This window comes from Manacus candei, unplaced genomic scaffold (assembly GCF_025592945.1).
Source record: "Manacus candei isolate 608988 ecotype Guabito, Panama unplaced genomic scaffold, ASM2559294v1 h1tg000017l, whole genome shotgun sequence".
Taxonomy (NCBI): Eukaryota; Metazoa; Chordata; class Aves; order Passeriformes; family Pipridae; genus Manacus; species Manacus candei.
This window is the reverse complement of record NW_026138065.1, coordinates 24,668,566-24,793,371: the sequence shown is the minus strand read 5'-3', so window position 1 is coordinate 24,793,371 and position 124,806 is coordinate 24,668,566. Positions and strand designations below refer to the sequence as shown.

The window sequence follows — 124,806 nt, the reverse complement described above, 5'->3', positions numbered from 1 at the left end:
CTCCGAGTTCATAAAATTTCACTAATGATCAGGAAAAAGCTTTGCAATGAGCCATTTGGATATGTTGCTTCAAAACAATGAAGCCTAAGAATTGAATGTGAATAAGGAAAAAAAGAAAGGTGAGACAATTACCTTTGATTTAGAGTAGAGAGTACGAGAAATGAATAAACATATTGCAACTATAGCCTCATTCTTCCAAAGATTTGATGTTCTGGAATTTACTTCCTTTAACCCATCGGAAAGGAAAACCCAAGTCCCATGCACTCAGCCTTCCCTTTGAGATGGTGAGAAATGCCAGGGGGAGTCACTCACTTTGTAGAGTGTTAGCACCTGCAGCTCTCCTCACATAAGCATTCAACACTCCTGAAAACCAGGCCTTGAATTTCTCACTCTTATCCTAAGGAGAATTGCCTTCAAGCTGCAAAGTGAACACATTCCAACTGCCTGCTGCAAGCATCTTGCAATTTTCAGTGTCAGCTTCTTTAATTTCAAACTTTAATTGCTTTGCAACTTCTTTTTGTAACCTTCCTAGTTCCACACTGTCAAACATCCCTGGGCCATCTTTTGTTGCAAATGGATTTGCACCCACCCAGGGAAGAACCATTTTGTGCTGTGAGGGAGGGCTGAGAGTGGCTGACACTTAGGACACTGCATGGCAGGAATATCTGTGTGTTTAAATACAAGTTAGGAGAGACCTACAAGCCATTTAGCTAGGTATGTCCACCATACTCACTACCTAGACTTAAGGGAAAACCCAGGGATTAATCAAAGCCTTTCCTCTGAAGTGTGGGCTGCATTTTTCGTGCCAGAGGCAAGACTTTTTAAGAAGATGCCAACTCAGTCTTTGGCTGTAGAACCCAATGCTGCCCCTGACAGACCTCATAGCATGAGGGAAAATACAAGCTGGTGTAGAACAAAGAGAAATCCAGAATACACATTACCTTTACAAAAATCCCTTGATACTCTTCAGGGACACATCCAGAAAGAGGAAAAATGTAGGCTGTCTGTTAATACAAAGCTGGTGGTATTTCACTCAGTTCTGTCTTTACAGTTCTTTATCAGGAGCAATCTGGAATGTGAGTTGATGGAGAACAGACTCGAACTGGGACTGACACAGCTTGGTTAGTTTAAATAATGAAGGAATTCCTTCCTTTTGTTCCTAAACTAGAGAGAGGCTTTAGAAAAGCCCAGGCAGTTTTCTGCCCTATTTTCCATTTTTGTTCAAATCTCCTGGCCCAGGTTCTATATGAAGATGGAAACAAATCACTTAATGAAAGAAAAGACGGGCTAGAAAAATCTGTAGTTTGATTTGAAAGATCTGAAAAACCCAGAGAAGCAAAACAGCTGCAGGAAAGTCATATCTGAAGCTAACACAAGTTTTCAGTGTGAAGAAAGAGGAGCTGCACTACTACAGAGGGCACTGTCCCTGCCAGCTCAGTGTCTATTCATACTGTAGGTGCAGTGACTAAATGAAAGACAAAGAATGGTATGAGAGGTCAATAACCTGAAACTTTTAAAGAAGCTTGTGCAAATCACCCTCTTCATGCCTCACTTCTTAATCTTTTTCATGGGAGGACAGCAAAAGCTCTGTATCCTAAGGCTGCTGTAATTGTGAGGATATTAAAATTGAGGGACAATTAAACAATGTGCTGATGAAGCAATGAAAACATAGAAGATAGATAAGAGCTTAGCTTTTTTCAACTTACTTAACTCCTCATAAGAGAGAAATCTATAGGCTTGTCCTAGGGCCACGGAAGTCACACTGGCACTTGTCTTCACATCCAGAAGAACTTACACTAAGAACAGACGTTATTTCAGGTTTTTTTCTAAAACTGGAAAATCTTTCCTATTTAGCATGACTTCTGAAAAGAAAATAATGTAGTTCACTAGAAAGTGGGAACCCACTCCCCCTGGGTGTTCTTCCTTTCGAGTATTTGCTCATACTTCTGTGGGCATTTTTGCTAACAGTGTCCTTTTCATCAGTGTTCTTCTCTGAAGAGACTCATTCATAATATTCTCATTTGGGTACACAACACATTTACCCCCTTGACACTTCAGAAATCCGCAGTTCCATTCATACCCCAGCACACACATCAGAAGGCTGTTTAAAAAGCCCCAGGAAGTTTGCTCAGACGTGCTATTTTAGGAGACCTGGACTGAGTCTTGGAATTTTACAATATTTAGAGGATTTGGCACCGTGACTGTTTCCACACGAGGACACGTGTGCTGTCAGAGCGCGTACCGTACACCTCGTGAGAGAGGAATAAGCTACCTGGAAGCTAAGCAGTAAAGAGGAAGGCCTATAAAATGCTTGAGAGTAGCTGTAGTAAATAGTTTGGGGAAGACTGACCCAGTCAGCCAATAGCCTGATCCTGAAGAGAGAGAGGGGTCAGGCTGCAGGGGGCCAACCACAATGCACACGCTGGGGATGCATTTGCTGTTCCCTACTTGTACCGTGCCCTGTGAGGAGGGAGGGACAGTGCATACAGAAGAGGTTAGCCTGTCTGAGGATGGGTTATAGCATCATTTGGTGTTAGCTGAAGGGACAGAACTAAACCATCTTATGTTACAGCATTATAAAGCACACAGCTACAAAGCCTGACCTTCCTCTGCACAACTCCACTAGGCCAGCATATGCGTTATGGTCCTAAAATAGTCAGGAGATAAAATAGTTGCCCAGTCTTAGCAAGCCTGAGGAATAAGAATGATGTAGTTTTCTACAGAGCTCCAACATACTTGCTGGCAGTCGCCAAAGGCACCAGAGAGGCCCCTTTTTAGTCCATCCTGCTGACACTGTGGTGAGGAGGTGGCAGTGGACACTCTACTAGCTTTGCCCTTCTCATTCAACAGGCAACCTGGGACACCTGCTCAGACACCACTGACTGACTTCAGGGAGAAGCACCAGGGACACTGTTATTAGTAAACAGTCATTTCTGCCATTCAAGTTACTCTCCATGGCTCCTTGAAGGGTCCAAGGTTTAGGAAGGATCCATGACTCATCTCAGGCTTGCATATTCTCAGTATTTGCAAGCCCTTAGGAAAGAGGCCTGGCACTATAACTTAGGGACCTATGAGGAATATCTGCAGAAAAATATTCTACAAAGTAGGTAGCTGCAAGTAACCATTATGGCTGGGCTGTTCTGCCTTCTCAGTTTTCAGAGAAAGGTGGTATTTCTCATATGTCCATTCTCCCATGGGACCAGGCCATTTGTTCAGGAACTGGCTCAGACTTCGAATTCATGAGACACAGCAATGGGCAACGAAATCCACTGAACAGACCTACATCTTGCAGAAGAATAACAGCAGCTCTTCTCAGCAAAGCATCCATAGATTTGCCACTTCTCAGATGACCTCAGAATCCAGACTTTTTAACCTTAATAACTTACTGCTCTCTGACCTCAGTTTTACCCCTTCAAAGGAAAAAGCTTAGCAGCAGACACTCTGGAGGGATACAGCTTGTGCTTCACATATAGAAGAAGTAAGTAGCTTTTCTTTCAGTGACCCTCTGGTAGCCCTTGCACCCAGGCTGGAGATCTCTCCATATCCTGTTGACTGTATTTCATTGGCATGACAAAGTAGCGACAAAGCAGCACATCCTGCCTGAACCTATGAACCCTGGGCCAGACTCTCATCTTTAGTTCCAGGATACATGCATTAACAATGCCTGATGAGCTACCACAACGTGTTGGTGCCTTCATCACTGAAATCTGGCATTGCAAAATATCAGTCTGTTCTCCTGGGATGTGTATCTGAAGCCAGAATCTTCACTAAAAGCTGCTACACCATCAAAACACCATCCACAGCAAAACCAGCACAGATTTTAAACAGAAGCTGTTGGGTTTATTCCGACTTCCTGCAAAGACTAGAGGTGTATTGAGCCTCAGTTTTCAAAGTGGCATCTGGGATCAATGCAAACCTTTGTCACAAGTGGCTCAAGGTGCAAGACTCAGCCTTACCTCCCACCGAGAGCCAGCAGCTGCGTACATTTTTGACAGACTGATAGCTGTTTACACAGCAGTAAATATCTTCATACTCCATCTATTTATACTTCCATGTCACTTCAGAATTTTTTATTTTAAATTTTATTTTAAATCAAAGATACCAAGAAGGCTATATAATTCTGTATGTTACTTCATAGTTTGATAGAGAAAACATGATCTAGGAGGGTAAGAGTCTGAGAAGTGAGATGTGATTGCTTTAGCAGGAAGGTTAATTAAATAAAATTCCTCAAGATCTAATCCCTCCTGCCTAGCTCCCACTTGGCTTTTGTGACTGCTCTGCATGTTTCGATTTACCCACTGAGAAGTCATTGAAGGGGATAAAGGTTGCAGCCCACCTGCCTGATATCCACTGACTTTGAGGAGGATGGGAAAAACATCTTGGAATTATTTTTTCTTCAGTGCTAATACACTTACTAGAAATAAGCCTAATCAATAAGTTGGTGACTGATTATTGGGTGTTTTGGCTTTGATGAGCCATCTGAGATGAGAACCTGAGCAATATCTAGATGGCTGTAAGCTGGATGAACTGGGGAGGAGAACTCTTGCACAATTATGTTGTGGTGAAAACAGAACCAGAGACCACACGGCAGAAAAAAACAAAAGGGTTTGAAAATCAGAGAAAACTAGGGGAAAATAAAAAAAGCAAAAAAAAACAAATGGGCTTTTTACATTTTAAGCAATCTATGATAGGATCCAGTTTCATCAATAGAAAGATACCCAGGGAATTCCATAGATGTTTTGTTTTTTTTTTAAAAAATGCATTTTTACTACATCTTGAGTAGATAAATTCTGCAGCAAGAAATATAATCTTTGTTTTCCAGAATCTTAGCCCTTATTAAGAAATTTTTAAAAACAGTATTAGATCTTAAAGGGGTGAAGCAGATGATCTCAGAGCTGGACCAGCTTCTGACTTACAGCATCCAAAATTATCAAGATTATTCTTCTGCAGATGTGGCTTTAAGCATTTGTAAAATTTACAGCTGTCTATGAATTCCACATCTAAAACCAAAAAATTACAGAAAGGGACCAGCGTGATGAATCATCACTTTCAAATCTCCCTTGCAAAAGAGGTGTCTCTATCCCTTCCCAAAACGTGAGTCACAGTTCTCTGATATGGGCCAGAATCTGCCCTCTAGTTCTCAGAAAATGGTGTTTATAGCATACCAGGATCTAATGATTAAGGAATTGCAAGGCCTCTTGGAGAAACAAAAAGGGCTGCTACACCCTGGTTGCAAGCAAATAGCATGACCCCTGGAGAGAAGACCTCCTTGTGGTTGAATGTAGGGATGAGTAAACAAAGATGAAAGGATTGCTCTTGATAAGGCACAATCTCTGTGTTTTCCTTGTGACAACCACAAGCTTCCACAGTTGTAAAAGGAATTCATATGGCAACAGAAGCTTATCAATACGTATTTTAAGTAATTTCCATGTTTTGATGCATTCAGAAACTTCTTCAAAAGGTGTCTTAGCAATCAAGAACTTCTGTTTCACAAATCAGAGTATCAAGCACACAGGAAAATCAACTACCCGGGAACTGCTCTCAGCAGGAGCCATGAGAAACGTCTGCCCTGGTACATTACCTACTCCATTAGCCTTCTGAAATTTGATTTGACATTGCAAAAAGGAGTGTGCAGGTACCCTTGTCAGCTCCAGAGGCAGGAGACAGGAATGGCACTTTAATGACCCACTTAAAAGTAATGAAACAGCCATTTATCCTAATTGGAGGAACACTAATTATATCAGAAAGTGGCAGCACTCTTAGATGGCAGAGTGCAAATGCTATCTAATCAAAGTTAATGAATAGGTAAAGTATCCTGACAGAGCATCTGTGCATCACTCACCCATTCCTGCAAACAGAAAGATTAGCCTGTAGGGAGCTGATCTGCAAAGGGAGGTTTTAAAATGGAAGGTTAATTATGGTGGTTGAATACATGTTCTTTATCTAAAAACAAGTTCACACCATGAGCCTCAAGGGACCTTTTCCCTTTGAAAGAAATGAAAGTGGCTTGAACATGGGGGAACATCCACTGTGGAAGGCCTGTGGTGATTACCATGAACATGTGAGGGACTTCCAGTCTTCATTCATGGGATAGAAAGAGGAGGTTCAAGACAGCCTTTGAGTAAAGACACCACTGCTGCTAAACCACAGGGGTAAATCTTATGCTGAAATGTCTTTGCTTTCTTTCTAATTGGCTCCCAGCAAGCAGAAGAGAGAGGCCTCTGGCACTGCTGCTGGGAGGGAAAGGTCAATTCCAGCATCTTCACAGCCAGTTTGGAGCACAGCAGAAGTAAAGTGTAGGGCCCTGGGCTAGCACAAAGCACCTCACAAATCCTTCAGCCTCAGTCCTTAAGGACAACAATGGGGCCGCTTAAGCCAGGCTCTGAATGAAACCTCATTTGCTCTGCATTGGCCAGGAGAAGGGTGGTTGGGATACAAGAGCTGGGAATGGACATGAAACAAGGAACAGTGAAAAGGTCCTGGAGAGTGCATTGGAGCTGAGCACTCCTGGAAGAGGAGATGATTATCACAAGGGAAAGTAGGGGTCATGCCTTCAGCAATCACCCAGATACACTTGATGCATTTGTAGGAAAGTGAGCTGGGCTTTCTATGAGCCGTTCACCAATAGGATCCCAACGGCTACGAGAGAAAAAAAAAAAGAAAAAAAGCTTTGACACCTTTTAAAAAAACCCCTAATGAGGAATAGCAGTGAATTGACAAAGTTGAAACCTCTGCCAATGAAAGAAAGTCATCAAAATTTGCTCCTGTGAGCAAGGTACAATGTTAAAGTCAGAAAACATTTACCCTCAAGCCACATTAGTCAGAGCCTTAAAATATTAGCAGAACTGGCTGCATGGAAGCCATGTGAACAGCACGGGTTTTGTATACTGAAGATGCCAAGTAAACACACAAGTCTTGACCAAACAAGTACTGCACTGACAGCTCATATGAAAAAAAAAAAGAAGCCATGAGGGATGTAATAAAACTCCAAGGAAAATGTGCTTCCAGCCAAAAAAACAAAACAAAACTCAACAACTCAGGATAAAAAGACATTCACAGCCTCTGAATGCTTACTGAGATTAGACATAAAAGCCTCTTCAACTTATCTTGAGTTGTGCTTTCCTCTTAATGTCAAAGGGTACCCTGCTGCATAGGAAGATGTTTATACCCTCTCATGGGAAGCCAGAGGCTTCAGATAAGGGAGTGTCTTTGGAAGAAGAGAGCTTTAAAGGCTCGGGAAGATAGCCTTTATTATCAGCCAACCCTCTATTAGGTTGGTGAGATTCCTGTTTGATTTGGCTGCAGTCTCTAGCCTCCAGTTCCTGCCCAAGCTTTTAAAATAGAACAAGATCTCCCTGCAGCTGAAAAGGGGTGAAGGGTGGAAGATGTAAATAGCAATTAAAACAAAAATCTTGCTTTTAAAGAGCACTCCCCTAACAGATACTCTTGCTCTTCCCCAGTGGCCAACATTGGCAGGCTGACAAAGCCAAACAGGCTACACAAACCAGCTCAAGTTAAATGTAACTTGCTCAGCTATTTCAAACTGCAGATGACAACACAACCCTGACATCACCCTTTTTTGCTCTCATGATTAGATGCAATTCAATAAAGGACAGATTTCTGGACTGGGGTTCATGAGTGCTGGGGGCTGTCCTGGCTTCCTCACCAGCCTGCTAGGTAATTACCTCGGGACATCTCTGCTGCTTTACCTGTCTGAAGTATTTTTGAAATTTTTTGAGAACTATAGATAAGAAGTTCTGGATTAAGTATTACTATATATCCTTACTATTGGTGGTTTGTGTTCCATATAGTTTGGTAAGACTACATAGACAAATAAAATGGCTAAGCAAACCAAACTTGGTTTGGGGAATAAGAACCCCCCATATTCCTTCCTTCCCATCACAGAGCAGCCCTGTCAGGCTCATGCTTCTCAGGAACTGAGTGGGCTCAGCTCCCATTTTCTGTTCATGTTTTGTGACCTTCCCTCACCCATGTCTCAGTTTTTCACTGTGCTGTTATAAATCATGACTTTCTTGTCTCTCAGCACTTCAATCAATACATAAAATGTCAGATCAGATAACTGGTACTCTCTCAATGCACACTAATGTAATTTCATAATGTGATTTCACTTTTCAGAGAAAGAATCAGAAAAGCTATTATTGGAACAGGAAGAACCAGGTAATCAATCAAGGACACTTTAAAGGCAAAATTCTTTGAGTTTTGAGTATATTTGGCTTTGGATTACACACAGGTGGCTTCTGTGCCTTCCACTCCATTTGCACAAGCTACAAACCAAAACTATTCCAAAACCTAAACACTTACACAACTGATCTTGGACAAAGTATCCAGTGTGATACCAAAGTATCACCGGATACTAAAGTGCCACTACCTTAGGAGATCAGTGAGGTCATGGAAGTATTTCAGCATCTGTGATTTCCTTTTATATAGCATTAGTGTCATATGGAAGTTGTCATGCTGCAGCCCACTGTTTTCTGTCTCATTTCCAACCAATATGTGACATATGGGATGAATCTGAGCTGACAACTCCAAGCATGATAACACTATACAGAGATCTTGAAGAGCTGCAAAGTGCGAGGTGTGAAATGGAATCAGCTACAGAATTTTGGAGAATAATTAAAGAATTCATATAGGAAAAAAAAACCCATCCAAAACTCATGCTGTTGTTTTGAATCTGTGCTCCAGCAGAACACAAATCCAAGGTGCAGACAAGACCCAATCTCAGTCCTTCTAGCTCTGGAACCAGAGTTCTGCAGTGACAAGATGAAGTTCTGCTCATGTCTCTGCACATTTCCTCTCCATTTGCTCATGGCCAAGTCATCCCATCTGTGTTAGGAGACAATGAGATTTTTCAGTTGGGATTCTAGGGAGGCTGGCTTCAGTAACTAGGAAGTCCCTTTCAGGAGTAGATTAGGAATGCCTGGGTGAACTGCTGACAATTTTTGCCATATAACAGCAGTCTGTTATATGTCAGCTCAGGAGTACTTTGTAAACTTTCCTCAGTTCTTTGAATGATCAGCATTATCCTCCCCCCATTGCTCAGACTTGAGAGCACAGAGAAACTGAACAGTACAAGTCATTGGAAAAGTCAGTCTGGGCCACAATCACAATCCTTATGTTTCTTGCCTTAACTTGGACCATCCAAAATCTTTTGAAAGAATTATCAAATAGTTCCATTTTTGCTCAGCTGCGTTATTGAACTCAGTTTTTGCCCAAGGACTGTGTGGAGACACTGAACACCTCAGTGAGAAATACAAGCGACTTTCTGTGATAGCAGTTTCACTGTACGGTCTTGATGACCTGTCTCTTTGCAACTTGTAAAAGCTTTTGCTTCATAAGGAGGGAGGTCTGGTTGAGATTAAAAAAAGGCATTGCATTGCACGGTTATTCTTATAATGCCTCTAATCTCCAAGTGCCTTTGCCAAGGAAAATATCATAAACAGGTTTTGTGTGAAACATGGAAATAAGCAAAGAAGCAGAACTAAGTATTACTGGGATAGACAAATTTGAGATGAGAAGGAAATTGCAAACAGAAATTAAGGTATGCAGCAAGGGAAATGTGGACATCTTGATGAGAATCAAAACTGCCCCCAAAATTCACTGAAACCAGAGTGATTGCAGATATTTTTAAGTGCTGATAAGCTGAGTAGATGACAGCACTTGAAAGAAGTTGTAACTTTCCTAGGAAAAAAGAAGGAAAGAAAGTAAAGGATTCTGGAGATCTAGGCATTTCCACATAGAATGATCAGCAATATGGGAGAAAGAAGTGCATTTTTCTTCAAATTCTCTGGTGATAAAATTAAAAAAAGTCCAGGTTTCACTGGAGCTAAATTTCCTCTATAGCCTCTGTTTGCTGGGACTCACGTTGCCAAGAATCAGGCACACATGGCAGAGCTGAGAAGTCTGGGTAGGTACGGGTTTTATTTGCTACGTGAAAAAGTGTGGAAGGTGACTTCACCTTGAGGTGACAGAGACAAACCAGACACCTTGGACACTGTTACACAGAGACAACTTAATGTCGATGTGTGCCTTAAAGCAGAAAAGGTTATGTCAGCAATTTGACACAGGCATACCTGACATTCTTCTCAAATTGGAGTGAAAAGACCAGCCTGTGATTTATAAAAGGGTAGAAAAAGCTGCACAAAGGCCAGGGGCAGGAAGGGATCAAAGTCTTAAACAGAACAAGCTTTCCTTATCACGTTGAGGTTTTTTTTTGTTTGTTTGTTTCAGAAAATATTTAAAATACTAATTTCTAGCAAAAATAATATTTTCAGAATCATCTTCTCAAAAAAATGAACCCTGGATTAAAGAAGCTTCAGTTTTCATGTCTTTTTTTCCTCTTCTTTCACTTCTTCAGTGGCAAAATAGAAAGACTTAGAGAAAAAAGAGAACATGTTGAGCAGCCACGAAGAAAGTTTGACATCTTCTGTATAAATGCTGGTGAAATATTTTGAATTAATAAAGTGTTTGTGCTGTATGTAAAGGCCTTCAAAACTAAAACATTTTAAAAATCATTTTTCTATTATCAGTACTTCACAAGCCCTGTAATAACACTCTGAGACTTACAAAGCATTTCTGACATTTCCAGACTGTCCAGACTGCACCTGAATAAAATCACAGTAGTAAGAGTTGAAACAAACAATAATCCTGGAGGTCTGAGTCCCCAGATTCAGGTAGCACTCAGCATCAGCTCAAAAACAGAGAACAATATGATTGTTTATTTTTTATTGTCTCTCAAGCTTTTCTTTTTAGAGACGACATTTTCAGGAGTACAGGGCTCACTGTTTCTTATTCCTGCCTGGTGCCCTACACTGAATGGCAAGCAGAACAAAACTAGCACTTGCTACTGCCAATCAATGGCCAGACATGACTAAGGACAGTAATTTCCAGGGCTGATAAACAGGGTTTATTTCATTAAATGGCTAAATATCTTGTATTTAGAGTTTTCTAGTTCAGCTATGTTTCTGAGCTTTTCACTGAAAACTCAGGCCTCCCAAATATTGTAGTTTCTGATGACTCCATGCTCACTCCAGGCCCGGGACTCTGTTAATTCTCTCCAGGCTGCCGGAAAGACAAGGTACAACAGCAGTCAGTCAAAAAGACACAGTTATTTTCATCTCTCATGCAGCCGATATCTGAGAAGAACATCTCAGTGGGGCCCTAAGGGCAACAATAACTTTGATTTATTCCAGAAACTGCTTTCTCAGACAAGTTGCTCTCTTGGCAAAATTTAGAACAAATTCTTTAACTATAAATGCTTGGGAAAGGTTTTGACTTCCCATCTCACTTCAGTAAATGTTGTTTGCGTTGTATTGTGTGTGACCCCCTCAGCCCCCCAGCAACAACACTCAACATTATTTCCTGATGGCATGTCAATCTGTTGCCTTCATTGTTCATAATGCCAATAATTATTATACAAACACAATATTGAAGAGTTATTTCAAATCCTCATTGACTTAAGTACCAACAGGAAGAGGAAACTGGGGCAGGAAAAACCTGCAATTACTGTTATGCATTCCCAGTAACATCAGTCACACCGCATCAGTACACTGTCTTCCTTGTTCTTCTCTCTTCTCCTCGGATATCCTCTGGCAGAGCCAGCTCAGGGAACAAAAGCTGGATTGGACATTTGTAAGAATAAGAATAGTATCTAACATTACACTAGCTAATGAAAAATGTCCAAAGATATCAACTGTCATGCTTCAAAGGGATAAACTAATTGTCAGCTGTGGTCACGGAAAAATAGCTTCCCCACCCTCACCTATACAACACTTCAATGTAATTACAGTGGGAACACAATGAGCATTTAAGCCTTTCTTGAAACAGCCACAATTGGAAGCAGTGGTAAGAAAAAAACTTGACCAGACAACTTATTCACCTCCTTTTCACCTATAGCAGTACAAAAAGACAGACAGCATAGCCATCCAGACCAAGGTAATAAAGGAATTTTGGCTTTCCCCTTGAAATGCTGGCAGATGAGCCACATGTGGCTGTTTGCTGAAATTCATGCCAACACACTGATGAGTGTCTGTGAAGTTACTACAGTTGCTTTGCAGCATATTGTCTGCATATCCACCAAGGGCCCATATTACAGTTCTGCACTCACTGTTTAATTCTAATTGGTTTAATCACTGGTCCTGCAAGGTCATACTGCCTTCATTAAGTCTGGCAGTTCTTTCTAACTCAACACATTAAAGTCCCCTACCCAACAGGACAGTAATAGACACTCTCAGAGGCACATGTACAATTCAGTCCACTACTCTGTCTCTAAATTTGTCCCTTTTATTCCTTCAGTCAATATTAAATACATTTCTGAGTAGCCAATTCTATCTCTGATGCATTTACCAGGTAGATAGAAGGATTTATCTGGCTGCCAGTGCTATAGATTTAACCCATTATCTGAGAATTAGGCTTGTCTTTTGATTTCATACATCATTTTTAATAAGAATAATCATGCAATCACAGTGGAGATGTAATTTATGAGATGGTGCCTTCTCCTGGAGCTCTGCAAGTTCTGAATCACAATATGTATGTTAATTGTGTATTATATATATTATGACTCTAATTCTTTCATCTATTCCTCTCTGGTAATACCCTTTCCTTCCAGAGTTGACCTTATATTTATCTGTGAATCCTGGAACATCCACAAAGGGCTGCAGAAGCAATACAGAACTAAAAATGCTGGACAACCAAACTATCTGCCTTATCTTTTCACTATTGCCCTATCTGTAATATTGCAGATATTAAGCAGACACAATGTAGTGCCTGACAATCTTCCCTCTTGAAGGGAACATTCATTGGGGTACATATTTTGGTAGAGAAGGATAGGTGGGAGAAGATTTAGAGGTACAAGAACGAAGTTCTCAGTTTATGGCCCCAAGTATAAAAAGGCTTTCTAAGGAAGCTCCAAAATGCATCCTCAGGGAGTTCTGATTCTACATTCATCTAATGTGTATTGAGAGGTTTTTCCTTATCACTCATCAAAAGAATGGGCACATCTGGGCTGTGTGGCTGGTGTGGTGCCACAAGAGAGAAGGCCCAGAGAAGGCAGGCAGGCCATCACATGCTGTCCCAAACGAAATCTGTGCACCACCTTCCAACCCAGGTTTAGATGGAACAAACCCCAGCAGCAGAATCTGGAGGTGATGAATGAATTGGCATAATGTGGCCAGACACCATGTAAGGGAAGAAAGGCCAGACTTTCTTAGAAAGCTGGAAGTGAAGGATTACATTTTTAGAAACTAATGTAAACTTGAGCTTCCTCAAGTAAAGCATGCCGATGTGTCTCAAAGCTTCAGCTGCCCTAAACACTGTGAGTAAACACTGAAAGAATAAGATTTTTAAATTTTTTAAAAACATTCTCAACTTTTATGACCAGATCTAACCTTTAAAGAAATCTAGAGGTTTGCCTGCTTATTTATTTTTTATTTTTATACACACACTTACATATGGGTATATGATGATACAACTTTACCAGAAAACCTGTTTCCCATTTAATTTCTTCTTACAGGAAAGGATGACTGTAAATTCTAGGGTCAGAGAGGTTTTGTTCAAAATCTAAATCAAAGGATGCCTCTGATGTGTAAATACAGAGGTGTGTAAGACAACTGCTGATCTCTAAGAACAAGAGTAGATCACCTGTATTTCCTCACCTCTGAAAGATTCTGAACTGGATATCCAGTATTTTAGTTTACAAAGAGCACATAAGGTTTACAACATTTTTCTTAATATGAATATTGCACACAAAGCAGTATTACCAGGTGTCCTGGGTGAGTGCTGCCTCATGCCACAGACTAAACCCCATGCCTTTTCCTGTTAGAAACTACATGCACAAAAAAATGGGAACAACAGATTAGTCAAAGGAATTTAGTTTTTCCAAGACAGCACACAGACAAGGGCTGACTGTTAGGAGGAACATGAATTGGATTTGAAGCATCATCATGAGGAAGACAAGAGACAAGGGCTGGGCTCAGAGCACTGGTCCCAGGGACCACTGTAACCACTGATTTAACCCTATTGTGACACAGGTAACCAGTTACCCAGAGAAGGTGGTGCTCTGGCCCTAAAAGGCAACTACTAAAGTCCATTGTATAGGATGACTTCCAACAGAAGTCAACATTGGGTTATGGTTTAATTTCCCACTGCATGCCACACCACAGCACAGAGATATTTGTGGGAGCTGAGTACTGAAGGCCAGAGCCTGTGTTGTCCCAGTTGGATTCCTTTGGTGACTAAGGGGAGCAGGGCACATATTGCAGGTAACCTTTTCCTTTGCTTGGTCAAATATAAAGATTCATGGAAGCAAAGTAGCCCCTTTGCCAAGCTTGCTGCCTCAAAGAGGAAAGAAATATTTCACCCGCTCCTGTGCTTTTCCAACTTTCCCATGTTATTCCAGCTTCAGGTTTCAATCTGCTTGTATGTGAGTTAACAAGACAAAAAGAGACTATATACTATATACTGCCTTGGTAGCCAAGAAGACCTTGCAACCTTTGAAAACCTTCAGAGGGTGATGTTCCAAGTTAGATACAATTTGATGCTCCTAAATTAGGATCTTGGGCTCTCTGCACATTCACTGGGAAAAGACACACATGCTTCCAGAAGGTTGTACCTGGACTGAATGTGTGAAGAAGACAACAGGGGTACATCTCAGATTACTATTACATAGTAGCTTCCTCTCCCACATTTAATTTGGAGGTTTTCTGCAGTGAGGAGAGAGGGATTTCAGGTAGGACACCACAGTCCAGGATGCATGTGCTTCTTATGTCAGCAGTCAGCTTTAGATGCTGCATCCATACCAACAGGCTCGAGCTCTAAGATCTCACTTTACTGAACTAATTCACTGTGTGGCAAACCTCGGTAGCTGGGAGACTAATTTTCAGTTCAGATCATCGGCTACAGATCAGCCACTGTTCTACAGAGAAAACATGGAAGAGATTGAATCTTTTGACACAATTCCACCCTGTCTTCCCCATCTCCCCTCCCGCTGTAGAAGAGGTTACAGACAACAGTTGCATCTAGTTCAATACACTGAAATGTGACTTCAGATCCTCTGAAGTAAAAACAAACCAATCTGAGAGCTGTGATAGCTTTGAGGAAATCTATATTCAGTCAGGCACACCTAAATGTAAAAACATGAAGAGGCTGTGGCTTCCTCACTGTCTGGGTTTCCTAAGGAAGGGTGGATCCATTTCCAGATAACATGGACTTGGGTGGAGGGAAGGGGGAAGACTCTAGCAGCAACAACATCTGGCATGAATCTTTGCTTCCCTGATCCTAAAATATAATGCAAAACCAGAGCAAGTGTAGAAACTGAAGACTCCAGCAGGGTTTCACATCAATCAGCCTTTTCAGGCTAAAATGTATCAAAAAACAGGAGCAAGATAGCAAATGATAGACATCAGGACAATTCCTAAGCTGTTGCATAGTCAGAAGAAAAAACAGTTTTAAATCCGCAGCCGTACATCTACAGTCCACCTCAGGAGCTCAGGTCGACCCTGTTCCCAGACCCCAGGTGCCAGAGGAGGTGATAATACAAACAGTAGCTACCTTTGGGTAATAAATAATACTTAAATAAATTAATCCCACCAGCTCTCCTCCACTTAACGTGGGGCTCCAACAAGGCTGTACACAAGCAGCAGGGATTCTTCCTCAGCAGGGTCTCTTTGCAGGCAGCAGCAACTGCAAGGATTTGAGAAACGTGAGCACCAGGAGGGAGTTGCTCTCAGTTGCCCAAAGGAGGGGGAATAACTTGCAGAGTAGCACAGTGACAATGAACAAAAGGCAAATTTAGACCTGGCATCAGACAGATAAATTGCAGAGAGTTCTTATGACTGGAGGCTAATCCTCAGGCATTGCACGGCCCAGTACCCCCCTGCTGCACAGGCCACCACATCTGCTTTGCTGCTTGAGATCAATCCCTCCCTCTGGTCAGAGGACTGGGAGAGATATAATAGTGGTTCTTATTTAAGCTCTGTGTCTGGAAACACAAAAAGCATGCACAAAATGGCATAACCAGCCCCTCTGAACTGGTTGGCCCCTTGCAGTGTGATAACCAGCTCTTATCCCTTAAGATGCATGGTCAGACACTGCAAGGAAGCTGGAGCTGAGCTGGAAAAGGGAACTTGAAGACAAAGCAAGGGTGGAGTTCATCTTGTAAGGTGGATTGTGAAAAGTGCTACAGACCTCCTAGCAATCAAGTATATTTGGCTTCTCTTTCACTATTATAGGTCAAGTGTTTTGTCTTTTTTCTCCCCATGTTTGAATCAAGCAGTTTTAAAGTTAGATGTAGGTACTTTGAATCATTTATGCATTTCAAATTAATTATTTTAAAGGCATCATGAAATACAATCACAAAGTACTAAAAGTGATAAATTAAATGAGAGCTTATATGTCCCTACTGTGCTTGCCCATTTATAAAAATACTGAAATAATGATAACATTAAACATCAGTTTTTAATAATAGTAGTTTAAGACTGGAGCTTATTATTCTAGTTTTTATATATTTAAAAGAAGCATGAATTTAAATGTAAGTGCATGGTGTTTCTTTGAGAACACCAAAACAGAAGCAGATCAGGCCGCATTTTACACTTAACCCAGGTGAAGTGAAAAATTAATCAGCTTGAATGCCAGTAACTTCTTAGCTACAAAAATCCAAGTATGTATTTGGAACAACCAAAGACTTCAAGCACATACACACAGTTTCAGCTACATGTACACACCATTACAAATACTTAATTCACCTTCTGAATTTTGAAACATCTATGCTGGGCAAAGTTATCAGCTTCTGTATTCAGGAGACAAATAGAAGCACAGATTTCAACCTCCCTTCTCCGTTGCTTACAACAAACCAGCATCTGGAATAAGCCAAACAGGCATACTCACATTCTGCTTTTAGAGATGGTCTCAGTTCTGATTTCCTCCTGCTCATTCAGGAGGCAGTTCAGTCCCCATCCAAAGTCATGAGTGGTGACAGCCAAATCCTCTGCACTGATGTACCTGCAAACCTGTATAACAAATGCCAAGTGGAGTATATCAAAGTTATAGCACTAAAAGCTACCTGGATGTACTAAGTTCCTAGTCATCCTGAACAAGTACCTACAAGACCTGCTATGCCACTTAGACACACACAGGTCTGTGGGACTGGATGGAATCCCTCCAAGGGTACTGAAGGAGCTGGTGGAAATGCTCACCGAGCCACTTTCTAGCATTTACCAGCAATCTTGGCTAACTGGGAAGGTCCCAGTTGTCTGGAAGTTGGTAAATGTGACTAAACCCATCTACAAAAAGGGCTGAAGAGTCTTCGGAGAACTACGGGCCTGTCAGTCTTGAGGGGAAGATCTTGAGGCCGATCAACTTGGTTGTCATCATATGGCACACACAGGACAACCAGGGGATCAAGCCCAGACAGCATGGGTTGGTAAAAGGCAGGTCCTGCTTGACCAACATGACCTCCTTCTATGACGAGGTGACCTACTCAGTGGATGAGGGAAAAGCTGTGGATGTATCTACCAGGACTTAAGTAAAGCCTTTGACATCATTTCTCACAATGTTTAATGTCTTTATCAGTGGTCTGGATGAGGGGAGTGAGTGCACCCTCCATCAGTTTGCAGATGACACCATCTTGGGTGGGAGTGTCAATCTGCTGGAGGGCAGGAAGGCTCTACAGAGGGATCTGGACAGGGTGGATCAATGGACCGAGGCCAATTGCATGAGGTTCAACAAGGCCAAGTGCTGGGTCAAAAAACCCCAAGCAGCACTATAGGCTCAAGGCACAGTGGCTGGAAAGCGACCCAGAGGAAAAGGACCTGGGGGTGCTGGTCAGCACTTGCTGAACATGAGCCAGCAGTGTGCCCAGGTGGCCAAGAAGGCCAATGGCATCCTGGCATATATCAGCAATAGCATGGCTATCAGGACCAGGGCAGTGATTTTCCCCCTGTACTTGGCACTGGTGAGGCCACACCTCGAGTGCTGCATGCAGCTCTCTGGGGCCCTCACTACAGGAAGGGTATTGAGGTGCTGCAGCAGGTTCAGAAGAGGACAACAGAGCTGGTGAAGGGTCTGGAGCACAAGTCTTATAAGGAGCAGCTGAGGGAGCTGGGGTTGTTTAGCCGGGAGAAAAGGAGGCTCAGGGGGACCTTATCACTCTCTACAACTCCCTCAGGTTTTAGGCAGGTGGGAGTCAGTCTCTTCTCCCAGGTTACAAGGGACTGGACAAGAGGAAATGGCCTTAAGTTGCACCAGGGGAGATTTAGATCAGCTATTAGGACATTTTTTTCTTCACAGAAAAGGTTGTCGAGCACTGGAACAGGCTGCCCAGGGAAGTGGTCAGTCACCTTCCCTGGAGGTATTTTAAAGATGTGTCACTATAAGGACATGGTTTAGTGGTGGGTTTGGCAGTGCTGGATTGATGGTTGGCCTCAATCACTTTAACAGTCTTTTCCAACCAAAATGATTCTGTGATTTATTGCAGGTTCCTGGAAAGCAGCCTTTTCAAATACTGGTATTTTCAAGTGCACAGAAGTTTACAATTCCCTAATTAAACATCAATCACCTTACACATGCTATTGTCTGCAACTCTGTTTCACGCTTATTACTCTGAGATCATAAAAGTTATTGTATTCTCAAATATTGTGGTTTACACATATTTTCAATTCATTTACTCCCTCTATGTAGTGTACAAGAGTATTTCAAAGCAAATAAGGATTCTCTCTCTCTCCTGCTGTCTTAACTAAGCTAATTGAATGTTATATATCTAAGTTATCCAGTGTACCTACTGAGCCTCTCTCAAATTCTTGCATACAGGCTTGAGTGCCTTGCAGTTAAAGTGTATTAGTTCAAGTCCCATAATGCTTCTCAGCTGCAAATGATGAGAAAGCCAGATTAACACTTCAGTGATAGTTTCTTTGACACCTTATTTTGGTAAGCCATCTTTCCCCAGTCTTGCTATTTCACATATTCAAACTTCTTTTGAAAGTGATACCATCTAGAGATATTGGAGGACAGTTTGTTCAATTCTCGTTCAACAACAGCATGGGACATATTAAGCAAGGTGGTTTAAAAAGTCCTTATAGAATTGAGAAAGCAGCAGATCTTACCTCCTGGCAAGCCACTGTAATCCGAGCACTTTTCAATTTTATGTTGTTCTGCTTAATATTTCCTGAATTACTTCTTTTAAGTTACTTTGTGTGAAGGTAATGCTACACAAAAGAAGGTGAAAGTAAGTTATTATTTGTCATTTATGTTACAAAATTCATAATACCCATCTTTCTGAAAATTATACCCTTTCAGTGCTCTGCCAAATAAAACACCCTCATATTATGTAACTACCTACTGCTAATAGTATTCAAACTTCAGTTTGTATCACTTTAACAGTTCTCCCTATTTCTGCCCTATTTTGTAGTGTAACACTGCTGTGAAATCTTAAAAAGCTGACATATTATACTCCCCAAATGTAAATAAAGCTTCTCTAATAAGAAAGGATCAAAGAGGTTATGCTACACAACAACAGAAGCTGTATTTCAAGAACTCGAGACAAATGGGAATCAACAGAAGGAGAGGAAGGCCTGCTACATGCAGTTTTATGACAGAATGAGCTACATTTGGCACTTAAAGGATTCAGTACCACGTCAGGAAAGAAATCAAGCTGTTAGGACATCTAAGAAAAGCCCGAAAATGTAGGATCATATGAGACAGAACCCTAACTAGGAACACAGAATAGAAGAAAAGGTGAATAATGGACTTGGACAGCTTTGCTCCTGTGACAGCCATGAATTCAAGTTCCATTAGATTGAAAAGAACATTTTTTTTAGGAAGAAGATTCGATGTGCAGGCCACTTGGAAAATATTCGGGACAATACTATCATATATTATAAAACAGATATTTAAAATATAAATTTTAAAAACATAGATTTAAATATATATATCGAATCAGACTATTTTTGTAACAAAAAGTGAAAGAGTATCTGGCCTTGTACTGCAGGATGGCTTCAGCAGAACTCTCCACTCCAAGCAGTGCTAAACCTGCTTTCTGTGCTGTCAGTCTTTTTAGGACTGAGTTCACATGCCTTCAGTGGCCTATTTCTGTTCATTTTTACCTGGACTGTAAGAACATCCTCGAGTTCTACTTTTGCACATAAACATCTCTCCTCAAAAGCAGATTTTGGGCCAAATGCTAAGGAATTTTTATGAGAGCTAATAACTCAGCAGTTGTGATACCCCTCTTTCTTATACTAACACAGCTCAAGTAACTCCAATTAACTTACTTGTGATTTACACCACTAAAGTGAGAGATGAATTATTGCCCCAGCACGCAACACACTGAAGGAGTTTTTTATTACCAAAGGGAAGGGGAGAAGAGGTGGCTGATGCAGTTGCTGCCCCTCTGCTCCTCCCACGCTGCAGGTACCTGGTGGCTCCTCTGACAGCTCCTGAAGGCTGCTGTTACAGCAAGGTGATTTCAGGTGACCTGCTCCTAGCATTGGGCGAGGGCAGACAACCAGAGGTGCCACCTCGTCTGTCATACCCAGCCAAGCTGTCCTTCACTTGTCCTGAAAATGACTTCAAATACATGTAAACTCAGTAGTAGTTTCAGCACATCATCCATCTTAAAATTTAAACCATGACATTTCCTATTATTGAATAATATTTTAAAAAAACTACTGTATGCAGAAGACATGGCTTAGGTCAAATTTTTAAGAGCCTGCCATTAGTCAGTGTGTATTTTAGTCACACTGTTTTCCAAGGATCAGGGTACTGTAGTACAGCCCAAATTAATAACGAGTCCCTTACGAATAATCTGCTGCTTTCCTAAACCACAGAGAAACATGCTAGAATTGCTATTACGATAAATCTACAGACAATTTTGGTTAAGGCTTTACAAGGGTTTAAGAAAGTTTGTTTAGGCCTCAAAGCAAAGCCATCCATCTGCCCTAAAGACTCACTTCTGGAAGAGTTCAACTTCTAACACTACCACCATTGTGGCCAGGCCACAGCAAGAGAGCAAGTGTTAGCCCTGCTGCTTTTAAGAAGATAGATCAGCATCAGTTTTAAATCGATGGTTTGGGAACTAGACTCAACATACATTTTTAACTAACAGAATTTAAATAAAAGCAACGACCAGCTGCTGTTTACTTGGAATATATCTATCCATTTGCAGGTAAAGTGACATTGGTCAAAACCTAAAATAATGGAATCCAAACCCAAGCTGGACATATTACCTTTAATACATTTCAGATACACCAAAATATCCAAAATTATGTGTCTCCAGGAAACACCTGACTCCATGGAACTTTCTTAAGTGGAGACTTTAGGAAAAACACTTGGAATACAGGCTGCCATGCCAACTAAAAGCAAACAGTAAAGTCAAGAGTCCTTGGTGTGTAAGACTACTTAGTATTCAGACGTTATAGCACAGTAGTACCTAAAAACTGCAGCCTCTCTAAGCTGTGCATGATCTATGTTACAGGCTCTCCACACCTCAGAGGCCTTTTTCTGATAAAGTGAGTGAATAAATAGTCAAAGGATAACACCATTAAAGTGAGGGTAGTTCTGCCATAGTGACACTGGATCCAAATTCATGAGTCTGCAGAGATCTGTTATGAGGAGAAGCTATTGCTTTTCTTCCAGACTATAACTTCTACAGACTGAGCTTTTTATTGCTGAGGCAGGAGTTGTTTCGCGTTGTGGGAATATGCAACACTTAGTAGGATGGTGTCCCAGCTCACTATCATAAATCAAATGCTAGATGTACAGGCACTTCAGATGTTATTGGCAGAAATAAAATTTAATATAGCTTGCCAGCATGTGGAAAAAATTTAAGGTCCAATTCAATGAAGTCAGTGTGATTTTGGCCTGAATCACCCATCTGCTACCTATATTAAGTAGTATAACATTCTTTATATAAATAAAATATATTCAATTTTTATCATGTTTGACATTTCTTACAGTGCTAGAATTTTTGTCATTTGTCAACCTGTACTTTTAGAGCTCTCTTGGACTGACTGCCAGGACTCCATCTGGCAAAATGAGAGGTGTCCCTGATTCAAAGCACTTCAAAGGAATTCTCCCACATCAATTAAAAAAGATCAAGTTAAAGTGATTATGGGTGATTGCAGAAAGAGGGATTTTAATTTTCTTTAAAAACACAAACAGTGGAACAGTAACTTAAAACTCCTTTATGTTACTTCATCAGCTACCTACCCACCTACCAATACTTCATATGAGGTAACTGCATTCCAAGTGATTACTGAGCCTGATGTAATATTTTAGAGGACTTAATGTAAATACTTGTATCATTTTTTTTAAAACTAATCAATGTATTACCCACAATCTAAATGTGATTATGACCTGAAAAACACAGACCCTAAGGATAATACAGATAACTAAGGTATCTAATACATTAAATATCTTTTTTTTTTCCCCTAGGTGAAGTGAATTTGAAAGAATTGGTCTCAGATGTAAGCCCCACTTCCAGGAAGATTCTGGCTTGTACTTTTTTATTCCTTAAGAAAGCATACTAGCAAACTTAAGACCCATAAACAGGTAACTGTCTTCCTACATAAAGTCTCTTTCCTTCCTTGAATAATCAAAGAGATGTCACTTTAAAGACACTTTACATGTTCAAGTTGCTGTAACATCTTTCCTAGAAATCTCGCCTGTCATGTCTCAAGATACATGTCATCACTGACAGAACAATTCCCAAACACCCCACTGTGGATTATCCATAGAAATAAAGTTCTGCATCTTGTAAAGCCAGGACCATGTTACTTCATGGAATGAGCATCAGCCACTGGCAGTGGTAGGGCCCTTAGCCCACCTGGGCAGCCTACAAGAGAAGCACCACACTGAGCCACACTGTGTGATGTGCACACACCCATATTCCCTATGCAATCCCAATGCACGGGAGGACCTCAGTGACAGTAAATCAGTTAATGGAAGTTGGAGTATTTTAGGCTCATCAGCTATCCTTGGGACTTGGCTGTCATTGGCAAGTCTTTGAGAGATGTCTCAGTAGGACGTTATGGTTCTTGTTAAGATTTCATGGACTGGAAAAGAATCCCACCTCTCCTTGCTTGCTCCTAGTAGCTGGTAAAAACTTAATTATTAGTATTTATTTATTTCTCTCCTGAATTTTCTGGGGATAGAGTAATGCATAGCTTCATCAGCCTTCACCTCTCACTGGAACCTATTCTCTTCCACTCTCCACAGCTCGGATTTTAGAGTCCACACATGAACTGACATAGATGCAGTGCACACACACACACACACACAAGCTGCCATGTCCATAAGTATTAAACTTATCTAAGTCCATGACTGCTGCTTGTCCAGCTACTGATTTGGAAAGGATAAAGCAGTTAGCAGGGGGGCAATGGTAAAGTCACAAAAGGCAAATACAGCAGTGATCCTGTTCACTAGCCAAGTACATGAGTTCACTTCAAGCTTTTCTAAGAGCACATTACATCACAAGTCCTTATCTGCCCCATTTTTTCACTGTATTAGCCTTTAAGAACATATAAATCATAACGGAAATATAACATTAATCCCTGTCACTTACCTGACCATTATTAAACCACTTATTAATATAAGCAGTCAAAAGTGGCTTCCTCACACAGGATGGAAACCTGGCTTAGGAAAAAAATTTCAGTTTCAAGCTCATCAGCTCAAAAAGTCCTCTGTTCTGTAGATGCATTAGCTGGGGACCTCCCCTAAGGCCACTAAGGTCTCAAAGGCACTGTTGTGAATGACAGCTGAGGTGACAGGCACTATGCAAGCATTACACATTGCTTTGGCAAGGTCAGACTCACACTGCACTTAAGCAGGTGCAGTGGGCAGGAAAATAGTTGGAAAATAGCAACAGCAATAGCCCAGTTTATTTCTTATCCCTTTTAATTTCTTCATATTGCTAGCACTGCAAGTCTTAGCTCTTTATAATTAATGGCCTCTGAGGTGCACAGAAAAGCCTTGGATTGCTCTCATTACAAATGTTTAGAAAGAATCGGGCTCTAAATTGAGAGACAAGTTTCCAGGCAGCTAAAACTGAGTTTTCTAACTAAGAAAGAATGATACGCTTCTTAAACCATATAAAATTATTTTAGCTTTTTCTGTAGATTTCAACCTCTTATTCTGTTTCAGTCACTGGGATATGTAAGCACCAATATCACTACTCCCAGAAAAATCAAAGTGGTTTGTTGTAAGATATGAATCTTCTGTATCCCTTCAACATGAACATCAGGACAGAAGAAGCCAGGCTTTTCCTCCAGGTATTCATTACAGACCAAGTACATGATATCACACCAACCTATGAAATCTATCTTCTATGTCTAATAAGTCAACATAACCAGCATAACCAAATGATTGTAGGAAGAGAGATTTGTCATTAAGGAACATAGCAATTATGACACACTACACATTTCCAGCTTTCAAATCCACTCTCTCTGAATTATGAGACCCCACGACTATTCGCAGCTATCATTTGGCTAAACCCTTACACAGATACAACATCTGAAGTCAAACATCTTGGTTACACGGTTTACTCCAGTGTTTGTAACTTCATCTCGGAACTTCTCCCGGTAGGGACACTCAGAACACAATATTTTAATTTATGCATTTGAGCCTTTTGATTGACTTAATCTAATACTGTTGACAGTAAGTCTGCATTGACTACACCTTTCTCCACAGCAGATTAACTTTGTGGGAAAAAGTTCAGCACTGAAAGGCACTTCCTACCCAATTTTATAAGCCCTGATTTTATGTACATACATCTGTCATCCACAGAAACTGTATTTTTCTTGTCATTACTGAGAAGTAAATAACGTTCACTTACTATTGTTTTCACCTGTATTCTCTGGTATTTAATGGTAAAGTCTTTATAGTAACTGCCAGAAAGGGCAGTTTAAAATGTTTTACTGCACAATATACACAGAAATGCAACAAGGGCAGTGCACATGCTGTTGGCTTCCAAGAGCCTTTCTTCAGATTTTGTCAGCATGAATAGATAAAAAATATTCCAAAATAGCCTGCCCTGAAGAGCTGGTCTTTCAGACAAACTTGAATGAAAACAATTATAGTTCTGCCACTGTTTCAAGGTGTGCATAAGCCTGCCAATGCAGCAGTAGAATAAAGGTAAGTAATGTACTCAGGAAATGTGGCCATCTCAGTCTGACCCATATATTATCAATCTCACAAGCCCTGGCTTCAGAAAAAGGGATTTTCTTCGCGACACTTTGTTTCTTGAGATGGTTTATAAGGAGAAATCAAACCCTAATCCCTTGGAAAGAAACTAAATGAAGCGTAATCCATCTTATGAGTTACGGCAAAAAAACATTCTGGACAACATCAGGTTTTACTACACGTCATGGCTTTATGAAATGTATAAATGTTACTGTTCTATAAAATACATTTTTCATTCCAAAAGGCAAATTATAATTCATATTTATTCAGAACTTTCCTTTTTTTAGTGTTTTAAACTTAACTTTTAGAAGAAAGACACAGGATTGCCAAATTAAAGGTTTATTATAGTGTTTTTATTAACAAACTTTCATTGGAAAGTTCTGGGCGCATTAACATAGGAGGCACATTGGCTTCGATGTTTGGCATTTGACAGTCAACAGAATTGCACTTCACTGCGATAGCCTTGCCACAACAGTGTGAACTTTCACGGCAACCCTCGTGGTGAGCCTCTCTCACTGACCTACTCAGCAGGTGCTTTTTATCATTTTGGTCGGCCTTCAAAACCTGCTCATTCTGCAAAGAATGCTGATCTACCTTGCTCTCAGCTTTCTCTTTTTTCTGCTTGGACAGAGAGGCTTTCTTGCTTTCAACCCCATTCGCTTCTGTACCACCCTTTTCATCACACTTGTCTGTCTGCTGACACAATCCCTTTTGGTTATTTGAGATGCTGTTCTCACATTCAGAGCAACGTACTATTAGAGGTCCTGCGTTTCGGCAGAGAAACTGTGAGGAGCTCATCACCTTCGGAACAGTTCTTACATTTTCCTCTGGGTTTTGATGAGCGTGTGTATCTGTCCTGTTTATTCTTTGATGTGCCTGAAACTGTTGCATGGACTGGAGGAAAAAATTTTTAGGCAGAGAGTTCTGCGTCATCGTTCTTTTGAGCCTTCCTTGAAGGCAACTGCAGTGGAGGACATGCTGGACTGGATGTACATAACCTTCAGCAGCTTGCTGTAAAGCATTTATAGGAGCTACAGAACTCTGGATCTGTACAGTTCCCGGAGAAGGAGAACACTGGTAACAGAAGGTGTCACTTAACTGCTGACATGAGTGTGGACTCCACTTCACTGTCACTTGCTTATATGCATCAGGACAGCTGCACTGCCTGTTTTGAGAGAAAACTGGGCATATGGTGTGTTGGTCAATAGAAGTCTGCAGCACAGCTGAACCAGCAACATTTTTTATGCTTTTACTCACTTCACTATTATAGGCTGGATGCATTGGCACACACATGTTTTGGGGCCTGCTGCTGAAGAGCTCTGAGCAGATATGAGTTTCTTCATATGTCACCTTCTCTGCAGGGTTGCAGATACCGGTTTGTGACGCCAGGGGCTCAAGCTCATAGTGCTCATGCTCCATTTCTGGTTTTTGACTTCTGGAGTCCAGCTGATACTTGCTAACAGAATGTGATTTATTGTGACCTCTGCCTCCTTGGCCTCCTGAAAAGGTCTGAGAGAAGGCATTACACCGCAGTTTTTTTGGTAGTGGGATCTGGCCACAAGTGCCCTGGGGTCCAAGGCATCGGCACATGCACTGAAAGAAGAACGTTGCAAAAGCCCAGCTAATGCACATTATAAGCATCATAAAAGTGCCAAGCTGCGTGTACGCCAACACTGTTGAAGGCATCATCATTGCTCCAGCTACAAATGTAGTCAAGGCAGCCATTGCAATAGCAGAACCCATACGGCTTAGAGAAAAAATAACTTTTCCCTCTCGGTCAGGGTCAGGGGCTAAGCGATAAGCCACTCCATAATGAACAGCAAAGTCTACTGATAAGCCAACAGCCACTGAAATTGTGACAGATTCTAACACATTTAGCTCCCATCCCAGAAGAACCAGAGAACCTACAGTGACGAAAATAGTTCCGGCTATTGAAACTATTGCATAGAGGCTTATGATTATATTCCAAGTTGTAAGAAGCATTACACTAAATGCAACAGCAACTGAAAGACCCATGGCAATCAGAGTACCATCAGAAAGACTGTCCTGAAGATCATAAAATTCAAGGTTACTCACAAACCAACCATTGCTAAGACCTTCAGGAGCAGAACTAAGTTCATTTGAAATCCATGAGTCCACCTCTTTGTAGAACTGATGCATTTTCTCATAAGCCAGGGTGAAGAGGTAGGTGCTTTGGAACTCCAACACCACGGCCCTGATGGTGTCATTAAGGTCAAAGCGAGGCCCTGGGGTTTTGCTATCTAAATGGTACCCTGTGCTTCTTTCTAGCTCCATTATAGCTCTCTTGATACATAATTCAAAAACTTCTTGTTTGTATGGAAAGCTCCAGTGGCTGCAGCAGGGGTAAAGAGATGGCTCATCACAGTCTTGATTTTCCATCCACTGCTTAAATGTTTCAATGAAGCAGCTTGTGAAATCTTGTTCTTCAGTCTGATAAAAAAAGGTTTGGTTTCTTAACTTCTGACAGAAACGTAAAATCCAGACCTGTGAAGCTGGGCTAGCAATATTAAAACTGGTATCTAGCTGCAGCTTTCCTTTGCTTTTAGGGTTTAAAGGGTCACCATTATCCTCAGGTGTCACACCCCAGATTACTGTAATGGGCATGTGGAGCTCCTCTCCATGGTGGACACGTTCAAACATAAAAAGTTTTTTGTATTCTGCATCGTATCGCTCAAATGGGTGGGAAGACCTAAATACCTGAAACTCAGAGAGCTCCAGCGACGGCAGTTTCATCTTTGGATTTACACACACAATATATGCTCCACCAATTGTTAAGGCAAGGAACCAGAAGAGCCAAATATATCGAAATTTGATAACAATGCATGGCAAAACTTTTTCAAAAAATATCCTGGATGCTTCTGAAACCGCAAAAATAATCTTGTGGAACATTTGGCACAACACTGTCCAGCAGTTTTTGTTGTTGTATACCCTCTGCTGAGGTTTCTTAAAGCAACTGAAAATATTGAGAAGGTATCGTTCATGTAATACAACTACAGCAGGCAGCCATGTAACCATCAAAACGTAATTCACCAAAATGGCAGTGCCAGCATAGACACCAAAACACCTGATTGCTGTGATATTGCTGACGTAATTCGCATAGAAGGCAGCAGCGGTTGTAAAACTCGTGACAAACATGGAAAGAGCAGCGTGCTGCAACGTGATGCTCACTGTCTCAGAGGTTCCAGCATGAGGTTTATCAAACTTCGTGTAGTTCCAAACGTCACATAAGACAAAAGCATCGTCCGCTCCAATCCCAACAAGGATAATTAATGCCGTGAGATTCATGAATGGAAAGAACTCAAAATTAAATACTACCCGATAGAGAAAATAAGAAATAATCAAGGAACTAATTATTGCAAACATAGTCATCAGCGTGATAAACATGGACTTCGTGTACACACACATAACTAACAGAACAATTACAATGGCTATGGCAGGATACACAGTATCCATCAACAGGTAATCTTGAAACAACCTATGTTTTATTCCAAACTCAATCCCTGTGACGGTTGTTACACCATCAGAAGCGTTCCAGTTCTCAAAGTTATCTAGGTAAATACTCATCATGCTTTCCCCTTTCTCAGTCGGGGAGAAGAGCATGCTGTATTTTAAAGCTGGTAAGACATAGTCAGCTGTCTTTGGGCTTAGAAAATCCTTGTCCACTAGGTAGTGGAGGATCTGGTAAACAGCATTGTACTTGGTACATTTGCGAGGTACGTTTGTACACTTGAGTTGGTCCTTCCTTTTGGCATTCATATCCCAGCAGTCCGGCCCCAGGGTTCCATTGTAGTAGTATTTGGCACATGTGCGAAGCAGCTTTAGGGTGTGAGAGACGTCCCGTTCTACAATTTTTTGACACGATGACCTGTTGTTCAGAATAGCAATATAGTTGCCCAGTGTCCAGCTGGGACAGCATGAAGCAGCAGTGGCTCTCTGGCAAAGGTCACCAAACTGGGAATGGGATCTGATCTGTATAAAGACAGGCAGGGTAAACAGTCCAGTTTAAAGTAACAGTCCAAATTATTAGAAACGTTCACTCACAAAAAACCTCCAAACAAACAAAAAAACCAACCCAATCCAACCCCTACTTCTCCCCCAACCCCCCACCAAAACCAACCGAAAATTATGAAAATGCAGTTTACGGTCCTTCTGTGTAAACATTTTAAATTCTTATTTCCACACACACTGTTTTTGATATGTATCCTCTTACATGCAGCAGACTAAACCAGCAGTAACTCATCACAGTGGCACAGAATTGACACAAGCATTAAGAGTATTGTATTTCTATTGTCTGAAGATACGCTGAGGTATTTTGTTTCTTTCCAGACTGAGGACAGTTAATTCTCTTCTGTTATCTCATGCTATATTCCTGAAAATAACCAATCAGCCATAAATCAGTGAAGTTTCATTCTGCTTGGAATCATACCCTGAAGTTCCTAGGAGACTTACCATCCAGAAAGAAAGGATGTGACAGACGACTTCCATCACCTGACCTCTCCTCTACAACCCTGACTTTATGACTCTCTTTTAGCTCTTGTGGTGCTGACAGACACTGCCCCCGACCTGCTCAGCCTGCCACCCAGGCACTGAACGTCCCTAAGTCATGCAGGATTTCCAAAGCACAAGATAATTCCACTGTCACGAAGCACCCCAAAATAAGCCCTGATGCACAGAGACAACAGTCATGCCTCTGCCTGCTGCACCCGTGGTGGGACAAAGTCCAAAGAGTTGACTCAGGAGTGGAGTGGAGGAAGCTGCAGCAGCAGCAGCAAGGCCAGAGAAGTCATGGGGACAAGCAGACACCAGTGGCAAGTGCAGAGAGGGGAAAGCTGGGACATGGGGGAGGACTGCTGTTGCCAACTCAAGCGACTGCCCAAAGGTCAGGAACTCCTCCCAGAGTTTTACAGAGATGATAGCAATTTTAACATCTTCGTTAAGGACTCTCCTGAACTGAATGAGTGTTAATCCCTTATGGGGATATTCTTCTGCTTCAAGAATATTCCAGACTTAGCTGAAGTCAGTAAAAGCATGATTTAGCCAAATCACTGTAGGCACTTCTATGCAAAACTGAATCAATAAAACAGAAGTGAAACTCTTAAGTAGCAAGGTTAGATAAAGGAAATTTTCTCAAGTTGAAAAAACTCAATCTTGGTAGGGCACAAGAAACATAAATGTTAAAAAACAGAACTTGCAGCCTGTTATATGTGACAAAGTAGAATTAGTCCTTATGTAGCCTAATATGTATATAGACGTATGTAAAAGTTCAGCCTTCATCAAGATACACAGAATTAGTTACACATATTAGTACAATCACGTTAATACAGCCATGTGCTTCAGTTTACAGGATTGGGCCCTGCAACCATTATCTATGTATGCCTTAAATTTAGGTGAACTGAAGTAAACCACAGTCTCTTTTTTTTCCCTTCTTTTTTCTTCTGCAAAATTGCGCAGGTTTATTATTAGCAGTCCTTTATAACACACACAAAACGCACTTGGGGATTCTCATGGCAGTTATAAAAGCTCTAATATGGACTAAATTTTGTCAACCAGTTTCTGAACAATAACAAACTGGCATTCTCAAAAAACAGGATAATTCACATTTGATTGTTTCCAGATAAAAACACTCACACATGCAAACTCAGGAAAAACTGAACAACCTACTAAATAAAAGGAAGCACTGGAATAGCATATCTGTGTTTTTCATGGCACATCTCCAGGTTAGTCCTATGAGGATATAATAGGCAAATTGGGAGGAAAGGTTTGTATTGTCTTCTCTATGTATTCAAGTTCAAGATGGGACAATGAGGTATATATACTGTTCTTCAACACTCGCTGCAGGCCATAAACATCCACTGCTGAAGTAACTGCTGCCAAAGGTAAAGTAACATGAGCTGGCAGCTGGAAATTAGAAATTAAAATACAAAATTTAGGTCCTGATAGCTCACTAAAATACTACGTAAAAATGTTAATAGGTTGTAGCACTGAACTTTGTTGGTGATCCAAAAGAACTGAAAAGGCCGTTTTTGCTGTTGCCAGGCCTGGTCTGCCACTGGCAACATTTTAATTTATTTTGGAACAAGTAAGGAAATCAAGCAGTGCAACCTGCACACATGCTGCATCTGTGGGCAGATCTGCCCAAATGGATCTCTGCAGTAACAGACATTCACGAATACACAGTTTTGGGGAAGCAGTCTGAAGAGATAACACACAGTCTTTGAAGCTTATAAAATAACAGTTTATGGTTTATAGGGAAAACATTCTGCAATTAACAGGTGAAAAAAAGAAAGGCTCTTCTTATTCAACTAGTAAAAAGTTAGAGCCCCTCCTGTAACTATTTTGTATATAGAGTTTCCATAAAGATTATAGGACTACCATATGCTGAGCAGCTGCAGGATGGAGCCCCTAAGTGTCAGTAAAACATATAGTCAAAATAGCTACAAGCAGATGGAAATACAATTAACACATGAGGATATACTGTCAGTTCCATGCTAAAGCTTGGTGCTGAAATCCTGCTTATCATCAGAAAAATATACAAATTCTAAGGTTTGGATTTGCAGAAAATAGTGTCTGATTTTCCCATCTTTGGGCAGAGAAAGCTCTGCCACTTATTTCAACAGAACCGTGGCGCTAGGCAAGCTTGAATTCAACAGCAAAAATAACTAGAGCCACAAGAGAGTTCATAAGACCAGAAGGTCACTGGAGTCATAGATTTCTTCCGATCACTGCTGTGCAAGTCAGCATCCTCCCTAGGGACTGGCTGCTCAGCATTCACAAGTGGGGCATAGCACAGCACTTTGTGAGTTCCAAGAAGTGTTAAAAGTCCTTGAAAACTGTTAGAAAGTGTTTAAATAATTTAAAAATGTTATTTGTAAGTAACAAGCATTTAAAAAAAGAAATTATGAAAAAAAGCCTCAGCCCTTTCTGAGCCCTGAATATCTAATTTTTATTATAAATTTACATACACAGACCAACAATGATTGCAAAACCTAACCATATCACTCTGTTTTGTAAACTAACTAGCTAAAAATCAATGATGCTATCATGAGGCACTGTTATTCTGCTCAGCCGTGGTATTCAATTACTATATTCTGAAGTAAATTACAAGTAAATTACAAATAAAGATCCACAGAAACATTATTTGCAACAATTTCCTCTATAAATATCTACACAACTGTGGATGTAGATGAAATAGCCAAAATTTAATTTTCTGAAGTGTTCTTATTTCAAAGGAAGAGCTGGTTTTATGGATATAAGATGTGTGGTGCTTTCTTTTTGAAGTAGTTTCATCCTTCCCTCAGAAAGCAAAGCAGCGTTTGAAATAATACATTATTATCAAAGTGTGCATACAGGGAGGAACAAAAGAAAAATTCCTCAAGAGTAATGCAATCATCACAGAGATTATTCTTCAGAGGTAATTAACTGTCTTCTGTTGAATAGAATTATTATGGTTTTTTAATTCAGACTGCATTGCTTTGCAATGACCTATACTACCTGGGATTTACCTGCATTAGCTGCCTATGTTACTAAACTTCAACAGTTTAGTATCTCATCCCTAACTCTCAGTTTTTACCCTTGTAAATTACTCCACTGAATCTCCTGATTGAACTGGCAGTATGATTACTCCCTAACTCAGTTCATGCAAAACTGAGTTGGGTTAGTTTAAATACTGTACTTTGCTCTCACCTGGCTCATTCTGATCAAAAGAGATACAGAACAAGCACATGAGCCATCCTGTCAGTGCAATAATCTTTGATGGGGAAATAAGGAACACTTCATGAGGACATGAGGACGAAAACGACTTCCACCAAGTGAGGCCAACCAGGACAAAATGCCTGTCAGCAGAGTGCAAGGGAGATTCATTACACAATGTTTCACTACAGCTCAACATTTTAACAAAGCAAATGACAGCTGTTGTAGGGAAAATATTTGGGAATTTGCTAAATTAACACAGTTGTCTAAAAGGCAATGATAAACAAATCTAATAATAAAAATATCCTCATTAAATAAATGTGGTATAATATGGATTTGTTTATGATTACTTTTGTTCTGAAGGAGGAAAAAATGGAAATAAATAGATCAATATTAACAGAAGAAAACCTTATTGCTTTATTTCCATGCAAATTTGCCAATGCAAAAGTTCATGGCTACTCAGCAGTTCAAAGGAGTTCACTCCAGCAAGTGACAAGCTTATAATTTACAAATGTACTATTTGGATGCTTGTTTTATTTTAGCCTTTGTCAGTTAACTTCCTTCAGTCAAAACCGGACATCGATTTCAATCAGAGTGCTAAATTACTTTGTAACACATGTAAAAGAAGCTGGCTGTACAGTAGCCTCTGAACCTGGCTATTCCAAAGGTTATTTTGACTATGCAGGGTACCAAGTACAAGGAAAATGAAGTAAAAATACACGGGGCCAGACAGACAATGACAAAACATTGTCTTTCACTTCCTCAGTTCTGAAGAGAAAACTAATATTTCTCTGTATGCATCATTATCCACATCTAATTAAGTGGGCTATATTTCTAGCTACTGTATCTATGTTCTGTTGATATCCACATGATCTCCATTTAAACTAAGAGAAAAAAAAATTGAGTGACCCCACTGGGAGTCAGAGAAAACTGCATATGCTATGAGGATGCAGCTAGTTCACCTGAAGGTGAAAAAGCAAGCAAAATTAATTTTTTGCTGGGAAACAATAACCCATGGAATTATATTCTATGAAGAAACACATAGCGAATGTTAACAGTCCATATTCTGCAAAAAAACTCCTGAAGCAACCCTCCTCTGCCCCATTCTGGATGTTATTAGCAGCAAAACCAAAGAAATCCCCCTATGTACTCTGATTTACAAACTGAAAATTGTTTTTTAACTCTGCCTGCATGCTGACTGACTGTTTGACAGGATGGGAACAATGTGAAGTCCTCTCATACGCTGGATGGCAACGGGCAGCAAAACAAAATTTCAAATACATGCTCCATATCTGCAAGTTAAACAAATTAAATGCCATATTTACTTACCCTCAAGTTATCTACATTGCACATTGACTTAATTGCATTCAAATTCCATAAATTCTCTCCTTCTGTTGATGTAAACACCACTCGTGAATAGCGATCACCTGAAATTACAACAGGGGGGGTTTATTGATTGTTTGGGTGTGCCTGGTATCAAAGGCTGAGGTAAAACCCCACTGTTCAAATGACACAGATGAAATCTTTGTCAGGTCACGGGAATTCACCTTCTTTTCAAGATGAGCTATTTATCTCTAAGACTCGCTCCACATGAAAGTTTCTATTTCCTTAAAGTGCTTATAGTAAATATGGCATCTTCAATACTATATACCACTTAGAAGCTCTACAGACTTCTATTCAAGCAAACTATCTTCTGAAATATGACAAACAAATAAAAATCAAAAGATCTAATCAGCAAACTATGAAATTCTTGGCACAGCATAATGGCAGTACGCTGATAATAGTAATCAAAGGCTGATTTAGTAAGTCATTTGGGAATATAAATAATAATTATAAAGCTGTTTCTACAAGAATGTTTTTGCTTTAGAAGCAAATGACTGGAGTGGAAATTGTTGCGATATCCTTGAGGCCATTTTTAAGAATTCCACAGTTTAGACACACAGAGCTTAAATTACAAATTAAATCGCATTTATCAGAAGACAGTTTTTAGGAAGGGAAATAATTGCTTAGTGGCAGTGAGATCTGAATGCATAGCTCACGAGGGAAACAGATACAAACAGAAATATATGGTACTGCCTAACACAATATGGTACTTTGGGTTAAAAAACATTATCACATTAATTAAAATATTCCAAAAGAACAAAAGGCTGAATTTTTCCCACTGCTGTGAATCTGTAGAATTTTTGCCTTCCACAAGACTGTAATGAAAAGACTTGGGGGTTGTGCTTTATGATGTCAGACTATGCTTTAGGATCAAGGGAAGTGAAATCTGCAGATCCTGGAGCAGACAAAGAAAGATACCAGGAATGACAAAAATGGGTCAAGAGGAAATCAACTGTTTTCTTTACATAATGGACTGGCAAATTTTCCCATAGAAGCACAATTCCTTCATGACTGTCACAACTGAGACTACACAGAAACAGCAGTGGAAAGAATGAGACTGAGACTGTGCAGAAACAGCAGGCAGGATAAGAGGAGTTAATTCTCCTTCAAGTTGCAGTTAATGCTCAGCAGAGTTTCGAGTACATTTCCTCTTCCTTACTCATGCTATGCTCAGTCTAATTCGGTTCTGCTCACATGAGCAGAAATGACGACCTCGCTCACAGCCTCTCACTTAAATATAAGACCATCCTGTAATTGAAAAAAAAAATAATAAAATCTGTTCTTCACCCCAGTTTTCACTGGTCATCCCTCTCTTAGATCAAGTCATATAAACAAATAATTTCACAATTATGTTTTTGTGCTCTGTTATCAGTCCTCACATGTGGAAGTTGCCGCAAAAGAGCTCAAGTCGTTATATGAACAAAGGCAAGATCTACATCTGCTAATGCATGCTCTCTGCCAGAACAGGACTTATCAAAGTTCTGCAGTATGCCCTGTAAAAGGTCAATAGATTTCTTTGTCTTTTTTTGTCCTCTAGTTTGACTTGGTCAGCTTCATAAGCCCCCAGTGTTTTAAGGTGGGGATTTTTTATCTTTGTTTCTTTTAGGGATTTTTTTGGTGTGCATTTTTTTTTTCCCTAAACAAATCCCCAAATTCTCTACAAGATGATCAGTGGATGTCTCTTCAGATATACAGAGGAAAAGTATTTTGATTTAGGTTTTCTAGAACTAAGCTAATGGCACAGATAAACACAACTTCTTCCCTAAAGTGAAGTAAGCTCTACCTCTATAGTCACACACAAAGCACTGCTTTTACAATGATTAGCATCACCAAGAACTAATAAAATTCTTTACAGGAAATGGAAACACTTAAAGGAAGCACTTTAAGTAAATACAATTGCTTCTGAGGAAGAACCAAGAGAACATTTCAGCCCCATTTTCTCAAGAGTTCCACACACAGAAAGGAAGTGCTTATTGTGCATATATGCTAAGCAAAAAATATTTTCCTACATGGCATAGAATGCATAGAAGAGTTCAGAAAACATTCAACTGACAGAAGTTTTTAACGTTCCTTACATCATTTCTTCACTTACTTGGAATATCACAGAAAAAGGTATCCTTGTGGAAGTTCCAGTCTGCTTGCCTCTTCTCTCTTTCATAGGGATCATCTGACCATCTGTCATCTTGATGACTAAACCAGAATAAATAGTTTTACCTTAACTTAGCAAAGAAATTGTTAAAAGAAGGAGCATCGAAACACATCACACACCTTAACAGCTCTTACATATGATAAAACATATTTTTACCAATGTGCCTTTGATATACAAAAACTGAAACATTAATTTTTTTCTTTAAATTGAGAGACTTTGAAGGAAATGACATCGAGTCTAATTCTGAAAACATCCATAACTCTAAGAGAAAACTAAAATTAAACACCTTTTAAGAGTTTGCGATGGGAAATATCTAGCCTGATTTGAAAGGCCTTGAGAATTGCAGATTTTCAGACTCAAAATTTATTGAAATCAGTGGAAGTACATATATTAACTTCTGAGGGTACCAGTGCAAGTACTACGCACAAACAAAAAACACTAGTAAAATAAAATACATTTAAAATACAAATTCCTACCTTTTAGCTTGCTCATCTGCATATTTGAAAGGATAGTTTGCAAGTGTTGCTTTGTACCCTGTGTTTTTCACCATATTGTTCCATGTGACCAACCTCTGTCCTATGGCTGTCCCTCTTGGTTCAAAACCCTAAGAGGAGAAAATCACAAAATTCCATTAATAGTTTTCATTCTTTAGCTCAAACGGGAAAGCGGAAACACGATCAAAGTGATGGATAGTTTTCATTATGAAGCATAATTACTCCAGGCATCTACTTCTAAAGGTAAAATGCTTTATGACAGGTCAGACAAAATAATGACTGACTGTACAGAGTGACGAGGGATTAAGAATTCTCGCACGTACCACTTCTCTCCCCGAGAAGAGATGATTTAGTCTACCAAACGTTCAACACTTAGTTTTCAGAGTAAGGGCATTCTACAAAGTCCTCTTCATTATCTCAATTATCACTCTTTATTGATTAAATATGATTAAAGAACTCTAAAGTATATCTGCTCTATTTCTCCAAGAGTAAGTCAAATCTTTACCTAATTTTAAAAGTGACATTGAAACAATTTTAACAACTTGACTGTTTTCAAGAAATATCCATTACATATGGATATGTACAGATATACATACTATCCTATAAATAACAATAACTTATTGGAACAGTATATTTTCATTTGAAGTTAATAATTAAATGTAATATTTTCAATAAAAAGTCCTGAAAGTTACTCCTGGGTAAGACAGTTCAGGAAAAGTAAGAAATGAGCTCAGTATTTAATAGAATCTGATAAAAATTTCATTTAGTTTTCCAATACGGATATCATTTCATCCCCAGAAGGCCATTGGAATGCCCTTTCCTTAAATACTGGCCCCCACTCTTTGAAACCTGATTTAGAACGTATGGTCTGTGTTGTACTGTGCCGTACATCGAAAACTGGGATGCATTTACATTATCAATCTACAGCAGTTCTGCTAAAGGACATATGACCTTTCAATACCAAAATGCAGAGAGAATTTAAACTAGTGGATAGCACTCTCTGATGGTCACTGCTGCTTTGTATCACCATTTGCTGTTCCAATGTCAAGATTTCATACTTTTTTCTTTTGTAACTAGAGGAATTGCAAGGGTCTTTAACAACTAATTTTTTTCATGGATTCATTAGACAGAAATTGCTTCTGCAAGCTCACTACCAGTTGAGTCTCCCTGTAAATTGTTTCCCAAACAGATTCATAGTACAGGGAACTTTTTCAGGCATACTAAGGCTCAGTTTTTCTCTCTGGGCAGATCTCAATTCAAGAGGAACCCACCAATCACTGTACTTGCATTTGCCGTTTCCTGGCGTCACTGAAAAAACGGCAAACAGAAAATACTTATTGATTAATATTTACTTACGAGCAGTGGATCAGAGAAATCTGGAAGATCTGGAACTAATATTCCAACCAGGGCACACACCACAATTAACACGGTGCACATGCCCAGGACCACCACAGGCCAGTCTGCGATTAGCGCGGCATAGCTACGGGAGAGGGGCAGAGAGAGATGTCACAGAAATGAAAGTTATACACAAAATTAATCCACACTTCTCCAAAGAGCTGTGTTGAAACACTGACCTCTGTTCTTTGTTACTCTTACAGGAAATTAAGCTGGCTATCACTAATGGACAGAAGCCATTTGGAAACATTTTTTCCACACATTTGTTGGGTTTTTTTCCTTTTTCTTAAAGTAAGAACCCCCCTCCACCTTTCTATCAAATCTCCTTAAAACTTTCTATTCTTATACAGAAAGCTTTTCATATCAGACTATTATTTTTTCCCCTCAGGATTCTGACAAAAATGCAGGCTTTATCTTAGATCTTCTTCGTCCTGCTACAAAGATGATTAACTGTGGACTAAAATAGATATTTCTGTTGTTTAGTACATGTTCAGTATTTAAAACTGCCACAGCAATAATTCACATAAAATACTTTTACACAAAAAAATGCCCCCCCCCAAAAAATGTGAATTGAAAACTGTTGCTTAAGATTAAATACATTTTTTTTTTATATAAATACTTTTTCCTTAACTTTATGTTTGGCATGGATATTATCCATGATTGGGGATCACTAAAACTAGATACCTTGTTAAAAAATTAATGATAGAAAGACATCACTATTTCGTTTTTGAAAACTTAAGCATTTTAAAGAAAAAAAAAAATCAAAGAGAGAAAAAAAAATCACTTTTAAAGTAGAACCCAAAAGAAAACATTTCCCCTATTTTTACAACAGTCATTAAAAAAATACTCAAGCCCTACATACTAATGATCCATGAAATCTCTTGTAAATTCAAAGATGCGAGGGAGCAGCAACACAATACATACACTAATCAGCATTAGCTATCTAGTCTTCTAGCATAACACACATCCTTCCATTTTAACACCTAGTTCATTCTAAATTTTAAGAGTGCAAGAATTTTTATATGCAAATCTAGCTTTCATTAATTTTGTAAAATATTTTTATTTTTGTTAAATTCACAGAAAAGTATCAGAAATTAGGTGATACCCAGAAATCTTAATTTCTAAATAATTTTTCTTACAGTAAAGACTTGAATTCGTAGAGTTTATGTTTCAAAAACAACATTGTCTAAAGTAAACAGAGTACAGGAAGTCCCATAAAGTTTAAAAGACATTAGAAAAATAATTATAGGCTATGAATCATTCTATACGGATGGTCTCTGTACACACTAAATATTGATCAAGAAGATCTACACTCTTACTTCCTCCTCAACTTACAAGCAGTGTAACATGAAAGTTTATAGCTTTACTTATCCTTTAGTTATTTCTACTGTCTTAAAAGATCATGGCTCTTTTTCAGTTTTAAGAGCAACTTATTAGCTAATCACAGTACAACTACCAGCTCTACAGAATTTTTCTGTCCTGCTGCTGAGAGGGAGGGAATGGCCATCTCTTCACTCCAGCAATGTTTTCCCAACATTCTAACTGCAAAATCCACAGCAGTGAGGAAGTTTATGGCTGACTTTCCATAGCTTGTGGAAATAGGCACATACAGGGCTCTAAGTGCAGCTTTAAGGAGAAAGGAAGTCCAAAGCACTGGGTGTATCTCAATTTCCTATTAGGTAAAAATGAAATAACTCTTACATTCTCACACAAGAGGTTAATTAGTAAAGGCTTGAAAAGCAATCTGAAGTTAAATTTTTTATTAAAGTGAATCACAATGGGGCAGCTTTCCAAATGAGCAATTGTACAAAGTAGAAGTGAAGGGAAGTAAATGACCTAAGAGAGTTTTCCTATTTATAGGACTAAATGTTTTCATAAACACCAAGCTAGACTGACTAGCTATTACAGACATTTGCTCTGCAGTCATAAAAGTCATACCCAAAAGATTTATTTTCCTATTCGTCACTAGTGCCAGATTTACCACTTTGACATGTTGTCTCTACACTTCTACTCTCAGCTGAGCAGCTCTTAATTTGGTTAAATTCTTTCAGTCACTAGCTGTAAAAGAAACTATGTCCTAGGTAAAGTGTTTAACGTGATAATAAAGCCACAAACTGGAAACAGTAAGTGCTTGTTTACTCCTGCAAATTTGTCCTATTTCTTGTATCACAAACTGAAATTCAGATAAGCAAAGCTGACCTGAACTGACAAAAAGGATTAGCCACACTAAATTTTACCTGTCTGAGCATTGTTTGGTGCTGCTGAGGGCTCTGGTTCCGACCAAGTTGCCTATAACCAGCTTCAACCCCAACCCACTGTACGTGGTTGAACAGATGGCAGTTATTTTTCACCCATTAAAGAGCCATAAAATGAGCTTAATTACTTTTTCTTTTCTCCATGAAAAGTAAGCCACTGCCCTGGTTCTGCGTAAATTTGCCTGAAAATGCCCGAGTCCAAGAGGAAAATGCTTACATCAATTCCTCTGTCGAGGAATCACATTCAGAAAGGATATCCTTAGTGCTAAGCACATCCTTTAGCACTTTTCTAAATCAAGATAACACCTACCGCTTTTTGATGCCTAATTAAAACTATTTTTTGGTTGTGTAATGACTCAGACATGTAGCCACAGTGATACCTTATTCTCTTTTTTTCCCCCTCCAAACTACTCAAGCACTGAATGATGAATTCTCTTAAGTCTGACACTGACTGAAAGATCATTCTTTATGCCATTTTGCCCCTTCTTTCAGTCTAGTTGTTAGAATGATACTACGACTTTTAGCTATCATACCATTAAAATGCATATAGCTTTCATTAATTTACTGCCTCCTGATGTTTTTCACACACTTAAAAAAGGTTTGGTTTAGTTTTGGTTTTTCCTTAATGTTTTAATTAACTCAAAATGCTTAGGAGATACAGTAATTCAATCTGTATTTATCTCAGCTATTTAGCATCACTAAAAGCACCACTGGTTTCAAGAAATTTGCCCCCGGGGTGATCCAAGACCTCAGATAGTTTCTTCAGAAGGAGAAGGTACAGAAGATATTGTTTAGTTTTCCTTCCCATTTTAAGCTACAGTATAATGCATGGCTAATGTTCAGCTTTTCAAATCAGCACCTGTATGCAGATGTACTCAACTTAAACCACTACCCACCCTCATATAGAGACAGAAATGTACCATATAAAGTGTCTGTACTGTAAAATGGTCACTAGAGCAACAGATATTTGTGTGACTGAATTCATAGCAACACACAGATTTATGTAACCCAAAACAGGTACTTAACAAACAGCCCTGTTCTTTACTGAAGGCAAGTCTTAAAGAGGGATTATGTTTTTAATATATTTTCACTTGAGATGGTTTCCTGTTGCCATTATTGTTGCATTGACAGCTTTAGATACGTTGCTCTGTAATTTTCTATGACCCTGCCATTCTTCAGAGCATATGCAATCCAAACCTAGTGCTCCTGATTGCATGGGGCTTCTGGCTTTAGAAGAAGAAAAAACCATTAAGATGAAATTTTCTGAACTTGTCTGTCAGGTTGATTTATCATTATTGATGATACAGCCAAGCCACTTCTCAGAGTAGCCCTTAATCAAAAAAGTACCAAGGCATGGAGTTTTCATGCTCGTGTACATACACACAAAGAGAATGGTACAGATTGGAATAAAAATGCCATTAAATAGATGAAAAAAAGAAGCATTGAAATCTGCACAGGTTTTTAAATTCTGGCCCAGTATTAATGAAGAGACTGCTTGTCTCTCCATAAATAGAGCACATGAGTTTGGCCACCTTCTGCATTCTATCCCCTTCCTGCTCCTCCAGAATTCACAGATGTGTTACAATTAGGGAAGTTAAAGAACTTGTCTGTCTCTTTCTTCCAGTGTTTATTTAGGGACCCACTGTAGATCAATTCTCCTAAATGTTGTTTTGCCTTGCTGATGCTATCTGCCTCCACAGTCTCCCATGGCAGTTTCAGAAATTCACTACCCACTGCATAAAGAAGCACCTTTTTCTTTTAAAATCTGTTTTAATTTGATTGATTATTATTTTCTTTGAATATTCCTTATTCTTGCATTGTGCAGGGAATAACATTCTGCAAACCTCACGTGTGACAGCACTGGACCTTACCTTTTTGGTAACTTGAATGGTCTGGCTGGCCTAGAAGGAGGAAAAAAGAGAGTAATTGAAAATATATGAAATATGCATGCATCTACCAATTTGTTTAATTCTTCCCATACATGGATAAGCAAATAAATGCTAAATATCAGATATTTTGGAATACAAGTTATTTTGAAAGGCCCACAATCATATTCAATTGAGTCTTTGCAAACAAGTAATTCAGAGAATAATTACTGCTACAGACAGCTGGGTTTTCAAAAGTGGAATTTTATGCAGCTGATTTTTGGCATTACTATTCCAGAGGCTTTTCCAGTTTTCAACAAGAGACCAAATAAAGTAACATGGTAAAAATTCAGTACCGTTGAAAATAGTGACAAAGTTTGCACATGATGGGAACAGACAACCACAACACCCTGCTCTGACTTTGCAATCCACAAACCTTCTTAATTGACCTTTGTAATTCCATTATGAAAAATTATTTTGGCCATAAATTCTGTTTTGCCATAATACAGGAAATAGAATGACAAAGAGTACCTCTCTAAAATAATTTTTATGCATGTTTTTCTTATTTCTTAAAAATCTAACATTATTTTGATGAGGAGATAGCAAACCCAAGTGAAAATTATTCTTATCTAGCAGCTCAGTGAGGACTTCATTTTGTTAGCTATTGGATCAGTAAGTTTCACATATATTTCACTTAAAATAAAAAACTTCCATGAAGAATTTGTAAGTCCTTTCAAGAACTTCCTGTCTACGACTGCAATGTACAACCACCCCAAAGATGTAACCATACTATGCCTTTAGTTAAGTTATGGACTTGTCTCACCACCAAAGACATATTTAATATTACTCCTTTAAAAAAGTACAGAAAGCAATGAATAAAGAAACAGCTATTGCATAAAACAGATCACTTAGTAATTTTACACTGAGGTTGCCAAAAGCACAGATTTGTATGCTTTCACACCACCAGAATAACAGTTCAAACCTCAGGCTCCTCAGAGATTTTCAGAAAAGCTTAATTTAGTACACAGAAAATAAATGTGCTGTCCTTCAAAGCACAAGATTCAACACATTGGGTTGAAATCCTCATCCAAGAGAACCAAAATACTCTGGTATAATCATGCCCACACCAGGTGTGAGGACTGCTCAGACTCTATCTATCTCTAACTCTGAGCAACTGTAAGATGAAGGTGAAATAATCCACAGAAATCTGAACCTGTGAAACACAATGCTGTTACACAAAACAAAAAGTACAATCCAACGCAAACCAGCTCTTTATGCAGCAACAGGCCACTTCAGATACAGATTCAAACAGATTCCTGCTAAATAACAGGATAGCAAAAGTGTGATGGAAATGCAATTGAGAACTGCTGTACGAAATAAGAATTCTATAAAAGCAAATCTCTATCAGCTGTAATTCACTGTTGTTTGGAAATGCTCCAACCCTATGCAGCTGTTAACTGGGACATGCCTGTAGGTACTGCACAGTAGTAAGAGTTGCTCCTTGCAGCCATGTGGAAGCTGGAGAAAAGCAGGAGAAAAGCAGAATAACCAATCTGCAGTTGCAGCAACTCGAGGATTAGGGAAAGGTACAGACAAAGATCCTTTGTTAAATCCAGCCACAAAAGTGAAGATTAAATTTATGAAATGTCACCAACCCTCAGACTGCCAGTCCAAGATGCACAAATCTGACCTTCAGAGGTACTGACCATACCCAGTTTCTCACCTGATGCCAAAAACTTCTGGTACCACTACAAGAACAACAGACTCAGCAGCAGCCAAAATGTACAGAAACACAAACAAACAGAGTTCTGAAACGGTTTTGCAACAGTAAGTTGCCTGAGCCTGAAAAGAAGTTGTGGCAGGTTCAAGGGACTGTTTGCCATCTGACCTACAGCCTCAACCACAAAATCAGCTTTTCTCAACTAAGGCTAGACTGGACTGTAAGAAACTAGGTACTGAAGTCAGAACTCACTAAACTTGAATCTGACGTTATCAGTAACAGGATGTTGTATGAAGAGAAAAGCTTGAACAGACAAGCCCTTTCATGCAGTAATTCAGCACCAATGCAGAGCACAAACTGAACGTGTGCCTCCACATATCCATGGAAAAGGGGGTAAAGCTACAGAGTTGGGTATAACAGATTTTTGTAACTGCAGCACAGACTCTTGGGTTTACAGATGAGAGAGAAATATGAACAGACATATTTACTGTCGTTCAAACATGAATTTCTAGATTTTATTTGTAAAGATCTGAATTTCCAAATATGCTCAGTCACTTCTGACAGTGAGTCCTGTTTTCATCTGTGTCATAATGGGCCCTGCCATGAGCAACAACGCCAGACAACAGTGTGGCACATGCAACAGCCACCCAAGGACAACAGCTAGTACAAGCTTTGTAATTATGCTGACTTGTATAAAGGTTTCTGTGACAATTCAAGGCTTTGTTCAGACAGTGAGGTACAGAATCTCATCTGAGGTCCCTGCAAAGCTGGCAAGACAAAGTTATTGGAAAGGATCAACATGTAACTGATAACACTCCAGGGATGATGCTGACATCTTCTCAATGTATCTTGTATATTCACTCTACACAGCCCTCCCAGCCCTTTCTGTATGCAAATTCTTAGTGGATAGGCATGTTTTAAATCTCTCTTTTCAAGCTTTACCCTGTCTTTCAAATACATCTCTGTAACTGAGATCTGGCAAAACATATTTTTTAAACAGAATGTAAAATTTCTTTTAGACAGAACTTTCAAAAAATAACTTTGCCTAATTTGGTTTACACAAAAGGAGTAAAAATACCAACACAACCACTCCTTATCCTCCCCCTTTCCCATCAAAACCAAACTACATTCCCCTCTGTTTCCTCCACCTGCAAAATATATTCAGTGTTGAACAAATGATGATGATTAAGTTCTTCAAAGTTAGGGAGGGTTAAAGGTCACACCTGCTATCAAACTGTTTTGTTTCGAAAAGCATGCATTGAAAAAACCTGTGTACACCCGGGTGAATTCCAGCAGTGTAACCAATTCCTTGCAGCTGTTGTGATGACTCTATTATATTGGTCGATAGGAAAAGTTATCCCTGAAAACTATGCCCCAAAAATTCTTTAGTTATGCTCTAAAATACAGAAATGCATGGCAAAACCAGATCTTTCCCACTTAATTAATGCTGCTGTATCTAATTTCTGAAGTATTATACTTTCATTGAGCCAGTTTAAATAACACCACTAACCTCCAAAAACAAGTGCAGACAAAAACCAATTCTCATTGGTTTTCATGAGAAAGAAATGTTGAATTCCATTATTTTGCTGGGACAAAAGCCAAGTTGATCTGTGTATTAAATTACCTCTGAACCCAGTTCTCACAAGCCTGACAGCAGAAAGTGACAATCACAGTTGTTTGTGACCAGACCAGCACAACCAAGTTATTGACATAAACTGCAGTCACTGATTAAAACCTAATCCACTGTGCACAGAGGGGGGCAAAGGGAAAGGGGAAGAAAGGGACAGGCTCTATTCTACCATCATTTACTGCGACTGTCAGCCCCTGCCCAACAGATACTTTGCTTCATCCTGTTCTTTCCCAATAGCAAGTTTTGTCTGAGCATCATACAGTTAAGAAATACATGAAGAAAAGATACACAGATTGGTTAAAACCCCCAGGCGTTTCTCAATATGAAATGTATTTTGGTTGACCAGCATCCTTCTGTGTAACACGGTGAAAAGGACGAGTGGTGCCTTTAAAAAGGGTTGCTGTAATATAAGCAAGTTTACTGTAGGAAATACAGACTATCGGGGGGATGGATCAGGGCACTGGTTTGGACTGGACTGCTACAGCTCTAATATTCACTTTTTCAGACTAAATTAGCACTTAGCCTCTGTGTTTCTACCAATATTTTGAACAGTGAGGTAATAGAAAACATTTGTACCTTTGTGTACATACCAAATTGAATAGGGTCAGATGATGACTAGTGCTACAGCTTCCTAGAGGGGATCATGCTGTGCCACAGGGCAATATCCTGATTTCAGGTTCCCAATGAAGCCAATGTCTCCTTTTGGTTACAGCACTGAATCAGTTTTCACATGAAAGTTAATAGATTGGTATATCAGAGAGGGGAGTTTGGCCTTAATTTCAAGAATCACAATGGAAAATTGTGGAAATCCTATGTATTATTAAACCTAGTTCTATAACTTTCATGTCACCTGGACATTACATAGCACAGAGCAATATTTCATGAACATCTTCCTCAACACTGGACTGTTAAAAATGAATTTAACATTATGGATGATTTACTGCATTTGCAGTGTGCTTCACTAATCTAATGCATTTCAGGGAAATACAAGACTGAACACATCAGAGGACAATAAAAGTATCTAGACATTCCAAGACATTCTTTTGCAGTTTCTTCACAAACTTCAGTCGTGAAACAGGTATCAATTTAAGTAAGCCCTTTGCCTCACACCACAAGGAATCAATGCCTCCTGCTTCCTTAGTGGGTGCAAGAAACCCTGCAGAAGGGTTTCTATTAATTTCTGTGAACAGAAAATTAGGAAAACAGGCATACTTTGAAGAGAGTTTTCTAGCTTTTGTGGAGTAACCATAGTTTTTTAAAAGTGTTAGCAGCTATCAATAGCCTAACAGGTTGAAAGAGATATTAATATGATTTTGAAAAGGAACATTGCTGCTTACACTGATAGTACCTTTTTTTTTTAAAAGAGTCAGTTAAAAGGCATCAACACATTCCAAATCATATCTTCATACTAACTTATCCAAACAACACCTTCCTGAAATTCCTATTACAATTCTTCTTATTGACCTGGCTAAACATTTGATTTCTGATTTACTTCATGTCACTTAGATGTAATTAATTTCTCTTTCACAGTGGGTAGATGTAGAGTGGATAGAGAATTTTTCCTCATTTTTCCTTGGAGGAACAACAAGACACTTAAGACTTTAAGCTGAAATTAATGCCTGTGGGGTTATCACCCTGACATGGGGCAGCACAAAGGCATGGCCTGGGATTGCTATGCCCTATTTTAAGGTGTGAGGAAACAACTAACAGCATCAGATAAATCTAAAACACTTAGTATGGGTGCTTCTCCTCTGTTTCATTCCCGGGAGACGGCAGCTAAGGGAAGCAGAAAGCTGCTCTCCATATATAACATATATAATATCCAGCTGACTCCGGTGCTTTGCTGCAGCTGATTCAGCTTCCAGCCCTGGTACCACCTCCCAGCTGGAACCAGCACTAACTGCACTGCCTGCCATCAAGAAGTTTATTAGAAACCCCCAGCTGGCTGGACTAGAACCATCTCAAAAAGATACACACCTTTGCAAGGTACAAAGTCTTTTCCCATTTAATTGCAGGAACTGGTCTCTAATGGAGAAAGTACTGACTGCTGATAAATGCCATCCCTTAGCAAATCCAGCTGAGATCCATGCTCAGTGTTGTTTGGATATGAACAGTGACAGCCAACCATCATTTCAGGGCTCAAACCCAGGCTCAAGGGTAGTATGGAAATGGTTCCTGACAGCAACTTGACAGATTAGGAAAAGCCCAGTTTTCCAAACAATCATTCAAAGAAAACTGGTCAGGTGGCTGGTCTCCTTCGTTTTGGTGCTGAGCTGCACAGAAGTTTGAAAATAAATGTATACATTACAGCTATTTATCATAAAGGCATCAGAGGCATGTAAAGCAATCACTGACAGTACTGCAGACACACAACAGCAGCAGAAGCAATCGTGACAACTGCTCTAGCAAAACAGGGTCCAGAGTAAATGAAAATTGCAGACATTGCAGTAAATGTGCAACACCTTCAGTTTCTGGCAATTCAGACAAACACTGAGAGTCTCACATAATCTTAATTCTACTTTCCCTCCTGTAGGTATTTCTAAGAGGAATGTATTATTTCTCTTGATACAAATAATATCACACCCATAAAAACACATAGCATATTTGTGAAATAGTGTACTCTTTAGGATGGAAACTATATCTATCTTCTTTCTGAATCACCTTGTATACCACAGGTGCCTAAACATACTGATACAAAAAGAAAATCGTTAAAAAGCCAATATTAGATAAACCAATCTTGCACTCTTGCTTTTCATTTAAAGATTCACTTCAGTCAAAAATGCTAAGTTGCAATAAATAGCTGTATTTACTGAAGAAAAAACAACCAAAAAGAAATATAAAGACTCTCCTGTCCAAGGATTATGAGGTGTTTAACCTCAATGCTTTACTTTGCCAGAGGGAAATTATTCCCTTTGTTAGTAGATCTGGTTACCAGAAGTGATAAAAGGTAGGGTTTTGTCATTATTACACTCATGGATAAGTTAAATCCCTACAGGATAGAACAAGATATGCATCATATTGTACATTCTCCATTAGAACATACAATACAAACTAAATCCCTGCAGAGGAAGAAAATCCGCATGTTTTCAGAATGTCATTGACCCATGAGAACAATCTGAATTGCTCTTAAATATGAAGCCAGCTTTTCCTGCTATATCAGATATAACACCTATGTGCTTTATCATTTTAACAATCACTACAGTCACTCAGACAACAAATCCAATGGATTAAGTTGCCAAAAAAGTTTTTTACAAGACTCCCAATTAAATTTCTTGCTCTGATGCGTAGTTTTCCTTGATTCTAACCATGAACTTTATCTAGTTGTTTTTTAAACATGCAGTGTTCATTTTATTTCCCTGCACTTAGCTTTACTTGTTTAGATTTTTAAAGGAAGAATAGGACAACCCATTGCAGAAGGATGTTGCAAAGACGACAGAAAATTTATTTTTCTGAAAGGTTGCTTTTTTAAGGTTTTACTGAAAGCAGGAGAAATGTAACAAATTTTCAGGGTTTTTTTTCTCCACATAAAATAATCCAAAAGGATTTTGTTTTTTTAATCTCTAGATTATCTGGGTGAAATGATCTGAAACTAACTGCTATTTCATCCCATTAAAATGCATGAAATGTCAATGTTGCAGCTTTGCTTAATGTTGTACACATGAATTATTTCTGCTAAGACTATTCTTTTGCATAAAATCAAGCAAAATGAAACTATGCAGACCAAAAATCAATATGCTATTTGGGAACTGTATTACAGATGTGAATTCACATTTTTATAGTTGAGATATCAAGCTTTATAAAGGTTCTTGTCTCCTTTTCTTGTGTTCTTACCTACCTCTTCAGTTCCAACTGAGCATCTGTTCTATGTTCACAGCAAGTATGAGCAAATAACATTGCCTTTCTGCAAGGAAAGCAGCTGTAAGGAAGATGTTAAAAACAATAAAATCATTGTCTGAGTGATCCTTGCTCTATTTCTGATTTAAATTTAAGCATAAACGTGTATGCTTTCTGACCTACAGCATGCACACTGGGTAAAACCCTACAGAGTGTGGCAGACCCTACATACTTAACTAAGCCAACATTTCCTTAATTTCCTCTCTGCTATGAAATCAATATCAAACTTTATGAATCCACTCTGAAAAAGTAACAGGTAGTTTTGCTATCTCCCATTCACAAACTTCTCATGCCACATTACAACAGGATAATACATTTCCATCAAGTCATCAGAGATGGTAAAAGGTCAATGCAATCATACTGAAATCCTGTATGTGTGTATTTTCATTTGGAAGTCAAGCAACAGGGCTGGGAGTGATGTCCTACGATGAGCGGTTGAGGACTTTGGGCTTGTCTAGTTTGGAGAAAAGGAGGCTGAGCAGTGACCTCACTGCTCTCTCCAGCTTCTTGAGGATCTCTTCTCCCTAGGACCCGTGATGGGATGTGTGGGAATGGTTCAAAGATGAGCCAGGGGAGGTTTAGATTGGACATTTCTTTACTGAGAAGGTGGACAAACACTGGAACAGACTTCCCAGAGAGGTGGTCGGTGTCCCAGACCTGTCAGCGCTCAAGAGGCATTTGGACAATGGCCTCAATAACATGCTTTAACTCAGTGAGACCTGACTGGCTTAGGCAGCTGGCTTAGGTGATCCCTGTAGGTCTCTTCCAAATGAAACAGTCTATTCTATTCTATTCTATCCCTGCATGATTTATTACATGCTAAAATTAAAACTGCTATAAATTTATATTATACAGGTGACTTGAAATTGAAATGCTCCTATAATCATCTCCAAAGCTGGGGGGGTTGTTGGTTTTTTCCCCTCTCCCTTTCCTTGCTGCTCCATATGGAAGATATAGATGCAGGAGCCCAGGATTTACTTACCAAGTCTTCAGTTCAAGATTCCTTAGAAACTCATGTTTGCAATACTGACTTTTAACATATTCCCTCTTTCATCTTCAAAAACTGAGTAAATATTATTAATTACTAGGAAAGCTGGCTCTTTTCCTTAATAGCATCTACTTGATCTTGAATAGGAATTAAATCATCTTCTCTGTAGGAAAATCTGACAGCATATGAAGGAGCCAAGTAATACAGATCCTATAAACACTTTTCGTTTATTCTTCTTTCCCTAAACTTTTCTCCAATGAGTGTAGCCACTTTTAAACACTTCTCCAAAACTGTCAATAAGAAAATTGCCATCAAGCATACTTAAGCTGGATTGTCCCAGTTTCAAATGGCATAGTTTATACACAATTTAAAGTATATACTTCTTCAAAAGGTTTAATTGAAGCTATATACATATATTCCTTTAACTTCTGAAACACTAAGGGCAGAACCACATATAGCACTGCCTGGCAAATTAAACAAAAGTTCTGAACTATTTAAGACAATTTAAAAAAGCTTAGTAAAATACCACCATGAATCATTATTTGAAAACAAGCCAACAGCTAATTTGGAGCAGACTAATATTATTTCAAGATCCTTCACAACTATAAAATCATTAGTCTTTTTTCTTTTCATGGTAATTACAGTGAAATTAATAGATATGTTCTGGGCTTTAAATGATGACTAGAGTAGTTTTCAGCATTTTTACTGGCAAAAAGTTCCTTCCTTCGAAATATTTTATTTCAAAGCTGTTTTTATTACACTTCCCAGTTGAATGGAGCAACACCAGGTCATGGTCCCATCTTGTATTTCTCTGACAGACAGGAAATTAACGTGACCCAAGAAATCACAATATACACAGAAGAAAAACTCCACCCCATGATACCAAGAAGAATGAAAGAGATGTATAAGGGTGCCTATTTTTATCACAGTACTTCTCCACAAAGGCTGAAACGAATGCTCTTATAGGCAGTAATGACTGACATAAAGCACATGTAAGTTTGACTCTGGCGTAGGAAGACTTCAGACTGTCATAAATCACACCCCAACTGGTACATGCTTTAGTCTTCCTTCCTGTGCAGATGTAAGAATTTGTGCATGTAAGTCACCATGGGGTTCATTTTTGTTCTCAGAAAACCTCTTTTGACCAGAGAGCATGCTTGAAGATAGACTAAAAGCACTTAAAATTTCTCCAAATTATTCACTTTACTATGGGTACAAACAATAGTTTTTATCTTTCTGCATATGTTATCTCTTGCAGCAAATGAAAACACTGTTACTTAAGCATCTTTGTTCTAAATTTAGTAAAGTATTTCACCTCAAACACATATTTTAGTGTTGAACTGCTGTTCCAACATCTGTGAATTTAGTCACTTAGAATGTCATAACTTCTAAGTGATATAAAACAAGTGTATATTCAACTCAATTAAAAGATTTAAAAGGTTTTAGTATGCAATTACACAAAGAAGGCTCTTCAGCTTACACTGGCACTGATGAAAACCTGTACATATATAATGAGACATTATCGTCTATATCTCCTGACATTAAATTTGTTTTGTATGCTTAGTAAGAAGCAAGCAAAAAAAGGGAATATTCACTGAACGTTTAAGGTTTCCAGTATTGCAGCTGAGACAACAAAAAAGCACTGCAAGATTAAACAGGTTATAGAAGAGATTTAATGTAATCAAAACTATTCAGCAAAAAGTTAGCAAAAGTTCATCCATTTGATGTAACAAACTAAACAGCCTACAAACTGGAAGTGTAAAGCATGAATTTTGCGGAAAGGTATCCCGTTAACATGACAGAAAATATGGGAGAAGTGGGAGAAGTGATGCATGTAAGCTCTTCTAGTCCAGTACATTCATCTATTTATTATTTTATTAGAAAAAAAACCAAAACACACCCTAACTTGCAAATAGAAGGGCCAGGCTCTCTGAAATATCATCAGGATTTCTACCTATAACTTCCCTCACCTTCGCTGATCTGTTTGTGGTACCATTGCATTTCTATTTTGCATTGATAGTCCAGGCTTTACAGATTCCTTTATTCAGCAGATATCCTGCAAAGAAATCTCACAGCAATCTTAGTGTAGCAAAATTAATGCCAAATTGCTCAGGCACTCTCTGTATTTCCCTCTTGCATTGTGTTTGGGTTTTTATTTTGTTTTTGTTTTTGCTGTTCAAGCACCACTGACTAATTAAAAGCATTCACATCAATTATTATTATTTACTAGGAGATGAAGACAACACCGACATATCAGAGAGGAAGGACAAGTGATTTTGGAAGGAGTTAGAGACAGAGACAATTATGGCAACTCATAAAGAGCTTTTCAAAGTCAATGCTTCTCATTCTGCCCCTTCCCCCATCATAATGAAGACTGAAAACTTTTAAGTAGAAATACCCAAATCTTTCAAAACCCATCTCTTCAAGTGCTGAAAATCAGGTCACTGGCCAAACATAGTTTAGACTTTTGCTCTTTGTTGTCTACTGTTGTCTTCATTCACATCTGTACCCTACTACAACCTCCAACTGAATTAAAAGTATTTGAGACCAACTAAACACGGTCAAAACATTCCAACAAACTGCCATAATTTTGTTTGTTCTGCCATGGTTGTTTTTTTTTTCTAAATAAATGTATGCAAATGCTAAGTTTTAAAAGTAATCTCAAAATTTCCACCTATTAGTTCTTTTCAAGAGTGAACACAGCTGATGCTGGTTTTCCAGTCAATTTAGTACAAAAGAAAAGCCCCATGCTTTTTATGGTTTCCCTCATATTATCAGCTTTACATCTTCTGAAGACGAGTTCAAAGGCCCAGCAGATTGCTGGTTATGTGCGAGGTCTTCTTTTGTTCAAGGAAAGGTGAAGGATACAGGGCACAGGAAATTCATCTTCAACCACACATGGAACCTGGAGCCTGTAAACAGCAGGGCCTGCAGAGCAAAACATGGCCAGGCTGGTACTCAGCTGCACTCAGACCAGAGCAGGAACCTTCTAAGTATCTTTTTCCTATGGCAAAAATACTTGATTCAAAGCAATCTGAAGTCTAGACAAATACTAACGCCTAATTAGTAAAATTAAAAGCCTGCAAAGATCCCTTGGACAGCCCAACGAATGAGGGTTGGTTTTTTTAAGTGCACTTAATATTTTTCTAGGCATGCTATTTTTAATTTGTTCAGCCACTGAATTACAAATGGCATTTTTATTTGTATTCTGGTCTCTGTGTGTCAGCCCTTTGCTTTCAGCACTACAAAGTGCAGCATGTTGTTTACACAGCCAGCAATGCACACTAGTTATCATGGGAAGAGTAAATGAATTAATAAAAACAGAATAAACCCCTTAATAATGATAATGGGATAATGAAAGACTAAAATGAAAATGTGTGAAAATGAGAAAGCACAGCTCAAATGGGATGGATATGAAAAATAATTTTCAAGAAAGAAAAAGAATCAGTTCATTTGGTCACAGGGAGAGCTCTTTCTCCACATGTGCACAACAAAGAATCCCACATTTGGACTCAGATGCATGAGATGGCTTCACATTCCCTTTCCTTTTTCTCAGCTACATCAAAATCCCTAAGTAAGTCACTGGGCTATTAATGCTGTGACAGAAAAAGGAAGCATCCAGTTTGTGGTTCCCATATGCCTCCAGTCTCCTCATTATGGGAAGAACTCCTATTTTGGCATAGAATAAATGGCTTAAATGAGAATATAGCCAGAGTTAGTATTGTTTCCGTACAAATTAGCAATATACAGGAACTCCAGATCTACAGCACGAACCAAGAGATTTGCAACATCCTGAACATGGAATGAAATGATGGTAACAGCTTGTGCCTTTTACTTGCTAAAGCTTGATAAAACGTTTCAGAAATCTGATCTTCAGAAACCTGACCTAAAGGGCTTTTTTAAAGATACCTATCTTTAATTTTCCTAAAGGAAGGTAGAAAGTCTCTTTTATTAACATTTTAACACAGTATATGCATACGTATTTTGTACAAATGACATTAGTACCAATTCCATATAACAAGTGAAAACAAAAATATCTTTTAATGCATCAAATAAAGCAGAAGCTAACAACTTTCAAAATGGAAAATATTAAGATAGGATAGGTTGTTTAAAAAACTCCATATAGGAGTTGTTGTGAACAGTTAATGTTGCTGAAATGAGAATATTTGAAAATATTTTGTACACATGTATACATATAATCAGCTCTGCAAGCCATGCAGAATGTACTAGATAACAATTATCCTTTTCCTGGAATCAAGCAGGGAACTGTTTCATAACAAAGTCTTGTTATTAAGATTGGTATTTGGAAAACATTCCCTTGCTTTTTGAAAAAACAAGAGATTTTTTTTTTCTGGTTCTAATCTTTATGTGAAATAACTAGAAGGAAAATATAAAATGGGTAAGAGGGAGTTGTAGTGTTCTACCCTCACTTCATAGCTTTTTCATTTTTATAGATCTTCTTTTTAAAGTACTAAATGAAGTGTAAGTATTCAAGTATATCTGCAGTGCTGTTTAAACAGTGTGTGGCACAGAACTCTGAGACACACCAGAACCTAGAATCCCAGAACCATCACATAAATCCACAATGCCAAAACAGTTCAAAAGAAGGTTTAAATCTAACTGAAAGAAAGCTGTACTGTAAGTCTGGAGGTATGAATGCTTTACCAGTTTCCTGACGCTGGTTTTTGCCTTCTTTAGAATATAAATTAGTCTAGCAAGCGAAAACTAAACAGCAATTTAAACTAACTAAGCTTTGGGAGCTAAACACTCCAAACTAGGCTGGTGGGGGATGAGGAGCAATTTACATATATCCCGAAGTCTTAAATTTTAGCCAAACTAATGACTCTGTGAGGCTTTAAACAGACTTTTTTTTTCATGTTCTCGCTAGAGATGACTGAATGATTGTGGAGAGATCATCCCATATGTCCTTTTATCCTGTCTTTTCTACCACAGATAATTCAGATGTTTTTCCGAACAGTTCTCTTTACTTATCTGCTTTAGTCAAAAGTATTAACAGTATAGTCTTGAAATGTAAATAACAGTAGGTGATATAAAGCAGATCTGCTCTGAGCAAAAAGTACTTGTATGAATTTATTGGTTTGATGCTGCAAAAGTGCAAGCACCACACACACTGGCAGTCTGGAGCATTTTCCTTATCAGCAGCACCAGCAGTTCTTTCACAGCTTCCCGACCTCTCCTCCCCTACCTTTTGTCTCTGAGTCCACAGACCTGAGCTTTCTAAATTTTATCATCAAAGAGAGATTCCAAAAGAATATCAAGATTAGGAAGGATACACGTAGCTTTTAACTGGCATTTTCCTACTAAAAATTTCCCATAAAAGTCTGAGAGAAGCAACCCAATTTGGTACCAGAGACAACACCACTGTTATCCCATGCCTGCCACAATCCTGAGACAACTTACTGAACAATCTCTGCACGTTCTTCCTCTTCCACTCCTATTTACATGCATACACTCCTATACAAAGAATAGATTTCAGAAAATACCAGGAAAGATTGTAAGAATTTTCTGGGTTTATTTTTTTTATGGTAGTGTTTAGTTCTCCTAAAGTGTGCAACCCTTCATTATTTATTTTATCTTTCTTTCATCCCACTAAACATGCTGCTGGGCTGCATAGTTTTACACTTCTCTGGTGGCTCCTAACTCAGTGCTTCCAGTTGTCATGAATCAGTCTTCATGCTTTATCCACTTCTTAAGATTGACAGCCTTACTTGGTTGTTTTCCTCATTTCTGCTCCACCTTGAAGGCTGATGATGACTACAGAAGCAGGTGGCAGTAAAGGAGGGGAAATAACTACCCACCTTCCAGTGGCTCTAAGCTTCACAGGTTTCCTGAGATACACAAATGTGTTCTGGCAAAAAGGGTTACTTCAGCATGAGTCCTCCAAAGGAGCAGGGTAGAAAAAAAAAATCTTCCAACAGTACTGAAAAGCACTAATCATACAATGCTCCAAACTGGTAAGTTTAGAAATTATTTGTTAGAAAGCAAACCAAATTCCCAGACAACTGCATTCTGTTAGGGAGAGAACTTCCCAGAGAGTGTTTTTGTGGTCAAGATAACATGCCCACTAAGAAGAGAGGTATGAACATGTTTTCATGAACTACTACAAAATAACACAAAAAACTTTACTCAAGATCTTCTAACCTCAGAAAAATATATAAAAATAATCAGAATCATTACAACTTAACAGTTGACCTATTTTACTTACTTTAACAGTAGAATTTTTTGCCACAATCATGTTGCAAACCAATAAAAATATTTTCTTTCACGCTGCAAGACTTTTTCACCAATCTAAAAAGATTACCAGCTGCCCAGACTTTCAAGTTAGGGTGTATAGATGAGGTTTCCATATAATTTAGTTTCATCTTCAAAGCTGAACCCAACTACAAAATTCCAGATCAGCCAGCTTTAATAGGATAGGACAATTGTGGCATTTTTTCAATCTGTCTTTACACACTCCAATCTGCAATGATATACAAGAGCCACATTCCTTTAATATTAGGTCACTGACAAATGTTAAGCCTTGGGCTTCAAAACCTGACAAAACCTGTCGTGCTGAAACAATTGGTTACCTGCCTGGAACCGTAAGTGTCAGAGATACAGTTTGCAAGGAGTGTTCATCCCTCTCTATCTAACCACATCTTTCCCCCATTCTTAAAATTATAACGATATTTGAATGCATTTTTTAAAAATACAGAAAACCAAAATTAAATCTATTATTATATTATTATATTATTAATTAAATTTGATGACACACTGAATTTAATTAAAGTATTGTATGAGAATGTGTATTTTAAACAAACCTGCTAAAATGTGCACATTACAAAGCTGGATAATTTCCAGTGAGCCTTGTAATAAAAATATGTGGAGAATAAGCTGTTGTGCAGATTATAAATAAAATTGGAGGGTGGAACAAAGATTACATAAAAATATCATACATCTAAGTGTTACTCTTCCGTGTACAGAAAGTTACCTGAGCATGTAAAAAATGAATACACATTTATCACCTATTCTTTTTAGCACTCCATTACCTTAGCTAGAAGGAAGTACAGAAATGAAACAGCAATCATTTGATAGGGATATGCAGAGTATGTTAACACATATAGCTGGTTAAATAAGTATAGGTGCCTTAAAGGTCAGATAGCATCTTGTTTTGACTGCTAACAGTAAGACAAACCATTTACAACAAATCATCATCTATAATTTACATACATTCACGTAGAAATGTGCACTATGGCAAGGAAGTGCAAGAAGAAAAAACAAAACATCTCAGCTCAAGAGCCCAATCAGAGACATTCAAGTAATCTTTGTATTTGTGAAATGTTACAGAAGACGTTATTTTACTATATCCAGAAGAAATTTTTACTGTCCTTATTTATAGGCTAAGAACAAAACCCCAGATTATGGATTGCATTTTTTCCCTTCCTCAAGACTGTGGAACATAGATGAAGTTTAACAGTCCTGCTGCACAGGGAGTAAAACAGTGAAATCAGTGCATCCATTCTGACAGTTTGAAAAGTATGACTGACTGATTCTGTAATGGCTCAACCTTCTGCATACCTTTGCATACAAAATTATATGAGAGTTTTCATCTTTACTTGACATTTAAACAAGCATGGGGTGGAAAAAACATGTCTGATTGCAAGCAGTTCCGACAACTAAGATTTTTTCCATTTGTAAGTGGAATAACTGGCAGAAGAAAGCTGATTTGCACTTTGTATTATCATCCTTATTTTCATCTGCTTTCACCTTAAGGAAAAAAAGGTTTATTCACTTCGACTTTTTCCACATTACATATTTTCCCAGTTTGATATTTTCAGAAGTTTAAAATTAGTTCATATATTTCATCAAGATAGAATCGTTATAACTGACTGAGAAATACTTGTAGCTCAAAGTTTCAAACAAGGATGCAGATGTTGGAGAACAGGGAGAAGTTTAGCTTTTAGTAATCCAAGGAAAATTCACCCATTTTGGCCCAATTGCAACTCAGAAAAAAAAACCTTGCTTAAAAGCTTCGAAGTGTCTTTCCTCAACAGGGAATTTGGTTTTCACAAACTGCCCCTTGGATTGACTGATTTTGCCCAGGACCAGGAGGCTGTAGAAGATTTTCCTTGTGTTTGCTGCTCCTTGTAGCTGGGACTACTGTCACTGGAACCCCACAGTTATCAAGTATAAAGAGGCAAGTTTGTATGAAGTGTAGAATAGAAAGGGGTAAAACCTGGAACAATCCAAAATTTCTCAATCCAAGCACAACTTCAAAGTTTAGCAGGTAACATACATTAAAAAAAGGCATGGGGGCAACACACTTAACCTGCTGACCTGACAAAGAAAAAACACCCAGTACAATTATGACTAGAATTGTAGAATGTGTTTTTACATGCAACTTTTTAAGAAAATGTGTGTTTTGATTAGACTGTGCAAACATACCAGTTCTTTTGGTGTATTCTTAGCTATTCCTGTATTGGTTTGTTTCACACAATATAGGTGTACACTGTGTCTTGTAAAAGAGCTAATGAGCTTTCAAACAATCCCCAAGAAAAAGAAAAAACAGCCTTTTTCCCCCCCACAGAAAGAATTAATTCACTTCAGGAATATTCACGCAGCCCTGCAACACTAGTCTCCCAACTTGATTTCTTCGGGGAAAAAAAAGTTGATAATGCATCAAAGACTAACCTGTAAAAACCACCGGGGAAGAAATTTGGTTCATCTTCCTTTTAGATCCTCTACTTTTGTAAGAAAATTAAACAATTATGGGAAAGGTTACCCACACTGAGAACTAAAAAATGCTGCAATCTGCTTACCTTATCCTGGCTATGTGCTGCTGCACAGGGTGATGCTGAAAATGGTCAGGCCACTGATGGTGAAGGCAGAAGGACGGGGAGGGCTGAAGACAACAGGCAGGCTGATACACGGGGGTGTGTTTTTGGCAAAGAGATGCTGAATACTCAGTGTGTGGCTGCATGCAGCACGAAGTCATGGGAGATGGTGCTGAGCTGCCAACCACTGAATTACATTCTTGCTTGCTGTTATGGCTACTTAAAGAATGATGGTACGGACAAGGGTGGCAGCATTGCGACAACATCTGCTGAGTTCTTTGGTTGTCTAAAGGCAGAAAGGATGGTTTGATTGTACCATTAAGCTGCAGGCAGCCATTTGGACTTGGTTTTGTTCTTGGTGTTTCCTTGGATGGGAGTTGTTGGACCGTGGCGTCTCCGTCATTGGCTGCAACAATACCTGTGCCAGTGGCATTGGACAAGATGCTGCCATTGCTCAGAACCACAGAGTCACTGACGTTGCTCATGGCCATGCTCCGAGTCCTCGAGGGATCTGTGATGTTCCTGATGAAACAAAAAAAGTCACGTTTACAGAGCTGCAGGGTTTTCAGATGCTCAGAAATAACTTTAGAATAAAGTGAGTAAAGCTCTGCTCTCATCTTCGTCTTTCACAACACGGGGAAATAGAAAGGAGTCACACCCACATTGACAGAGATGTTTTGAAGGACCTAAATTTGTCCAACAAAATGTTAAGGGTGAGGTTATGTAAATTTCTCAGTGCTTAAACCAAACTGTAAGTCAAATGAATAGACAGTCTATGAATTTGACAGTGTCACAGCTGTGACACAGCTAACAAGTAATGGTTGAGATGCACAGGAACAAGATCATTTTGCACAAGACTAAGTTATAGCCACTATTTATAAAAAGAGATTTTGGTATGAACTGTGTAATCATCCACACCTTGCACTGCAATTTGCCTGTGTGCTTTGAAAACCTGCAGGAGACAGGACCACACAGCAGAGATTGTTTAATAATAATTTATGTGCTGGCTTCAATAACCTTCTTTCCTATCTCCAATTTCTATTGAAAATGAGGTATATTCATGTTTTCAAAGACATTCTTTTGAAAGACCTTATTTAAATAAATCAAGCCACTTCAGCAGACATACCAGAATTTCTGAATACTAGACTAGGCCTTTAGCAGGAGCGTTATGAATACCAAAAAGATAGGATACAACCACATGTTTTTCCCAAGTTTACAAAAAAATAATCCCAAGATTGAATTACTGCTGATGGAGAAGCTCTTGCTTCTGAGAGACATGTATTCTAAAGGCAGCAAAGAAATGTACTGTGCTGTAAATAAAGGATATTAAAAGATTTTCTTCTAAAGTTTCATCTTTTTCAAGCAAAATGTAAATAAATGAGAACTATTAACACTGGAAAAGTGACCGTGGCTAAAGATGAAAACTTGTGTGAGGTCCTCACAGCAGCCAATTTCTCCCGTCTTAACTATAATCTTATTTTAGTAAAATATTAAAATAACTTGGAGATCATTATTTTGCTAAATAACATGAAAAGTCAAACATCACACTCAGACAGGAGTTTGTTACCCAAGTTAGAGGGGCTGGGTGAGGAAGGAGGAGAAAGAGGAAGAGGAAGAAAGAACACTAATTAGGTACTACTTATAAGAATAAATCAACACTTCCTTAAAAACCAGAAACAGTTGATCACAACAGCTTTTTGGCTAACTTAATGTCACCTTTTTAATACCAAATTTAGTCAACAACATTCCAAGACCAAATTGCAAGGTTTGCATTACAGACACTGAATTTTGTGGAAAGACACAACATACAGATTAAGGCAGATAAACAAGGAAGTTTCTAACCCATTTTCTTCCCTCATACCTTTGCTGAGTGCTTAAAGCTCTAAGCCTGCCCAGCCAGCTGAGCCATTTAATTGCCTGAATGCTAATTCTGAGCAGAAAGTGCTTTGATGACAGGAATGCTACCCCTGGCAGCCCCCCGCACAGCATCTCCCCTAGACAGAGCTAAATCCTTCACTTGTGAGATGAAAATTAATCCTCTGCTATTTGTTCTAGATCATGTGCCGAGCCAGATGCCCTGGGAAATCACTTACATTTAGATAACCACTCAGAACAGGAGAATATGCTGCTTGACAAGCATATTTTTTCCAGCCTCCAATTCCATACATTCCTGATGGGTACCCCCTCCCCTGGCCCAGGCAAGTCGAGCCCATGGAGAACTTTCTGCTGAGCACAGAGAGTAAATTCAAGTGTCTGGCTGAACGTCATTTTGGTCTGAAGAGACATATTAGTTACATGAAATACTGCTGTGTTTGAACAGTCTGTTTTTTCCTTGCGCTGTAGGCAACTTCAGACCTCAGTGGACAGAGAGAGAGCTGGACATCAAGGCAGAGGAAGCTCCTCTCGAGGTGTCTGGCAGCATTTTAGGAATTTCTGGCTGCTTATTTTCACATTCACTCACGTAAGAGATAGGCTGCCCGGCAATGCTGTTACATTTCTGTTTCTAAATTAGTTTCACACATCCAAATCACCACTTGAAATGCTGTACACTGATCAAAGTTACTGTCTCCTGGAATTACTGAAAATAAAGCATGGAGATACTGCAAACATCTAGCCCTTCAAAAAGACAGACCCACCATCCCTCGGCTTTAGGCCCATAACACCTGCAGCAATTGAGATACCAACACGTAATTTTTAGTAGCTGTTTCAAATCACTTTATAAAGGAAACCACACATTTATGCACAAGGTAGACACGTTCCAAACAGAGATGCAAGCTGACTTGTGCCCACAGTAGCTGGGCAATCCCAACACAGACACACAGGCTTGGGCCCTTTGGTGTATCTGTGCCCCTTGTGAACACTTACATGGGAATTAATAACTTTTGTTCCAGACAGTCCAGTAGCTTCCATTTAATATGATCAAAGATAAAATGCTTTATTTTCAACGGATGTAATATCTACCCACATACCTTTTGTTTTAAACACTGTCTTCAGAAAGACTTTTTAGAACTAGTAAATTCAAAGAAAAGATCGCCATCAGTACCACAACACACAATTCTACCTTTGTTCTCCTTTTGAACAAGCTATTCATGAACCATTTCAAGCTATAAAAATTTTAACAGATCAAGCTGATTCTTCCTTTATTCCTAAGCCCTGAGAAACTACTGAGTTCTGTCCACTTCCACGGAGTTTCTGAGCAAAGCAACGGAAGCACCTTTTCAATACTAAAGTAAGACAGACTACTTTGCATGCTAAGGTAGCCATCTGATTAAGTATTTCACTCAGTCATAGCTAAGAAGAACTGGGACTCAATTATCTAGAATGTGAGCTGGGCTGTACATTTTCATTTGGTTCAGCAGCTTTTCTTTTTTTAAAGAAATGCAAGACAGTCATATAATTTGACAAGTCTAATGTCATCTGAGTTTGGTTTCATTCGTGTTTAAGGGTATTAAAAATTCTGTAGAGTGGTACTTCATTTGTGTCACGCTCTATAGAAGTGACTGCAAATCCACTGACAGCAAAACTTCACCTGCAGCTGTCACACTAAAATATATTCTTAGATTACATTTTTATCTCTCTGTTGTATTTTGTCTCCTCTGCCATAACAGCAGTGACTGGGAACTTCCTGAGAGATTTAACAATGACCCAAGGAAACAGTTAACCGAGAATCTTTCCTTTAGAGGATGAGCAAATAAGCCAGTTAAAATGCAACAACTAAAAGCACAGTCAGATTTTAATAAGAAGTGGGCATGGGAAATCAAAGAACATGTTCATAATGAAAAAAACCTAAAAATAAGAATCTTTGATAATGCAGTCTTTGGGAAGTTTGTATTCTTTCAATGTTTATTTTTGCTGCATTCCTCAGACTGTTTTAGGATCTGGTATTCTCCAATAAGGTGGGGTTTTCACTTATAAGAATTTATACCTGAAAGCTCTGGAGCAGTTGGGCAGGTATTCTGAACAATGAGGTTGTAGAAAACACAGCTTTTAATGCAGGCAGCCCTACTTAATAGAAGACTAAATACAATCAGAAAAAGTGTTAACCTACGTGTTTAATACATCCCACTTAGGTACCCACCTCTCTAGATGGACACAAGGTATTTTAAACATGATCATCTCTTTAGAAATTATGCCAGCTGGACTGCTAAGGGAAGAAAACTAGAATCATCTTTAATTACTCTGTGCTTGAGAAGAGTAAGTGCTCAGAAAGCACTTGAGCCACGCAGTTCAAAACAACAGCTCGGAAGAGCGTTGTATCTGGAAAGTACCATGGTCTGCGAAGGCAACGTTACTTCGTGACGGTTTTATGGAGTAATCCATCTATTATTTGTGGAGCTAACAATGAACGCAGCTTACCCAGCAGACATCTGCCAACTGCATTGCAAGCCCTTGAGGAAATAAAGTAATGCTGTGCCACACTGAAACTACGTAGGATTCGCTGCTGCCCAGCTAGCATGTTCTTTTTAGAGTTGGATTAAGTTCACCTGTTCCTTTGGCTGCAACTGAAAGAATTTTTCTTTGATTTAAGTTTCTTTAAAAAAAAAAAAAAAACAAAACGCCAGACTTAAAACAACATTGGTTCAACAAATCCCATCTGGACTCATAATGCCTGCAATTGGGAATGATAGAAGTGCAAATCCAAGAGGGAATGACGTAGTGGAAACCTAGTATACTAGTACAGATAATTTATAGATCTTTAGAAGATGACAAACAGCCAAGTGCTGAGGGTTGCTTTAACCATACAGGAAAAAAACCAAAAACCAAAATCTGTACCTTGCACAAAACCAAAAGTAACCTGTTATAAAACTTTAAATTTTTCATTTAAGGTAGGACAAAACTCAAATTTCATTTAAAAGTTATCTAAAGCCTTTCATCTGTAGTCAGCATTGCACTACTCAGCCAGCTGGACCAGTCCAAGCTTTATGGACTTTGCAGACCTGTCAGCTACAAAGCACCGTGGTTCTGAGATGAACATGATATGTGAAGTAACAAAAACATCTTTTTAAGTTAGAATTTCATCTAAACCAGCCGGATTCTAGAAGCAGTGCATTTTTGAAATAAGAAACATTTAACAATCCCAGCACTACCTGTCAGTCTGATCCTAGATGAAATATTATAGTGGCCTTGTAGTCCCTTAAGATGCTAAAGTTTTTAAATGTGGGAAATGGGTTACATGGTCTCACAATCTGTAAATTCAGTTAAATCCTCTCCAGACTTTGCTTCCTGTGCCAGCCAGTGCACAGCAACTCTCAAGGAGGGTTTTCTCCTCCTTCACATAACCAAAATTCTTTGTATCTTTGCTTTTTCTCAGTGGTCTCAGGAGTAACAGGTGGTGCCTGGTGTTTGATACTGGGCTTTATGGGAGATGTCTAGTTATCTATCATGGCAATGGTCTTTAGCAAGTCAAACAGCTTTTTAATGTTTTATGGTTGTTGATCTCCATTTTGGCTCTCAGCTAGACATTTTTCAAATTCTCCAGCTCTTACTCTAGTGCTATCATATGCGGTGCTTGGTTTCTCTCAATACCCCAATTCTTGCTTTTCCATTTCAGCTGTTAACCACCAGGTCTTCTCTGAAAAGCTTTCACTGTACAAAACACAGACGCTTCCCAGAACAAGCCAAGCCTGTCTTTTCCTTTCCCCCCCCCCAGGTATTTTAAGTATATGAAATATATGTATTTCAGCTTCTAGAAGAGTCCTGAATTCTTGTTAGCACACAAGTTAACCTGATACATTTATTAATGCAGCCATTTCACTTTGAGGATTGATACAATGTAGCTCCTATTTTTGAGAAATTCCATTATGGTCGGTTTATTTTCTGCACAGTCTATAAATACCCACTTTATCAACTAATGTTGTCCTATTAACAAGCAGATTTTCAGCAATCTAAGTACTTGTACCATAAGGTTAGAAGCCAATTACGAAGCAGAAGAGGTTTGTAGAAGGGGAATTTCCCCACCTCCAAGTGTTTTGAGAGCCAGCTAACCCTGCCATCTGCCTCCACAGCCTGTGAGGCTGAGAAGCTGTCCCTTCCCGAACCTGAGACACCATGAGCTCATTTCCTCTGTCGCAGGCTGGCTTGGGAACTGCAATTCCTGTGACAGGGAGTTTCCAGATGTCACCATGCCAGGACCACAGCTCATGTACAGCTGGGCATTGGCAAACCAGCATTGCCAAGCTGGCACATGAACTGACCCACCAGCGACAGCTGTGGGGTGAGAGAGCTGGGAGAGACTGCAAAGGGTGGGAAAACCAGTATTCTTCAGTCCTTCAGAAATAGATTTTGCTTTTCTTTTAAGCTAAAGTTACTTTTCCTGGCACAGGCAGCAAAACAACAGCAGACCATTTCTAAAAATCATTTGCAGGGCTTTGACTAAAGAAATCGACTGCAGTGCTTTACCTACAAAACCTTTCCAAAATCAAAATTTACAATAAATATAATTAAACTATAGGTAGATGCAACAACAAGAAGCCCTGAATTCTTTTCCAGAATTTTTGTATGATCCTAAAGTTTTACTAAAAAAAAAACCCAAACAAAAAAACCAAAAAGACCCCCGAAGCACATCTGTGTAGGGAAAACGAAAAAAAAATGTATTAAGAAAATCCAAAAAAGCTTCAAATACTCTGAGTTTTGGAATGAGATACAGCTACAAGCAGAAATTATTGGAACCATACTACTTCAAGAAAAAATGTGCATAGTTCTGGAAAACAGGTATATCTCAGCACAGTTTAGGAGCACAGAAAGCTGTTAAAATAACACTGCTTATAACTGCCACACTGTCATCGCACCAAATCTTATTTACACAATTTACTGACTTTCCATTACCATATTAAAGACATTTAAATTTTTGTAATTGCGAATATTCTGATCAAAAATAGCTCTAATCCTGCTTACACAGAGGGGGAGGGAAACCAAAATATGTCTCCTTCTGGATGTAAGAAGAGTTACTTGCATTGAACGTTCCACAGGTTCTTACTTCATCATGCTGTGGGATTAACATTTAAATTATTACAGCTGTAAAGGGACACAAAAGCAACAAACACTCTTTAGGATACAGCCCCAGCTCTACCTACCATCACCACGACTATATTAGCATTACAGAAAAGGTTAAGAAACCTCTCGACCATCTGCTTAGAATCAGATTTTTTGTTTTCTATCCAAACTTAAAAGCTATGTTTGAATATCTTTAAAGAATTGTTACTAATAATAGCACTTTTCTTCACATTTTAACAGAAATACTAACATAATTCCACAATTACTATATATTAAAGAAAGCAGAGACTCAGTGAGAATGTCAGGGCACATCAGGCAGGTACACATCAGCGGTCACACCTATTTGATAAATACAGGGCATTCTTTGCATTTAGCGACAGAAAACACAGCAAAGCAGTTTTACATTGGCAGTCCAGCAATAATTTTCTTCGAAAGCTAAACATAGGAGAACTTTTTTTTGTTTCCCGCTTCATTTCCCAAGCATGAGTTAATTGGTTTTAAGTCTCCCATTTGCTGAGCCGCGCTCCGAAGGTCAAACGATAAACCTCATATACCACTTTTATCACGGCGCATCTGTTCAAAGAGCCGGATCTGGAGTCGGGGGGGGCGCTTTACTTTTCTCACCGCGCTCTTCAGCGCTGGCACGGTCCTGTGCTAAGCTCTCCGGCACTTCTACCCGGCTGCAGTCTTTCACAAGCCCAGGAGTCTACTTGCCCTACTAAGTAGCACTGGCAGCGTAAATAAACCGAAGGCACGCACTAAGTTCAACCTGCGCCCACTAAGTTAAACCTACATCCTCACGCTCTCGGAGCGCACGGCCAGGTCCGAAGCGACCGGACGGGACGCACCTCTCGACACTCACCAGCCGCTCCCCGGAAAGGATGGGCAGGAAGGAGGTGGCAGCAGCCCCCTCTCGATCCAGGTATCCCCCGGCTACGCTCCCGCTCTTCCGCAGCCGGACCCGCTCCGCCGCTCGCCCCCACAGTGGCCGCGGGCGGGGAGCGCAGCTCGGGCAGAGCCGGTCGGGGCCGGGCCGGGATCCGGGCCGGGCCGCCCCTCCCCGCGGCAGGTCACGGCGCTGGCAGCGCCCGCCGGCTCCTCCCTGCGCCGCTCCTGCAGCCGCGGGAGCCCCGGGGCCGCTCCCGCCCTCGGTCCCAGCCCCCTCGGCTGGTGCGGGGATCCGAGCCCAGCGCTGCAGCTTCACCTGCCGGCCCCCACCGCGGCGGTGCGACCCGCGGGCTCCTCGCCAGGCCTCCGAGCACACGCCTACGTGGAAAGCACAAGTGGCATCACCTTGCCACCAATACATTTGGAAGGGGAAAGAGCTGAGGAAAGCGGGAGACCGAAAACAGCACCGAGGGTCATTTGGAGCGCTTTTCAAACTCATTGCAGCACTCACTACCTCCCGGCAATGCCTTGTCCCCCAGCCCCAAGATTTTCCTTCATCAGGCATTTCTTACAAAATGTTGCTCTGTGGCTACAAATCTCTAACAGATCTCCAACAATAAAAAAAACCACGACAGGATAAAGGTGTTTTTACCCCACCAGATTGCATGGTATTTGTACCTAATAAAGCATCTTCCACATCTGAGCACTTGAAGACCTGGTAGTTCAAAAGTAACCATCTCCACATACTTCTCAGATACATTTTTTATAAGACTTAATAAATACAAACTTAATTATTAAAGACGATGCAAAACCCTGAAAACTCCATGGTCACAATTCAAAAAGCTGACAGGCTTTTAGAAATGCTCTCCTTCCCCTCTGCTGAAAGGAGCTCCGATTTCAGGATCAAGTTAAAGTGGCTGGAGCAAAAGGAATTTCTCATCTGTAAGCATCTTTACTCTTTGTAAAGCAAATAAATCTAAGCAAAGGAAACACTGAGGCTCAGTTTCCCTTAGTGTGACCTTAGAATTATGCATCCCAATTCTGGTCCACGTTTTTACACATGGCAGCTCTTCCTGGTCATTGGATCTGGTCTTTAGCAGGTCGTGAGAAACTGTGCTGCTTCCCCACTTTTAAGGGGAAACTTTTTTTTTTTTTAAACCAGTCTTCCTTGACTTTCTCATTGAGCTTCAACTGGAAAATTTCACTGGCATCAGCTGCCTTGTCTCATCTCCCCCACACTCTCGATCCTATTTAAAACATCATTTTTCTAACATTAATGGATTCTTTAACAGAAAACTTGCTTTTATTCTAAGGTAGAGCCATTCAGTGCCAATGATCCAGGTCAGTTCCTATAAAAGAAACTCAAATATATTTATTGAGCAAACCAGCACCACCACAAAGCAGGTAACTCTTAACCATAATTCAAAATGAACATAGCACTACAATACAGTGAAGTGACAAGAGGCATATAATATTTCCTTATAGATATAAAAGCAGTGAGCAAAAGTACTATAAAATCTAAAGGATTAGTCTACTAAAACTCTTTGATTATATGCACTGCAGAAAATAATTTCTTATTACATAAATTTACTGCAGATACTTTGTTCCAAAGAACAACATTAAAATGAATGTATAATGTATGTTCATAGGTTATGCTTAATAAAATTATTCCCGTCCAAATGGGATTTAAATAGTGTATCATATATTTGAATTACAGACTCATGGTTGATTATTGCCTCTACAGTATCTGAAAACCAAGCTCAACACCAAGAGCTAAGAAACCTTTCCCCCATGCTACACTCTAGCCTTGCAGAGATGCAGTTGTGCAGTGTCCCACCAGCACATTCCTAGTATGGACACTTCCATCATACATCCTTTAACATCCCCTTCTGCATCATACTTAAATGCAATATCAGACAAATGCTGACTTCTTTATTTGCAAGTGATTAGGAAATAAATTGGGCTCTGCACCATATGGAGTGCAGGTACAGGAAAACTGGGGGAAGGTGGGAAAGGATGGAAGAATTTTGACTGATTCAAGGCAGACCAGGGATGTCAAATTTGATCATGGAAGCCTGTAGAAGAGAAATAACACTCTGCTCTATTCACTGGAAATGCATCTACACAGAGAATCTGCAGGATATCTGCATTACTAATTCAGCCCTGGTTTAAGTCAATATGATGCTCCATGAATCAGGAAGTTCCACCTACCTATGGATCTACCAAGACATTTTACAAGTGACACAATTTCTATCATAAAACAAACTTGTAAAGTTTCACTACCCAAAGTTTCACTACTCAGTAAAGAGAAAATTAGCAGAATAAAATTTTACTATTATGCCATCTTTAAAACTATTAGTTTTTAGATTTTGTGGATCACTTAAAAATTTGTGATTTTAACTTCAACCCCTTGAAGAAAGACATACTGCTCTGGGTAAACAAAAGTACTTTTCATGTTCTGATCAGAGAAAATTCTTTAAAGTTAGTTATCATAAGAGATGGTTTGTCCATTTTTCTATCATAGTGTTTGGGGTTTTTTTAATTGAGATTTTAAAATAATATTTTTCATGGTATGCTTAACAAAAAAAATCAAGTAGTAGTAAAAATACTAATAGAGTTCCCAGAACTCTATATGCAACCCTTAGGAAAACAGTAAATAGCGTTATGATGATAACCATGTTGGATATTCAAATGAACTGTAGCCTGTGTAATATGTAAGAAGATGAGTCCAAAAAAACCCCAAAGCTTGTATTTACAGAGCAGGGCCGACACACTGTGTTCTAATGCATCAAGTTTAACCACTCTCTTCCAACAAGACCCAAAGAGCTGCAATACTTGGCCATGACCCTTTCGTAGCCTCTCCTAAACTGAAGACACCAGGCAATGCCAGTGTCAGCCACTTCTTCTCCCACCTTTGGCTGCCCATGATCAAGAGCTGCCACCCTTGCACCGCTGTAGGTGCAGCTGTGCCCTGTACTTTCTCTTAGTTGGATGCCTTCATCTGCCCTTCTGAGTTTAATATGACATTAACCATGGCTTCTTCTCATCACAGTGTCACTCTCTTAAAGATTAAAAGAGAGATTCAGAAGAAGTTGAAAGACTTTGACAGTGTTGGATGTTAATAAGAGCTGGAGGAAGTCTGGGGTTTTCTGGGGACAAATTCATGTGAAGGACTAAGCAAATGCTCAGGGAAGAAGCCCAGAGGCTTCTGAAATCCTTGAAGGCCAGACAGAGGGGACCAGAGGTGCTGTAGGAATTCTGTTGAATTGCTAATGAACTGGGGAGAGTAAGGGAGTATGGAATAAAAGAGCCAATTAGAGGTTAAAATGACAAAATGAGTTCTGCACGTGGCACATATACTCTGTATGTATTTTATTATAGCTACACTGAATTTTTATTACAATTCCTATCCACCTACAGAATTTCCTGGCTGGTGTTTTTTTTCTTGGACGCAATATTCTCTGTTGCCTCTTACATGCTACAGCCCAGTACTTGCAGCAGGCAATTTACCAAATGCCATTTAAAATAAACAATGTAGCAGGAGAAATATGGTAGGGACCAACCATTCATTTACTACTTTTTATACAAAAGTATATTTTTGTGCAGCACTTGAAGTATTACTAAGATAACAGCATCTATTTTAATTATTTAGAGGCACAGAGGGCACATGCTGTGATCTTCCAGATTCTAGCAGCACATGGGATGTGCCAGCACAGTACTGAGAAAGTGATTTGGGTTGAGTCAGCTTAATCCATCAGAGATTATTAGGTCTATCATCAGAGATTATTAGACTGCCACAGATTGTCACACCTGACAATTTTGCAGAGGTATCCAAAAGTGCCTACATGGGGCTCCCACGTGCTCTTCCATCCAGAAATGTGAGGTGAAGACACGAACTGGCTTATCTGAGACTGCAGCCACACAGATTGGAGTTGTCTTCTCCCAGACATAAACTGAGCCTGAAAAGAGAACTGCTGTGTTTGTAAGGAAATGGAGTTGGAAACTTTCAAAATTGGCATCGAGGAGCCTCTGAGCATTGGAGTTAATTCACAATCTAAGTTACCCATCCAGAGATGAAAGAGAATATTGTAAAATATAAAACCAAAAGCACCCACCAATGAAAAACTGGTACTTAGATCTGTGGGTTTATTTATTTGAGATACGGGATGAAGAAAAGGAAGTGAATTAAATACAAGATATTAGCTATAAAAACTAGCATCCTCTTACACTGGCATTCTTCTACACACTCTTTTTTCTTCCCCTTGAAGTGGAGAAGACAGACCTTCTTATAAACATGGGTTGTAATATGAGCAAAACTGATTCAGCATCATCATATGCCTAAGGCAGAAGCCTTAAGTATTGAATCCTCCATTTTCAGACTCCACAAGGATGAAATACTGTCTGATCAATAGATGACGTGAAGTGAATTGACTGTCCTTCTCCAGCTTTCGCTCATCCAGACTTCATCACAAAATCTTTCATAATTGATAACCTCGAGAAAGGCTGAGAATTAAGTGACTTTACAGGCTGAAAAATCTTTAAGCCTTGCAAAGCAGTTTTTTTCCAGCACTAGCGACAGTGGAAATGTTAAGACATGCTCACTGATCATGCTCTATTCAGGTGGGGTTTTTCATTGTTGTTTTTGTTGTTTAGTTTCTTTGGCATTTTGGGGGGTTTTGGGGGTAGTTTTTTTCTTTGCTTGTTTTTTTTTCCTTTTCTTTCTTTTTTTTTTTTTTTGGTGGTGGTATTTTGGGGTTTTTTTGTTGGTTCTTTTTTTGGTTTTCTGCTTTGTTTTTTTTAAGATAAGTAAATGACTTCTGGCTTGGATTTGGAAAATTTAAACTCTACACATGACATTAAATAAAACAGATACCAACATATTCTTTTTCATATTCTGGAAACTGGACATTTAAAGTCATATCATCTTAGATAACACTAAAAGTTGAAGCACAGAAATAAATTTCTGGGGGTAAAAGAGGGTCTTCCATTGTTCATGAGGTGCCTAGAACAATGTGCTCTCAGTCCCTAGTGTAATTAAAGAGTCAGTTCAGTATGAATCTGCAAACAAATACAGCCTGATTCTAAACTATTTCCTTTATTGATTTCTTTAAAAAGCTCTCGAAGTATGATAATGACATTTAACAGCCTTCCCCCCACCTCCCCAACTGCAACAAGGCACTAGCAGCATTTCTCTAACTTTTTTCACTGAGATCCTGAGATTTTAATCATATAACATTTTTATAACATATAAGACTGTCTTGTTTTATCTACTTACAGAGCATAAATACCTAAATTTAATGATTTTTTCAGTGGAGATCTAATAGACATAAACCTTTTATCTTCCATGTTTCCAAACCACATGTACTCTGAATTGAAACGCGTATCTGAGGCTCCACAGTAACTCAAGTCCCGCATCACACAAAAGTCTTAAAAAGCTATTAAGTTTTAAAATTCCCCATATTGGATGAAATTATTTACATTACTAAAATAAAAACCGAAGTTGTGTATTAATCATGAAAAACAGAAGAAAATATCAGATTTAATAATCTGCAAAAATGCTTTAATAAGGAAAGTTTATAAGACAGTTTTATTAGCATCTCAAATAGTCTTCAAATACTAATATCAAGAAAACTTGTTAAAAATACAAATAAATTTGGAAGCAGAACTGAATATCTATACTTGATTTATCTACAGCTTACAATGTTTTGAAGGAATTTTTAATAGCTTGTCTTCAGCTATAAAAGTTTCATTCTCTAAGCAGAGTGCTCCAATAATAAGTTACATTAAAATGCAGCTGCATAAACATGTTTACACACAGTTACATTTTCTCATTCACATTCCTTTCTCACAGGTGTACCTTTTCCACTATGAAGTAACTAAATGTGAGTGTATCTTATGTAAGTGCAAACATGTATAATGTCACTTGTAAAATAGTCCAGACTGACCAGAGGGAAAAACTAACAGAATGCTTTATCTGAACATAAAATAAACAAGTGACATAAAAAGCAGTAATTCTACCACTTCTACAACACCAGTACTTAAATTACAACCACCAGCCTGATGTTAGTAAAAGCAACTACTGCAGTATAAATTTTTTCCACTACAGGAGAAATGTGCCTTACTAATATTGTTACAGTTACCACCACATTAAGGTTAACTTGTCTATAATCAAAGAAATAACAAAGAGCTGCCTTTCTCTCATCATCTGGAGAAATTCATATAGCAACAGTCCAGAAACCACAAATACCACTATTTCTATTTGAGTTAGGAAAGCAAAGGAAGGAGAAGTCGCTTTTGTCAAATTCATATTCTTAGCTCAGGAAACAGTCTTGCAATGCAAGGGATTCTTTTAGAACACTAAGGTATCAATTATTTTTAAGACAGAGGCTTGTTTTGAACTTAATTTAGGGGAACTAAAAGTGTAACACCAATATTTATTACAACTGCATAAGTATTGCCATATAACGTTTATGCAATATAAACAGCTATGTGTGAAATAAACTTTTATGTTGCAGGTATCAGAAAATTATTCATTTTGTTGTTCATTTCATTCACTTACACAGCTAAGTAGAAGGTTCTTGCTATTCATTTAAGAGCAAACTAGGTGACAACTGTAGTTCTGAAACACTCCTACCTATTGCAAGTTCAACATTCAACCCACCATGCTGTTCCCTTGGCTTAGTAAAACAGAAGTGGAAACCCCTACCAACTTCTTACTTACTTTCTCTTCTAAAAGATTTTCAAAATTAACTGCCTAAACCTTCAAACAATGCATGAAAGAGCTCCCTCTCTTTTTGTGCATAACCAACATTGTACCTTCACCTTTCCTCATTAGGAAAGTGAAATAAGCATCAAAGCTAATCTCTTTCTTCAGGAAAAAAAAAGATCTAAGTGTTTGGAGTAAACAAGCATTGCTAGAGCCCACAGAGGACCTCTTATTTGATGTGAGCTTTTCTGACACACTAACGAAGGCCTGACAGACAAGGCAAGAGAAAATGCTATTTGAGCACAGACTCAATGTTTGCTCACTAGGCTGCTTGCCTGCCACAGGCTTACTCAAACACAGCCCCTGAAATGGGAAGTCAGTCTTCTCTGGCTGTCTCTTAGCAAACAGATGTGAGCCTGGGAATTCCTCATACATTCAGATAAATCAAGAACCAGACCTTTCAGAGCACCAACCTCCACAGCTTTAGAAGGAGATGTCAGATTTCTCTGGGACCCTCTGAGTTCACTGTTTAGACTAAAATACTGGCTATCATATGCAAGTCACATAATTTCCAAAGCTGTTCACTGAGTTTGATCCATGGCTGTTTCACCTGCTACTCTAAGGCAAAAACTTTGAGACAAGTCTAAACTATGAAACACCCACGTAACATTCCCCTACTTTGTTTTTATGCTATCTCTCTTTCTTTTGTACTATGCCTGGGGGTAGGGAGGCATGTCTTCTCAAAAAACTACTATGGCATTTTCTGCAGTGCACAGGTTCCTTGGAGCCACACAGTTCTTGAGTGTACGGTACAAAACCTGTGTTGTCAGTACAAAATTGCAATTGTATACCTTCCTGATCAATTCTCAAATAAATCCTCTGGAAAAGCACAGGGTACACAAAAATTGCATTACTGTAGCATTACAAACCCAGATATATTACTTCTCTGCACGAAGTCCATTTAACAAACCAGATTTTTATGTTGAAGATGTCCAGTATTGACCAAATGTCTAAGATGATGTTCCTGAATGCTTTTCAAACCTGATAGTACCTCTTGAGATTTACAGTCAATAAATACAGTTGGATACCTACTTAAAGATGGAATTCAAGAACAGACTTCAATTAGATTACTTTTATTACAGTCTGATGTATGCAGAAATTCAGTTGGACAATACTGGTTTTTTCCAATTACTACAGGCTAAACACGCTCAGTTTCCACCAGAGTCACTGCAATAGGATTCGCTTCTCTACTGGTTACATGAACTCTAGTATCAGATTGTAAGAATTAAGGAATCTAAAGAGGATCAGGTGCTGAAATGTATTTAGGAGTACAGTTTCTTTCTGTACCCAGGCTCTGAGGATCAGGACTCTGAAGCAGCAGGACTGACACCAGTCTGCAGAAGAAACCGGGGTATGGGAATTGCGAGAACACTAGTCACTTCTGGTCATTACAGACTAAAACTGGAGATTTTTTTTTTATATCCTGGTAAAGAAGAGTGACTGGGTACATGCTTGCAGTACCACAGCTGTACAAAGTCAACACCAGCAAACCACCTCCATACCAGACATGGAGACAAGGGAACAGCAGCTGTCCAAGCCTTCTGGCAGCCCTGGGGCAGCAGCAGCTGCATGGCCAGTCCATGGTTGGGAGAAAAGCTTGGCCCCCTTGCAGCTACCCTGCTTTCAGCTCACTTAATTGGGCCAGTACCTGTTCCAGGGCACAGGCACTGCTGATTTTAATAAAGCTAAGAAATCAGTTTACTACCAAGCCATTGAGCCTTTATAACGAGTGTTCAGATATTAAAACCTGAATATTCTTTTTATAATTTTAAATCTTATTTTACAGAACAGCCTTGTTTAGTCTATTGTGCTTAACAGTCACCAGCCAGATACCATTTTAGTATGAGCAATGCATGCATAAGATACTGACCTTCCCAGCAAGAACTCCCAGCCCAATCAGCTATTGAAAAAAGAGTAGCCACAAAAAGATTGCTCCATTTGTCAGATGATATTAATCTTTACATATGCCCTTTCAAAAACAGCATATGCATAAATCTATCAGCAAAAAAAGGCTTTCCCAAAGAGTTTGCTTTAGGGGCAAAATAAAAAAATAATCTAACCTTGAGGGAAGCATCCCAATCAGTTTTGGATGACTTGTTCTTCATGCTTGCATAACATATCCACTATTTTTTTTTTTCCTCGTGGTGAACAAAAAAGCATCGCATGGATCTGGTCATATTACTCAAAGGCAAAGGCACACAAAGTTATTGCTAGGCATTAGAACAGACTGTAATATCCACCAGTGTTCTTTCTGCCTTTCCAGTACAACTGAGTGTGAGATGCCAGGCAGGACCAACAGTATTTGTGCATGGCAAGCAGGAACAGGTGACCCTGAGTTCCTTGATTACTGGCATATTATAAACCAGGGGTAAGAGCAAGCTGCACATTTCAAGGGGAAGGGGGTTGGGAAAAAGGAAGAAAAAGGAACCTGGAATGCTTGGCCTGAGGTCAGAGGACAAGGAATTTCAAAGTTAAGTGGTAATTTTAAGAGGCAAGTGCCTATCACACGAACATGTGCTCATCACGCTCATCCACACAATTCCTCTTCAGGGATTAGTTTTAATTCCAATAAATTTCCTAAATTCCACTCACCACATACTTGCACAAGTTTGTTTGTTGGTGTAAGGACAGTGACCATAACAGGCAAGGATAACCAGCTGGAGTGGGGAGATGCACTTCTTTCAGTGGCACTGATGATTTAGGTCTGCTTAGGAGAACATACGCCTATAATGTGTATACAACAGTACATTCTGTAAAAGCAATAGGCTTCATAGTTGATACTAAGGACTAAAGAGAAACTTTCAAAAATTGCTAAAGGAAAAGCATGCAGTACACAGAATGTAACTAAAAGGTAGAGCTGTAAATTGCAGTGATAAGCACAGCACAATTTCTGGCTGTAGGTTTTCTGTAAAACAAGTTATTTCTGAACTAGTTTTGAATTCTCACAAAATAACAAAGCAGAAACAAAGGGCTGTGTTTGAAACACTTACAAACTGAAATTCCAGTCCCCTACATACAGGAATTTCTTTCATTAGGACAAGATGGAAAAGAACTCAGTAATTAGCATTCTAATTCAATACTAAAACATAGCGGGGTACAACTGGTAAAGCCACTGAAGGCATTTTCCCAGGTTTCTTCTTGAATGACTGCACTTTTTCTTTGGGAGAAAACAAGTCAACAGTTCAACGACATCATTATCTTCTGTGACTTTCTTCACAAGTGCTGCATTTCTGAGCTACTTGCATGGCTACTGTAAACACTGAGCAGGAGCATCCATACCCTTCAGATTATCAGCCAGAGGATGACTGAGAACAGTCAGCCTTCACGTGCACAGAACACATCTAAAACATACCAGCCACGATGAGCCACTTTGCAGGGCTGCAGGTAAACACACGAGTGACAGCAAATAAAGTTGTATTCCATTAAAATGGCATGGGTGAAACACATGTGTCTGCTTTCAGAGGGAGGTAAATTCAAGGAAAATTGTGCTGTGCATTACTGGATTCTGCATAGTACTTCACAAAAGCCTCACGACTTCAAAAAAAAAAAAAAAAAGAAGAACAGCCAGGTCCTGTTAAATTTACTGTGCTCACGCCCGCCTCCTTACATTTAAAGGTGGAAAGAAATACTTCCCTCAGGGAAGCGGGGCCCAGTTCATAATTTCTGGATTAAACCCATTACTATTAGCTGCAGAATGAAATTATTAGTGACAGGTTCACTGAATTACCTCTTTACAGAGGTCACAGGAGCTTCCTAGAAACCTAAAACTGCCACTGTAAATTTAGCTAATAGCAATTGAGTTTTTTAAACCATCTAAATTAGAGGTAAACACAATAAATAAAGAACCTGTCTTAATACCCTAATTTAATCATGCATAATACATTTTCATTGTTTTCACTTTGAAGTTATAAACTGAGGAATATACGAGTTCTGGCATGCACCGCTATTACATCAACATTTTATACCCACAGATGTGGATGTACAATTTCTATTGATTTTAAATATGCTCATTTCTCTTAAAACTATAACACAAATCAAGAATAATTTTTTTGGCAAGTATACAAACTGTAGCTTGATCAGCACATTTAAAGTAAGATTAGACAGAGGTTTACAATAAGATCAAACAAAAGCTTTCACCGTGCAAAATTCTGTTATGAAATGAATCAGTTTTGCAATATCTGAAAAAAAAAAAAAGAAAACAAAAAACCCCCATATGTACAAAAATCTTACTTTCATTCTGTGTTTATTACTGCCACTTTAAAGTTTCACTCAAGGACCTTAGACGGAAATTGTTCAATCTACCACTTTATTGGCTATGCTTAGTTCTGCTTAAGCTTCCAAGACAGTTAATAAACTCTGTGTACTGTTTCCTGTAAAATACACACACAGGCCTTGAAGTACAGCCTGTGTTTCCCCCTCCCAGGGAAGTGACCTCATCACTGGATTATAAAGTCCTGTTTCTCCTACTTGCACTCTCCCTTGCTCTGGTCCTGTAAATTTTGCATTCCTAGTCGTATGAAGGATGCCCTTGATCCCAATCTAATAAACAGCTGAGTAGTTAAGAGTCCACTACTCAGTGAGAAAGCTCAGCTTGAAATCCTTCAGATGGATTTTGGCGTTAAATCCAAGTCTTCCTTTTTGCAGAGCTCTGATACAACTGCCTGGCAACTACATCCAAACTTTGCAAGGCATTTGGAGACACTTGTGTCCTACTGTCCCAGCAGAACTTGGACACTGGGGCACTGGTAGAAGCAGCACTGGGCACAGCCTCTGCTCCCCTCTTGCTGTTGGGACCTCAAGGGACTGGAGCATTACATTTGCTTAGACCAAGCTCTCAGCTCCTCCCATGCACAAGGAGAACCTTCTTCCCTGCTGTCCCTCCTAAGTGCTGATCTGCTTTGTCAGAGGTTACTTCAAGAACTCCTAGCAGTAATGAGATTCCATTCTAGCCAAAACCATTTTGAAATCCCTATTTCTACACAGGATAAAATAAACAACTTGAATTCTGATGGTTCATAAGGAAAAATGGTGCTATAGGTGAATTACTGGGGAAGAAATGGAACACCCCATGAACGGTCACGGTAAATCTTACGCTAAAATGAGGGTCATCTGTCACAACTTAGGCATGTTCACTAGTATTGAAGAGGAACCTAATAAAGTTCTCAGTCTCACAAGCCTTAAATAGATTTAAAACATGCTCTGTTATGATTTATTTTACCAGTTGAATGTTATTGTGCAAAGATCATAGAATCCCACTGACCCTGGGCACAAGTTCCCTGGAACTATGAGCAAAATTCCACAGTTGCCAAAGACCCTGAATCTGAAGTAGATTGACACTAATTTGCAATTAAGACACTATACTACCATAAAGTGCAGGTTTCATGGTCTTAATTCAGTTTACTATAAATTCAGTTCCTTTTGTAATTTCTTTTTTCTGTTAAATCTTTTAAGGGGTTTTGTTTTACTAACTAATGTATCTCATGCAACAACCAGACATACCCATAACAGACAATGATGCAAAAGGCTGAAAAAGTGATTGATTAATCAGCTGTGAGATTCAGTATCACCTTTTGCCCAGGGCACATCTGATTTTGAACAAGGCAGGCAAACATCATTTGTGCTGTACTAGTTTATGTAACTTTGTGGTAGAGAGAAAGACCTCATTGCTCAATTACCTCTTGGCACTGGGTGTCAAGGCTGAAAAAATGACCACACTCTTTAGGTTGTCTAGGTTGAACAAATGACCTTACTGAAATAACAATTTCTTTGAATTGTTCCACTTCACAGAATTTTGCAAGCACCCTCAGTAAGATTAAGACACGAAAGGACAGGCACTTAAATACTGAAATGTTTGTCATCCTGCAAATGAAACTTTGAATAACAAATATCCATATAAGTAAGTAACCAAAATGCTGAGAAATTTATACGGAAACTCAGACACTGAAGTCTTGAAGGGATCTGAACAACTCTGTCTCCAAATACTATGACACTGTATTTCAGGGATCTAGCTCCTCTTGCAGAGCAACTTCTGCCAGCCTTCAAGACACGAGGTGATCTGAAATTCAACAAACTCTATCAGGGGCTGTGCTGAATTATCTACCATCTGGAAACCGTAAAAACCAAAATTATATGAAGGGGAACGAAAAATAACATGATGGTGATGGTAAAGTTTGATGACTTTCCAACAGGACTAACTGGAAACCTGCTTTTTCTGAAGACCTACAGAACTTAGAGCAAGTTGAGTGAGAGTTAAGAGCCCTAAGATATCAGATATGGTTACCCAGCAGGGTCTCCTACCTGTGGAGATCAAACTCTATTTTCTTCTACAATGAAATGCAAAATTTTTTTGATTTATTTTTTTAACTGGATTAAAAGGAAAAAAAAATCACATTTCAAAACACTAAAGTTCTTTGCAAAAGTACAGTTTCCTTTTTTCAGCCAACTCTACATGGTCTCATTCTGAAAAACATAGCACTGTTCAAAATAAAGTTAAAGGATTATTTGGAGTTGTCTTGTATAAACACAAGCCAAGTATCAGCTTAAGTTACTAAAATGATCTTTATAAAGGCTCATAAGTCACACAGCAAATTTTGGCAGAAACAGACTTCAATCTTTAGACACGTTTAGGAATTTGAATATAGTGCCAAAAATCTCCCAAAGATAAGTGAAATGCACCAAGAAAACTGGTTTTAATATCCGAAGAGTTATTCAAGCTGAACTGAATTTATCAAGATAAGGAATACATTTTTCTTGCTATTCCGAGGACAGATGAACCTTTCTGCTCAATATTGAACAGCTGTTGAAAACAACGGATGCTGAAAATTATCTCAGAGATTCTACAAAAAAAATCTTTCATAGAGCAAAATACTTTGCAACCCAAACACCAGAGTTCCTGTAATGAAACCAATTTCTATGCCATGGTCTTAATTTCAGTCTACTTCATATATTCACTCAACCTACAGCCCCTAAGCTTTACACTCAAGAAGTTCTCATGGCAGCTGCAGTCTTCCACAAAAAGTTCTGTTCACTTAACAGTGCTGGTATTTGCTCAGTGAAATATTAGTTCCAGCAACCCGTCAGAAAGGAACTGAACAACAACATACTCTGGTCCAACAGAAAAAGCAAAAAATCCTACACAAGAACTAAAAAGGCCACCTTTTCAAAACTGGGTAGTTTATTCTACATAAAACAGTTCTGCTTTTCCCTTAAACTAAAAATGAAAACTGTAAACTTTCACCAATTTACCAAAAAGCTTTTCTTTTTTTCACCCACGGTTTAAGCCAAATGTGTCTCAGCACTGGATCCCAAACTTTAATTTTCTTCTACTTCTGCTATTGTTATGCCAGCACTTCTAAATATTTACACTTCCCAGATTCCTAAAATGGAAGAAGTCGGGGCTCTTTTGTAGTGCAGATGATTTGCACAGACCCCAAGCAGTGGAGAAATTCTCACGCTTTCATGGGAGGGAACTGGATTTAGGGGACACTTTGCTCCTGACAGGGTAAAGTAATCTTTAATAAATTTAAACTGAAGGGTCTTTCTAACACAGAGGGATTATGTATACCTTCCTCATGCACAATGATAAACACTAAAGGTATTAATAAACATTCCTTAGGGAACTGCAGATTTACATTTTTCATAAAGCACAGATGCGATTAAACTGCACCCAAAGCTGGAAACATTTAGCACTAGGCTGTAGAAAAGTTATTTTACTGTATACGCCACTTCAATTATCTTCTGAAAAATCAAACTGTCATTATAGATAAGGATTCAAGAAAAGCTTAATAAAAAATTCTAAGGCAACACAAACAAAATGCAAGCATAAACAGCATGAAAAAGAAAACTAAGTGCCATTTTTATGCCTATTGAATCTTTTGGAGTCTCTGCAGGGACATCTTAGTCATTGCTATTGAACGAGGAAGTCAGTTTGGTCTTTGCTGGCATCATGCATTCAGCATAATGATTTAAAAGAGAAATACTCCATAACCTATTTATTCATTAAATCAAACCCGCAATCTACTAAGATACAGTAAATGTAAAGGAGATGTAAACATACAAGATACTATTGAGTAATCTGAGACAAAAACAGTTTTCCTTTTCTTATTTTTGTAAGCACACACTGAGTTAAATTCTGCTACTTAACAGAAATCGCTAAGGACATACAGGAGGCTACTTAAAACTTACTAAAGCCACTGATTGTGCAATCTTAGCTGAAGCAGTGAATAAAACTATCAAATATATTATAGTATTATTTTGAAGTTGTCAAATTATGCACTCTAACTAGAAGAAAATCCTTCCAGAAAAGTCTTTTTGAGCACTGAGCCTCTTTTGTTATCAAAGCAAACATTTCTTTGTGTGTCTATTCCATCTGATAAAGTTGGATTTTCCCCCCTCATGGATGCTGAAAACTTGGTGGATAAGAATCTAAATGAGATCATCAGTCCTATATATTAAAGAATTCCTTAAGAATCTGTACAAGTATGTAGTAATCCACAGAAGAATATAAAGAAACTTAAAACTGCTTTTCTGCACAGTGGGGAGCTACAGTTTCTCAATATCCAACTCAGAACACTACATGTGCAAATCAGGAAAGAGGGAAGAAAACAGAGTCAAACTCTGCTTTTCAGTCTAAGGCAGCAAAACAATTATGGACAAGACATAACTTTTATAAAACAAGGACAAAAATACTTCAAAGCTATGGTTGTTAGTACCAAACCCATTTCACACAGTTCTTCTGCCAGTCTATCAATGACCATCTCTCCTTATACTCCAGGCACAGCACCATTTCTCTTATTTATTACTTTTCTTCCCTCCTTCCTTCTCATCTCCTCCTTCTATCTCCTCTTTTCCTGAATTTTCCTAATAACAAAATCATCTAAATCAGCAGAGCCAGAAACTTGGAAGACTACTTTCTAGAAGCAACAGTCTAGATAGGGCAGGGCAAATGTCTGCACCTGTCCTGTAGGCAGCCTCAGCGTGCAGAATACCTGCCTGCACAAACACTGCTTATCATGGCAAGTTCAGATGTGTAGGACAGGTTCAACATATAACCAAGAAGTTGCTGTGGGATGAACAGTTAGAAGCCTGTCCTATATGCTTACTGAAGGGATAAAGACACATTATTCAACCCCATCTGCAATGGGATCTGAGATCAGTTGTGAGTACCAGAAATCAAAATGCCTGAAACACTTTAAATGCTGTATCTCCTCTGACTATCTAAACTCACCAAGTATCACAAATCTGGTTTACAAAGCAGGGAAGCCAAGGTGTGTTGTATGTCACTAACTACAATTTGGAAATATTTCCCACATAGGTCAATATGTCTCTAACAGTATTTAAGAAACTATTTGACAAGATTGACCTTATAGACTTTAACCAGAAAAAGTGAGAAGCAAAAAGGAGAACATGCTTAAATGCCACCAACAGCCACATATATTATACCTAACAGGGAGAGAGATGTTTCTATGACCTGGTCCTGGGATGTAAATATTTCTCAAATCAGAAATTAAGACACTTTTGCTGTCTCTGAAGAACAATGACAGATAAGCATAAAAAGAAATACGAACTCTCATTTTATCTAGTTCATGAGCAAGCTACAGAAGGTAGGTTTTCTTATCAAAACTATATGGAGGAAAAAAAGCATGTTTCCAAATAGCATTACTGGATTTTGTTACTTTTCTAAGCTAATAATGGAAATAATACTAACCAGCTATATTGAATATTATAACTTTTCAGGATTATAATGTGACTTCAGGTTTAACAGCTATCAAAAAATGCAAAATATTTCCAAAGATAAGTGTAATCACAATAAAATTATCTACTTGTTTGGTGCATTGAGCAACACATCTGCTGGCTTCAAAACCAGTAATTATAATAAAATTTTAAAAAGCTGAAAAAAAGTCTGAACTTTTCCTAGTCTCCTAACTGCAGTAACCAAAGGTTAAACACTCCTGAGGACAGGACCAAACTCTTTAAAACTCTTTATTCCATCCAATTATGTGCTTTCCCACTTATGTGGTTTAAAAGGTATGCTTTCACCAAATCTGAATTAAAAGCAGAGAGATAAGGCAGCTAGCCAAACTGAAAACCTGTAACAGCCCCAAAATTATGTGGGTATACAGCAAAGAAATACGTTGCTAAGACTGACTAGCAAGGTAAGAATTCCCACCTTCAGCTGGAAAAGCAGTTTTAAAGAACGGCCAAGGTTAATTTGCACAGTAATAAACAGTCTTAAAAAGGGGAAATATTTAAAGAGAGACATAACAGTCATGTATATATGGTAAGTAATGTCCAGACAACAGGCCACAGATACAAGCCTTTCAGAACAGTTAGTGTCTGATACTCTCAGGAATGCAAGATACTCTCCAATGCAAGAATATATGATGTCAACTCTGGAAAGCAAAGGCAAAATGAAACAGAATGAGAAAAGGCACCTGGAAAGAAGTAGCCCAGTTCTAGGTGGGATGATACCACTCTGAAAGGTGCTGCATAAGGAGAAGGGCAATTTAAAATAGCTCTTTGTGTTACTCTTCAATAGAAGATTTCAATGATAATGAAAACAATTCTGAAAGGGAAACTGAAAAATAATCCCACTTCAAGCTAGGTAAAAAAGAGAACGTGTTCACAAGAAGAGATGCAAATACTTTTTGCACTTTCTTCCATCCATCAGTGCAGAACACAATCTAAATTTTAATCGATGCTCCTCACTAAAAGCTAGAAAAGAGATCACTTCCTGGTTCTGGGTTAGTTACCTCGAACACAAATGAGCTGACAACTGTTAACAGCAGTCTTCCCAGTACAGAAGAATTAAAACCTCCCAGAGCCTGCACAAAGCAACCCTTTCCTTCCTTACCCATCCAACAGTGTGACTCTTGAGAAACAGCTGACTGCACGCACAATGAAGTCTCTGCTGGAAACCAGGCTCATGTGTTACATTTGATGTACTTCAGGCAAGTGAAAGTCTTCATTAGGACATTCCAAAGGGGTTTCCAGGAACAGCAGCACACTGAACCAGGGGCTAAAGGAAGAGGAGTTGTCAGCTGTAACTGCATCAGAAAGAAAAACAGGAACACACTTCCCGGGGTTTTTTAAATTACACTTCAAGAGTTATTGTTACTAATAGCTGCTCCAAGCTGTAAAAACTGCAACCTTGGAGGGCAAAAGTCAAAGAAACCCTACTGGTTTTCCCCGGATTACTCACAGAATTAATAAGATCATTTGGGAGGCAGCCTTGAGGTTATCAGGAATCTCTTGTCACATGCCTACAGCAAACTTTTCCAGCATTTCTGCTTACAGCTCTTTAATGAACTGCAGCACTGAGGCAGAAATCCCCTTGCCTGCTAGTAGGTTGTGCTGGAAAGTAATTTGGCTACCTATGTATTTTGTGTTTCCAATAGCAAAAAAAAAATGAAATGATAGGTCTTTAGAAGTTTTCCATTAAATGGTTCTAAAATATCTTTTTTAGAATGTATTCACCCCTGAAAAATAAATGTCAAAGCTTATATAACAATATTATTACTGCCAATAAAAGCAAATTATCTTAATTATTCAGTACATAATCAAACAGAACATTGCTTTAAAATACCATACAATGTGTTCCTTTTGGAAATATTTTTTAAAGCAATAGGCCTCAGGCAGGTAGAAACAATACAAACAGTGAGAGTTCTGTAGCTGAATTGAGCACTGCTGTTTTGACACACAAAAAATCCTAAATATCAACGGAACTAAATGGAGAATATGCTACCAACAGATTCTTGTAGGGTTTTAGGCACAGGCACGTCTTTACTACACCCAGTTTAGGCACTTTGAGGATTTTAGCCCAACCACTGCCAGCCACTGTTTGTGCACAACTATCTCATATGCTGAGCACCTGGCTCAATGAAGTTTCCCACAAAACAGATGCCAAGGTGGATATCACAGCATCAAGAACATGGCTTGACAGACAGAAGCTCAGACATCCACTGTGAATTTGTGATGGGAGGTCAGCAAGAGAACAACCAAAACTGGTATCCCCACTACAGGACACCTTCACAATATGGCCACAAGAATAAGCTGAACCAGGCAGAGATGAGACAAATAAAAATGACAATACACATGGTAAAGTAAGACTTCAACTTACCCTAAATGTGAAGTCAAAAACCCAGTACTGCTGGAAGTCTGCATTTGAAAGTGCTACACATCTGAAAGTAAATCTTATCTTTTGGACAAACTTTCTGAGAAGAAAATGAAAGGACTCAAAGAGGGTGAATAAGTCTGGGAGCCAGAATAACATTACAGAAGAGCAAATACTGAATGTATTATATCATCAGGTTAGAACCCAAGGATCTGCCTTAGATAAGAGCTGGGTATAATAATAAAACCCTTAAAACTTACTTCCCTCCCTAAAAGTCAAAAAGAGGCAAAAATTCCTGAAGCACCTTGTCACAGGTAAGAAGATGACTTAAGTTTTTATCAGTTTGAGAGAAACCAGTATTTGTGGAAGGATTGTGCTGGTTCAATCAGCACATTCTTTGGAGACTTAAGATAATCAGGCATTCACTGTCACAGCTTAGAACAACGTTTTGCAATATTTGACTTCCCCTCTTACATCCCAGGCAATCTAAAATAGATTCCAAGCAAGAGGAAAAAATAAGGTTCTTTAGCCAGTCACATCTGTTTTACTTGAAAAAAGTTATAAGCAGCACAAATCCAATGCATCACGAGGCAGAGGGAGCACAGACATACATGTAGAGACACATACACTTAGTTTCCAGAACAAAAAGTTAAGTTGGGATATGGAGTGAGGTTGTGTCTCAGCTGCTGTACGTGGAAGTTCACTGTCCTGAGAAGGGTTAACAGGGCAAACTTATTGACCACTTCAACATGCAAACCTATGCATGGGTATTTCTGCACATTAGAAATAGCCTTAATGCACTGTCTGTGATATTCTAAGTCATAAATCTTACTGTGTGCTGTTTTAAGAAACCCCATGACCCCACTGTTGTCTGCTATCTGGGCACTGCTGATTCACTATTTGCATTCACATGCTGCAAAAACTGCTGTCCCATGCAACCTTCTGCATCTGAATGCAGCATCTTGTTTGTCCTGGCATGAACTTTCGCCCACTCTGGACTGACAATGCTTTTTGCACAGTAAAAGCTTAAGATGAGGTTTAGAAATTCCTTTATCAGGGCAGATTCTCTCTCTCTCCAATCTGTGTTGGGGGACAGAAAGGAAGGAAGAGAAGAGAAGACAAGCAATGCTTTTAATAAACTCTTAGAACAGAAAAACATTAGTACATATAATTTTGATACATCAAATTACCAGCTAGCTAGACATTTTGTCAAAAAAAACCACCAAAAACAAAGGGTATCTGTTGCTTCCCCAGTACTGCTACACCACCCAACTAGGAGAGGTGCATGTCCTGCCTTGGACTCACTGACTTCAGTCCAATCCCAACAGCAGCTCTTGGCCTCACTCTTCCATTTGTAACACCTTCTCTCCATCAGCAGTAACATGAACCAAATTTGTCATCTGAACAGGCTGGAAACAGCAGCTCACCTGCCTGCAGAGCTGTGCTGCCTTCAGCTGCCTTCAACTTCTGGCAGCTGCTCAGTACAGACATCCTTATATCTGAAGGATGCTTTGTGAGTTTGAGCAGCACAGTGTCAGCAGGAACACTTCACAAATGGGACACACATACACTGGCTGGTGACACCCATGGCACAGGGATGAAGCAGACAAAGAATTGCTTGTAAATCTCGTAGGCTATGAAAGAAAACTGTCCTGGAGAAGTCACAGCGATAAGATGCAAGGATAATTTCCATCACTTGAAAATGATAGTCACATCAATCTCCTCATCTCTCAACCTTAAAAAAAAAGACAGAAAGTTTTAAACTATGAAAAATATGTGTCTGTCTTGGAGCTACTGGGACTGGCATCACAGAAGTTTAAGTTAGAAATGGACGTTTTCCTTTCCCAAAAGCCTCATGGCTGGTAGTATCTGGAGGCATCCCTTAGTTTTCTTACACTTTTTTTGTAGACTTGAATTGTTTTTGAGCAGTGGCTCCTGGGTGCCTAGAATTGGTACAACTTTTCTCTTAAAGGAGAGTTTAGGGTTGTAGTCATTCTCTTCCCATACTTTGCTGATTATTCACCCAAACCAGTCATACCAATGGAGTTTCAACAGGGACCTCCCATCCTCTTGCTGTTTTTGAGCCAACCATAGAGTTATAGCCATAACTTCACCCTACCATTATCCAGAGAGCCCAGCAACTACTAGCCCAACATCTGTACAACTCCTTAAAATTCCCCTGCAAATCCCTCTATCAAATAGGTTAACATTGATTCCCCCCCCTTTCACATCACTTGACCAGCAGCCCCGTCTTTTAGTTTGTCTAATACAATTAAAATCTAACTTCTACATTTTGTGTAAGATGACTTCCTGTCAGAACTATGTTTAACTTGGCACTTTTAGACCAAGACGCAATTTTTACCTCACAAAATTATTAGGAATTATCATCGCATTTCCATTTTCTCTGGAATGGATTATTATTATTTCATCTGCAGTATCTTCAAGCAAAAATTTTCAAGTCTGAAACAACACAGTAGAAGAGAACAACATCTACTCTCTGTATTTAAGTTTAGATATTACCAACAAAACAAGGCAATTATCAACAAGTAGCTTTTTAAATATTTATAAAACTGAGTATTAAAAACCGAGGAAATTTTAAATGGCTTCTTAACCTCAAACCAAGGCACTTGCAAAGATACCAAAACACTAAACATATGCATGCAAAATGGTTCAGAAAGTAACTATAAAGCTTAGATATTAGGAATAAGAAATGAAGATCTCCAACATGCTAGTTGATAATCAGCTTCAGGCAGTATCCAATAAAAAAAGTTATCAGGTAACTTTTTCACTGCTCATGTAAATTGAATGGATGGCTTGATTTCAGTACTAACAGGCTCAATGAGTCAAGAATTTCTAGGCACAGAGATGCCTGTTTCCATTGCATTAAACCACCAAGATGACTTTTTTTTTTTTTAAATAGAAAGCTCATTTCTCCCCAGCAAAAAGCTTTATTCATTAGAAAACTCGGGACTGATGAGAGGGGAGCAGACTTGCCTTCAAAAATGGCCTGAAGTTATCTCAGCATACCTCAGATTACCACCAGGCCAGAAGACCCCCAAGGATATTCCAGTCAAGGCCTTCATGACGCAGTTTGAGCTGGGTGCACAAAGCTACATGAATTATCAGTCCAAGAAATTGTAAGCATCATGCTGATCTCGCCTGCTACATGAATATAAAGTACCTTACTCAGTACCCAAAATGTAATCAAACCTGTATAATTCAAGTAATCCAAAGGTAAATATTTTTGTGCAAACGACGGGAGATTTCTAATACTCTTAACACTTGATTTACATCAGGCATATGATCTCATGTTTCTATATTCTTTATTTGAGGTGGAAAATAAACTAGTACAAACTACTTGTACTCATTTATGAAGATCACATGTCTGCAAAGGATAATCAGGAGAGAGAGATCAGAACAAAGTTTCTCATTATCAGTATCAGAATACCATACCACTTCACATTTTCTATATAGGTTTTTTCCATGAAATCCAATTTTTCTTAAAGTTTAGAAGAGTTAAAAAGTAGTTATACCTGGACTGAAAAGAAACAGAGTTTGAACGGATCATTCTCACAAGGGAATCTCAATGTAAATGTCTTAAGTGGAGTTCTGCTTGGAATTTCAACAAGGTAATTAAGTACAGACCACTTCAAAGTGGGACATGTCTATACTGATCACTGGTAGATACAGCATTGCAGAATGGGAGTCAGTATTTCCAACAACATTTGAAAAAATATAGATTTTTTTTAAAAAAAAACATTGTACTCCACAAGAAGGACAAGAATAGATTGACAGAATACTTGAGCAGCTCTGCTTCTCATTTTTTTAGCTCACATTATTTATGCCCATATACAAAAGTTTCTTTGGAAGCACCAGAACTTAGCTGTTGGCTCCAAATACCTTAAAGTAATTAGATGGTTTTAAACACTAGTTATGCCATGGTTTCTAATCTTTCTGTGCAGATTGTAGGGCACTGCAAATCCAGCTTGCTTTCTCTCCAGTTGACCTTCAGTAGCACCACACCTGAACTTGTCCTGTTTGAACTCACAGGTATGTGTCAGAAGTCCCTCTTCCATGTCACACATGATACTACCTTTTTAAGATATGTGTGCCAATATATCAGCTTCCTTAGTCTGTCTGCTCATTTTCTGCTCTCAAACTCCAAGCTTTTGTGGCAATTAAGTGAAAACACTGTTCTGTGCCATACATACATTGCTATATATTGCCTAGATTCTGCCACACATTGTCCAAATTGCCCTGAAGGTTTATTGTTTCTAATAAACTCTTCCTTCACATTCACTGACTCCCTCATAAGATTTCCAAGTCACAATTCCTCTTCAGAAAAGCTAAGCTGTCAATATATTAATCTGTCTGGTGCAGAAGTGGGACTTAGACCATTCCTTCCTTTCAGTCTGCAAGCACAAGTGAAACAAGTGTTTAATCACAGTATTAGAGAAAATAATTGGCTGCTGAGCTTCAATAACACAAGCAGTAGGGCAAGTGGCCACTATTTTGGCAAAAAAGAGTTACATGTGTTATATCATATCCAGATTATTTTAGAAGGAAAAGGGAAAATTCAGTTGTCTTTATCCTAAAATAGAATTTATGCTTTTGAGTTTTCTGTTTTCAGGGAGTTTTTTACAAATCAATCTGAAATTCTTCATTTATAACAACTAATATCACAATGCCCAAACAGATGTATTTGCATCGAGAATATATTTTGTGGACTGAGGTTCACAGACCAAGTGAACTGAAACTTTGCTTGAGATTATCTCAGCCAGTTGCAAATAGATTCTAGGTGCACTGTCAGAACTGGGAGTACAGGCTAAAAGCCCTGGCTCACTCTCTGAAGACTCCGACAGAAAGCAATATTTCACTTGTAGGATGGAATACACAAAGAAAAATAACATACCTGTCTTTTACAACAGAAAATAATTTTGATAGATGACCAAACAGGCTACGCCTCCAAATTACCACAACAAGATTCAGAGTGGGTTTTGGAGGTTGTTTGTTTGTTTTTAAAATATAAACATATACACTGCTTTTCAGCCATATTTTGCTCAATAAGCTTCATAAAAAAAATGCCATATTCTGCAGATTTGCAAACTGAGACCATATGTGAGCATTATGCACACCACAACAAAAAGCACAGCCGCCTGCTCAGCTGAACATCTCTTCCTGCACATGTACACAGATGGAGGCAGCTGCTGCCACTAAATAACTCACAGAGCTAAAATGTGTCTGAGAAACTCTGCTCCATTCCCCAGCCAGGATGTGCTCTTGTGAACTGCTGTATAGGATAGAGAGTAAATGCAAGTAGTGAGGTGGTTTGTCATTCCCTCCCCAGGTCATGAAATAAGCTATGAAAAGATACTCATCTAGCTTTGAGAAATGAAAAGAGTAATACAAATGCTATTCTCTCCTGTAATTGCTAAGCTAAGCAGAAACACAGTATGTACATGCTTCCATTTTACAGCACAGCACAACCAAAAGCTAGGGTTTTTTGCACCAAACCATTAAAACATGCAATTTGCCCATCAGGTCAGTGTAAGAGGAGGAAAAAAAAAGTAGTGTCTGCAACACCAGCTTATACTGAAAAAACAAGGAGGTGGAAGGATGAGGTAATGGAAAAAGAAAAAGCAGTTTATCACTCCTCTCACTCTCTCCTCACAGAGGACTTTGAGCACTCAGGAACAGCAGAGGACTATATTCCTACTCATGACCTTTCTTTGAAAAAGTGCAGTACAAAGTCTCAAAAAGTAGAAGCCAGGGAGGAGGCAGAAATCTGGCATTCCAGCACTCCCACTCCCAGCTTAAAACTTCAAGGCAGACTGATAGCTATTTCACAGTCTGCTGATTTGCTCTACTTTTCATGAACCAAAAATGCTTAAGAAATTCTAAAGTAATCTCTGTTTAATGTCTCAGGTTAATCATGTTAAAATTTTGCTTCTAGAATCTTTAATGTCATCAATGGCAGTAGTGGAACACTGAAAGTGAACGTTCAGTAAGAAACAGAAAGCTAGGATTCTTCTTGCTGGATGAAAGTGAGCCAGAAGTCCCTTTTCTTGATTACTTTAGAGGCAGGCTGGTTTCATACAGTAGCAGAAACTACATGTAAATCAGTACAGAAATTACACAGTTCTCTCCAACATTGACCAAGTTATGAGAAACCATTAGCAGTGGTGCTGAAGCATCTGTATTTATGCATTAGCAAAGGCATTACTGCTTTCTGCAGCTCATGAAATCATGTCTCCTGTAGAAAGTAGCTATAATGCTACACACTGCTGCCTCTATAACTGCAGGTACTTACATTTCTGTGATTGAAATAGAGGAATGATTGTGCTGAATTAATTCACAAGATAAGAATTTCTCAAGCCTCAAAACCAACAAAATATGATTCTTCAGAGAAAAGTATGACTGTCACAAGATGGACAGTGCTTTCCCTGGAAGTTAAGCCATAAGTTCATAACTATGAAAGGTTTTTTTACTCTTTGTATAATGGAGTCTCTTATTTTCAGGTGAGTTTCAGATATGGCAGAGGCCTTACCTCTATAACATCAATTCTGCAAAAATATGGTCAAATTTTCTATGCTTCTTATAATCCAAAAATTGCAATATTTGCATTTCTATAAGTTTATTTGCTTTGTAGAAGTAGTTAGTGTTGGACACTGCTTTTTCATAGCTACTTTGCAATTAAATGATTAGAACTTCCATGGCTCACAGGAAGAACACACAGTATATCTCTGATCTTTAGGTACTATTGTGTAGTTCTACTTGGAAATGCAGAAGGTAAATATTTCCAGTCTGCTATTCAGCCACTGTCCCTTTAAAGATGTTGATGGGGTAATGTGAACATGGGAACAGGAAAGCACACACATGCAAGCTTCAATTTGCAAGCTTCACTCCGTGTTCTATCACCTAAAAACCCCATACATTTTCCATTTCTAGAAAGAAACTGTGCCAGTATCTTCACCCAGATGGCTGTACTTTTTCTTTCATCAAATGGAAAAGGGTTAATTCTAAATTTCAAGTAAGTGTTCCTACAGTCATCTCCAGACTTCACTACTTATCCAAGCAATGAAGCAAACAGGAGGAAAAAAACCAACCAAATCAGCAATTCCATGAATCACATAGAAATTGTTTTGCTTCCACTGACATGATCAACGTTTAAGTTAAGCATTGATGTAATCTTAAGGCACACCCTCCTCTACTGCAAGACCTCGCCCTCCACAGTTTGTGCCTAACTTCCATCCCACCCAAGGACAGTCATTAGGGTGCAAATATACATATATTTGCACTATAGTTTAAATCATGTAATTGTTCTACCTGCTTTGTAACAGAGTCAAATCAGATATAACAATAATTAAAAGAACAATGAAAATAATAAAAAGATTCAGTAAAAAGAATCCTCGTTTACTTAATTGCCTTTTAAATCTGATAAATTCAACTTTTCTGCTTCCAGTTCTTCAGAGGTAGTAATGGCTCATTTGATCAGCTCTTATTTAGAGAGTCAATTACTTTACTAGTAAAGTTTACCTTTAATGCAACTGCCATCCGAAACCTCTTCACTGTTGTTCTTCATGGATTCCTCAGGTCCTTCTCTCAAAAGTAAAGTGCTTGTCCATGCTGCAGCATCTTTCTCTAAGTCCTCGCTTTTCTTCTTCTCTACCAGTATCCAGAAACCAATTCCCAGCCACAGAATTTCCATCTAACCTTCATCTTAACTCTCTCTAGCATAATAACACACTTGTCATTCTGACTGTTAACGCTTTCCCAGAAGGTGAGGGAAAACCTGCCCATCTATACAAAAAGGCACTGAAGTTACACAAGGTATTCCCCTTGCAAGGAAAAGGAGTACACTATACTGAAAATTCTATGGGGAATAACTGCACAGAGAAGTCAGCCAGAACTGGGAAATTCTGTCCTCATTGCCTCAAAGACTTAGGCAGTCTCACACATTCATGAGACTTGCATGTTATAGTCCCACCTCATGTTGTTTCCCCCCCAGCTGCCTCCTTCTCATGCATTTGCATACAGCACCTTCATTTTCTTCCCTGTACCTCCTGTGCTTTGAGTAAGATTGAGTTGGAGGAAGCCACCAAGCATTTGGCATATGGAAATAACAAAGCAGGAGAAAGAGCAAAGCCTTATTACAGACAGATGTTGTTGCTCTTACTGGAGCTCCATGCTCAGGAGTCTCATTAGAAGGAATATTGTTCCCAGTTGCAGCCTAACAGTGGAGAGAAATACAACAGAAACAAGGCAAGCTCTCTGCTCCTGAACAAGAGAACATTCAATAAAAATCTAAATTTGGCATCTTGATGTCTTTGAAATCAATCAGCCTTTAGAATTCACTGCCACATGATGCTATCCGTGGAATACAGCAAGGTTTAGTGCACTGTAAATTTTTATGGACAAGAACTTCTAGCTGCTCATACTATTAATGCCAACAGAAAGACTATTGGAAGAGAGGTAAACATCCTCTGTGTAAGGTGTTAAGCTTTTCACGCCTCTGGCTTAAACCATAGCAAATAGCTTGACACTCTCTGAGGTAAGATTCCTTATGATAGGATTCCAGTCCCATCCCTGCCCCACCAGACCTGACTGGTGTTCTTCAGCCCCCAAACCGAGCTCCTTCTGTTGGCAAAGATCACAGAAAACCATTCTCCCTCAGAGCCCCTCATACTGAGTTATATTCCCCCCTTCCCAGCAAGCCAAGCTGCCTCAAAGGTGGACTTGACACAGGCCAGAGCTGGTGCAAAGACAAGGCCACTGCACTGGCTCAGCTGCAATGTGCAACTTCAGCCCCAGGACTGGAAGCGATTACCTGCTTGCTGAAACATTTGTCTTAATATTCTCTTTGAAAATGACATTTGAAAGGTGTGAGTCTCTCTCCATTTATTCTAAAGGGAGCCTGAGTGACTGCCATTGGCTAGTCCTTGACCATTTGACCTTATCCATGATAAGCTCTCTCCTAAACAATTAGACCAAGATTCCCCCAGCAAACAGATTCTTTCAACTACCTATGACAGCACTTTCTGCACGTTCTTACTAAGCTTGCCTTTTCTCCAGCTTAATAAAGGTGCACTCTCTTTTCTTCCTGCTTATTCTGTTCCTGTTCCTCTGCACTTGCAAAAGCATCGTTCCCCCTGTACATACCCAGCATTCTGACAGGCCTTGTACAAGTAAGGACTTGGCTTCTTTCGGCCTTCTCGCTGCTATTCAGTCCTCTGCCATCTCTATCTCATCTCTACCAGAGTATTAAAACAAAGTAGTGAATAAATTGGTACAAAAAAGGGGTACTGAACAGCTCTCCCCTTATTAGTAAGCTTTTCCTTGCCCTAGGCTAGATCAGATGTTTCTTTCCGTGTTTGTACTAGCACCAACTTAATATTTAGTATTCAGTATCAAGATTATGGTGCTACCACATAGTCATAAGTCCCAACTAAACGCTCTCAAGAAATTTAAGTTCTAAAATTAGACAAAAATAACATTTTTTAAAATCTCTAATGTCTATTAGAACGGGAGAAAATATTTAAAAAAAATAAATATGACGGAAGCAGTTTCAAAGCACAGTATAATTATATATGAGTTTCTAGCATTTCATGATCATGAAATGAAGTTCTTCCTTACACTGAATTGTGACGAACTGTTTCTTTTCATGGTTGAAAAATATACAACCAGTACTACCAAAAAATCTTCAGCTGAGGCAAGGTATCTTGAGTTTAACCATAAGAAAGGGCAAAAATCTTTTTCCCTATTACAATCTTGTGGTCAGGTAACTATTACATGGCCTAGCAAAAAAAGCTTAAATAAATATGAATGTATTTCTAACCTGTAGCTAAAGGTACCAAAGCAAACATGCATCTGCATCTGTTCCATTATTTCCATTTGCAGAACGTGAAGGTATAAATACACTATGTTTTCTTCACCTGCATGCATGTGAGAAATAAGCCATTCCTTTAATTCAGTCTCAGAATTGTAGCCATTCTCCATATGCTTTAGTACATGAGACAAATCAGCTAAAACATCCCAGTAATGAAACCACAAAAGAAATATTTCAGAGACAGAATATGGGAGAAGAGGAAAGGCAGACTGCCTTTCAAACCCTTCCCAGAAGGGCAGCTTCATTATCATATCTCAACTTTTCATTATCTGACATTTGTAACCTTTAATTCAAGCATTCAAATAAAAATTTCATGGCATACAAAACTGATGTTGTAAAACGTTATATTTCTGTTCAAAGCTTAAAGAAAGTTACAGAATCCTTATAAAGTCAGTGAAAAGAGTATATATTGTACATGAGATACCACACATTGAATTAATAGAACAGATACACAGCAACATAATACTTGCAAAAGATAAAACAATTTACTTAAGTTCAGCTTGGCTATACACCTTCTACATAACAACATTATTCCTAAAAGGTGATTATATAAAATCAAGTATTGGGATGAAACCCTCAGAAGCTACCCAGACCTTTAGCCACTCTCAGATCACTGCTTCCTGCTTATGATAGAGGGATTTTTTTAGGAACACCTGATTTTTGTCAATTAAACTTCTAAACTAAATCACTTCACTAAGGTTACAACTGTGAAGCTGAACCCATCAAAATTCAAACTTATTCAGATAGACAGTTCAGTAATTCCATCTGAGCAGGGTTTTTTTGGGTTTGTTTGTTTTTGTTGGTAGTTTTGTTGTTTTTTCTTTGTTTTTTTTTTCTCCTAGAAGTGCTGGTTTTCCCTAGCTGAAATAACTGTGCATTTCTATAGCCTAAATGAAGTAATCTAGTCTTTTCCTAATTGCCACTTAAACCCAAATCACCCATCAGGACCAAAAAAAAAAAAGCAAAATACAAACACCAAGACCTAAGATTACTCTGGTAAACACCACTACTGGGACTCTGCATACCCAGGCCAAGCAACAACCACAAGAATGCAGTTTGGACACCATGAAGCTCTTGATATCCAGCCCCCCTGGCTCCCCAGCTGACCCCTGATCACCCAGAAGGTTTCAACAACTTCAGCAAGTTTTCCATGAGACATTATTGTGACTACAGCATGACTCAGAATAAGGAATCTTCCTCTTACTGCACTTTAATAATCTCCATAAATGTAGAGCTACAGATTATTTTATTCGTCAAAGACCAAGTCCCCATGCTAATTTTTATCAGATTTTACTGCCATCATCTATCAAGACCAACTTAAATATCTTCCCCAAAAGCATTTTTTAAATTAGATCTTGTAAGCAACATACAAGTTCTTTACTTAGAAGAGGCTCTCATTTTGCGCAAGCTTAAGATACTGAAAACTATCTAATAAGTACACTGATTCTGGGGTAGTTGATTCTTTATTCATGTAAGTATTAGAGCTCAAAATTGTGTTTCTTCCCAAATAACTGAAACAGCTCTTTAACAAAGTAGCAAATTTAATACAGCACAGATATTGTCACTGTGTCCTTTTAGCAGGTAATTTCATTTCACCAGTGCAAATTTTATTGTAACTACCTTCTACTGCTTCTCTCCTCTCAAACTTTTCTTGTTTCATAACACTCTGGCAACCCAACATCTTGCTTTGAAACAGCTTTGAAAACCTGGCTTATGGCCAACTTGCAACTGATACTACAGTTTAAATACCTTCCTAGCAAAGTTGCAAAAACTTCAAAACACTCTGGGATCAGTCATTAAAATGTTTTTGTTTCAGTTACAACACTAATGAAAACCAAATGTCTACATTTATTTTAGCTGGCTTAATGGTCTGGGGATTTCACTTAAAAGAAAGGTCTGAATCAACCCTCATTTACTTGACTGAACAGATTAGCACAACAACATTGTAGAAAGATATGGATAATATTTTTAAAAGATTTAATAAGAGTGTTTCAGCCACAGATTCAATTAAGGAGGCCCAATTAATTGCCTCAATTTTATTCTTCTTCTCTAAAGTCTTCAATTACAGTGCACCCGACATGATGCACATTTAGCTGCAAGTTTAAAAGGCTCAATTTGCCAACAGATTTAAGACACAAAACTAATGCTACGGCTACAGGGTATAGGCTACTCCAAACTATGTTTCTACTATCCAAACAAGGTACAAAATAACAGCCCCTGCCTGAAGTTTAAGCCATCCCAAAGTGTCTGCTTGTAAAAGATACCACTGTGTTCTGCAAGTGTATCTCTCAGTTGTACACATGCCACATTCAGTGAACATGGGAATATTCTGGTGGGAATCATAGCATGCTAAACGAAATGCTTCATACAAAGCTGTCTTTCAGCTGCAAGCTATGACATTCTGCTGCTGGTTTAATCCATACCCTCTACAATCAAGTCAGCAAATTCTATGCTGGTTTTGTACAGCCTTAGCCATCTACAATGAACTAATGTTTCAGCAACATTTTATCCCTAAATTCATTTTTGAACACTTTGTACATACTCCTCCACAGCAAAGAATATCAAAGTTCTGCTAAAACAAAACCAACACAAGCTGACACAAATATCTACATTTTCAGTAACAACATTGTTGTTCATCATTTGTATCTCAAGATATCCGGAGCATGCACCACCTGTTTCCAACTAGCACTCAAACTGTTCAACTGCATGTTAATGACAGCTGCTAAAAAGTCTAAAATATCAGGGAAAACAATTAAAAGTTTAACTGCAGCTCTGCAGGATTGAGGCAAGCCACAGTCTTCTGCTAAATATGAGTCAGTATAATACATACAATGCTCTAATAACGTGTATTTGCACTTCAGACTCCCTTCAACACCATTATAACTGTAAGGTTCACAGGAATGCCAGCATTTGTGGGCAACAACTGTTTCTAGGACAGGAGAGTGAGCAAGTGCTCTGTGCACTAACAGAGTTTTACAGACCTAAGAAATCCCCAGCAGAGAGTCCCCAGGACACATCCCTAACATGCACATCCATGCTATTTAGCCAGAAACATAGAGCAAAAAACCTGCCCGAGAGGTGATACCAAATGCACAAATGCCAACCCAAAAATATATTTTAAATAAATGAATCTCAAATTATGAATCTCTTATTCCCTAAAATATGTAAAAGCTTATATATAGGAAGAAATTAAAGGTTACAGATCACTGATCAGCCAATAAGTAGGCTTTATAACATCAATTTTAAGTGCATTGCCACTTTACTTGAAAGTGCAGTTTACTTATGAAAACTGACATTCTTGCCATGCCTTGAAAAGTATGTAGAGCTCTCTGTGTGTAGAAATCCTTCTTTCTAGCACAGCAAGACACTGAAAAGAGTAACTTTTTATGTGCTTAATTCCGAGTTTCACAAAAAAATCACATCCTCACAGTAATTCTATTAATTTTGCTACTTAAGAGGTTCCTTTACAGACATTGGGATATAGAATTCTAGCACTAAATAGCTTATAATAGGAGAAAATAACAATACCTAAAATTAGTACACTTAATGTTTCATAAAAAAACATAACACAACATAAAAGGCATCCAAGGCCTTAGGTCTCTGCCCTGGTCAGGACTTTATAGGTGATGGACATCACATCGAGAGCCCCAGAAGCAAAGAATCCATTCTCAAACTTTCAGCTGAATTATCACTAAAAGTAACAGGTAGGAAGATTAAATAATTCAGCTATTTAAATGAGAATGAAAAAATATGGTAAGAATAATTTCTTATTCCTTTACTTTGCAAATCCACACACCTGCTTGCTACTACTTTGGGAGAGAATCAAGACATACTGTTTAGACAGTCATTTCTCTTACATGGATAAGAACAGTATGAACTCAACCACACCCTTCAAGAAACTATAAAAATACCATTTCTCAGTATGAATTTTCTCAAACCCTGGCAGCCTTACAGAACAGTCACATACACAGTTCTAGCCAGCAAAGAGGTCCCCTATAGAACTTTCAGACATATACAACAACGCCTTCATTAATTAAACTCAGCATACCTACCTATCATAATTTCTCTCAGGTATTCAGCACAGAAGATTAATAAAGAGCATGTGGATCAAATAAAGAATAACAAATCTCTGCAAAAATACAGTTGGAGAGAAACTCCTGCTATCAAGTACTGTTTGCACAAAGCAGCAAAGAAGTGCAAATCACAAACTCTCAGGAAACTCCCACATCCCATCTGCAGACAAGGGGAATTTCAAGGTTTAAACCTAACCCGTGGTTTGGGACAAACTTCTCAAATGTGAATCTTTTAAACAGTAACGCAAATTTATTCCTCTCTCGAAGGAAAATACTTACATCAAAAGTAGATTACAGAGAAACGACAATAATTAAGTCTCATAAATTCGGAATATTAAGATTGATTTTTATGGCTCATAGAACAAGCTTCGATTTCTTGCATTAGATAAGGAATCTTATGTGAAAAAACTGAGGAAAAAAACAGATAAGTATTAAGTAAACCAGAATCTAACAGATGAGCATTCTCACTTTAATGCCTCTTCTAAGTGGCTATTTAGTTCCAAATGTACCTCATATCCCATGAGCTGTTCCAGAAGAGTAATACAGAGGCAAGTGTAAGAACAAGGTGGCTGCTCAGCTTCCTCCATGTCAACACACTCATAGGAGCAGTCACCCCTTTTGGAATAAGAGAACAAAATTCTGGGTATCTTATTTTTTCCCCTGACATTCTGCATCTGAGGCACTTTCTACTGTGCAATAAGTGTTAATCTGAAAACATTTAATAGAGTGTTCCATGAATATTTAGGATCTTGATGGTTGGCAGCATCAGCATTGGAAGCTGGCTGTTGGGTCAGGCCAGAGGACTGATGGAAAATGAAGTAATCCAACAGATGTATACAGAACTTTGGATTTTCTTCCCTGTCACTAGCCCAAGCACAGTTTCCAGGTATGGAAAATAAACACATGGGATGATTGAAAAAAAACCAAAACAACCAAACACAGAGGTTTTTTATCTAGAAATCTACTTGGAAATTAGGCTTGAACTGCCATAAAAGCACACTACCCCAAGAGCATTTGGTAACTGGTGATTATCAGCAGAGACAGATTGGTATTGTCAAGACAACACCTAATAAGCATAGACTGCAAAAGGCATTCATCCCCAAGCACTGTCATGCTCTAATATCCTGATAAATTTGTACATTTGTGGTACATGGGCTATATATTAGAGGCAGGACAGGGAGCCACACCTCAAAACTTGAAGTTAAAAATCCTTTTCTCGGAGATTCCAGTGAAAATTCTCACAACTTCATTTAGTCCTAGACATGTGATTCTAGCCTCCTGAAATCCAAGCTCACTTTCTGCCCAAAGAAGTTGAACTTGTGTCAAAGAAAACTAGACTACAGCTTGCCTCACTATTCTGCAAGATAAAGGTTCTCTCTCTGGCACACACTCCTGAACAGATGTTTGGCTACAAAGAAGGAACCAACCAAACTGTATCTCCAAAGAGGTGCAGGAAGTACAGACTCCATGTTCCTGTTTCTGAGTGGAAAATGAAGGTGTATTTAGCTTGAACAAGTCACTCAAGGTTTGCACTATACCTATAAAAGCAATGAAAGAGCTCTTCTATTACACGTGCATAGCCTATAACACAGCTGTATCTGTACCCATCACCTCACAAAGACACCTCTGGCTATTGCTATGGATACTAAACCCATAGAACATCTTGTTACCTTCATTTGGAAACTCAGCTCAGACATACTGCACTAAAATTAGCACACTGAGGGTATTTCATTTACACATTTTAAAATACACATGGCATTTCTTTGCACAGACATTTCAGATTTTTGGAACACACAAGGTATAAGACTCTCACACTTCCATCAAAATACCTTTAATAAACTTTAGGTGTGAGATAACTTTAAAAGGTTGACAGTAGAGCTCGTAAGGGAACCAACTGGTACAGTTCAATCCTGCCCAGGCTTCTCCCCCTGCCTTTGATGATGAAGTGGAAGGGGACAGAGTCATTGTGGCTGTGGAGTTTCACAATTAAGTTTATCACAGCACCTAAACGAGGCTCGATTTTACCAAGACAACTGCTGCTGTTTCTTTTGCCCCAGTAAAAGCAGCCACCTATCTCCAACAGAGCTGCTTCTTTAATAGGTGTTTCTTCCTTATCTTCCACTTTCCACAAGAGTACGTTCACCTTTTCACTCAGGTCCACTATGTTGCCTCTTGACTTTTGCCTTCTCTTTTGCCTTATTTGACAAAAATAAAACTATCCATGTGTCCTGCAGCAGTTGTTTATCTTGTCCTTAAGGACTGCACAGCTTACAAGACATGAGCAGCACTTAGTCTACTTGTACCTTCACTATGACAAAGACAGGGTTCGTTTTCTTCAGCTTTCAAACATGCCTGCCCGAGCCTCTTCCAGTGTGACCTGGGAAAGGAACAAGTTAATGTTTGACTTCTGTTTTAACTTTTTCTAGTGGTTACTTAATAGCAGAGTCTGGTGTGCTGAGCAGGTAGTTTGCATGGGCTTGAAAGTCAGCAGTCTGTATTTCTGAATCAGGATTTCAGAGGTTATATAAACACATTTATCTTTGTGGTCTTTATTTTGGAAGGGGAGAAAAGTAAATGAGCAGTTAGGAAGGAGCGAAGCAGAGGATTTGGAAGGCAGAGAACTGACCAGAAACATACTTTAAGTGCTGTATTATGTAAGTAGTCTCTCCTGGTACGCATGCAGGAGTTTTATGGCTTAATTTCCTTGTTATGTCAGTTCTTAGCAAAAAAAAAAAAAAATCACCATCCCCTTTTCACCATTCATGGCAAGTCTAGGACCTCTTCTTGCCTCATGCAGGTCCATGAGATACAGCAGGTTTTACAGTGGCAATACTGCATTCCTCAGTTCTGGGCACGTGCCCTCCCTATTTAAATGCTGATTGACAGGACTCCAACACACTACACAGGGCACACAAAATCAGCAGGGTTATTTTACTGCAGAGGGAATAAAGCAACCTCAACAACTGACAAGCTAGCGCAGAGTAAAGATATACACAGGAACATCTCTGCATTAAGTAATTTCAAAGTGAATTTAATCCATTCTCAAAGCAGAGAGTAGAATTTACATTCACTGGCCAGTTAACTCCCAATGAGAACAGCATCATTTGAAAGCAGAACATTCATTTGTAAATAGTTAGCATGAACCTTCTCTACCTCACTCCTCTGTAAACAAACATTAAGAACCTGACATATCCATGGCAACTTGTGCTGTGGAAACAAGAATTGAACATAACCTTTTAAAAAATGATGCCAGTTCTTTCACAAAGAATTTACTGAACGAACTATAAACCCTGTGGGGTGACGTTAATAATAAATTTAAATGCAAACGTCTGTGGAGGTCTTAAAACAGCACCTGCAGAAAGAAGCCTGCAGGGATTTCATCCTGATGCTACCAGTTTTAACAAAGGTAAATCATTGCCCTAAAGACCCCACACACCCTCTCACTCTTCAACACTGCTGGTTTGTCCAACCAGAATGACATCATATGAGCATTGCCCTCAGCCTCACATGGAACTAAAATTAAAAAATAAATCCTTAGGCTAGCTGCATTTCTATGACAATGCTACAAGTCAAACCAGTTAATACTGATACAGCCTTCTCACTTGGAAAAGAAGTGGGATTCCAATAAAATTTGAATTCTGCAAGCTTTCCTTATAAATGAAACAAATCAACAACTAGACCATACTTGTGAATTCCTTGAGAAAGGAGCTCTCTTCAATAGTAGTGGGGGAAAAAAAGCAAAGGAAGAAAAGAGGAGTTTGCATTTTCCATACACAAAGACTACGGAAAATACCATAGTCATAGCTATTTTTCAACCTACCAAAATTTAAATTATTGTTCTTTAACCTGAAGATACTGTATCAGAATAATCAAAGACCCTAAAAATCCATGAATGAAAACCATGGGCTTACATTCTAAGTTTTAATGTGGAAAGACATGTTTGAGAGTTTTCATCTCTGCAGCTAGAGACAAAAAAAATTAATCCTTACAGCATTACATTCTGTGTGTGGAAAAGAGGGCCAGGAATTAAACATGCCCTTCAGCAAATCATAATTCAACAACATGTCTAAGATTAAGATGCTGACAGTTCTTTCTCCCAGGCCCAAGTTCCTGCTACCAGAGTACATTGCCTCTTATTCATGCATTTTAATTGCCAGGTTTAGAAAAAAAGGCATGCAAGATAAAGACTGGTATCTGCTAATGAGGGAATGGTTTATATTATATCTTAATTCTGACTCAGAGTAATGAGCAAAGCAGTCTGAAATCTAAGAATCTGATATCAAACTTACCATGGGGTAAGAGTCTAATTTCTCCCTCATCCCCAAAGCAATTTTACATATAGCTGGGGAATAAAGTTTGATTCTGGAAGTTTGTAGCCATCAGTATACACTTACTATATCAACTGGAAGATATTTACAGACATGAAATGGAAGTGAGCCAGAAGATTTATAAAAGTATTTCCCCCTCCCCTCCAATGCAATATTACTTTTCTTTGAAGAGCAGGGAGTGGAAATGAGAGAGTACAGATGTGCAATTTTGATAGCAAGACCCATTAGCATGAAATGAGAAGGTGATTAACATGGGCCCAATGCTATTAAACACTTTGATACCTTTTTAATTCGAATGCCCCTGCTTTCTAGAAAGCCTTCTAGGATTTTCTAATTCTCTAATGGTTAGAAAGGAGCTCAATAAATCTGCTAATCCTGCCTCTCAGGACTGGGAGAGAAAAACACGGTCTAGACATAGTTAATCTGTGCCTTATGAGGCACTCTAAAAATGGAAATACCATAAGTCTTCCCAAGCAATCTATTTTCTAATGCCCATTTACACCATCTTTGTTGCAGTTTAAACACATTATCAGTGGTTCTGTTGTCAGTGTCTACACTGAAAAACACTCTCCTTGTTTATATCTCACCTGAAAACAATTCTTCCTTCTCTCTGTAGTCTTCTGTTCTTAAGGGAAACAGTTCTATATCTCTGTGAATAAAATAATTACATTTTCAAGACTTTATCCTTTACTTTCCTCTATGCTCTCTCAAAGTACTGTAGCTTTTCCTGGGGTGAAATGCCTAAGCCTAGCATGGAGGACTGTCAGGTGCTGTACAGAAACTTAACCTGAATACACGTCACAGCACACCTGAGCTGTTTGCATCATCTGTGTTAACAGAATCACATCTGTCTTCTTAACAGCAACACTCCCAGACACTTTGCACCAAGCTCATTCTACTGCCCCACAGTCTTCTGGTAGAGATAAATAAATAGAGGATCTTGAATCTTGTCCTTATCCAAAAGGCATGGGTTTTTTCCCCCCCTCTCCAACTGCTTCTCTACTTCCTTCAAGTCATTCTGAACCCTAACCATGTTTTCCAATGCACTGGCAGCAATTCCTAGCTTGATACCATCTGCTGTTAATACTGCATTGCCTTAACGTTTCACTTAAGTCAAAATTACTGACAGAACCCTGCGGAGATCATTCAGTCTAGACATCCTCTGGTCTGACAGTGATCCATGAAACTAAGGTTTTTCACCAGCTTTACAGTATTTAGAGAAACATCCTTGCTTATCCCACAGAAAAATCCATTAGAATAACTAATTAAACTAAGAACATATTTGTTTCTACCAAACAAGACTGGATATCATGCCATGAAATGAGACTTGAGAGGTTGTGAATTTTGGTTTGAGAAAACCCACATTTATGTTTATTTATCACCTTTATTACTTGTTACTAAAAAAGCTTATCAAATAGTTCACATTTGTTGCAATGTTTTAGGAAGTGGACTCCAGATCTCCAGTGCTTCTTTTCCACCTGTCCCATGCAGATACAGGTTCTGGGCTTGGCTTCTCTCCCCATTTAAAGAACTTTATATGTCTACACGGAAGCTGATACTGGTTCTGCGACCAGGAACGAGGCAAACCAAACTATCCTTCAGTAAAATTTCACCTGCTTTTCAAATTACCACTTTTGTAAGTGTTCTTCATCATCTTCTTTATCTAAGAAAAGTTCCTCTGTTTCTGGGGTCAGGTATAATTACAGCTTAACCTGCAATAAGGAGATCTGAAGCAACAAGTGCACTGAACATACAGTTTTCTAAGCATCACGTTATGTTTCTTCACTCAGTAGCAGGCCAAGCCCTTATTCTTCTTCTCACCATAAACTATTCTATAAGTACACTGTCTTAACTAAAGTAAGGATAAAAGGATGTCCTTTGTATCAAATGTGCCTGAAAAGATCATAGGCCTATAGAAAAACCTCTTTAGAGACAGGAATATACTAATGTAAGCAGTTCATTGTACAGTATAATCCCTTTGTATCATGCACTTCCATTATTTAACCTTATTTACCATTTAACCCTTATTCTAAAATTGCTTAACTTTGTCTCAATGTCAGAACTTCCAACTAATACATGTTCTTAATCAACCTATGGAAAGAAATCCATATTTTAAAGTACAAATCCAGAATTTGAAGAGTAAAGCAGTACAATCACTTGGGGATATCATTCAGACCCATTATTACCAGTTTACTAAATTTTAACTTAACACCTCTGACAGTAGGGCACTGACCACCAGAACCATCTCTCAGCTGGAAAGGGCAATGCTGAAGGTACCCAACAAGAGGGAGCTCTGTTAATTCCTGTTGGACTGCAAAAGTAAGGAGTCATCTCAGTGTCTCATAATCCCATTACTAGGGCTTCAGTTTGTGGGATTTACAGATTTAGCTCCCTACATTCTAAATGCAGCAAGAAACTCTGAACAGCATATTCATATCACCTTTGGGGGTTTAGTGGAAAAGAAAAGAAGGTGGGAAATTTAAGAAAAAACAAAATCACGTTTGGCACAAGCAAAGAGATGTGGTTTGTCCTGCCTAGATAGTAAAAAAAAAAACCCTAGAAATTCATATATTTTGAAAGTCAGTAATTTTTTATTGTGTATGCAATTGGCAGAGCCACATCAAAGAGAAGTTAAAGAGTTTTGCAAAGTAAGAGAAGCTAAGAGAGGGATAAGCCTCCCCCAATCCATTCATCATCACACATCAGTGATCAAAATCTATTTAAAAAAATAATTTAAAAACCTTTCCATTTCCCCAGAAAGCAGTTTGGTTTGTAGAAATCAACAATATCCAGGGCAATAACAACCAGCCATGTGACCCTCTTATGGAAAGGCCATGGAAAAAAAAAAAAAAATCTGTCTGGAGTTTGTGTTGGCCAGGCAAATCAATATACTTAGTCATAACTCATTCGCACTGCTTACAAAGCAAGTAATTGTTTTCCCACTAATGCCATCTCTACCATTTTTAACAGAGAACAAGTTGCAAAAGTACTGAGCTTGCAGCAGATCAAACTGGCTTTGCTTGACAGCAAAGAAAAGCAGAGAAAATCAGTTTACTGATGCAATAGTTAAGCAGTAACACATAAAAAAAGCCAGTTACATTTCACAGTCAACCACAACACTACTTTCATCAGTTTAATGTAGAAACATTATTACACAATGACACATTTCCAAAACCCTTAATACAAATCTTGCTTTTTCAGTTCAACAAGTTTCACTGTCAAAGAAAATACCTAAAAAGTGTCTAGGATTATTCAGGATCTTTACTGCCACAGAAGTAAGTTCTACACTATATTAATGATCTTGGTTTTAATAATGATTTCAGTTTTAATTCCATTATGTTTTTATAAAGGTATCAGCATGACATGCATTTCAGATGATTTAACTTCAAAGGGTTAAGATTAAGTTACTGAATTCTTGCAATACCTGCTGTAGTTTTTTATGGTATTAAAGAAGCTATCAACAATAAGTGAGAACATATGTTTAAGACTAGGGTAAAGTTTACTCCAAGAGGCAAAAATTCCCTTCAGCTTTATATAATTAGTTTGAACAGCATACGTATTAAAGAAAATATTTTAGCTTACTTACATATTCAAACTATGTGGCATGGGACTCTGTGATTTTGTAAGCCCAAAACATCATAACAGCAGCAATCTTCAATTAATTATGTAGTTCTCAAAATCCCCCTCTTCCTTCCTCCCACCTAAAGATAACTCCACATCACCCAGTTTTTATGCAACTTCAAGAAGTGCTGCCCAACAGGGGTGTATCCATATCAAATAGTTTTACTATTAGAAATGGATCCTATCAGCTGTATTGCTGAGCACAGCAGCTAGTTGCAGCAAACAAAAGGGGAAAAAAATACCTAAGAAAGTCTTTTAAGTTCACATCAAGTCTAAAAGCTTCTTCAGTCCAAGCCTATTAGTATCGAGTACCCTCCATATCTTGTAACAACTAACAGGAAAGTGCAAAACTCTGAAGACCACAAATGAGGCCTTGCAAAAACAAAAACAAACAAAAAAAAACCAACAAAAACCAACAAACAAACTACAAAACTCTGAGCTTTAATTCCACCACTACCCTGAAGCACAAGTGTAATCTGAGCTGTACCATTCCACTCACATTCCAGGTAAAATGAATTTTGTGTTTACAAAATGTGTCTTCTCAAATCTCACTACTGATGCTCCATTGTGTCTATAAATATTTAATCCTGACAAACACTTCCCGAAAGGCAGCTCAAACACACATTATTGGCAAATGCATCTCCTCTAACACAAAACACAGAAAAATTCTTATGTTACAACTATAATTAAAAATGGCATTGGAAAAGATGCCTTAAAGAGAGAAGCACTGAAACAAACAGTTCTTAAGTCGGTCACTTCACATCTAAAATATTTTTTAAGCAGACACATTGATCAGACAGTACAAGTCCCAGGAAGATGATGCTGCTGCTGCGCTTAAACTTTGAAACCTGAAACAATTCTCACTGAGACTCTGTTCAAACACTCAGTAAACAGCAAACACTTTTGAAAAGCAAGGCACAAGCACAGTATCAGCTGTGGCAATAAACCTTACCTCCTTTGAAATTTACTCCCTGGTTCGGCGCGGACAGGCAGGTCTTATCACGTGCAAGGATGGCAATGGCACAGAGAAATACCAGGAAGTCTAAAACAAGGCTGTTTACAGCCCCTGACCAACCTTAGTTACATAAAGAGAGAAGATAAGAATTGAAGTTGTAGGAGGGGGAGATACGCTTGTCAACCCAAGAATAACAATAGTTTAATTTCTAAACACTATGGCTCTGCACAAGAAAGGACTATTACCGAGCACGCACGCTTCACCCAGGAACATAAGTGTTTTCAGATGAGAAGGCAAACATTTTCTCCCATTAAAGTCTATCTCCCTCCCATTTTATCTGCATGTGAAGTTCATTAACAAGGAGAGACTACACAAGACTAAACCACAGCATCCATCTGCTAGTAGTTATGGCTTAATTCAGTCATTTTTATTAATTTGTGTTACATAGCACAAGAGTTATGTTGTACTATAGACAGCACAAGAATGTTTTTATCATGCTGCGTTTGTCTGTTTCTACAAAAACAACAATGCTATACATTCAAATACACAGCAAGACCTTTCTTCAGAGACTTGAATGCAGAAAGCTAATATTATTCCCAGTCATATATTGACTATACCAACCCACCAGAAAGCAAGTTTTTCACATCTCCCATAGAGGATAAAGATGGGGAGAGGAATAAGAACAGGGAGGGCAGAGTGTTTCCTTCTCAGCTTCTATAAGCTGAGCACACCGTGACCAACACTCTGGGCTCTGCACTACTGAGGGCATCCAGCATGGCACCCTAACATGTCCCTCTTGAGGTTACCCATACAGCTTCTCTTCTTTTGGGATGCACGTCTCCAGCTGTCTCCATACCACAAGACCTCCAGTTCACCACCTCAGAACTCAGATTCTCCTCACTGGAATGGGCTTCACATGCCCCTATTATCACTTCCAGCCACATGTTCCAAGATCACACACCTTACAGTCACTAGTTCTTCTTCTGGTGCCTGTCACTCCTTTCAGGAGTATTCCTACTTAATTTTAAGTGGCACTTTCCTGCCTATATACCAAACAATTTCTCCATCTTTCCTCAGTGTCACCTTTACTAACCAGAAAACCTTATTCTTGCAAGGTCTTTGCTACCCTACATCAGCATCATCTTTAGTCTCCCATGACCCCTGGCTCTGCCCCACTCCATTTCCCCAACACCTCTTTCATTCCTTTTCTTTTCCCCACTCACCTGGCCTGATTGTTTCCACTTCCAGATCTTCTTCCCAGATCACCATCTGACACTGGTTCCCCTTCCCCATAACTCTCACAGACAGATTTATTTCTGTTAATATTGAATGCTGGAGAATCTCCCAGAGTAATTTAAGCTGCTATTTATAAGCATGCTTCACTTCTATAAAATTGCTTCACATACAGGTCAGACCTTCCCAACCAAAGAATCCTCTCTGTTATTCTACCTTCCTCAAAACGTATTCTATATTTCTCAAAGTCTCTTGATTTTGAATCACAGAATCATTTAGGCTGGAAAAGACCTCTAAGATCATCGAGTCCAGCCATTAACCCAACACTGCCAAGTCCACCACTAAACCACATCACTAAGTACCACATCTGCACATTTTTGAATGTTTATAGGGATAGTGACAACAGCACTTCCCTGAGCAGCCTGTTCCAATGCTTGACCACCCTTTCAATGAAGACATTTTTCCAAATATCCAATCTAAACCTCCCCTGGAGCAACTTGAGGCTGTTTATTCCTGTCCTATCACTTGCTACCTGGGAGCAAAAGACCAACTCCCACCCGGCTACAACCTCCTTTCAGGTAGTTATAGAAAGCAATAAGGTCTCTCTGAGGCTCCTTTTCTCCAGACTAAACAATCCCAGTTCCCACAGCCATTCCTCATGTGACAGATAAAATTCACACTTTTTTTGACTAATGCAAGCCTCAAAAATCAGAATTCAGATGGAAATTTCCTGTGCCTATTCTATTAATGACATTCAACAACAGCATTAATGTATCACACCTCAAGAAGAAAACCCCTTAAAAGGGTATGTTACTTTAAAAGAGGTCTCATTTTTATGGTAGAGCTAAAAAGTATTTTGTTTACAACAAAACACCAATCTGTTGATAGTTATTTGCATTAAAAACTTCAGTATCAAACAAGCAGTAGTTACAAGGTTTGACTATTTTAGCATTACAGTCTAACTGAATGTGTGATTTAGAGACTACAATCTACTCTTACACCAAAGTTAAAGCAACCTGCTTTTTTTTTTCTTTTAATATAAGAACATTTTCACACCTTCCTGTAGTATTTAATTTTTGCTGCACTTCACACCAAAGCCCAGCAGACTTTGTAAAAACTGTTCACAGGAAATCACACTAAACTCAGAAATGCCATATGGCTGCTGAACAAGAAAATAGCCATAGTTACCAAAACAAATTAATGCCATTGATCACTTTAAAGAGAGATAGTTGTAGGCTTGCTAATTATCTGAGGTGCTTATTATATATTTCAAAGTTTGAAAGTAATTCTATCCCTCTATCAAAGCTAGTAAATCAATCATCTCTGTTAAAGGCTTAGAGAAAAAGTCAAGCTTACTGCTTAAATCTACAGTCAACATATGAGAAGCATTACTATGAAAGCCATTCAAAAAGCCTCCTCATGGGAAAGGGTAACATTATGAGAACTAAGTGTTTTCACATGTTCTTTTTACCTTTGTTCTTTTATAGTCTTATTTTTCACCTCTTCTACAGCAAGATTTTTTTGGAGGCTACTAATCTGAATTCCATCTCTTTCTTCTCAAGGCCCCTTGGGACCACTTCTCCCCCAGCACTGTCTTTTGTTCCTCCTACAGTAATTCTCTGATCAGTCAAAAATAGCTTCACATGGCATTCTCCAACAGAGTCAGGAATCTGCAATTGTAGCAGATTTGGAAAGGAGGACCAAAAAAAAAAAAAAATCATTTGAAGAGAAAATCCCCATGTCCTCAGCAATGTTGAAAGCCTGTCTGCTAAGAAATAGAGAACAAGCTTCATCCTGAAGTCATGTCTCCCATGCACTACTGAGCAAGAGAAGGGCATCACCTTAAAGCAAAGGTATTGCTCCATAGACAGGAGAGCCAAGCCACTGACACTGCCCTCTTCCAGGTGCCATGAAGGCAAACAGACGTCGCTGTGGCCCTATTTATCATTTCACATAATTTTCCAAAAGCTTAACTTCACTACAATGAGCTCAAAAGCAGGCTACAAAAAATGGAAAACCCAACTGTTGCATTTTATTTCCTACATGAAGACTGTGCCCCCCAAAAGGGAAAAAACCCCTCCAGAGTCATGCTATAAAGTTTCGAATCCTATGACAGTCATCTCTATTTTGCATCACCATAGTGTCAGGTCCCAATTTCAACATCCGTCTGCTTTTAACCAACACACACATTTAAGCTTCTAATCTCAAAATAGCTGTGTCCTCAAGCTAGGCTATTATATTACTACAGGATATTACTCCCTTCTCTATAAAGGACAAAATAAATCTTTCTGCAGAATTTCATTTTTCTTACTATTTAATGACTGCCAAAATACCTTACACTACAATCATGGTATAGTTCAACCATTCTACTGCTGAACAGAATACAAATGTCAAAGGCTGTTTTGTTACTTTGTTTACAATTAAAGATAATTATTTAAGCAAAAAAAAAAAACCCAAAAAACAAACCCCCACACCTGGATGTTTGTTTGCCTCTTTAATTTGTATCTCAGTTCACACATACATTCAGCAATCAGCACAGCAGCATCCCAGTACCAGTTGCAGTTTCTGAGAGCTACTGAAACCAGTTTCTGGCAGCTACTGAAAAACTGAAGCAGCACAAGTCATTTATTTTACATACATTCATGTTTTGTTCTGAATGTAAAATAAATATAACTTGTACATGTTATATACATTATCATACAGTGTGAACGTTTATAAGAATGTTAGCGTCAACAGTTTAGTGATTATAAGCTAAAGTATCTGCCACAAGAGTCTACAAATCATAGAATCACACAATATTCCAATCTGGAAGGGAACCACAAGGATCATCCACTTCAACTCCTGGCTCTGAAGAGGACAATCCCAAGAATCACACAATGTGTCTGAGAACATTGTCCCAATGCTTCTTGAACTCTGGCAGTCTTGGTGCCGTGCCAATGTTTCAAGTATATATTTTTCTAATACACATTTCTCTGCTCCAAAAATAGCTATGTCGTCCCCCCCCTTGGCTGTTTCACACTAGATCTCTTTCACTTCCATCCCTGCAGGCTGCTTGCTTCAGGCTCTTATTCCTTTGTCCAATCAAGAAATCCCTTCTTCCTTCCAGTCTCAATTCATCCCAACTGCTTCCTTGCACATTTATTTGCCTGCAGTTCCACCAGTCAACACTTATAAAGTTGAGCACATTTATAAGCCCACTGACAATTTAGATGCCTTGTCCTAAGTGTTTGGGGGAGTGGGTTGGCTCAGTTGGTTAGAGCATGGTGCTAATCATGCCAAGGTTGTGGATTCAATCCCCACACAGCCCATTCACTTAAGAGTTAGACTCAATGATCTTTGTGGGTCCCTTCCAACTCAGAATATTCTGTGAACACCTGAAACATTCTATTACTATTTCACAGGTTTGTCCGAGCCAGGTATTCTATAACAAGCTACTTGCAATTCTGATCAGACGGCTTTTTGCTCATTTAGATCACATACATGCTTCGAGTAACTACAGCTCTTCATCCCCCTCCTAAAAAGAGCTGGCTTTCATTTACTGACATACAACGTGTACCATTGACCATTCTGCCAAACTCTGTTTTTCCATCTTCTCCAGTGGCTGAGAAAAACAGATGGAGTGTCCTATTGCCACCCTCACAGAAGCATTTTCCATTAAACTTCTGATATCCTCTCCTCCTCTACTAGAAGGAAGATGGGAAGAAACCAGCAGGTGAGTTGTCCCTCACTCAGAAGGTAACTCATTCCAAAAGTGGGGTACAGTGGGAGATCATTGGCTGCAGGTGCCATCTCTGATAACTCTGGTAACCTGGTTGCTCGCACTGAATCCAGAAATTAAAGGGGCTTCTCCGTCCCTCTGGACAGACCTCTGCCATAATGGGCTCTCCAATACACCTCCAGCATTTCCCACCACCACTGGAAGCAATGCTTAAGCAGCTGATGACAACATGCAGATAGAAGTCGGGAATCACCGTATCCTTATTTCCCAAGACAAAGGGTGCCACATGAGCTGCCTTTCGAAACCACTGCCTGTAGACCTTACGTTCTACACGAGTCCTTGCTCCTAGCAAATAAAATAAGGCAACTACGAGCAGCCTATGTCTGAACAAAGACCAGAGGTGCATGAAAGGCTGATCATACCTCAGTAGGTAACAAACGGAAAAAGTTATGTGCCTGAACACCTTTAAATAAAGGAAAAAAAAAAAGATAAAACGAAACACCAAAACCCAAAAAGGCCCCAGCTCCCACTACAATAAACACAGAAATTCAGAAGTGAAGGTAAGAAAATCAGTTCATTTTTACATGACGTTTTAAGGTAAGGCTCAGGCGACACAAGGGCACCTCCGCTCCCACCAGGGCTCTCCCCGCGGAGGGGCCGCCGGTGTCCCGCGGGCGCGGCTCCGCCGGACCGGGGGTTCCTGCCCCGCTACACGAGCACGGGGTCGCCGCCGCCTCCTCCTCCTTCTCCTCCCCCGAGCCGCCGGCCCGACCTGATACCTCGGCGGCGGCGCGGAGAGCCCGCCCCGCGGGGCCCGCCCGCCCGGCGGGCTGCGCTCACCTCGCGACCTGGCGGCTGCCGGCGGCGGGGCCCCGGAGGCGGCGACTGCCCGTCGTCGCGGGCCGGGCGGCGGGAGGAGGCGAGCGGCGGCCGCGGCGTCCCCACCGTGGCGCAGTTACCATGGGACGGACGCCCTCTCGCTCTCCCTCCGGAAGTCACCGCCGGCAGGGCGGGGAGGGCGGGGCGGCCAGAGCCGCCATCTTGAGCGCGGCGCCCGGCCCGGCGCCCGCCATCTTGAGCGTGGCGCGGGGTTCGCCTGAGCGCCCGCCCCGCTCCCCGCCCGCCTCCCGCGGCGGTGGTTGCTGCGAGGGGAGGGTGTCTGAAACTCTGCGAACAGCCGCAGTCTCATACAGGCGCTTTTATAAATATATCTAAACTGTGGGAAAAATCCAGTCTGGGGTTGAAAAGATTCCCCTTCATTGAAAGAAGGTCACGGTGGCCCCAGGAGGGTTTTATCCCAGGCTGTGGCGCGGATCCCTCCTCCGGCCCCTGCAGAGTCCTCGCACGTGCAATGGACCACCCTTCGTCTTTAAAAACATGTCAATATTGCATATAAAACTGCGCATAGAAAACAGTGTTATCTACACGGGTAAATCCGGTGCTGAAATCCTAGGGAAAGCTTGCAACAGCTGTAATTGTGCCAACTTGTGCATAGGCCGTAGTTTTTAATTACACAGTTGCGTACCTTTGTATCCCAAAGGGCCTCTGTCTCATTTAGCGCGCAGAATGGGCTGAGATACGATTGCGTTGTTACTCAGGGATGTGGAGTTTCCTAACCTTTGAGTGCTTCCTTTTGCGGTCAGAATAAAAGTATGTATTTGCAATTTTAAAAACCAGCATAACACATAGGATAATCTGCAGTGATCCCCTGCGCATGACAAGCTGTTACACTTTCATCCCATTGCAAGGGTAATTGGCTCTCTGAAAACCACTCTGAAGCACGTGAAACACCCCGGGTCAGGCTGGCGATGGTTTGAGAGCCAGAGCTTGCAGACTGAGTCAGACTCCAATCCCCTCCCTTGCTCCTCATCCTCCCTCTGGGGTTCACTTGACATGGTTTTTATTAAAGACTCGTTATGATCTCTAGATCTGACTCAGACCTCATCCTGAACGCCAGTGGTGTGTCTCCTGCACCAGCCCAAGGGTTTGTGTTTGGGCAGACCGGGGCAGAATCAGAGTGTGAAATGCTGTGGAAGTTGATGTTTTTGACACTGGAAAGTCTGGGACTAGAACTACACTCAAGGAGCACCATGGTGAATGGGAGAGAGCATTTGAATTTTAGAGGAGATTTTCTGTGAAGCAACATGAGCAAATGAGAGAGGAAAAGCTCCAGCACCCTCATCTGCAGAGGGACTTTGCTGTCAGCCCTGATCACTTAATATCATGTTCTGCCACTTCATTTCTAATTGTGCTGATTTCTTCTATAGGCTCAAGCAACAACTGAGTCATGCAATATAGCTTCTGTAATTCCTGTGAATCCTCTTTTTTTTTTTTTTCTCTCACAAAATGGATTACAGGACATCGTTTATGCTTCGGTGATCCTCCACTGAAGTACGCTAACCTCCAGAAATATAAAATACCCAGGTTTCCACACCACAGCTCCTGTCTTTCAGTGCCATCTAGTGCCAACGCATGGAAGAGATGCTGTAACTAATGGAATTTCTCATCAGATCGATTTGCCATAATTAACGCATTTTGGACATTGATAGATGGCACCAGTAGAAGATATATTTGTAAATTAATACAATATTTCTCTATATAAATCTAGCAATATATAAATTCATATTTTTCTTTTATGGCACTAAATTCTGACACAGATCTCTTTTACATTAATGAAATTAAAATCAATAGCACTCACAAATCAAACATACATGTATATATATTGGTTATTTACTTCTGGATATGCTGTTCTCTGTAACTAATTAGATTGCTTTGGAAAGTAATGGTCACCAAAAAAAATAAATTGAAAGTACTGAAATAACTTATCACTTTGCTTCATTTTCAGCTCTCCTGAAAAGGAGGAGCCATCCAGATCAAAGCCCAATCAAAATTTCATTTGTAAAGTAAAACTGCAAGGCTTGGAATAACATGTCTTTCCATCTATCAACAACAAGGAACGAGTTGGTTTTTGAAACAAGAAAGAGACAGAAAAAGAAGGATTATACAGAGATCATCTGACTTGGTTGTTGTCATTTAACCCTTCATGTCTTTATTTATAGTGACTGCTAATTATTATTCTCACCCACAGTCCATGATCATGAGTAAAATAGTTCTTAACCACTGAAACGCCCTTGTCTGTCTTTTACTGCTACATACAAATTTAAGAGACTCACAAGGGACTTACATAATGTCCCCCCATTACTACACAGAAAGCATTTAGTGGCCAGCACAGATAACTCCCTCTTGAAGATCTCAGATTCTAAATCAAGATACAAATCCTGAACAGCAAACACAACAAAAGGAATATGAATACAGAATTTTATACAGTAGTCTTGTGCATATTCAGATCCTTATATTTAACAAATCTTACCCTCCCTACCTGGCCATGAAAGAATTGGAAAGTCATTATTCTCTGAACTAGTCCGGCTAAAGAGGAAACAAAACAAGGTGCTCAGCTGCTTTCATTCTAGTGAAAATCTAATTTAATTAGAGCAATTTCAGATCACAATTCTGACAGCTGTGTTTATCATACTTTCTTCAAAGGATAGAAATTAGCATTGACTGACATAAGCATCAAAGCTTATTTATTCACCCGCCCACATCCTACCAGCCCTTCTGAGTTTGTCTGTTTATTTAGCACTTTAATAACATCACAGTAAATAAGATTTCATTTCAGAGCATGCATGTTTTTTGTCAAAGCATTTAGCACAGAATTCTTATAATGCCACTGCAGAACCTCTCTTTGCAGGTTTGATGAAAGAGCAGCTAGGTGTTCCTCAGAAAAGGCATTTTAAATTATTAACAAGGACATGGACTGAGATCCAGAATTTCTTTTTTTTTCTTTTTTGTCAACAACTAGAAAATATCTGCCTTTCAGCAGTGGCCAGAAACAACCTGTCCCCCCTTAAGCTGCAGAAGACTGCCTGAATCCAAAGGCAGATGGGTCATGGGGGCTTTGAACTTCGAGGTTTGGAGGAACCATGTGGTACTGAAGACTCTATTCTGTTTCACAGCTGCTTTGCCCTTGCCAGCTCGTACAGAGGCATGAGCCCTGCCTGTTCATGTACAGCACACAACCTATCTATCCTCTTGTGAAATAGAAGTAGGTTCTTGCTGGTAAACACCATCTTTTATTTCATATTTGTGCAACAGCTGTTAAAACAGAGCTTGATCCCTAATTAGAGCTGCTGGAGCACAGGAATGAGGTGAATGGATCACAGCTCAGCTGCCTCTTTCCGAGGCACATATAGAACTGCCATCACATGAGATCAGACACCAGAAACATAAGCACCAGGAATTTGCTTCCCACCTGCAACTTCAGGCCCTGGGGTGACAGAGAGGCACATTTAGGAGGAGAGCCCATGAGCTGATTCTTCAGGTATCAGCAGTAGTTTGCATATTTCCTTAATTGTTCGTGAAGGACAAAATACAAGAAAATTCTGCCAAAGGAAGAGGAAAAGCTCCTTTCAAATTACTTTCCAAAAAGAGGTAAAGCAAACAACTCCATCTGATTTTTTAACAGGTGGAACCCAACTGAGCTGATAGAGTAGGTTCCCAGAAAGTGCCCTTCACTGGGAGATTCCATCCAGATCTCACCTTTCTCCCCAGCTTGCCAACATGTACAAACTAGAGGCAGCAAAGAAACAGATTAGAGATCAACTAATAGGAATAAATTCCACTGCTTCGACCACAGAATTACTTTCTCAAGTCCTGGCACTTAATATGCAACAAGATTATCATAAGACAACAGTTCTTTGTAATGGAAATAATTTAAGTTTCAGTGTTTCATCCAGCAGTGCAGACAGGCCTGTGGAGTGTGCACTTATTAAGGCTGACCACTGGCTTATACAGCAAGAGCTGAAAGGTGACAAATTCAATTCTTCAGTTCTAAAATTAGGAAAAAACAGAAATGCCAAGGAAATGAGACACTCAGCAGCTGGTGAGGAAGAGATGAAAATTTCACAACTTTCAATCACTCACAGCACGAGTTACGCAGAAATAGACTGAGCTTCCCATTTTGTTTTGGAGGTTGTGTCACTTCCAGTCTTTCCTGTGAAACTCAAGCATGGCTTATAGTAGTGATTTGCACGTAGATGAATGAAATATCTGCTTTCAGTGGTTCTACTTCTGAGTCTTGGTTTTCTCTAGCTTAGAAAAAACCCAGCTTTTTGAAGCTCTTGTAAGTATCCTCATGCTTTAAACCATTACAATTAGAGTGATCTTTTATAAAAAAAAAAAAAAGGACAAAAAAGAGGAAAGATTAGGACATGCAGCAGAGTAGCACTGATTTGCATTTTCAACTGAGAGCCCAGCAACTGGAGAGGTTTGTTTATTCTGTTTATCTAGGCAGAAACCACATAGGCACATGGAAAAATCAAATTGTGAATGTGCTTTTTCTCAACTACCATGAAAATGTCAGGGAAAAGCATAACTTAGATGTCTCTTCAAAAGCATTGTCCAGAAAACTTGTCTTGCATTTACATAATCGACTCTTCCAGCAGCTCCCCTGACTTTCTTCATGCATACCAGTACCCAAAAAAGTGCAACAAAGAGTAGCTTAGGACAGTATTCAGTATCTCATAGGAGATAACTGAAGCAGCATATTAACTAGGATAAGTGTGATCTTCTTTTATTAACTTGGTTGACCTATAAAGCAAATCTACTTTCTTTATGAATACCGACATTTTAATTTGCAAAAAAAAAATGGAATATGGAGAGCAAGAATTAATAAAGTTGCTATTATTTATGTTTGACCACTTGCTTTGCTGAATATAGGTAAATTTTACATGTTTTTATCCAGCTAAAGTTCTTATTTTTTTCATTCGGTTACTTTGATGAGTGAGAAAAAAAAAATCTGCATCTGCCAGAAGAGAGGAGGGCTCTGCAGGTTGATTTAGGTATATCAGGATATTGAATTCCATTGTAATGCCCCAAGCAGTAAGTTTTCCCTACTCAGAAGTGATCAGCTAATGACAGGGCCAAGATCCATGCATCAGAAAATAAGAGCTTCAGTTAAGCGGGAATCAGATTACAAGTTCCAACTATCTCTGTAGCTTAAATAAAGCAGTAGATGCCACAGAGGCCATGTTATTCCTCACAAAACTCCCTTTTCTCTTCCATGACCATGATTGTGTTGCTTTTTTTCTCTACTACACATTAAAATCTTACTGGCTGGACAAAGGGAGGAGATGTGTTATACCATAGCTGATAATAATTCACTCACTTAAGTTACTTTAATCAGAGATAAATGGGAATGGCAACAACCAGTTATTGAGACACTTTTTGGGTCACATTCTGAAACTTCATTAATACTTGCAAAAGCACTTTGTGAGAAATCCACTGTATCCTTACCTAATCTGTCTTCAACACCCTGTACCCCAAGGTGGTTTTTTCACTCTAAAAAGTCCACATCATATCTCTTAGAGCTCTCTCCACCATCCCCATATTCCTCAAGACAAAACAGTAAAATATTAATTAGATAAAAGGCAACTAATGTAGGCATCTCCTGTTAGAAGAACTGAAAAATGATAATTTTCCCAGTGCTTCTACTTACCTTGAGCACAGAGACTCCACCACATATGGTTGATTTATGGCTGTGGCTTATGCGGTGAAGTAGTAACAAGACATTTGCAGTATCAGAGCCCACAAAACATAGTTAAAGTAAGTCTTAAAAGCAACAATGTGGAACTAGAATCCTCAAATCTGCTGCTATGGTTTAAAAATGAATCAGTTTTGCTTTAGCAGCAAAAAGGTGCAAGAAGTCAGTGTTAGAGCAGGGAGAGTGAACTGTATTCACCTCTGGTTCATGTTTCAAGGGTGGTCCCAACTGCAAAGCCTCCTCTGCTACCCTTTTCCTCTGAAGTTACTCCCTCCCCTAAGCAACTGATAAATGCTGTTAAATAGTTTTATGTGTCAAAAGTTCAAATTTAAGTCTGTTAAAAAGAAATAAGAATAGAATTTGATAAGAATCAAGCTGAAATGGAAGACTTCAGAATATGATGCCAGGGCTGAGGTCATATTTTAAAATTCAGTTATATCATGCCTAAAACTTGGAAAAATACACTATCAGTTTTAGGTATCCCTTTTCCAAAGGAGACATTTAACTTTAAAGCACAAACAGGCACAGGCTGGTTATTCAGACCTTCAGGGAAGTTGTGTTGTACTAAATCACAAGAGCCCATACGTGATTCATCTCTAAAGTTAAACTGTCAAACTAGAACCTGAAATACAGATTCAGACAGTTTCAAGTTTCAACAATTTTTGGGACTCCTTCATTTATAGGCAGTCTTCAGCAACGAAAACTGAATTTATAATTGCGAAGTCAATAATCTCCTAACCTCACATTTAAAAATATCCCATCTTTTCTGTAGAATGTTATTGCTAGAAAAACTCCACCACCATTTTCATGCATCCTTAGTTACAAAGTTTCACTGGGTTGATCATCCACACAGTGTTTCCTCAAGAGGCCCTGGGATATGTCTTTGATCAGGTAAACGTCCTGTACAACCACCATTGTTGCAATAACCGTCAATAACCAGTCCTGCAGCATAACAAAGCAGAGCAGGTTATTCTCTTACTGGCAGGAATTAGTAAAGGATAATTAGAGTTACATAATGTTATTCAGATGGATTGCCCAACAGCAAACACCACTAATAAAACCAGGAGTGTTGCAACAGAACAACACACGTCAGAGACTTTCAGGGAGCTGGTGACAGAAAAATGTTTTAGAATTTGGGTTTTGAGAGGGGTTTTGTATCACCTACATTCCCCAAAGGCCTTTATGGTTAGACAAAGTTTTCTAGGGTATTCCTCTGTTTCTTGAGATTTTTCCTCAGGTTAAAATCCCCCCCGAGTTTGGCCCCAAAACTTGGGCCAGTATTTATCTCCAAAGCCTAGACCAGCACTGATTTTTGATTCTGCTACCAGAACCAATATTGGAGTGAACAAGCTGACCACACATCCACATCAACTTTGACATGAACCTCCACCTCATCGCTTTGGGTTGTCCTGACTTGTTTGTTCACTTTCAAATATCATTTTCAACCAAAATCCATCTTTAGTGCAGTAACTTCAGAAGGTACAGTACAGGAGGACTGGTGTATGTAATAGGACATATAAACTAATAATCACACTCAAAGCTCTACTAAAGCTTTCAAATAGCTTTAAGTGGAACAGTGAAAAAAGTATTCCAGAAACAACTTTGGTCTGACAGTAGATTGTTAAGGGCTGAAATCATCTTTTAACATCTTCTCTGGCATAAAGTATAATAGCAGAGCTAAAATAAAGCCTGATGAAGCACATCCTCTGGACTTTCCCAAGCAATGTTCAGATCTTATTTACCTGGTTCTGTGTCCTCTTACGTTGTCCTACTGTGTAATTGCATCCAGGTACATTGAGTCCAAACAGCATGGCTGGTGTCTGTCCAAGGGATTCACAAACTGAAAACACATAAAATACAAATAACAACTGGAACATCCTCCTTCTACTAAAGGCCTTTTTGCAACAGGCATTTTACATGATAGCAGAAAATTCTATGAAGTAATCGCACATATGAACATAAAGGATCAGCAGATGAGATGACACAGCACAGTTCATGTACTTAATGAGAATATTCTCCTTGTTTGAGAAACCTCCTTCATAATCTAGCCCTTACAACTTTTCCTGAAGATGTGACCAGCATTTCTGGGACAGCCATATCTCACTTTATTCCCTGTCCAAAAAAATTCTCCTAGGTCATGTTTCAATTAGACAAGTTCCCCTTTGTTTAATTCATTGCATGGCTTCATCGCTACCTCAGAACAATTAACACTTCCATCTCCTTACATACGTCTGCCTTACTCTGACGTTGCTCTGTGTAGGGGTTCAGAAATTGAACTGACATATTTTAATATTTTAGGCAGTTGCTGAAGAAAATGAACTCAATGCAACTGCTTTCAGGCTCCAGTTTTTTGGACCCAGCACTGCACTGCCTGTGGAAAAATGTCAGACATTTGCCTGGAGTAAACCTTGGCCAAACCTTGGCAATCCTACAGTCAGATTTCTGAAGCAGTGTTCTTGTAGCAGGTGTTGCTGTGACCATTTTCCTTCACAGCCTCAGTTCTTGCCTCTGGGCCAGTTTCTCCTGCTTCCCTGAAGAAACACCCTCACTACATTCACACCATGCTCTTCCTTTCATTATGCCAGTCCAGTTTCAGATGCTGAACTGCTTTTCACAAAACTGCAACAGATTTATCTCAAAACCGCAACAGATTTATCTCAAAACCAATCTGCTTGCTGTCTACTTATATATCATATTGTGGGTTACACTGATTTCAATACAGTAATAAAGGTCACTGACATTTATCAAAACCTTTCTTTTCAGTTGCTCATAATGTGTCATTAGCACTGGAGTATTTTGTCCAACAGGGGGAAGAAAAGGACTTCCAAATATTTGAAAATATGGATAGGAGTAAAATAATGGTTTTTTTCTAGTCCATGTGTAAACAATTCTTTGTTTGCTTCACTGCTTTAAATCACAGAGGAACTAGAGTGCTTCAGAGTCTAGAGACGGTCACGGGTTCAGCTTTTACTGTCTCTCTGAACATTTGCCCTGGATCCAAATATACAAGCTCAGGGGAAGATTTGTGTGTAGAAGGGACATAGGTTAAGACTTTCTGAAATATTAAAAATGCAAAATTTCTATCAAAGTATTTTCTTCCAATTTTAGGGAACTTCCCCAGCAGAAAACAGTTCTGTACCGACAGTGCAGTATGTTCTCCATCCACACAGCAGAGAGGTTTTACACCCACTCCCCAAAACAGCTTTCACTCAACAAGAGGCAAGAACTGTGCTTCTGGTAAAGTTTTCACAAGCTGTGGTAAATGTAATTTAAGCAAACATTTTTATTATCTATAGTAAGTAACTTTCTGTAAGCAAAACTATCATTCCTGTTCCTTTAACTGTGTATGTTATTTCCACTACAGGCTTGTTCACATTAGGTCAAACTAACACAACATTTAATTCCTGTGCACCAACTCTTAGTCCATATCCTACAATTACATTGAATTGTTGCTTAGTTTTGACTTCTAATGGAAGCTGTAGGGAAAAATACAACATAATATAATATAGGTAAATTGAGTGTTAATTCTGTATTTTTACAGCTGAAATTAATTTTATTTTTGGAGTAACAGATGGGGAAAATAAAAAGTGGTGATGCATCAGCCCTGCCCATTTTGCTGGACAGATGAGAAAGGAGCTGTTTGAAGACAGGGCTGATTCAAGGAACAGTCGTGCTCCCAGCCTGAGGGTGGATCTGTCAGCTTTTGCACAAAGAGAGCAGAAGAAAAGGGAGAAATGGAGAGACCTTCTTTCCTTGAAATTCTTAGGCAGGCTAAGGGAAGCACCAGACATGAGATTGTAACACTCAGCCCACAACCACAGGTACAGAAGGAACTTCAGCAAACTCGCACCTCTACTTAATAAGATAAACCAATGTCATTTTTATCAGACATCAATATCAATTGGGGAAAAAAACCACTACTTAATTTTAAGCAAAACCTTTATTTTAGTTCAAAGGCTTGTTTGTATTAAAACCAGTTACTTCAAAATCAAATTCACATAAAATTCAGCATGTAAATAAACTGAAGTTGTCATTGGTCAAGATCCATTTCTAAAAGACAAGGGTTCCAAATGACATTTTAACAACCTTGTGCAGCAACAGATAAAACTAGGACAGCAAGACCATCTCTGAGT

General features: G+C 39.0%; 1 protein-coding gene across 7 annotated transcripts; it reads right to left on the bottom strand.

Moving 5' to 3' along the window:
- Window positions 1–25,355: 25,355 nt before the first annotated feature.
- DISP1 (dispatched RND transporter family member 1) lies at window positions 25,356–117,346 on the bottom strand. Of its 7 annotated transcripts, XM_051783544.1 has the most exons (9): window positions 67,344–67,997; window positions 59,488–60,024; window positions 49,622–49,702; window positions 42,443–42,472; window positions 38,278–38,401; window positions 36,904–37,031; window positions 36,371–36,468; window positions 34,225–34,322; window positions 25,356–29,175 (listed from the first exon to the last, which is right to left on the bottom strand). In XM_051783544.1, exons 1-9 carry the CDS (start codon window positions 67,946–67,948, stop codon window positions 25,528–25,530), a joined length of 5,349 nt encoding a protein of 1,782 aa, XP_051639504.1. In that variant the 5' UTR covers window positions 67,949–67,997; the 3' UTR covers window positions 25,356–25,527. The 7 variants fall into 7 exon arrangements, with proteins under 7 accessions (XP_051639504.1, XP_051639499.1, XP_051639500.1 ...); XM_051783539.1 differs by lacking the exons at window positions 49,622–49,702; window positions 67,344–67,997 and adding an exon at window positions 114,916–117,346; XM_051783540.1 differs by lacking the exons at window positions 49,622–49,702; window positions 67,344–67,997 and adding an exon at window positions 114,660–114,897.
- Between the last annotated feature and the right edge of the window lie 7,460 nt (window positions 117,347–124,806).

Coding starts and splice junctions, on each gene's coding strand:
- DISP1 (XM_051783544.1), bottom strand. CDS start 67,948: ATGCCTGATGAAGGAAAATCTTGGGGCTGGGGGACAAGGCATTGCCGG. Junction 37,032..38,277: donor ATTTCTCTGATCCACTGCTC/GTAAGTAAATAT, acceptor TTCTCCTCTTAG/GGTTTTGAACCAAGAGGGAC. Junction 36,469..36,903: donor GCAGATGAGCAAGCTAAAAG/GTAGGAATTTGT, acceptor ATTCTGGTTTAG/TCATCAAGATGACAGATGGT.